At 42.6% G+C, this 144,179-nt stretch overlaps 4 protein-coding genes across 10 annotated transcripts in view; 2 read left to right on the forward strand and 2 right to left on the reverse strand.

The window, feature by feature from the left end:
• Positions 1–222: 222 nt before the first annotated feature.
• Positions 223–29,709, reverse strand: LOC117062168 (lysine-rich coiled-coil protein 1). 4 transcript variants are annotated; one of them, XM_033175390.1, is made up of 5 exons: positions 29,487–29,658; positions 10,031–10,136; positions 7,187–7,284; positions 2,702–2,789; positions 223–1,601 (listed from the first exon to the last, which is right to left on the reverse strand). In XM_033175390.1, the coding sequence occupies exon 5, from the start codon at positions 1,577–1,579 to the stop codon at positions 800–802; it is 780 nt and encodes a 259-aa protein (XP_033031281.1). In that variant the 5' UTR covers positions 1,580–1,601; positions 2,702–2,789; positions 7,187–7,284; positions 10,031–10,136; positions 29,487–29,658; the 3' UTR covers positions 223–799. The 4 variants fall into 4 exon arrangements, with proteins under 4 accessions (XP_033031281.1, XP_033031279.1, XP_033031278.1 ...); XM_033175388.1 differs by having other exon boundaries at positions 7,187–7,345; XM_033175387.1 differs by lacking the exon at positions 2,702–2,789 and having other exon boundaries at positions 7,187–7,345; positions 29,487–29,709.
• Positions 29,710–41,134: 11,425 nt separating this feature from the next.
• SMYD1 (SET and MYND domain containing 1) lies at positions 41,135–85,719 on the forward strand. 2 transcript variants are annotated; one of them, XM_033175391.1, is made up of 10 exons: positions 41,135–41,356; positions 57,930–58,106; positions 61,034–61,247; positions 64,193–64,323; positions 66,760–66,798; positions 69,819–70,008; positions 76,215–76,307; positions 79,472–79,635; positions 80,708–80,876; positions 82,694–85,719. In XM_033175391.1, the coding sequence occupies exons 1-10, from the start codon at positions 41,220–41,222 to the stop codon at positions 82,850–82,852; spliced, it is 1,473 nt and encodes a 490-aa protein (XP_033031282.1). In that variant the 5' UTR covers positions 41,135–41,219; the 3' UTR covers positions 82,853–85,719. The 2 variants fall into 2 exon arrangements, with proteins under 2 accessions (XP_033031282.1, XP_033031283.1); XM_033175392.1 differs by lacking the exon at positions 66,760–66,798 and having other exon boundaries at positions 41,167–41,356.
• Positions 85,720–94,955: 9,236 nt separating this feature from the next.
• On the reverse strand, positions 94,956–101,780 carry FABP1 (fatty acid binding protein 1). The gene is made up of 4 exons (XM_033175397.1): positions 101,605–101,780; positions 99,830–100,002; positions 96,753–96,845; positions 94,956–95,070 (listed from the first exon to the last, which is right to left on the reverse strand). The coding sequence occupies exons 1-4, from the start codon at positions 101,669–101,671 to the stop codon at positions 95,020–95,022; spliced, it is 384 nt and encodes a 127-aa protein (XP_033031288.1). The 5' UTR covers positions 101,672–101,780; the 3' UTR covers positions 94,956–95,019.
• A 40,674-nt stretch (positions 101,781–142,454) lies between these two features.
• Positions 142,455–144,179, forward strand: part of THNSL2 (threonine synthase like 2) — a 16,534-nt gene continuing 14,809 nt past the window's right edge. For all 3 annotated transcript variants that reach the window (XM_033175395.1, XM_033175393.1, XM_033175394.1), the window contains exon 1: positions 142,455–143,634. In XM_033175395.1, the coding sequence (XP_033031286.1) occupies positions 143,303–143,634 (332 nt within the window). In that variant the 5' untranslated portion in view covers positions 142,455–143,302. The remainder of the gene's footprint in view (positions 143,635–144,179) is intronic.

Here is a 144,179-nt window from a genome sequence, read left to right on the forward strand (position 1 = left end):
GGGCAAGTGGTGGGGTTCTGTAACAGTCAGTCATAGATTTCCACCTTAAAAACCAGGTTCACATGTGAGTAAGCAAGGTATAATAGATAAGGAATTTTTTACAACTTTAAAGTGTGACCTACCCAAAAGATCTTGCCTCTTAAGTATGAACTGCCAAGTTATTCTCTCCTCCTCCCAAGAGGAAAATCATTGTTAAATAGGAACAGACTGACACACAACATGTAGAAATTAGAATACTTTATTATAAATATTTCCAGAATATAAACTGATTTTGTATCAAGATTATTTGAAACTTTAGAAACTTTATGTAACCTAAGATTATAATGTATTTCATTTTCCACTTTCCAGCCTAGAAAATACACTGCAAGTTAGATCTAATAAAGGAGAAAAAAATTGCTTCATAGAGAAAAACCAATGAACATAAAATACCCAACTCAAAACTGTAACAAACCCAATCAAGAAACAGATTGTGCAAAGTCCATTAATCCTCCAATTTAAAATAAATAACCTCCCAAGAGAAAATAATTCCACCATCAAAGCAATTTGATGAATAAAAGCAGAGTCACTTTCATTAAAGGAAATTACACTATATGTCAAAAAAATGTAATAATGCTTTTAGAAAATGAGGAGAAGTAATTTCTGTGTTGGAGAGCAAGCATGCTAAACACTTTCTGTTCACTTGGCCTTTGTTAGAAGTTAACCTATTCACATAAGAAAAGTGGTATGAACATGGACATCATAAAACCAAGCTCTCACCTATTTTTTCAACTAAATTTTGGAAGAACCAACTTTGAAAGCGTCAAAATCCAAGAATAGACTGGTCCCAAAGCATTTCCTCCTCTGTCCTTTCTTGGCCTTGTTCCTTTTTCTTTTTTGTACGCTTACGTTCCTCTTTCTTAGAGACTACATCTCGGCTTTTTTTCTCCTTTCGATTCTTAAGCTTTCCTGTACTGACATGTACGGTTTCTATTTCCACCTCTGTCTTCTTTCTTTGGATGCTCTTGTGTTTGTCTAAATCAGTTTCCTCACAACTTTTTTTTCTCCTATGCTTGGACCGCTCCTCCTCTGATTTTTCTCTGCCTTCCTCTGGGCACCTTTTCCTCTTCTGATGTATCTGTTTGTGACTGGCTTGATGAGTACTGATACTGTTATCTGAGGAGAAGTGCTTGTAAACTCTAGATTCTACACCATGTGAGCCACAAATATATTCTTGCTGATTAAAGTTCAGGGGTACTGGTTTTTCTGAGAAACAGTCCCTGGTGAACTGACAGTAGCTCAGAGAGTCTAGTCTCAATCTGCTGTCATGGGCTGGTAACCACTGAGGCAACCGATTTTCCACTGTTTGTGAAATATTGCATGATCTTGGGTAGGTCTGGATGGTTTCAGATGGGAGTCTCTGGTCAAACATTCTATATGTGGGTCTGGAATTAACCTCTCCTTTGTACCCACAGGTTTCCAAATAGTCCCCTCTCATCTTTCTGAAACAAGTCTTTGGCTCTAAGCCTCTGGCTTTCTGTACTTTAATATAATCTTCAAGTTCATCTTGAAAAGAGTCATATGTCTTCTTTGAATGCTTCATTAGGTTGACAAAATGGGATTTTCTGCAAAGAAGGGAGAAAATTCTTACCAGATTATCTTGTCCTGAGCATTTCCTTTGCTTTTTTTTTTTTTTTTTCCCGAGATGGAGTCTCGCTCTGTCGCCCAGACTGGAGTGCAGTGGGGGTGCTCTTGGGTCACTGCAACCTCCGCCTCTTGGGTTCAAGCGATTCTCCTGCCTCAGACTCCCAAGTAGCTGGGATTACAGGTGCTTGCCACCAGGTCCAGCTAATTTTTGTATTTTTAGTAGACACAAGGTTTCACCATGTTGACCAGGCTGGTCTCAAAGTCCTGGCCTCAAGCGATCCACCCACCTCGGCCTCCCAAACTGCTAGGATTACAGGCATGAGCCACTGCACCTGGCCTCCTTTGCTCTTGATAAGAGCTTTGAAAAACAAAGCAGCTCAAACAAATTACAACCTAGTTCAGCATAAAAGTTGAGTATCTTGACATTATATGCCAAAGGGTAGCATCAGGATGGTCAGATACCTCCTAGGTCATGTACCAGTAACTACCCTTCTCAGAAGTGAGAGGAAAAGGGCAGAAGGGAACTGATACACATGTTGCTGTCATAGGGACAAAATGTGAGACAAGCAGGGATGTGTGGACAGGAACCACACAACCACAGTGGGTGTCTTGGTATTAATGTTCAAATAATTTCTGAAGTTCTCATGAATTGGTTTCCTATATATTAGGTTTCTAAGACAAGTAAAAGAACCACAAATATAGAATTTGATTTTTAAAATCTTCAGTTTACTCAAGATAAAATAAACATACTCACCTGACAAGAGTACTGTTAAGACTTAACAATAAAAGGATGTTTATAAAATGGACTGGGAATGCTGAAAATTGGAAATTCAGTTATACGATGAAAACTACTTTTAGGTATCAGGTATGAGGGAAGATGAAGGAACAGAGTTCTGTATCTTCTGTGTAAGCTTGGATTTCATTCCACTACTTCTCATTGGTGAAAAAAGCATTCTAGAATGTCTTCTGGTTTGTTCTCTCTTAAAGTACTGGTGAGAGGCATAAGGGAAGAAACAGGGTGAAAACTGAAAGGGAATAGGGCTGATGTACATGGATAAAAGTTTCAGAAGAAACTTACAGTAGATACACCGTTTTTGTTTGCTGGATTCTTTTTTTGGGGGAGGGGCAGGACTGTTCCTGGTTCTTTCCTTTCCTCACCTCAAATCCTGAATAAATACAAATACAGCAGAAAATATACTTACTATAAAATTATAATGCCAAATATATATGTGTGTGTGTATATATATATATATATATATTTTTTTTTTTTTTTTTTTTTTTTCTTTTTTTGAGATGGAGTCTTGCCCTATCGCCCTGGCTGGAGTTCAATGGCACGATCTCGTCTCACTGCAACCTCCACCTCTGGGGTTCAAGTGATTCTCTTGCCTCAGCCTCCTGAGTAGCTGGGACTACAGGTGCACACCACCACGCCTGGCTAATTTTTGTATTTTTAGTAGAGATGGGGTTTCACCATGGTGGCCAGGCTGGTCTCCAACTCCTGACCTCAGGTGATCTGCCTGCCTCGGCCTCCCAAAGTGCTGGGATTACAGGTGGGAGCCACTGTGGCCACCTGCCCTTTATATTTTTGGTAATACAGTTTATCTCAAAAAATTAGGAGGGCATATATCCCATGTAGAACTGAACACTTCTTCACCTCTCAGAAACAAGGCTTGTTTCTGCTAAAGGGAAGAAATGTTCAATTCTACATGGGATATACTCCCTCCTAATTTTCTGAGGCTAATGATCAGCCAGTTTTTCAAATTTGGAAATTTGAGGTTAAAAAGAAAATCTAAATGAAGCCTAGTTTGTCAAGTTAGAAAACATAGTTCCTGTTCAACTTAAATAGTATAAAAATTGTGACTAGAAAAATAATAAAAAATAATGTAACAAATACTTGCTTAAATATGGGCAAACTATTTTAACCTATACTTCAGAAAAGAATATATGCAAATAGCCAATAAGCACATGAATAGATGTTTAAAAGCACTGATCAGCAAGTAAATATGAATTAAAACCACAATGAGATACCACTATGCACTTACTAGAATGACTAAAATGAAAAAGACTGATAATACCAGTGCTGATAAGGATCTGGAACTCTCATACATTGTTGATAGGAATGTAAAATGGTACAACCACTTGAAACACAGTTTGGCAATTTCTTAAGAAGTTAAACATACATTTATTATATGAATGCAGTTATTCTATTTCTAGGTATTTACTTAAAGGAAAAGGAGATACAGTCATGCACTGCATAACAATGTTTTGGTCAACAATGGACTAAATGAATATATGATGGTGGTCCCTTAAAATTATAGTGGAGCTGAGAAATTCACAATAATGTGAATAATGCACAATGCATTATTCATGTGTTTGTAGTGATGCTGGTATAAACAAATCTACTATACTGCCATATAAAAGTATAGCATATACTATGTACAGTACATAAGATTTGATAACTATATTACTAGTTTATGGTTTATTTACTATACTATATTTTAAATTGTTATTTTAGAGTATATTCTTTCTCCTTATTGAAAAAAGTTAACTGTAAAACAGCCTCAGGTAGGTCCTTCCGAGGGTATTCCAGAAGATGGCACCATAGGAGATGACAGCTCCCTGCATGTTACTGCCCCTGAAGACCCTCCAGTGGCACAAGATGTGGAGGTAGAAGACAGTGATGATGATCCTGACCCCTGTGTAGGCTTAGGCCAATGTGTGTGTTTGTGTCTTAGCTTTTCATAAAAAAGTTTACCAAGTGAAAAAAAAAAAATAGGGCCAGGTGTGGTGGCCCATGCCTGTAACCCCAGAACTTTGGGAGGCCAGGTGGGTGGATCACTTGAAGTCAGGAGTTCGAGACCAGCCTGGTCAATATCGTGAAACCCCGACTCTACTAAAAATACAAAAATTAGCGGGGCATGGTGGCACATGCCTGTAATCCCAGCTGCTGGGGAGGCTGAGGCTGGAGAATCGCCTGACTCTAGGAGGCAGAGGTTGCAGTGAGCCGAGATCGTGCCTCTGCACTCCAGCCTGGGCAACAGAGCGAGACTCCATCTCAAAAAAATAAAAAAAATTAAAAATTTAAGAATAGGAAAAGGCTAAGATAAAGATATAAAGAAATAAAATATTTTTGTGCCGCTGGACAATGTGTTTTAATCTAAGTGTGATTACAAAAGAGTCAAAAAGTTAAAAAAAATTAAAAGTTTATAAAGTGAAAAAATTACAGTAAGCTAGGGTTAATTTATTACTAACACAAAAATATCTAAAAAATAAATGTAGTGGGCTGGGTGTGGTGGCTCACGCCTGTAATCCTAGCACTTTGGGAGGCTGAAGTAGGCAGATCACCTCAGGTTAGGAGTTGGAGACCAGCCTGGCCAACATGGTGAAACACTATCTCTAGTAATAATACAAAAATTAGCTGGGTGTGGTGTGGGCCTGTAATCCCAGCTACTTGGGAGGCTGAGGCAGGAGAATTGCTTGAACCTGGGAGGCAGAGGGTACAGTGAGCCGAGATCGCGCCACTGCACTGTAGCCTGGGTGACAGAGCGAGACTTTGTCTCTAAATAAATAAATAAATAAATAAATAAATAATTTAGTGTAGCCTAAGTGTACAGTATTTATAGTCTACAGCAGTGTACAGTAGTATCTTAGGCTTTCCCATCAACTCACCACTCACTGACTCAGAACAACTTGCAGTCCTGCAAGCTCCTCCATTCACGGTAAATGCCCCATATCGGTGTACTACTTTTTCTAATCTTTCATATCATCTTTTTACTGTTTCTTTTTGTTTAGATAGGTTTAGATACACAAACACTTACTGTTGTGTTACAATTGCCTACAGTACTCAGTATAGTAACATGCTGTACAGATTTGTAGCCTAGGAGCAATCGGCTATATCATATAGCCTAGGTGTGTAGTAAGTTATACCATCACTCTATGATGTTTGCACAATGAGAAAATCATGACACATTTCTCAGAATATATCCTGGTCGTTAAGTGACACATGACTGTGTGCCTATACAAAGACCTGCACATGAATGTTCATATAGTTTTATTTGTGATAGCCCCTGAAAGAAAACTCAAATGTCAATCAACAGGGGAATGGATTAAACCAAACAGTGGTATAATGATACAATGAAATACTATCAGTCATAAAAAGGAATAAACTATATTGATACACATGATGTGAGTGAATCTCAAAATAATGAAAATAATTATAATTCTTTTTTACTATTCAAAATAGTGACACACTAGGCATAGTGGCTCATGCCTGTAATCCCAGCACTTTGGGAGGCTGAAGTGGCAGAATTGCTTGAGTACAGAAGTTCAAGACCAACCTGGCCAACAGAGGGAGAACCCATTTCTAAAAATAAATACATAAATAAAAAGTAATAGAAGGCTGACAAAAGAGTACATACGATATGATTCCATTTACATAAAACTCTAGAAAATGGAAACTCTAACAGTGGTTGCTTGGGGAGAGGTGGGAGGAAAAGATTCTAAAGGGGCGTTTTTTGGGGGATGATGGATATGTCCATTATCTTGATTGTGGTGATCATTTCATGGCTATATACATCTGCCAAAACCTACCAAATTGTATACCTTAAATACATACAGTTTACTGCATACTAACCATGCCTCAATAATGCTGTTTTTAAAAAGTGACTAATGGCCAGGCGCAGTGGCTCAGGCCTGTAATCCCAGCACTTTGGGAGGCTGACGTAGGCAGATCACCTGAGGTCAGGAGTTTGAGACCAGCCTGGCCAACATGGTGAAACCCCCATCTCTACTAAAAATACAAAAAATTAGCCAGGTGTGGTGGCACATGACTGTAGTCCCAGCTACTCAGGAGCCTGAGGCAGGAGAATTGCTTGAACCCAGGAGGTGGAGGTTGCAGTGAGCCGAGATCGTGCCACTGCACTCCAGCCTGGGTGACAGAGAGAGACTCTCTCAAAAAAAGAAAAAGTCACTAATGAGATTTAAAAGATGTTGATAATTGTTGAAACTGGATGATGGATACATGAGGGTTCATTATACAATTTTCTCTATTTTTGAGTATGTTTGAAAATTTTTGGTAATAAAAAGATTTTACTTTACATCTACTAGGAGGGCTATAGTTAAAAAAAGATAATAGAAAGTGTTAGCAAGAATGTGGAAAAATTGGAAACTTCATTCATTGTTTGTGGAAATGTAAAATGGTGCACCTACTTTGAAAAATAACTTAGCAGCAGTTTCATCAATTCCACTTAGCAATTCCACCCATATACAGCCAAAAGAATGAAAACCTATGTCCATGCAAGAAGTTGTACACAAATGTTCACAACAGCACTATTCATCACAACTAAAAAGTAGAAATAATCAACCCAATGCCCATCAACTGATAAATGGATAAACAAAATGCGGTATATTCATATATTATTCAGCAGTAAAAAGGAATGAAGGTACTGATATATGGTACAACACGAATGAAGCTTGAAGACATTATGCTATGTGAAAGAAGCCAGTTCCAAAGGACCACAGATGGCACAGAGATGAACAACGAGGTGAATGGAACCTTACTTACCCTTATCAGGCTGAGAATTTGGTGGAGAAATCTGATCATATTCACTCAGTTTTTCAGCATGAACTTTCAAAGAGTGAGACTATACAGTAACTGGTGAGCTAAAAACCATGATTCAGAAATTAAAAATCAATTTTTGTCCAATTCTCCACTCTCATTCATCTGAAACCAAACACAATCTTGTTACGAAGATTAAATAATTCAAAGTTTATAATTACATCAGCATAGACCAATCATCTGAAAATTCACAAAATTCATCTTCATTTTATTAATTTGCTTCTTATAAATCTGAAAATAAAGCCTAACTTTTAAAAATGTTTAAACATACTTTATTTTTATAACAATATTTTTATATAGTTTTATTTTTAATTGACAAGCAATAATTGTATATATTTATGAAATACAATATGATAGTTCAGTACCTGTATATAATGTGGAATGATCAAATTTGGTGAATTAGCACAGCCATTACTTCAAATGTTTATCATTTCTTTGCAATGTGAACACTTAATCTCTTACAGCTACTTTAAAAAATATTGAATTAATAAATACATTTTGAATATACATGAACTATAGTCACCTTCTTGTGCAACAGAACACCAGAACTTATTCTCCTAACTGTAACTTTGTACCCCTTGACAAATGTCTTTCCTTTCTCTGTCCCCTCCCTCACCCTACCACCCAGCCTCTGATAACCACCATTCTACTCTCTACTTCCTTAAGTTTTTAGATTCCATGTACAAGTGAGATCATATGGTATTTGTCTCTCTGTGCTTGTAAAGCCCTAATTTTTTGAGCATTTTTTTATACCCTGGAAAAATAAATAACATTTGTTTATTTAAGAAGAAATTACTCCAAATTTATTCTACCCTAGGTATATACCCCAAAGAACTATAAATTGAAAAACAGCACTTAAGAGTTTTAATATATTTGGTCTGAACTAAAAGTTTACGAACAGAGTTTCGCTTACTTTCAAATCAAAGTATGAGCTTCCGTAGACAATCCTATGATTAGAATTATTTCTAACATAAAGTTTTATGTTTCTGTTTGTGACAGAGACTACCAGTTGTCTCCCAATATATTTTTTACTTCTTCCTTAGTAACAAACCTTAGGAAATGTGTCTAGCTAAAAGACTAACATGTTCTGGCCATTGTTAAAGCAACACGTAGTCATGTGAATAAATTCTGGTCAGTAAGAGGAAAGCTTAAGTGCTGTGTAGGATTCTAGGAGGGATCCTCCCTTCTGCTGCTGAAATGAGGATGCCATGGTTAGAAATGAAACAGTCATCAAAGAACATGAGAAAGTAAGTCAGGGCCTTAGAATAAAAAGACAGAAAATGTCTAGGTCCTCTCTGATAATCATGGAACTGTCCTAACGGCCTTGTACTGCCTAACTCCACACTTTTAAATGAGGCAAGGAGTAAACTGTTATGGGTTCAAGCCATAACAGAAAATAATCTCTGAATATATTTAAGGCCAACCACGTAAGAGTAACTAAAATGTAAATGTAGGGAAAAGGACACTAACATTTTCAGAACACAATTATGAATGATGTGTATTTTCTGTATTTTTCTACATTGAATATTAAATTATAATCCTTTGAAAGTTATTTTTAAAATTTCAATGAAACTCAAGTTATCACAGAGCCCTTTGACTATTTCTTAGACCTCTGGGCTCTGAAGACTGAGCCTAAAATATACTAGACTAAAATATAGTAGATTAAGAATTAGGGCAAGACAGAGATTGCCACTTCCATTTTTCAGGTTGAAGAAACATACTTAGAGAGGTCAAAGTGATTTGCTCAGCAATTAATGGTGGAGTCAAGGCTTAAATCCAAGTTCTCCCAATCCAAGGCTAAGACATGACTGTAATTATGGTACTTTAATCTCAACCACCACATATGAAATAAAATGCAGTTTCTGACATGATTATCAACAGGGAAAACTAGATGAGTTCTTGAAAAAAGCACAGCAGGCCTATGTTTCATTTCAGTAAATGTATCTACTACTTTTGGTATCCCAGATACCACAGATTAAAGAGATCTAGGAAAAATATAAATAACATTTGTTTATTTAAGAAGAAAGAAAAGAAAGAAAGAAAGAAAATGAGCTTCAGAGATAGAAATGAGCTCTAGAGTAGCTCATCCAAGTCTCAGAGTGTGAGAAGAGCAGAATGGAAAAGACTATTGTAATGTAGTATACAAAAGACTATTCTTTCTCCAGGATACTATTATACAGCAATGATACAAGTGAGTAGCTATATCATATAAAAGGAAAGAACACTGGACAGGGAATCAGATCTCATTTATTGGCTTAGTCATGCCCATGACTAGCTAAAAATAATCACCACTCCTCCGGATCTGTTTCTTCTCCTATAAACTAAGGAAGTACGATCATTAGACATTTTACCTTCCAATGCTAGCAATCTAAAATCCTGTGCCTTGAAAACAAGGCAAAGTCAAGGGTAAGACTGCTGCATATTGTGTTGTAACCTTTGATTACTGTAAAGGAAGAATCTGGGGATCTACAATATCTCTTGACTTATATTAATATTTTCCTGCTCAAGCTTCATAATATCTTCCTTACATTTACCACAAGAACTGATACAGTGGCTTTCTGCATAAGGTAGAAGAATGGAGAGAAGAAAAGAAAATGAGCTTCAGAGTTAAGATCTGAGTTTAAATCCTAATTCCCCAAATGTAAGTCAGGAAGTTATTTCCCTTCTCTGAGTCAGTCATCAAAAGGACAATACTTTTCTTCTATGGATTAAATAAGGTGACATATACGAAGTTTACTCACTACATTTAAAAAGTGACATTAGGACATATTCCTTCTATTTTCGACCTACCTCATAATGCAAAATCCTTTGTTATTTGAACTGTAACACTACTCCGCAGACATCTTTTATAAAAGGTATCTGTAAAAGTTCAGTCTTTGTTCATTCACTGTGGTATCTATCAATAAAAGAGAGGTAAGACAGAAGATTATATTAAATAGTTAAGGTAATATTTTTAATTTTCAACTACTATATTTCATATACCATCTCAAATCTTAATTTTCTGAGTGCTTGTAAGGCTACAGTAATAAATTTTTGCTCATTAGGATAAAAATTTTAATATGAATATTTTGTAAGACTCTAATATTTAATATGCTAACATATTTTTTAGTCTACAAAATACTATTCTGAAGGAAAAGTTACTGGGGCACCAGTATTGAAAGTCTGGGCTAAGAAATCCAGTTTTGGCATTTTATGTTTTAAAGCTAACAATCTCAAGAAATGCAGTCAATTTTAAGATAGCTAATGATTCCAGATACATCACCAATGTCATCTGAGAATCACATGGGGGAACCACAAACCATCTTTTTTTTTTTTTTGAAACAGGATCTGGCTGTCACCCAGGCCACAGCATGATTCTCCTGTCTCAGCTTCCTGAGTAGCTGGGAGTACAGGTGCATGCTACTGTGCCTGGCTAATTTTTTTTATTTTTTGTAGAGATGGGGTTTCACCATGTTGCCCAGGCTGGTCTCCAACTCCTGAGCTCAGGTGATCTAACCTACCTTGGCCTCCCAAAGTTCTGGGATTACGGGCATGAGCCACTGAGCCCAGCCAACAAACTATCTTAACCTATGGTAGACAACCTTCTTCAACGGCTGGTACAAATACAACCACACAAATTTCACTAAATAGAGCTCAGACAAGCCCTTCAAAGCTACAGTCATATTCACATATTAGCTTCTACAACTTTTGCTAAAAGTGTTTCTCACTTAATAAATAATCTACGCCAAATTACTACATTTACACTTGGGGTCTGTACTTCAAATCTAAAGTTCCTAACAGCTAACATTTATTTTATAGAAGTTTACCAGTTTATACATAGGGTGCCAATCATATAACATCAAAATTGTACTTTCTACCTGGTAGTTTAAATGGATGAGTTAGAATCATATGTAATGTCATGGAGAAATGCCCATGATGTATTAATGGGAAAAACAATGTATAGAACTCTATCAATCAATTGTTCAATCATAAAATCCAATTTTAGTGTAAACAACCCAAAATATACAACCCCAACTTAAATATATACATATGTATTTACTGTAAGGAAGGAATAATGCATTTGGCCTCTAATCCATTCACTTCCTTTCCTGGAGAAGAGGGAAAAAGAGAAGGATGATTGACAACCGGACCTCAAGTAAAGAGCCTAATGATATTTGCTTGGAGGAAGAGATCTTACCACTAAAATGCTCTTAGCAAGATGTCCCTGGCTAAAGATTACCTGTAGTAAATAAACCCAGAATCTATGAGGCATCTCTCTCTGAAGAATGCCACATAAGGTATACAACTCTCTAGGGTATAACATGGAGATGAGTCACAATTTAAACACCCCACTGTGTGAGGTGATCTTGTGAATCTTACTTAGAAACCTTACCTATTTATTCTGGGCCAGAGATACATGTCCAAAGTGGGAAAACATGGTGTATTGGTCTGTTCTTATATGTTACAAAGACATACCAAAGACTGGGTAATTTATAAAGGAAAGAGGTTTAATTGACTCACAGTTTTGCATGGCTGGGGAGGCCTTAAGAAACTTACAGTCATGGTGGAAGGTGAAAGGGAAGCAAGCCACTTTCCTTTCAAGGTGGTAGGAAGGAGAAGTGCTGAGTGAAGCAGGAAAAGCCCCTTATAAAACCATCAGATCTCGGGAGAACTCACTATCATGATAACAACATGGGGGAAACTGCCCCCAATTCAATTACCTCCACCTGGTCTCTTCTTGACATGTGGGAATTATGGGGATTACAATTCAGTATGAGATTTGGGTGGGGACACAAAGCCTAACCATATCACATGGTCTGAGGAGCCATCTTTTATGTATTAGACACTATGCTTCGGTTGAGTCTTTTGACTGCCTATATCCTTGAAATAATTAGTAAACCTGATGAGTCTGATTTGACAGTCTGATCTTGTGTGTTAACTCAGTATCCACAGAAAAACATCTGAAAAGATATATGCTAAATTTAATGGGGTTTGGGAAATGGGAAATTGGGTCAGAAAATGAGTAGGGGCAAACATTTAACATATTGCTCTTTGTACATCTCTGTATTAATTTGTGCAAAAAACATATATGACTCTCTACTTTTAAAAACTCCATAAATATTTAAGTTATACTGGGTATCTTCAAACTAATCTTAATATTAGTGCCAATGTATGGATTAAAAAGATTTGCTTAAAAATATTATGTGCTCAAGATAATTATAAATCAGAAACATTTTAGAAAGGACTTGAAGAGTATTAAAAATGTATCTCAGGCTGGGTGTCATGGCTCATGCCTGTAATCCCAGCACTTTGGGAGGCAGAGGCGGGCAGATCACTTGAGCCCGGGAGTTTGAGACCAGCCTGGCCAACATGGCAAAACCCTGTCTCTACTAAAAATACAAAAAATTAGCTGGGCATGTTGGCACATGCATGTAATCCCAGCTATTTGGGAGGCTGAAGTATGAGAATCTCTTGAACCCAGGAGGTGGAAGTTGCAGTGAGCCAAGATTGCGCCACTGCGTTCCAGCCTGGGCGACAAAGTGAGACTGCCTCAAAAAAAAAAAAAGAAAAAAAACTGTTATATATAATATCTAAATTATTTCTTAATTGTTTTAAAATAAAGGACTTACTTACATTTGACTCTAAGGTCAGCAAGGTAAACAGGTTAATAAAAAGGTTTTCAGAACTTCCTTTGATTCAGAATTAATGTACAAAAACTGACGTGGTGATGTGATGGTGACTTTTCCATTAAAAATCTTGGTTTGGCGTAGTCCTTCGTACCTGTAGTACCAACACTTTGGGAGGCTGAGTTGGGAGGATTGCTTGAGGCCAGGAGTTTGAGACCAGCCTAGGCAACATATTGAGACCTCCAGCTCTACAAAAATAAATCTTTAATAGGAACAGGTAAATGCTGTCTTTCGGTGATGACCAAATCAGTATACATGAAAGTTTACTGAGTATTATTTAGAAGCTCAAGATATCTGAAAATAGAACAATAATTTCCTTCCTGGTTCAACCCTTAATACCAACCAGGCATTTCTAAAAGACAATGTTGTAAGCTGAGGTAAGAAACTTGGGGTTACCTTTAACTCCTTTGCCAACTATGCTCTCATTTTTTATCTGTTAAATAGCAAAATATTCTGAAGCTCAATATCTCAGCCATTTTTCTCCTGAGTCATGTCTGTTCTAGCTTTATAATATTTTCAAAGCTATTCTTTCATTTTTCAATTCCTATAACATTATTTAGTTCAAGTTCGCCATGCTTTTGGACTTTACCAAACTTTATCACTATTTATTGAGTTTGTCTTCAAGGTACTCTGGTGAGTACTGTGGGAACGCACAGGAAAAAAGAGATGAACCTTATCGAATGCCTACTGTATGCCAAACAATAGATTATTTCAGTTTTTTACTTCTGCAAGAATTTCTCATAAAGTTCTGGATATTGGGATTTAAAGGAATTAAAATATGTTGCCACATGTGCTATTTGATAAAGGCAGATATTAAACTTTGGTTTATCTCATACCCTTTCCCTTACATACACATAGCTGTTCCACACATTGGGAATAAGTGAACAAGACAATCGTTAATATTGAGGACTTCATAATTTTGTAAAAACTGATAGGCAAAGAACTATGATGCAAGACAAAAATGTGTAAAGTGCTGTAAGACATAAGAAGGTATAATGTGTTCTTGGTGAGGGGTTTGTGGAGAAGAATGAATTTTGAATGAACCCTTAAAGAGATGGGTAAAATTTAGAAAAAAAAAATGAGTAAAGAAAGGGTATTCTGGAGGACAGAAGAGCATTAGAAAAGGCACTTCTGCTTTAGCTAAAACAAGACATGCATAAAGGTAGTGAAAGACAGTGCTAAAGGTGGAATGATGCTAAATCATAATATGCCTTATTTGGACATTTGGATTTAATTCTGCAGTCAATAGGGGAAGAAAAAGAGACTCAACATGGGGATATTGTTAGGAAGCTGTTGCAGGCAAGAGATTATTGGGCTGCACCAAAAGAGTAGCAGAGCTAACAGAAAGGAAGGGAAGAATATGAGAGATATTCTAAAGGTGGAATCAAAGGAATTTATGATAGCTGGGAAGAGCAGAGAGAAGGAAGAGAGTGGGGGCTGAGTCAATTCTAAGCAAGGCCTTGATCCTGGGTAAAGTTATCTTTGACAGAGAAAGTAAGGAAGACGAAAGAGTTGTTACTGTTGTTATCCCCCAGAGGGAGGGAAGTAGGGAGTGGAACGAATAAGCATTAAGCATTCAAAAAGCAGTGAATTTGATTTTGGAACAAACCCAGATTCTATCAAATGTCTAGTATCTTTCACATCTCTCCTTTCCTGCTGCATTCTTCTATGTGTTTAATTCCTCTATGTGAAGTTGGGTTTAAACAACTTGCAGATGTTTTATGTACCCTGAAATTCCTTACAAATTAAAATGGTTGAGCCCCTGAACTAATTGTGTACGTATCAAACTTCAGTACTCGTGATGGGTAACAGGAACCACTAGAGGAAAGAAAGGTCAGTAGTGAACTCTAGGCATTTGTAGAAATCTTTCCTCAGAAAATTTTGACATCACCTCTCTTTCACTTGCATAGTGATTACTATATATTTACTCATTACAAAGGTTGCAGCATTATATAGTTTGAAGAACACAGACGGTGATTGTTGTGGAGTAAAGTGAAATTCTCTCTTCCTCTAACCTGGACATTGTTTTCATCCTTACCATTTTATTTTAGCATTAGTTATTTTTTAAATAGTCATATTACTGGTTTCTAATGACCTTTACAATTGTTAAAATCTTGGAGGTAGCATCTCTCTCCCCCGATATTGGCTATCTTCTCCCATGTGATAGGGATGCTAACTGAATTATTTTTCTTTTTTTTGTTTTGAGGCGGAGTCTCGCTCTGTCGCCCAGGCTGGAGTGCAGTGGCCGGATCTCAGCTCACTGCAAACTCCGCCTCCCGGGTTCACGCCATTCTCCTGCCTCAGCCTCCCGAGTAGCTGGGACTACAGGCGCCTGCCACCTCGTCCGGCTAGTTTTTTGTATTTTTTAGTAGAGACGGGGTTCCACTGTGTTAGCCAAGACGGTCTCGATCTCCTGACCTCGTGATCTGTCTGTCTCGGCCTCCCAAAGTGCTGGGATTACAGGCTTGAGCCACCGCGCCCGGCGAATTATTTTTCTAAATGCAGGTATTAATACTTTATCTTGTTATGGGTTTAGACCATTATTCCTTTTTGTTTTTTCCAGATGGAGTCTCACTCTGTCTCCCAGGCTGGAGTGCAGTGGCGCAATCTCGGCTCACTGCAAGCTCTGCTTCACAGGATCACGCCATTCTCCTGCCTCAGCCTCCCGAGTAGCTAGGACTACAGGCGCCCGCCACCATGCCTGGCTAATTTTTTGTATTTTTAGTAGAGATGGAGTTTCACTATGTTAGCCAGGATGGTCTCGATCTCCTGACCTCGTGATCCACCCGCCTCGGCATCCAAAGTGCTGGGATTACAGGCTTGAGCCACCGCGCCCGGCGAATTATTTTTCTAAATGCAGGTATTAATACTTTATCTTGTTATGGGTTTAGACCATTATTCCTTTTTGTTTTTTCCAGATGGAGTCTCACTCTGTCTCCCAGGCTGGAGTGCAGTGGCGCAATCTCGGCTCACTGCAAGCTCTGCTTCACAGGATCACGCCATTCTCCTGCCTCAGCCTCCCGAGTAGCTAGGACTACAGGCGCCCGCCACCATGCCTGGCTAATTTTTTGTATTTTTAGTAGAGATGGAGTTTCACTATGTTAGCCAGGATGGTCTCGATCTCCTGACCTCGTGATCCACCCGCCTCGGCATCCCAAAGTGCTGGGATTACAGGCGTGAGCCACCGCGCCCAACCTAGACCACTATTCCTAAATGAGGTTTCTTTCTTTTCCTTTGTTTCTTTTCTTTCTCTCCCCTGCCCCGCCTCTCCTTCTTTCTTTAAAAAGTCAGAGTCGGCCGGGCGCGGTGGCTCAAGCCTGTAATCCCAGCACTTTGGGAGGCCGAGACGGGCGGATCACGAGGTCAGGAGTTCGAGACCATCCTGGCTAACACGGTGAAACCCCGTCTCTACTAAAAAATACAAAAAGCTAGCTGGGCGAGGTGGCGGGCGCCTGTAGTCCCAGCTACTCGGGAGGCTGAGGCAGGAGAATGGCATAAACCCGGGAGGCGGAGCTTGCAGTGAGCTGAGATCCGGCCACTGCACTCCGGCCCGGGCGACAGAGCGAGACTCCCTCTCAAAAAAAAAAAAAAAAAAAAAAGTCAGAGTCCTCAGGCTGGAGTGCAGAGGCATGAGCATAGCTCACTGCAGCCTTAACTCCGGGGCTCAAGTGATCCTCTCGCCTCAGCCACCAGAATAGCTAGGACTATAGGCATGTGCTAGCATGCCCAGCTAATTTTAAATAATATTTTGTAGAAAAGGGAATCTCATTATGTTGCCCAGGCTGGTCTTGATCCCCTCGCCTCAAGCGATCCTCCTCCGTTGGTCTCCCCAAGTGCTGAGATTACAGCTGTGAGCCACTGCAGCCACCTGAGAATTTTTAAAAATTCAAATGATCTTAATCTTGGTATTTGCTATGGCTCCCGCACATACTTTTTATATGCATTCAGTCTATGACTTCATTCACATTACTGGTGAAAACTAAGCAGGACAAGGGCAAGATAATACCTACGGCATGCTACAAAGAATCTACTCTCTTCTTGCATCTAGGACGTATCTATTTATTAGCAATCTGTGGGTTTAATTAGAAAGATACTAAGAATTTGATATCATCTGAGTTTATTTCAAAATCAAATTCAGCATCTTTTTGAACACCATGCTTCTCCACTCTACTCCCTACTACTCTCCTTCTTATGGGTCTGATCTATTTGTACCACACTGAAGTCTTATTTTTCCATTTTGTTGATATTTGAAAGATAGAGGAAATGCCCTTCTAAAATTGTAACCATCCTTTCTACAGCAATGGTTCTCAATCTCAATCATTTTGACCAAAACAATCTATAGGCAGATAGGAGTAAACTCTTGTAGTCAGGAGGTCTAGGGATTACAGCTTAAAGAGATCAACCACACACACAGCAGAAGTATTTCAAGTTTCATGGTTTACTTTAACAACTCATGAACTTCTTGAACTCTAGTCTTAAAACTTCCATTTGATATAAAAAGTCATTATTTAATGTCTGAATAAATTATGCCAATTAAACTTCAAGTATCTTCCTGGCACAATCTTGTATCTCAGAAACCTCAGGGAATCTCATTATGCTCACTAAAGAAATATGGTCCTGCAACATTCTTTTGATTTCCCAGTAATCTTTCATAAAAGAAACGAGGCATGGCATGACTTGTTTTCAATAAATCTATATTGCCTTTTAATGTTTATTTCAAAGTATCACATTCACAAGCCACCTATTAATAATGTGTTCTGTAACACTTTTACAGCATTGCCCTTATGATGTATCAGGTACTGTTCTAAGCACTTATACATAGTAACTTTATTTATTTATTTATTTTTTGAGACGAAGTTTCGCTCTTGTTGCCTAGGCTGGAGTGCAATGGTGCCATCTTGGCTCAATGCAACCTCTGCCTCCCGGATTCAAGCGATTCTCCTGCCTCAGCCTCCCAAACAGCTGGGATTACAGGCATGTGCCAGCACGCCCGGATAATTTTTTTTTTTTTTGTATTTAAGTAGAGATGGGGCTTCTCCATGTTGGTCAGGCTGCTCTCGAACTCCCGACCTCAGGTGATCCACCCGCCTCAGTCTCCTGAGTCACCATGCCCGGCCTCACGGTAACTAATTTTATCCTCATAAGAACTCTATGGGCTCAGTACAATTACTTTCTATATTTTATAGAAGAGGAAACTGAAGCACAGAAAGGTTAAGAAACATATCCATGGTTGCAGTTAGTAAATGACAAGGCAGTCTGGCTCCATAATCTGTTACTGACTGTTGTGGCATGCTGACTTTCTAACTGATGTAAAACTTTTCAGTCTACACTCTGGAATCCATTTCTCCTCCTTAAAAAGCTGAAACATTTTCTGATCTCCAGGTATTACATATCTCTCCATTAAAAAAATGAAAACCGGCTGGGCACAGTGGCTAATGCCTGCAGTCTCAGCACTTTAGAGGACAATGTTGGGGGGATACACTTGAGTCCAGGAGTTTCAGACCAGCCTGGGCAATGTACCAAGACCCTGTCTCCACAAAAGAAAACAAAACAAAATAAAATAAAATAAAGCCACAGAGTATAGGATATTCTCAACTAACATATCAGACAAGGGACTTACATCTAGAAGATATAAAGACTTTTTATGACTCAATTATAAGACAAACTCAATTTAAAAAGGGCAAAAGGTCTGAACAGATACTTCAGAAAAGAATATATACTAATGACTAAGTAAATATGAATTAAACCACAATGAAGGGTCTGCTTTTAACTTGGACTAACATAACTTCTTCATGCAATAAACTGAAAAGAGCCATGCTGTCTAGTTAAAAAAAAAAACAAACAAACATAATGAGATACCACCACACTCTCACTAGAACGATTAAAATTAAAGGACTAAGAATACCAAGTGTTGCTAAATATGTTAAATAATTGGAACTTCCATACATTGCTGGCTAAAATGTAAAATGGTACAACAGTTTTACAAAGGAGTTTGATAATTTTTTTTTTTTTTTTTTTTTTTTTTGAGATGGAGTAGCACTCTTGTTCGTGCTAGAGTGCAGTGGCATGATCATAGCTCACTGCAGCCTTGGCCTCCTGGGCTCAAGTGATCCTTCCATCTCAACCTCCTGAGTAGCTGGACTACGGGTTCATGGCATCATGCCTGGATAATTTTTTTTTTTTTTTTTGTAGAGATGAGGTTTTGCCACATTGCCCAGGCTGGTCTTTAACTCCTGGGTCTCAAGCAATCTGGCCATCTTGGCCTCCCAAAGTGCTGGGTTTACAGGTGTGAGCCACAGTAAAAAATTATCAGCCACCCGGCTTGATTTTTTATAAAGTTAAATACATAGCTACCATATGACCTAGCCATTCTACTCCTGTGTATCTGACATGAAAACATATCCATGCAGATTTGTATATGAATGTTCACAGCAGCTTTATTTGTAACAGCCAAAACCTGAAACAACTCTAATGTTCATCCACAGCTGAACAGATAAGCAAAATACAATTATTCAGACATAAAAAGGAACAAAACAGCAACACATACAACATGGATGAATCTCAAAACCATCATGCTGAGTGAAAGACAGACATGAAAGAGTATCTACTATATGATTCTATTTATAAAATGTTCTAGAAATGCAAACTAATCTCTAGTAATAGCAGCAGATCAATGGTTGCCCAGGGATAGAGGTAGAGGGGGGAATGGATTGTAAAGGGGCATAAGTACTTTCGAAGTTGATGGAAATGTTTGGCATTTTGCTTATGATAGTGGTTTCATGGGAGCATACACCTGTCACAAATTCATTGAATTGTACTTTTATTTTTTTGAGACAGTGTCTCACTCTGTCACTCAGGCTGGAGTATAGTGGCGCAATCTTGGCTCACTGCAACCTCCGCCTCCTGGATTCAATTTTTGTGCCTAAGCCTCCCAAGTAGCTGGGATTACAGGCATGAACCACACACCTGACTAATTTTTGTATTTTTAGTAGAGACAGGGTTTCACCATGTTGGCCAGGCTGCCTCAAACTCCTGACTTCAGGTGACTCACCCACTTCGGCTTCCCAAAGTGCCAGGATTACAGGCGTGAGCTATCGTGCCCGGCCTGAATTGTACACTTTATATATGTGGAGTTTATCATAAGTAAAATATACCTCAATAAAATAACTAAAGGAGTTTACACTTTTTTTGGAATAAGAAATAATTACACCTTAAAAAGATTTTGAAATGTTGGCTTTGTTTCCAGAAAGATCATCCACCAGACAAAGGCTATGTCACCTCAGGCACTACTAAGAACTAATGCCTGTCATACTGTTACTTAGCTCCATTGCGCCTTTGAGTCAGATATAGGAACCCTGGAGTCAGTTCTGCCACTTATGAAGTTATGTAACCCTGGTCAAGCTTCTCAACCTCTCTGCCTTAGGTTCCTCACCTCTGAAATAGGGATATAACATATACCTCAAAAAGCTGTTGTGGTCCTTATAGAAATTAATACATGCAAAGCACTTAGAAGAGTGCAGAGAACAAGGTAAGTGTGGTATGGATGAAGTATTTGTATTGTTGTTCAGGATTTTGTCTATTTAAGTGACATAGTGAGATGTTCTCCCAATAAATTAATCTAGTAACTACAGAAAGACAAATAAGGTTATCCATAAACAGTGAAGAAGTATCTGAAAGAAGTACCTAATTCTTTGTATTTCAAGCTAACTGATGTTTTAGAGGGACTGTCTTTATGGAAGTTGAAGGATGGACATGATCCTTATTCTAATTGCTCTGATTTTGAACTAACTTTTTGTTTGTTTTTTTGAGACATGGTCTCATTCTGTCACCCAGGTTGGAGTGCAGTGGTACAGTCTCGACTCACAGCAGCCTCAACCTCCCAGGCTCAATTGATCCTCCTGCCTCAGCCTCCCCAGTAGCTGGGACTATAGGCATCTGCCACCACGTCCAACTTATTTTTTGTAGTTTTTTTGCAGACATGAGGTCTTGCTTTGTTGCCCATGTTGGTCTCGAACCTCTGGGCTGAAGGAATCCACCTGCCTCAGCCTCCCAAAGCAGTGGGACTATGGGCGTGAGCCACCATGCCCAGCCAGGTCTTTATTTCAGTAAAAATATGTAAAACCACTGTGAAAGTTAAAGTAACAAAAACTGCACATCAACTACTGTATTAAATATGAAACACATAATATGAATTACTCATAATTCAAAACTGTCTAAAAAGAGCATATCTTAAATACAAGGAATCGTTCTACTTTTCTTAATTCGATTTACCAATCTGTTTCATTCTACCTACCTTTCAGAAACAGCAAAACCTGAATTTAACTTTTTAAACATCTTTCTCACAAAACGAAACTTGATGCTGAATTATTTATTTATTTAAAGAGACAGGGCCTTGCTATTTTGCCTAGGCTGGTCTCAAACTCTTGGGCTCAAGCAATCCTTCTGCCTTGGCCTCCCAAGTGCTGGGATTACAGGCATGAGCCACTGTGCCCTGCCTAATTTAACTCTTGCACCATATGAAATGTTTTTCAGACATCTCATGTTTGATGAATAAATCAATTGAATTTGAATAAAAAATGTAATAAAAATTTCCATGCCTCACAGCATGACCTGCTGTGATATGGCATTTAATCATAACAGCTTAATAGGTTTTTTTTTGAGACAGGGTCTCACTGTCTCCCAGGCTAGAGTGTGGTGGCGTGATCTCAGCTCACTGCAGCCTCTGCCTCCCAGGCTCAAGTGATCCTCCCACTTCAGCCTCCCGAGTAGCTGGGACGATAGGCACACACCACCATGCCTGGCTAATTGTTTGTATTTTTAGTAGAGCCGGGGTTTCACCATGTTGCCTAGGCTGGTATCAAACTCATAAGCTCAAGTGATCTGCCGCCTTGGCCTCCCAAAGTGCTGGGATTACAGGTGTGAGCCACCACGTCTGGCCAGCATAATAGATTTTTAAATGGTTATTAAATATCTTTAATCTTTGAGTAAAAATTTTATGAGCAAAATTAGGATGTTAATTTGGTTATATTTTAGGTATCAGTAGCTTACTTCTTCTTCCTCTCTAATAAATACACCATGGCTCTATACTTTTCAATCTAACTCACTAACATACATTAGGAGACACTTTATATCTCTCCATTATTTGCACCTTCTTTCTGTCAGCAATGTTACTTTCAGTGTATTTTTTTATTTTTTATTTTTTTTGAGATGGAGTTTCACTCTTGTTACCCAGGCTGGGGTGCAGTGGCGGGATCTCAGCTCACTGCAACCTCTACCTCCTGGGTTCAAGCAATTCTCCTGCCTCAGCCTCCCGAGTAGCTGGGATTACAGGCGTGCACTACCACGGCTGGCTAATTTTGTATTTTTAGTAGAGACAGGGTTTCACCATGATGGTCAGGCTAGTCTTGAACTCTTGACCTCAAGTGGTCCACCTGCCTTGGCCTCCCAAAGTGCTGGGATTACAGGTGTATTGGGCCCGGCCTCAATATATTTTATTAAAGTTATCTAAAAGTATCTTATGTTTTATGACAAGGTCTATGAATGCAGTTTTGTTTTTTGATATAACAGTAAACAGTATTTTTTAAAAATCTGTTTCTAATAGCTTTTTGCTAGCATTTAGAAATACTATTGATTATATATATGGAACTTGTATTTTACTCCCCTGCTGAACTCACTATTCTCATTGCCTTTTCCTAGATTCTATGGGGCTTTCTATATAGATGATCATATAATCTGCAAATAAAGACAGTATTGTTTATTGCCTATCTGTAAACCTTTTATTTTTCTTGCCTGAATGTACTGGCTAGGCGCTCTAGTACAATACTGAATAGAAGTGCTGAGAATGGACATCCTTGTGTTATGCATGCTCTTAGGGAGTTCTGTAATCCAATACTATTCTAATCTTAGTAAAGACTAGGCAGAGCACAGCACTAAATTTTGGGATACTAGGCAACTGATTCTGTTATCTTTGCCAAAACACGTTGTTTGATTCTTTTTTTTCCCCCAGAGGTCAAATCCTATTTAAAGTGTTTTCAGAGAACTTAATTGGGGTAACAATGCGGCCCAATACCTGTCAACATGATGAATACTCTTTGCTATAACGCTAGTTGTTAATCTTGCTTTCTCAGGAAATGAGAGTAGTCTGATCTACAGTTTGCCATGTTTTAGCTACTTTACATTAATACAACAATTACAAAAATAACTAAGGGTGTATTATGGCATATTCCCAATGACAAAATACAAATGAAGTAAGAAAATCATTAATTGGGAGTACATGTTTAGTATCAAATTTATGTTTTTATTTAAAGTAAGTCTTTTAATGCCAATAATCATAAGTAGTCTATAGCTAGCTAGCTCAGGGATCAGGCTTGTGAAATTAGTTTTATTTGGATCCAAGGCAGATATCCTACATCAAAGGCCATCAAACGCGCGCCATTCCTTCTAATGGGTTAATGTGAATAGGTTTGTAAGAGGGAAGTGTATCAATGCTCATGTCCTTGGGAAGCTGAAGTAGGTGGATCATTTGAGTCCAGAGTTCCAGACCAGCCTAGGCAACATGGTGAAAACCCGTCTCTACTAAAAATACAAAAAAACTAGCGGGGCATGGTGGCGTGTGCCCGTAGTCCCACGTAGTCCCACCTACTTAGGAGGCTGAGGTGGGAGAATCACTTGAGCCTGGGGAAGTCGAGGCTGCAGTGAGATGAAATTGTGCCTCTGCACTCCAGCCTGGGCAACCGGAGATCCTGTCTCAAGAAAAACAAAAACAAAAACAAAAAATGAGATCAACGCTTATGTCCTAACATATATGTGGTGAATACAGTAGGGGCAGTTCTTAGTCATTTTAACATGCTTAGTCAATATTTTCACTTATTGACACCTAATAAAGGCAGCAAGTCTGAAACTAACAAATAATCATTAATGTTTCCCCAGGCACACTCTCTAATCATTCTTCCCAGCTGCCAACTTCAGATTTACATTAACATAATGTGCTCTGGTGTGCCTGTAACAAACATATTTATGCAAAACAATGTACTACTCCTGGTATCTTAGGAGTCTGACTAATCCATATTTAAAACTGCATTTTCTCCAATTGCTCTTTATTTTTCTAGTTTCATTAATAAATGTTACTACTGAACCCTTTAAAAGGGCTGGCCTAATTCATCTGTATACCCTTAGTACCAAGTATAATATCTGGCACATAACAGGAGCTTAAAAATGTTTTCTGAATAAACTTAAGGGTTATTAGCTAGATTTTCTTTATGTCATTTAACTTGAGTCTCTGCTTAATATCATGGAAACAAAGGAAAATATTTTTAGGCAATTGCTATGTAAATGAGTTAATTACTCAGTAAGTAGCCAGAAATGTCCTTCACTCCAAAACCAAGTCAATTTTTTTTTCTTTCTTAAAAATAGGTAGACCTGGGTACAGTGGCTCATACCTGTAATCCCAGCACTTTGGGAGGCTGAGGTAGGCGGACCACTTGAGGTCAAGAGTCCAAGATCAGCCCAGCCGACATGGTGAAATCCCATCTCTACTAGCAAACACAAATATTAGCTGGGCATGGTGGTGCATGCCTGTAATCCCAGCTACTTGGGAGCCTGAGGCAAAAGAATCACTTGAACCAGGGAGGGAGAAGTTGCAGTGAGCCGAGATTGTACCACTGCACTCTAGCCTGGATGACAGACTCCATCTCAAAATAATAATAATAAAAACAGGTAGATAACCAAGAATTTTTGTTTGTTGTAGTTTTTACTATGATTACTCAGGAATATTATTATTTAGTGAAACTTTTTTTAACTGTCAAAAATATTTGAGAAACTTCACCAAATAAATTACAAAGTGTCCTGGAAAATCTTGACACAATAATACACTGTCTGTGTATTTCTTTTAGCTAGGGAAACATGCTGCTTCTTTGGGTTTTTGTGATTAAATTTTCCATTTCCTATTTGTAACCTTATGCCTTCCATATCTTCCTTACTTGGTTGTTTTTTTTTTTTGTTTTGTTTTTGAGACAGGGTCTTGCTCTGTCACCCGGGCTGAAGTATAGTGGTGTGATCACAGCTTACTGCAGCCTCAACCTCCTGGGCTCAAGCAGTCCTCCTACCTCAGCCTCCCAAGTAGCTGGGACTACAAGCATGCGCTGCCATGCCTGGCTAATTTTTACTTCTTTTTTTTTTTTGTAGATAGGGTCTCACTCTTTTGCCCAAGCTGGTTTCAAACTCCTGGGCTCGAGCAATCCTCTGGCCTTGACCTCTCAATGTTGGGATCACAGTCGTAAACCACCATGCCCAACCTTTGCCAATTTTTAATCCTTACTGATATTCGCTCTTTATCAAGACCAATACAGAGGAGTTCCTTATAAGGGTACCATAGATATAGGTGAAAATGGATTAGCAGATGCTCTTCAAATCAGTTTTAGTGGTCCTATCAGAATTTTGAAAGTGAGAGTAAATTTTAACAACTGGAAACATGACAATTCTTTGATACCTTTGGAGGAATCTGCTAACAAAGTCCTAAAAAAATTATAGCTAAGTGCAAGCAACCTTTTTTTCCATCTTGGCAATTATTTAAAACTGTTATAAATACCTAAAATAAAAATATATTGAGTCCTAGCCATGTTTTAGATAGTGTGACATATCAAATATCTGCCAATTGTTAAGTGGCAATAACTGATATTTTAATGAAGGATATTTACCGGAAGTAAAGTGACAATAGGTAAATTTTTAAGTAACAATTATATTGTTTTTTCAAATTCTAGTGAATAGTCTCAACCTTAACAGAGATTACTCTGAATGTCTGAGATTACTTTTTGAATATCAGCCCTTATGGGTCAAAGTTTCATATGCTTTATGAATTACAATTTTAGTACCAGCCATGTCAAGCCATGGAAAGAATACCAACACAGATGTGTTTATTCAGTTCACAATTTTAAAGCTGTAAAAGACCTGAGTTTGGTTGGTGCAGGGTTCTTCAACCTTGACACTACTGGCATTATGAGTAGGATAATCCATTGTTGTGTGTGTGGGAACTGTCTTGTGCATTTTAGGATATTTGTGACATCTCTGGCCTATGCCAAGGAGATGCTGGTAGCACCTGTACTCTTGCTTACCATGTTCCTCGTGGGTTTAGAAGATCATCCCAAATGTTGAAATCCCAAAAGACCAAAATCCCAGTCACAGGATAGTTGCATCATGTTAGCCCAGCTTTCATGGACTATTTCTGTACAACTGCCCATAATCTATTCCTGTAATACATTTTCTCATTTGCCATTTTTTTTCCAGTATCTTAAATTGTCAGACTTTAAAAAAAAATAATTCAGCATGCTGTGTATCTCATCTTTGCATCATGTCCAATACTGGAAGTGTAAACTGCAGAGACTTTTAGAGAGTTCTAATTTGTCTTATGCATTTTTTCCAAATGTGACTTCATGAAAGTACATTATCAAAACACTGACTTTGTGTGTAAGCACTGTGCATGTACCTAAAAACGTTGAAACTTCCTCAACAAATGAAGAGATGAGAGATGTCTTTTGCGTATCTGCATTTGTGAAAGATAAAAATTTCTTCAGGTTTCAGCTCTTTGGGCAACTGCGTAAGTGACCAGTGACCCACTACAGGTTTTGATCTATCTCATCAAAAGACTTGTCACAGTATCTCAGATGACCAGTTATTAAGCTACGTGCACATGACTACCAACCATTGTGACACGCTTTTTATACATTTCCCTTTTTGATCTACTTCTTTATGAATACAGCTCATCTGCTCATAACTGTTATATGCATGTGACTGTTAGTATACCTGTTTGCAAAATGTTACCATTGCCTTTTATTGTGTCAAATGACCTATGAAGTGTTCTGTCATGTTTTTGTTTCTTAAAGAAATCCCCCTTTAAAAATGTAAACAAACATATTTTAAAGAACTAAAAAAAGTACTTTTCCCAGATGTATCATTTTCAATATTTTGGCCTTTTGTGATTGTGATTTTGGGGACTTAAACTTTACGGATTTTCATCTTTCAGGATTTCAACATTCAGGATAGTGTCTTTTGGAATTATGATTGGCTCTTCTCCCTCTCTGCTCAGTGATGACAACCTAAAATGTCTCCACATTATCAGAGGTCTTCTAGCGGGGGTACGATCATCCCTAGATGAGAGTCACTGGGCTAGTCCAGTTCCCCCACCCACAGATGACAAAACTCAAATCCAGGAAGTAGGACTTACTCAGGGTCATTTAGCTGTAGGAGAAACTAGCACTAGAACCTGTAACGAGTCAGACTCCTATTCCAGTATTCTCATTTACCACCTTGAAGTGGAACAGAAAGGTTACTGCTAGTATTGTGTGAACTGACATCTTTTAAAGTCTTTTGCACATATTTGAAGTAATTGCAAAATCAAAAACAAAAACACATGCTGAGTCTGGCAAAAAGCTTTTTCCATGAGAAGCTGTTTCCAAATCTTCCTGTGGTCTGGCCATGTGAGCCAAATTGAATTGTAGTCTTTAAACTGCTCAGGCCTATTTATTAGTGAGAGGCAAGAAATTTGTTACAAAAGCAAAATAATCCAGGCTGACTGAAGACACTAAATCTAGTCTTCCAAAACTGCCTTCACTAAGAGAACTTAATAGTCTCAACATTTGGTTGCAATGACTAATCCCTATTTTTAGTGAACAGAAAAAGTGCTTACAAAAATGTTTTAAGAAATTTGCAGTATTTTACTCCTCTGCTAGTTCTCCAAAGTCAATTGACACAAAGTCAATTGTGTAAAATATTATGGGATAACACACAAAATATATCATGAAAAAGGATAAAGAAGAAATCAGTATTTTTATGGGGTTATATTTACAGGTGTCTCTCCTGGAAAAAGGAATCTAAATTATTCTACAGTATTCTGGCTCCCATCATCTTTCACTCTGAAGATAAACAGCAACATAAGGCAACACAGCAAATACTAAAAAATTTGATACTGAACATGGCTAAATGTTTCACTTATGTCTTCTGCAGTGGGATCAAGCACTATCAACTAAAATAATTCCCAAAACTGCTTTAAGCCTTATCTCATGGTTTGCAACCAGCAGGCTGTTTGTAGACATACAGAACTATTATAGTAAGAACTCAAACGTCTCTCAGATTAAGATGGATAAGAAATAGCCTTTTGTGTTAGGGGCAATGTGTTGGAGAACTGCAAAAACTCTCCCCATCCTTGGAGAGTTGACCAAAATTTAACATGGCCTCGAGAAGCGTAAGGCCACATCCATGAGGGCAATCCCGCCCTCTTTTGAGTTCCTGTTGGAAAAGCCAGGCTGCCAAAAACATTTTACTGTTTGTTCTAACCAACACCTACTAACAGCTCCCTGACTTCCCTTTTAAAAAGCATTTACTAAAAAGGGCTCACAACTACGAATCCTCCTCTGTTCCTTTGAGATGTGTTTGTACCTCTTAAACTCAGGAGTGTTTTCCTCAAGGACCTGGAAGCCATTGCTCTGAAATGTAACCAGGAAGGACTGGGCCTGACTCCCGGTCTCTGTGGGAGGATCGTATTTTATCTTAGATAATTCCAAGATAGGAGACAGAGCTGGCCTACTTGCGTTTATGCAATGACCAGCCCTTTGTCATTTTTCACCTCCCTGACTCTACTTGAGCCCTCTCTTCCCACTCCCTACTTCTCCCTTTAAAACTCGCAGTCATCTCGGTGAAAATAGGAATGGAGCTCAGCCTTTCCCCCGTCAGTAGTTGCGGAATAAAATCCTTTTTCAGCGCTTTAATGTCCAGCTTCCTGTATCTCTGACATTGGTAGGTACATATTAAAACTCAGCCGGGCGCATAGTCCCAGCTACTCTGGAGGCTGAGGCAGAAGGATCCCTTGAGCCCAGGAGTTGGGGGCTGCAGCGAGCTATGATCGCGCCACTGCACTCCTGCCTAGGCACAGCGAGACCTCCGTCTCTAAATTAGAGGATTAAAAGCACACACATATAAAACCCCAGATCACTATCAAGACGGGCCTATAAATCTTAGAAGCTTGTCTTACAGCGCCATATCCTCAAAAGCTTAGGAAAACTCTCCAGTGATCCCCCGCTAAACCTCATCCCCTCTTCTCTTCCCCCAAGGGCCCCGCTACTTCCTGCTTTCCCCGATTCCTAAATCCACCTCTCCCTAAGTGTCCTACGTCGAAGTCTCTACTTTCCAGGATGCTGAACTTCACCAAACGGAAGCTTACTCTCTTCCACGTTTGGGCTTTTTTCTACTTATCCCTGTCCCCTCAATTTTCGAGTTTCCTCATCAACCCCACTTCCCTTTCCCTGACGCTCCGGGTCTAGATTTCCTCCTAGCCGCCCCTAGTTTCCCACTCTGACCTCGGCTTCCTCCGCAAGCCGAGCGCCCCTTCCCTCCGCACTTCACTCGGAAGCCCTGGCGCCCCTTTCCGGGGGCGGCGGCCGGTGAGGGGTGCGCGGTACTCGGGCCGCGCCCTGGTCGGCCATTTCGCACACTCGGGGCGCACCCGGCGGGCTGGGTGCACGCCTGTCCTGGAGCGCAGGAGTTGAGGGGCTGAAGACCGGGCCGCCCCCGCCGCCGGGGCGGGAACTCACCTTCTCTGAGGCAGGGGCGGGCGTCTACAACTACTGTCCCCCGCCCCGCCAACGCCGCCAGCCAGGGAATAAGCCGCGGTGGAGGTGGCGGAGAGGCAGGAACAACCGCTGCCGCCGCCGCCGCCTCCGCCACCGAGCAGGCGGGATGAGGGGAGGAGGCGGAGACCCGGCTTCCTGAGGGGAAGTCGCCGCCACTACCGGTTTATGACTGGACAGCGCAGACGCCATGGTGGCGAGGCGCGCTACTGCGCTTGCGCGGCGAGCCCAGCGCCCAGGAAGCCCCTTGAGCCCCGCCTTGCTGCTTACTTCGCCCACTGAGCCTGCCAGTTCCCAGCGCGGTTCTAACGGCTTGTTGGCGCGACTGGTTTTGATCCTGTCCCTCTGCCCTCCTTTTGGGGGCAAGGAAAAGTTCGTGGGGCCGCTCGCCTTGGGAGAATGAGCATAAAGCCAACTGAGTGAAAAAAAAAAAAGTCTGGAAATTTACAGTTCCACCCTCAAAGTATCTAAAAAATACATGATCTGTTGCTTTATCAACCCCCAAATATAGGTTCGTGTACCAAGTGGGCAGTAAGACAAACATTGACACATTCAGTGCTTAGGAGCGGGGGAAGGTTTATTCCATTTGGCCAAAGTGAGAGAGCGGGAGAAGTCTCTCAGACACTGACATGCCTTTGAACGTAACTGGGAGGCTTTTATGAGTAAGGTAAGAATACAGAGGGTGGGATCCCCCGTGATCAAAGTGTTTCCTCCCTGGGACTCTAGGTCTCATCTGGACCATCAAGGAGGTCTGCGTGACCTAAAAGTCATCGTTGTTTTGTTTGTGATAGGGTCTTGTGCTGTGGCCCAGGCTGGAGTGCAGTGGTACGATCACTGCTCACTGCAGCCTCGACCTCCTGGGCTCGAGTGATCCTCTCACCTCAGCCTCCCAAGTAGCTGGGACTGCAGGCACCACATACGCCTGGGTGGTTTTCGTTCATTTTTTATAGAGATTGGGCAGGGGGTTGGGATGTCTCACTATATTGCCCGGGCTGGTCTCGAACTTCTGGGCTCAAGTGATCCACTCACCTCAGCCTTCCAAAGGGCTGGGATTACCGCTGTGAGCCACCGTGCTAGGTCCATCGTTCTTTAAAAAAAAACAAGTTCATCAATCTTGCCTGCAGCTCTGGGGTTAGGATATGAAGTTAATCAATTCCTAGTGACTACCCTCTACTGAAATGACTACGTGCAAGCAAGCATGCATGGAGGAAGAAAAGGACAAAGAAAAGGAAAATAAGTAAAACAAAACATTTTATGATCTATACAATAAAGCCTCAGTTATAATCTTTCTTTCCTTTATTATGTCCTAAATACACAGAGTAGATTAAGCACAATCCGTTGTCATGGTACGTTGTCATCACTGATCCATAAATGACCTTTTTCTCTCTCCCTCTTGCTCTTTCAGTATGTACATCTATAATATATATTATACACACAAATATATATGTATGTATATATCTCATCATCTCATCCCGTTTCCCAGAGAAATCACTAACCTAGTTTGTATTCATCATTTCCTTTCTCTATGTATTATCATACATAGGCATGGCTGAAACACATTTAGATTGTTTTTAAACTTTATAAGATTTACACCTTTATGAGTATGCTGGGGGGGGTTGTTCATTTCACTTAATATTTTGAATTTCATCTAAGCTGTTGAAGACAGCTATAATTTGTTCATTTCACTGCTGGACACGACTCCACTGATTTTCCTGTTGATGGGCACGTCTCCTGGTATACTGTGGAAGAGTTTTTTTGGGGGTATTCTCTACTTTCCTGTCACATTGCCGTTGCCTTATTTCAGATTCTCATCATCTCTTGCTAGAAACATGCTAACATCTCCCTCTGACTTCACCTACTCCAGTCTACTCTCCATATTGCTGCCAAAGGGTTCTATCTAAAAGTCATTACTGGCTCCCCAGTGTCTGTTGGAAAAGGTCAAACTGAGTACTATGAGGCTTCTGTGCACCTCCCTGATCTCATTATCTTTCCACTGCCCTTACATCCCCACCCTGCTATTACCTGTGATTCAGCAACATTAAACCTATACTGATTCCTATAAATACCACACTATTGCAAAACTCAACTCACAGTACCGTATACACTTCTCCCTCTGTCTGGAATGCCCTCTGCTCCACTTCTTCATGAATTACTCTTTCCCTCAGAAATAAATACTATTCTAAATTCAGCATTTTTCATTTCCATATAAATTTCTTTATAATTTTACTACATATGTATGGACCCCTAAGTAACATGAAATTTGCATTGCATGGTTTAAAACTTTACATAAGTGTTACTATACATACTGTTTATTCCTCTGCAATGTTTTTTATGTGCCCTCTTTTATATTAACTCATACTGATATGTGAGGTTCTCATTCACTTTCACAGTTCAATAATATTCCATTTTATGAATGCACCACTACTTATTCTTTCTCCTAGACGTTTTTGATAGACACTGGGTTTGTTTCCTATTTTTGCTCCTCCAGTTGGTGCTGCTTTAACGTTCTTGTGCAGTCTCCTTGTGCACCTGGATCAGAGTTTCTCTAGGTTTTATACTTTGGAGATGTTTTTCACAAGGAAGCCTCAGATATACTTCTTACTTCTGTGAACCTCCATTTTTTTCATCTTCAAAATGGCCACAATATCCACCTCAAAGGGTACCGTGAAACTTGTGGTAACGTAAGCAAAGAACAATGTCACACATTGGAAGAGATGTTGCTGTTAGAATAGCTTTCAAATGTATATGAAACACTGGGACATAAAACACAGTAGTCTGGTGCCAGAATCGTAAAGAGAAGTATACTACTTATGTATCTGTAGCTCCTGCAATAGTCGCCCAATTATAGTTGTTGCATATATCATGCTGTTTCTTGGCCTTCATGTCTCTGCACGTGCTGCCATGTCCTTGGGGCTGAAGTGATCTCCTTTAGTTCTGAGGTTCTGGTCACCCTCCCTACTTCTCTTGTCTGTCTCTTCTCCAGAGTTTTCCCTGGTTCCTCGGAGCCCTGGATACCTTTCCCCTTAGCCTCCTATCTCTCACCAGCTTTACATGCTCTTCCATAATCTCCTTTAAAGGTCAATGTCTTGAAGACAGGGCTTACATTTTACACATTTTTATTTTATTTTATTTTTATTTTATTTTATTTGAGACAGAGTGTTGCTCTGTTGCCAGGCTGGAGTTCAGTGGCATGATCTCGGCTCACTGCAATCTCTGACTTCCTGGTTCAAGTAATTCTCCTGCCTCAGCCTCCCAAGTAGCTGGGATTACAGGCATGTACCACCATGCCCAGTTAATTTTTGTATTTTTAGTAGAGACAGGGTTTCACAATGTTGGCCAGGATAGTCTTGATCTCCTGACCTTGTGATCCGCCCGCCTCAGCCTCCCAAAGTCCTGGGATTACAGACATGAGCCACTGTGCCTATTTTACTTTATTTTTTGAGAGAGGGTCTTGCTCTGTCACCCAGGTTGGAGTGTAGGGGTATGATTGTGGCCAACTGCAGCCTCCTCCTGGGTTCAAGTCATCCCCCCACCTCAGCCTCTTGAGTAGCTGGGACTACAGGTGTGCCCCATCACACCCAGCTAATTTATATATTTTTCATAGAGATGGGGCTCTTACTATGTGGACCAGGCTGGTCTCGAACTCCTGGACTAAAGTGATCCTTCTGCCTTGGCATCTCAAAGTGGTAGGATTACAGGTGTGAGCCACCATGCCCAGCCTTACTCATCTTTATACTTGGAGCAGTGAGCACAGTGCCTGATACACAGGCTGATAAATGCATGCGGGATGAATAAATCTGGGACTTCTTGGGAGGAAAGGATTGCACAACTAAGGATTACTTGGAGCCAGAGGGAGAAAGAGGGAAGCAAACATGCTGTTTAAGTAAGAGCACATGAACTAGAGAGTATGAAGTTTTGTCAAGGATGTAATTATGCAGGATATCATGGATAATCAAGGAGGGCACCTGCTCCTGTCACCCTGGAATGTGAGTGGTAGGTGTGCACAAGAACTTCTTCCTTGATCAGGTCCCTCACACAGCATATGAAATGAATGAATGAATCAGTCAGTGAATGTACTTGAAAGCAGTGAGCTTCTCCCCAACTCTAGACCTATTTAACATTGCCAGGTATTAAGCTATTATTAATCTAAGCATGGGTTGGCAAACATTTTGTGTAAAAGGTCGGATAGTAAATATTTTCAGCTTTGTGGTCCATATGTTGTCTGTTGCAAATATCCAACTCTGCTGTTGCAGTGTGAAAGCAGTCACAGAAAATATGCAAAAAAAAGAAAAAAAATGACTGCAGCTGTTTTCTAATACATTTTTATTTATGGTCATTGAAATCTGAATTTCATGTAATTTTCATGCATCACAAAATAGTTTTTTTTTTTTTTTTTTTTTTTTGTGAGGTAGGGTCTCTCTCTGTCACCCAGGCTGAGTGCAGTGGCACAATTTCGGCTCACTGCAGCCTTGACCTCTGGGGCTCAAGTGATCTTTCCACATCAGCCTCCCGAGTAGCTGAGACCACAGTCATGCATCAACATGCTTGGATAATTTTGTTTATTTTTTATAGAGATGAGGTCTCACTATGCTGCCCAGGCTGGTCTCAAACTCCTGGGCTCAAGCGATCATCTTGCCTTGGCCTCCCAAAGTGTTGCTATTACAGGCATGAGCCACGGCACCTGGCCAAAATAGACTTTTGATTTTTTTTTTCCAACCTTCAAAGAAGTTACAAACCATTCTTAGTTTGGAGGTAAAGGAACCTTGACTCTTGGTCTAACTGAACCTTAGCTCTGGGTACAAAGGATGTCAAATCCAGGGATAAGGGCTGTCCTTAGATGTAGTCTTCAGATGTAAAATCTTGCAGCTCCTTTGATTTGTCACTAGATGGTGATCATTGCAGGCATGTGGCTCAGCCGGTGGGTCTTTCAAGGAGATGACTGGAGCTCTTCCAGGTATGACAGATTAACAGCCACAGTATTAATACAGACACACAAGCTATCCCAATGATTCAAGACGTATCACAAACCAGATGGATTTGATCGCTATCTACACTCCTTCATACTTATTTGTACATATTCCCTGAATTGCAACATACAGGGGAAATGTACTCACTCTCTCAAGGCCTCTGAGGTTATTAGCTTGAAGGCTCAGAACAATAATACAGAGCAGAGTTAAAGATTTGGGGGCTGCAAAGTGGCATCTGGGAATAGATCCTACCCACGATGCAATTTAACAAGTAGAGCCCCTTCTTACATTAAGAGGATACTTGAAGCCATGCCTAGCCCTTTGATGATACACTGATAACTCTCCCAAAACAGCCCCCACTCCTGGCCTCTTCGTGTCCCTTTCTTCTACCCTTGAGCTGTGTGATTAGGGACCCAGCATGACCCTTGCTTCGTAAATCCTGCATTAGTTGCCTCTCACATACTTTAGGGTGAGGGAGTGCTGGGTATCCACAGGAATGTTCTTGGCTTGTGTGTGTGTGAGTGTGTTGGGGAGGCGGGAGTTCAGCTGAAATAGAGACAGACAGAGCGACGGCCTGGACATCCTGTTCCACAGTGGTAATTTTTATCATCCCCTTGTCCGAAATCTCCCAGGTCAGCCTCATTCCTGGACCAGGAGCTCTTTGGCTTGAGCTATTTCATTCTTCTCCCTTTCTCACTACCCTTCTTTATTCATATACAAAAAAAGAAGGAGCCTGGATGCTTACTAAAATCACTAAAGATGGAAAAAGTTGCCATCTTCCTGGAGTAGAGAAGGGCTCATCTACAGAAACATGACTGTGAAGGTCTGTGAAACTCAAGTCTACAATCCTAACCACTATATCACGTTGTCACACAGTTATGTCCACCCTGTCCCCTAGATTGATCTCTTAGGAGATGCAGAATGAATCTACTTTTTCCATATTTCAAGAGGTAAGACATCAACAACAGCTCTCATGTGCTTCCTGAATCTTTCCTGAATCCTTTTTTTTTTCCCCCTGAGAGGAAGTTTTGCTCTTTTGTCCAGGCTGGAGTGAAGTGCTGTGATCTCGGCTCACTACAACCTCCACCCCCACTGGGTTCAAGTGATACTCTTGCCTCAGTCTCCCTAGTAGCTGGCATTGTAGGTGCCCACCACCATGCCCAGCTAATTTTTGTGTTTTAGTAGAGACAGGGTTTTGCCATGTTGGCCAGGCTGGCCTGGAACTTCTGACCTTGGGTGACCCAACCGCTTTGGCCTCCCAAAGTGCTAGGATTATAGGCATGAGAGCCACCATGCCCGGCCTGCTTCCTGAATCTTTTCTTCTCTGCCCAATCATCTCCACTAGGGCAATAACGAAGCAGCCTCATTGTCTGGAGTGACATCTGAGGTTTGTTGTCTCACAGCCATGGAGATCAAGAATGTGGGCACACAAAGAGTGGGGTTAACAGCAGAAATTCAACAGGGAAATTAAAGAGAATAGCTCTTTGCTACAGAGAGGGGTCCCAGAAAAATGGGTTGCTGATCCACACTGAAATGAAGAGGGTTTTATAGATGAGCTAGTGGGGAGGTGGTGTCTGCTCTACATAGGGTGTGAAAAATGGGTTAGGACCAGGTGTGTCATCTGCACAGGACTTGAATCTCTGACAGCCCCCACCCCAATCATTTATTATGCAGGTGGGTCCTCTGCCTGAGCTTCTCTGTGTGGCCCATTTCTTTTTTACTGTACACATGCTAACAAAAAAGGGAAGGTAGAGCCCCATGTTGGACATGCCTGGCCCCCAGGTAGCCCTTTTCTATTAGCGCAGCTGCCAGCATCCCCTATGCAAGCTTCCAGCTTCCTTATGTATGTTTGCAGGTCTGTCTTCCAGGGTGCTCTTTGTTAGAAAAGAAATGATTTCTAGGGCTGCTTTTTGTTAGAAGGGAAGCTCTGCTGAGGACTCTTTTGCCCTCACTCTTCACCTAAATGATTTTTTTTTTTTTTTTTTGAGACAGAGTCTTCCTCTGTCACCCAGGCTGGAGTGCAGTGGCATGATTGCTCACTGCAACCTCCACCTCCCAGGTTCAAGTGATTCTCATGCCTCAGTTTCCCAAGTAGCTGGGATTACAGCTGTGTACCATCATGCCTGGTTAATTTTTGTATTTTTAGTAGAGACGGGGTTTTACCATGTTGGCCAGGCTGGTCTCGAACTCCTGATCTCAAGTAATCCAACCACCTTGGTCTCCCAAAGTGCTGGGGTTACAGGTGTGAGCCACTGTGCCCGGCCTAAATAATTTTTCTATCTTCTGCATCAATAAGAAATCTTTTCAAAACTCTAGATGTACTTTTTCTCATGACAAAGACCAGTAGTTCTCAATGGAGGCAAATCTACTATGTAGAAAGCATTTTAGGAATGTGGGAAGAACTTTTGTTTGTCACAATGATTGTGGGATGCTACAGGCATATTCTTGGCAGCACCAAAGTCATCAAAAAAGGGTAGGATCTCAGTGGGGGGGAAAAACAAACCAGGATGGGCTGTAGCAAAGGCAGATGGGCAAAAAACATATTGATATGTGGCATACTAGGGCCTTATGCCCCCTTCCCCACCACCAGTCTGGAAGCTACTGTCAACATCCTATGCATCCTTAATCCTGGCCAGAGATGTTAGATCCTCTGAGAAGCAGGGGACAGCCTGGTACAATGAAGACTCTCTGCCCACCCTGCACAACCGCGAATATCTGTATGGACTTTTCTGGTAGGTAAAAAGCCGGTTTATGATTGTCTGAGTCTGGTAATCCATTTTGTAAGTAATCGTAAAGTAGTTTTTGTAAAGTTTTAATATACACTGAATTTTCCAGCAATGCAACTTCTCGTTAACCAAAGGAAGATCATAGTTTATTTTATTTAGAACTCCCCTAAGAGTCATTTAGCATTTCAGAAAATTATGGTCACAGGCAACAATATGGTATTGTGTCCTCAAAATCAATCTGCATTTTTGTTCTGTCTATCATAGTGATTCCACTTAGAGGTATAAACATCTAGCCATTTTATCTCATCTTCTAATATAGTTGTACCCAAGCATATGCATAGTGAGCACATTTACATATTTAATTTACAATAAATAGATATTACTACAAATTAACTTTGATTTTCTTTCACCTTTATTAGGTTAAACTAGTCATTTTTTTTTTTAGGTATATGAATGAATAAATTATACTATGTATGAATTTCACTTTAAAGTAAACATAATATTTACTATAATGAGACTAATATAATAAATATTTACTATATTTACTATTGCTGCTGTGACAAAACATGACAAATTTAGTGACTTAACATAAATTTATTATCTTACAGTTCTGGTGGTCAGAAGCCAGAAATGGACTTTATATAGTCATAAATGGACTTTACATGACTGAAATCAAGGTCCTCAGGGCTGTGTTCCCTCTGAAGGCTCTAGGGTGAGAATCTGTTCCCTTGCCTTTTCCAGTTTCTTGGCTCATGGCCGCTTCTTCCATCTTTAAAGTCAGCAACATAGTCCCTTCAAATATCTCTCTGACTCTGACCCTGTTGGTTGCATTGTTGCTTCTCCTCTGACCCCGGCCCTCCTGCCTTCCTCCTATAAGGATCCTTGTGATTACATCGGTCCTACCAGGATAATCTAGGATAATCTTCTCATCTCAAGATCTTTAACTTGATCACATTCACAAAGTTCCTTTTGCCATATAAGGTAACATATTCACAGGTCTAAGCATTAGAATGTGCACATCTTTGGGGCCTGTTATTCGGTCTACCACCCTTTAATAATATAATAACCATCATTCTGATAAGATTGAGGCCCACAGGTATAATTAGAGCCCTGGGCTTCCTCTCTCCGTGTGGTCTTGGGGCAGGTAAATTTCTTCTTTGACCATGGCTTGGGCTGAACCTGCTCCAAGAGTGCTGAGTCTAGGGAATAAGCTCATCTGAGCCAGGCTGAGCCCCTGGCCCCTGAGGGCAGACTAGCTGTTGCAAGACCTTGAGTTGCTAGGCAATGTGGATACAGGGTATTCACTGGGAGTCAACCTGGATTGAAAAAAACTTTTTTTTTTTTTTGAGATGGAGTCTCGCTCTGTCGCCCAGACTGGAGTGCAGTGGCACGATCTTGTCTCACTGCAACCTCCACCTCCTGGGTTCAAGTGATTCTCCTGCCTCAGCCTCCTGAGTAGCTGGGACTACAGGCGTGTGCCACTACGCCCAGCTAATTTTTGTAATTTTAGTAGAGACGGGGTTTCACCATGTTAGCCAGGATGGTTTTGATCTCTTGATCTCGTGATCTGCCTGCCTTGGCCTCCCAAAGTGCTGGGATTACAGTGAAAAAATCTTTTTAATATTTCCTCTCCTTTCCTGAAAACACCTTTCCCTTCCCTCCCTCCCTCCCTTCCCTCCCTTCCCTTCCCTTCCCTTCCCTTCCTTCCTTTCCCTTCCCTTCCCCTCCCCTCCCCTCCCCTCCCCTCCCTTCCCCTCCCCTCCCCTCCCCTCCCCTCCCTTCCCTTCCCTTCCTTTCCTTCTTTTTGTTTTTTCTGAGACAAGATCTTGCTCTGTTACCCAGGCTGGAGTGCAGTGGTATGATCATAACTCCCTGCAACCTCTGCCTCATGGGCTCAAGTGGTCCTCCTACCTCAGCCTCCTGAGTAGATGGGACTACAGGCATGCGCCCACCACGCCTAGTTTATTTTTTGTATTTTTGGTAGAGATGGGATTTCACCATGTTGCCCAAGCTAGTCTCAACCCCTGGGCTCAAGTGATCCACCCACCTCGGCCTCCCAAGTGCTGGGATTACAGGCGTGAGCCACTGAGCCCGGCCTTCTTTCCCTTTTTTTAACTCTGTTTGTAGAATTGTTTTTCCCCTTGGGAACATGTAGTGTTTACTTTTTGAGGCACCTAACATTACATGTCTTAAGTTCTTTTGCTCTTCAGGGTACATCAGAAGCCGCAGAGACATTCTCTTGCTCTCATGGCTATGTATTCTTACCTAAAAATCAGGATATATGATCAGACAGTGAACTTGCAACATGCTTCCAAGAGTCGAAGGTGTTTTGGGAGATTCAGTTGGTTGAAGACGTGTTAAAATTTCTGGTACATCTTGAGAGTTTAGGGAGGACAATGTGACAGAGTAAATAAAATAAAATAGCTATCACTTAATGAGTACTTTATGAAGTGCTCAGTGCTGTGTTACGTCCTTTATACATATTATCTAACTCTCACAATCCAGTGAGGTAGAAATTACCACCCTTGTTTCACAGGTTCCGTCTCAAGTGGTAGCAGCAGGCTCAGAATTCAAACCCAGATTCATCTGACTCAGAAACCATACACTCAGAAAGATCCAGGAAATGCCCCCGCCCACTGCCCCCCCAGGAAGTAGATGCATCCCAGGAGCTAAAAATCTTACATGGAAGTCAAGCCAGAACTCCAGATCTGCAAGTGTCTTTATTTTAAACCTCAGTGAGAGCTGCCTGATAGCCAAGAACAGTGGCATTTAGTTCAATGGGGATTTTAGATTCGTCTTTCCAGTGTCCTCACTCCTGAGTAAGAAGAAGGACAGAGCACATTGGTATTTTCCTGGCAGCAGACACATGTTAAAGGAAATTTGATAGAAAGATAGAGATGGGGGTTGCTATTTTTAAAGCCTGCCTTCTCTGTATCCAGCCTGCCTCCAGCATACCAGCATCACCAGCAGTGCTAAGAACAGCTGTGGAGTAGGGGTGCTGTGGGAGACCTAGGTGACACTGAAGAGGAAAAATGCCCCCTTGGAGCCTAAATAGTACTGTTACCTATATGCCAAGGGCTCAGTTTAGCTTCTGCTTCTTTTTTTTTTTATTGAGATGGAGTCTCACTCTGTCGCCCAGGCTGGGGTGCAATGGCGCAATCTCGGCTCACTGCAACCTCTGCCTCCTAGGTTCAAGCAATTCTCCTGCCTCAGCCTCCCAAGTAGCTGGGATTACAGGCACCTGCTACCATGCCCAGCTAATTTTTGCATATTTAGTAGAGACTGGGTTTCACCATATTGGTCAGGCTGGTCTCGAACTCCTGACCTCAGGTGATTCACCCGCCTCGGCCTCCCAAGGTGGGGATTACAGGCATGAGCAACCGTGCCCAGCCCTCAGTTTAACTTCTGCTGCTTCCTGCAAACAGTCCACCCTTGGGAGAGAGACTGAAAAGGGTGGGGCGAGGGGCCCATCTCACTTGAGAAAGTGCAAGCCTGACAGCTGAAGGGTCCCAGAGCAGCAAATATCACCTTGTTTCTCTTGGACCACTCCAGTTGTCTGCTTTTGATTGACAGAGGCATCTGGCCGCTAAAAATATCCTCCTGACCAAATACTCCCTACTCCAACTAAAGCCGAACAGGATTGTTGCAGTTCAGAACTTAGCATATACAGAGCTTCTGCTTGCAATGGAACCTCTCAAAACTTTTCAGGTCCTATCCCAGAACCATATTAAGCCATGGTCATATTCTCTTCTGTTAGCTTTGCTGGGTGATGAATGAAACCCTTCCCAGTTCACTTGTTCTCATGCCTGTCCCATTCCCACCTCCAGAAAAAGTTGCAGAGGGGGAGGTGAGGAGGGCCCAGTGGCTGAGAGCGGGCAGGGAAGGGGAGGTGGCTTGTCCATTTATAGTCTTGCTCTTTGGGATGCTGAAGGTGCTGAAATAGCAATGACAAGAGACTTGGCTCAGTGTTAAATATCTGCCACGCTGGCCTGACAGACTCTGAGATGACAATAGGGAGAATGGAGAATGTGGAGGTCTTCACTGCTGAGGGCAAAGGCAGGGGTCTGAAGGCCACCAAGGAGTTCTGGGCTGCAGATGTCATCTTTGCTGAGCGGGCTTATTCCGCAGTGGTTTTTGACAGGTATGAAATGTGGGGAGTTGCCTTCTCTCCTGTTGGTTTGGCTGGTGCCAAACTCTAAAATACTTTGCTCTCAAAAATCATCAGGGGGAGGGATAAAATTCATGTGCTCTTTTTTGAACAAAATGACACTTCTGAGAGCTAATTTTTCTGGCATAAATTTTTCTGCAAGGGGTCGTTGCCAGTGTGATTTTCTGTGGCTCCTAGAAGGATGGTGAAGGTGAGCAAAGGCTTCAGGGGCACTTTCTCCCAACATTGGGCAACTTGGCTGAAAGGGTGTGTTGGGAGCGGAAAGGTGGGTGTGGTGCTGTGGGAAACAATTTCCGACAGAAAGCTCTATATTTTTAGCTTTCTTTTTATTATAAATATATTACCAGATAAAGTAATTGCTGAGACTTAAAAAAATAATAAACTGTATATTTATAATTATGAATAATGCAGGAATCCACTTATCCTTGAAAAATCAAAGTATCACCCAATCCCAGTCCCCTCTGTCTTTCCTCAGATATTACCTTGGCTATTATTTCAATGTATTTCCTTCTAGAATGTTCCTGTGCTATTACATGTATATATCTGCACTTATCAAAATGGATGGCTGTAGTTTGCTTTTCTTTCTTTCTTTTTTTTACAGAAATGGTGTCATACTTCAGATGTCATTTTAGAACTTGCTCTTTTCCCTAAACAACATGTTTTTGATGTCTATCCTTGCAGGAACTATAAATCTATAGATACTTCTTTTAAATTCCAAAGATCTATTTCCTTTATAGAGCTATACATATAGATTCATGTGCTATATGAATCACCAATCTTAATTTTAAATATTTCATCCTATAAATATATGTCATTTTATTTATCCATTCCCCTATTGAGAGACAATTGGTGGTTTTTAATTTTTCATAAAAAAATGAAAATCCTCGATCGTGTCTACCTGTACATATGTGCGATTGTTCTCTAGGCCATAGGACTAGAAGAGGAATTGCTGGGCCATAGGATGTGATGTTTTCAGTTTTATAGGCTCTCCAAATAGGCTCTATTAAATGTACATTCCCTCTTCCTCACGACCTTGGCCACACTAGACTACCAAGCTTTTAAATTAGTAATAAATCTTAATTTTAAACAAACTTACATGGTGATCACATTAAAGTGTCAGTATTTTCTGAGATCAAGGTTGGGGTGACCTGCTTGACATCTATGTGGTTTGAGTCTGATAACCCAGGCTTTGTGGTTGGCCCGCTGCACTGACCACCCTGGGAAAGGGCACTGCTTCTCAGAGATAACTTTATTAGTATTCACATTCTCTTGTCTTCCTGCCCACTAAGACCTTAGGGAAAAGGGTGTGAACTGGGGCATATGGCTTACCACCACCCGAGGAATATATGGGGCTGCGGTGACTTTTTCAGGGGGAGCTCGTCTTATATCATTAATTGTGTGTGTGTGTGGGTACGTGTGTGTGTCAGGGGAGGGGTGAGTACAGTTAGGGAGCCAGCTGGATTCAGAGTGAAAACACAACCCAGAAACACAGGGACTGTCAACACTAATCCTGGTGCTGCCAGTGAGTTACTGCCTGGCCTTGTGAAGAACATCTCCCTTTGCTGCCTCCAATTCCCCAAAGTCAATATAGCCAATCAGTTCTATTTCAAGAAGGTTAAAGTTGAATGGGTTTTCATTCCATTATAAAAGCAAGGCATTGTCATTTTAGAAAATTTAGAAAGGTAAAATATCACACAGCGATAACCACTCAACATGTTGGGTATCTATTTTTGGTTTGTTTTAAAACATAGGTTTCATTTGGCTGTAATATACTCGTTATACAAGCCATTATGCTTTTTCATTTAATAATTTTGACGTCTTCTGTGCTATTATACACTCTTCAGAAACAGTACTTGAGAGCTACATGTTCTTCTATTACCTGCTGATGACTGACCATTTGGATTGTTTCCATGTTTTTGTTATTATAAATAATTTGTCATTCATTTGAAGTAACAACTATAAAAACACTTCATGTACATTGAGGATAAACACTACATAAAATCATATATTATTTTTACAGTAGTAATAAAAGTGGGATAAATGGTATAAATGACCTTTAAAATGATTTTTAAAAAATCTAAAAGAGACAGTTTTTTCCAAAAAATGCTTTACCCAAACTTGTCACTGCACAGATGAGGGAGCTGTGCTTTCTTTGGTTATACCAGAGACAGTCCAAAGAAGCATTAAAGGAAAGTTTTATGCATTTTAGGCTCCTGGTGAGGCTCAGCCACCGTAGATGAGAAACTTGATTGCAGAGGTGGGACTCAGTCACCCACAAAAGTCACTGTACAAAACTGGCTTATTCTAATCCATGTTACGGCAAGACAGGCTTTCCTAGTCTTCCACCCAAATGTGGAGAAAGATTATATTTTTAATTGAGCACTGCATTAAATGAAAATTAATTCTTTCAAACTGTGTATTATATATTCTAACATACATATTATATATTATATTGTATATATTCTAACATATATTATACAAAGCATAGCAATAGACCAACACCAAACCAACTTAACTAGAATATTCCAATATGTTACATCTTCTCTATCCTGTCCCATGCCTGCTCCAAAGGTAATTATCCTAGGTTTTGTGTTGTATATTCTACTGCCTTTTAAATAATAGTTTTGGCCGGGTGTGGTGGCTCATGCCTGTAATCCCACACTTTGGGAGACCCAAGCAGGCGGATCACCTGCAGTCAGGAGTTCAAGACTAGGCTCGCCAACATGGTGAAACCCTGTCTCTACAAAAATAGGAAAATTAGCCGGGCATGATGGCAGGTGCCTGTAATCCCAGCTACTGAGAAGGCTGAGGCGAGAGAATCGCTTAAACCCGGGAGGCAGAGGTTGCAATGAGCCAAGATCATGCCATTGCACTCTAGCCTGGGTGACAGAGCAAGACTGTGTTTCCAAAAAAAAATAGTAATAGTTTAATCACAGTCACATATTTCTAAACAATATATAATTAGTTATGTTTTGTATTTGATCTTTTAAACAAAGGTACAATATTATATGTGGTTTTATGTCACTTGCTTCTTTCACTCAAATGTTTATTATTCATCTGTATGGTTTTGTGAAACTAATAAAGTGAATAAACTTTGTGTGTGTCTGTGTACCAAATTTATTTTTCCATTCTCCTGTGAATGGTTGCTATGAACATTTTTGTTCCTATCTCTTGGAAAGCAGATACATGAGGTGTGTATCACAGGAATGTAATTACTAAGCCAGTAATATATGTGTTCTTTGACTTTAAAATATAATGCCATACTGTGAAATGCTGGTTTGTAAACCTGAATTGTGTCTTTGCTAGAATGGGCTTAGTTTAGCATTAACAGTAACATTCCAGGCCCTTAAATTATGGTCCTTAGTCTGGTTAGGATCTCTTCACCTTTGATGGCTAGAAAAACAGGTACTCTTCTTGAACGTAGGAGAGCAAGAATAAAGCTGGGAAAATTCTTTCAGGCCTAGCTACTATGTAGCACTTGGATTAAGTGCTAGGCATGACTAATCAATCAGGCACACCTTCCTCCTGAATTCCAATTTGGCCTCAGAATCCCTTCCAGCAGGTCCTCCAGGGGGCTACTACCAATCAATGAGAACTAGCATTTAAAAATGAAGTCTATTTGCCATCCCCTTAGGCATTGTGATTGGATGCTAGAAGGGAGTGAAGTACATTTACCAAGGAGTTGCCTTTTTTGGACACATCATTTTATGGTAGTTGAGATACCGGGGGTGATGCATGAGTGGGTAAAATTGCTCTCTGCCCCTTTAACTCTTCACTCTGAGGGTTTCCAGTTCTCAGTAGGACAGTGAGTGGGAGCTCTGTGGTACCTTAGCCCAAGTGATCCTCCTAGCTTCTACATAGCATGGGGCCAACCTGGGAATTCGCAATGCTGATTTTTTTTTTTTGTTATTAAGGAAGAAAATAATAATTCTCCGCAATCTTATCATTTGGGAAAAAATAAAATTAAAAACCCAGCTATTAACATTCTGGGTATATCTTCCTTGTTTTATGATGCAAATACAATGCATATATAATATTTTCTTGATTCTGATGAGTTATAGGTGGAGTGGGGGTCCTGGAAGAAACACTACACTATTATTGCTATTATTTTTACTTTTTAAGATGAAATCTTGCTCTGTCCCCCAGGCTGGGGTATAGTGGTGAGATCTCGGCTCACTGCAAACTCTGCCACCTGGTCTCAAGTGATTCTCCTGCCTCAGCCTTCCGAGTAGCTGGGACTGCAGGTTCACGCCACCACACCCAGCTAATTTTTGTATTTTTAGTAGAGACAGAGTTTCACCATGTTGCTCAGGCTGGTGTCCAACTCCCGGCATCAAGTGATCTGCCGGCTTTGGCCTCCCAAAGTGCTAGGATCACAGGTGTGAGCTACTGCACCTGGCAGAAACACTACATTAAATGTATGCTTTGATTGTAAGACACAAAATATCCCTAAATTCTGGATATTAAAATATGGGAAAAGAAGTTTATTTCAGAATGGAGGGAAAATGGGACATGCATAATATGCTATATTTATCAATTCCAGAATACATATTTTAACTTCTCTGAAATCATAATGTATCCTAAAATCTATGGCTCATTATAGTTTAATTGGCAGATTTTTTTTTTTATTTCTTAGTAGTGAATAAAAACGGTGCATTTAATAATTTCAAGTTCAATGTAATTAAGTTGTATATACTTTTTCTCTCAAAAAAGCTGGATTATTTTGTAACCTGTTTTATTGACTTCATAATATGTTGTGAACAGCTTTCAAAACCATTAATATCCTTCTACACCATTTTAATGGCTACATAGTATTCTTTTTGTTGACTTGTATATTAATTTAATTAGATGTCATACTTTTTAAAATTTTTATTTTAGATTTTGGGGGTACATGTGCAGGTTTGCTACATGGGCATATTGTGGGATGCTGAGGCTTGGGCTTCTAATAATCTGCTTGCCCAAGTAGTGAACATGGTACCCTATAGATAGCTTTTCAACTCTTGCCCCTCTCTCTCCCTCTCCCCTTTTGGAATCTCCAGTGTTTATTGTTCACATTTTTGTGTCCATATGTACCCAATATTTACCTCTCACTTCAAAATGAAAACATGTTATTTGGTTTTCTGTTTCTGTATTAATTTGCTTAGGAGAATGGGCTCCAGTTGCACCCATATTGCTGCAAAGGACACGATTTTGTTCCTTTTTAACGGCTGTGTAGTATTACAGGGTATATATGCACTATGTTTTCTTTATATAATCCACCATTGATAGGCACCTGGGTTGTTTCCATGTCATTGCTACTGTGGATAGTGTTGTGATAAACATATGAGTGCACATGTGTTTTTGGTAGAATGATTTATTTTCCTTCAGGTAGATATTCAGTAATGGGATTGCTGGGTCGAATGGTAATTCTAGTTTTAGTTTTTGGGGAACTCTCCAGGCTGCTTTCTACAAGGGCTGAACTAATTCGTAGATGCTTTGCTTTGGATGTCAAGGGTCTGCTCTTTTTCCTAGTAGATCTTCCCATATATCTCTGATTATGTATTAAAGACAAATTCCTACATGTACAAATTTTGAATTCAAAAGACAATTTTAAGGCTTTTGATATAGATTTCCAAATTACCTCACCAAAGGAGAACATTCATTTTTCTACTAGCAGCACAGGGGTTGTCTCCTCATCCCAATACTGGCCAACACAGAAAACTGTTTCACTTTTTCATGTTTGTCAATTAAATCTGTTAAAACTTATCTTAGTATTGTTTTAACTTGAAGTTTTTATTATTAGAGAAGTGAAAGTTTTTTAACATTTATTCTTTTATGAATTGTTGTTTTCTTTTGATGCCCTCAATCTTTTTTTTTTTTTTTTTTTTGAGACGGAGTCTCGCTCTGTCGCCCAGGCTGGAGTGCAGTGGCGCGACCTCGGCTCACTGCAAGCTCCACCTCCCAGGTTTACGCCATTCTCCTGCCTCAGCCTCCCGAGTAGCTGAGACTACAAGTGCCTGCACCACGCCAGGCTAATTTTTTTTTTATTTTTTAGTAGAGACGAGGTTTCACCATGTTAGCCAGGATGGTCCGATCTCCTAACCTCATGATTTGCCTGCCTCGGCCTCCCAAAGTGCTGGGATTACAGGCATGAGCCACCGCGCCCGGCCGATGCCCTCAATTTTTAAGTATATGCATAACTCATTTGTTTATTACTCCTTTATGTCTAGTTCTCTCCTCTATTATCTAGCTCGATGCACACAACAGATACTCAATAAATACTTGTGGAAAGAATCAGGGAGGGAAGGAAAGAGAGAGAAAGAGAGAGGGAAAGAACATGGGGTTTCACCATGTTGCCCAGGCTGGTCTCAAACTACTGACCTCAAGAGATTTGCCTGCCTCAGCCTCCAAAAGTGCTGGGATTACAAGCATGAGCCCCTAGGCACCCAGCCTTTAGTTCCTTTTGCTGCTGTAACAAACTACTGTAACTTCAATGGCTGAAAACAACACACGTTTATTATCTTATAGTTCTGGAGGTTAGAAGTCTAAAAACAGGCTCACACTTCTGTTTCTTCTCTATCTCCATCTTCTTGAGGCTGCCCACATTCCTTGGCTCATGGCCCCATTCCTGAATCCTTAAAACCAGCACTGTAACATCTTGTTCCCCTCTGACCTCCTGCCTCCTCTTATAAGGACCTTGCAATTACATTAGGCCCACCTAGGTAATTCGGGATACTATCCTTGTCTCAAGGTCTTTAACTTAATCACACACGCAAAGTTCCTCTGCCATGTAATGCAACCTATTTACAGGTTCTGGGGATTAGGACATTGACAATTTTTGGGGGGCTATTATTCAGTCTACCCCAACCAATAAGAATTTTCTAGATTGATCCAATTCATCACAAAATATGCTAAGAAGGAGCAAGGACAGTTAGTGGATTTTTTTTAAGTTCTTTAAATAAAAACTTGAACAGTCTCTAAATTATTCTGGTTACAAAGTTGAAAGTGTTCAGGAGATTATGTATATATAGTGTGTGTATAGGTAAAAAGATAGTGGGGAACATGAGAAAAAGTTGAGTATTTGTAAATAAATTACTGACAACCAGGCTTTTTTTGAAAATGGAACCAGTTATGAGCTTTCTTAGGTGCAGCAGAGCCGGTGGGGTTTAGTCAGTATAATTCTGTGTGAGCCTGTGGCAATGGCAGGATTAGCCCTGGCAGACACACTAACACACATGTGGCCTTTAATCTGATAACAGCTGGTGGTTGGTTAGTGGAGGATAAATGATGCTATAAATGGAAATAATTTAATGAAAGGATTAGAGAAATTCCGGAACAATTAGTCCAGAAAATGAGTAAGTGTTAAAGTATTCAAGTGACAGCCTTAAATGTTTGCATTGGATGTTGAGAATAACCACAGTTGACTTAGAATTCTGCTTTTCATTTGGCACTTTCAGCTGCAGAGGCACGACATGTCAACATGTTACACAACCTGTTGTGAGCTGTATTGCTAAATATCACTCAATAATTCTTAAATCCAGAAGTCTGAGAATGATTGCCTTTTAAAGATGGATTAGGTCAAATGGCAGGTTGTCCCCATAATAATGCTATCTTTACCCACTCGCATCCGAGGATGTGTTCTGAACATGAATTGAGGGGTGTGCTTCAGGTAGGTCTTGTAAATGTATACAGGTCTTCATGCGGTATGTGAGCTGTGGCAGAGAAAATCTTGAGAGTTGGTGTTTCAATAAAAAAAAGGGATGTTAAAAATAAATTGGCAATATCCAGGCTTGATCCAAGAAAACAGTACCTTCTAATTCTTTTTTTTTTTTTTAGATAGAGTCTCACTCTATTGCTCAGGCTGGAGTGTCATGGCACAGTCATGGCTCACTGCAGCCTTTACCTGCTGAGCTCAAGCCATCCTCCCACCTCAGCCTCTGGAGTAGCTGGGACTACAGGTGCCCACCCCCATGGCTGGCTATTGTTTTATTTTTGTTTTTTGTAGAGACAGTGTTCTCTACTGGACACTATTTTGCTCAGGCTGGTCTCAAACTCCTGGGCTCAAGTGATCTTCCTGCCTCAGCCTTCCAAAGTTCTAGGATTACAGGTGTGAGCCACCGCCCCCCGCCCCGCTGACTTCTTATGTCAAGGTATTTAATAGTCAGCGCAAACATGAATCTCATGATCTCATCCAGCGGCTACCTTTGTCTCCTATATGTACATCCTAACATGGACACATTTGCCTCATATCAGTGCCTCTTTCTGGAAGACCTCTACCTTCTCTGAGTACAAACTCAGCCCATCTCTCGAGGTCAGAACAATGCCTCCTCATCTCGTAGGGGATTGCCTTTCTAGATTGCCTCCCCTACCTGAGTTGAAGTAGTCTCTCTTCCTCGAAACTTACAGCAAGTTACCATGTTCGTGGAATGTTTGTGTCCTGCCTTGTTTATAAGTGTTTATGTCCCATCCCAGCCTGGGGACTGCTTGAAGGCAAGGTCGGTGTCTCCTTTATCTTTTAAGGACCTCTATTACCTAGCTCAATGCACATAACAGATGCTCAATAAGTACTTGCAGAAAGAGGCAGGGAGGGAAGGAAAGACAGAGGGAAAGAAGAAAAAAAAAGAAGGAATGAGAAAAAGAATTTAAAATATTGTGAAGTTATGTGAGTACTTGAGGGATGGGATGGTCTTTAAGACACCTACTTGCAGGCTGGGCAAGGTGGCTCATGCCTGTAATCCCAGCATTTTGGGAAGCTGAGGCAGGCGGATCACTTGAGCTCAGGAGTTTGAGACCAGCCTGGGCAACATAATGAGACTCCGTCTCTACAAAAAAAATAAAATCAAGCCGAGCCTGGTGGCCTGCACCTGTAGTCCTAGCTACTTGGGAGGCTAAGGTGGGAGGGTCGCTTGAGCCCAGGAGTTTGAGGCTGCAATGAGCCATGATAACACCATTGCATTCCAGTCTGGAGGACAGAGAAAGACCCTGTCTCTTAAAAAAGAGGAAAAAAAAAAAAGACACTTCCCTCTAATTTTTGAGGGGAGACCTTCTGGCAGGCTGGGAGTTTATAAGCAGCCCTAAAAGACAGAACTGTTGAACTGTTGGTCCAGTCCTCTCTTGTTGAGTTTTTAGGGGGCTTGCCCACCATGCAGGCACCTTGTCTTTGCATATATCTGTCCGTGAGCAGCTATTTCCATACAAGGAGCTGAGCAGCAGCTGCCCTTCCAGCCCTCTTCACTCCGACAGATCACAGAGTCCAGCAGGGCTGCAGAGCAGAGTAAGAAGGGACCAGCTGCTGGAGCAGGCACATTCAAAGCTGCAGGCCAGGCAGGTGGGCTTTGTAGCTGCATCCACCCTCTGTGTGCTGGGAGTGGCGTCCGGATCAGGGACTCTTAAGAGAATAATATCCCCGTGAGGATAATGATTGTGGCTACTCTAAAGGTTGCTCTGAAGATTTTTTAAAAAACGAATCACTAAAAACATCTCTTTGAAATGGCAAAGTGCTGTGTAAGTGGGAGTTGATACCTTTTGGTGTGAATCGGAATATGAGACTGGGGAGAAACGAGACTTACTGAAGGTCACCCAGCTAAGCCTGCCTGGGACAAATGCTCTTTCTCGGAATCCAAAAAGTGGCTTTAGGATTTCATGTCATTTGAACGCTCTCCTGCACTGGGGCCAGTAAGGTCGGGGAGGGATGGGCATTTCTTTCTTTCTTTCTTTGTTTTTTGAGATGGAGTCTCACATTGTCACCTAGGCTGGAGTGCAGTGGTGCGATCCTGGTTCACTGCAAGCTCCACCTCCCAGGTTCTCCTGCCATTCTCCTGCCTCAGCCTCCCTAGTAACTGGGACTACAGGCGCCCACCACCACACCTGGCTAGTTTTTTGTATTTTTAGTAGAGATAGGGTTTCACTATGTTGGCCAGGCTGGTCTCAGACACCTGACCTCATAATCTGCCCTCCTCGGCCTCCCAAAATGCTGGGATTACAGGCATGAGCCACCGTGCCTGGCCAGGATGGGCATTTCTGTCAGGGGAGTGCCCTTGTCCCCATACGATGTTCTCCTGTAGCTGGGCTGTCTTCCTTCCTGGAATAAGCTGGCGCTGGGGATGAGAGGAACTTGGCGATCAACCTGGCCCAGCCCTCTCTGAGTGACAGGCAGGATGGGTGTCTTGGGCTGATGTCCGCTGAGCACTTATCCAGTGACAGGCTCTGTGCTGACCACCTTACACGTGTGATTTCTTTTAACCCTAAAATCACTATGAGAGTGGTGAGATTTCAGAACTTCTTTGTAATTTTCATCTTGCTTGAACTTTTAAAAATAGTATATTTCATTCAAAAGTACTGGTCATTGGTCTAAAAGATAGCAAGATCTAGGTGTTGCTATTCCCATTTTCACATGAGGAAACAAAAACTTGGAGAAGTCAGGAGACTTGCTCAAGGTCACACAGCCAGTAGATACTGGAGTCAGGAGAAGAACCCAGCTCTGATCAACTCTAGGTTTGACCTTCCATAACACCCAACCCCATGCCAAGGAGGGGAGATGGGAACCAGAGGGACAGGCTTAAAAAAATTTTGGACTAGATTTGAAATAAAACAAAAAATTTCCCTTTTCTGTCTACTTGACACATCTCGGTGTATCCCACCAGAAGGAGCAGGATTTGGGTTTTCTCTCATCTCGACATTTTTGCTATTCAAAGTTGAAGCATAAGTATTGCCTGGGAGCTTGTTAGAAATGCAAAATCCCAGCCCCCACCCCACATACTAAGTCAGAACCTGAGTTTTAACAAAATTGCTAGTGATGTGTGTGCACACTGAAGTTCCAGAAGTCTGACTCTGCATCCTCCTTCTCCCCAGCTCCAGTCTTGTGGCTAAGCCCTACCACCAGCTGAGGGCATAGAGAGAAGGTCAGCTTAATCCCAAAGGAAGCCTAAATTTAAGAAAGATAATTCAGTGCTTCCTGGGTTTCACCAGCTTTTAAAAATTGGCTCTAGGCCCTAGCAAAATTACAGAATGGGATATAAAATAGATCTGAAGGAACTATTTGGTGGTTCATATTTGGAACCCACCCAAGTTCACTGTGGGAAAAGAAATCATTGATCACATTTTCTTTTTATGAAAAGTGTTTGAAGTTTATTACAGCAAAGAATCTCATGAGATAACATGAATTCTTTGATAGCAAAGAATCTCATGGACATAACATGAATTGATCCAAAGCCTGATAAAATGATTATATAAGTGTAATGTTCTTCCTGTCACCCAATCTTGGGTGAAGGCTGCTTTGCAGCACCTTAAGGTTCTGTCTCCTGGTCATGGTGGTTATTAGTGACTTTGAGAACATGAGGGTCATGTCACTGGAATTTATTCTTAGGGACATAATATAGCTACAGTTAATAGAAGATAGATTATTCTCTAATCAGGCCCTAGTAGAAGTGTATTAAGTTAGTTCATGGGAGCTTGGAGGCAAATGCCAGGGGAGACATATTCTTTTTCTTGGAGCCAGGCTAGGAAAACTTGCTGTAATAAACCTCACAAGCAGCATGGACTAAGTAAGGACAGGGTTGTGTGAGCGGTCCATTCCTAATGTCTACAATAAAGTCATTAGTAAGGGGTCTTTGCACAGAATTGAAAAACAATAATCCCAGCATTTTGGGAGGCTTAGGTGGTCAGGAGTTCCAGACCAGCCTGACCAATATGGTGAAATCCTGTCTCTACTAAAAAATACAAAAATTAGCCAGGCATGGTGGCGGGTGCCTGTAATCCCAGCTACTCAGGAGGCTGAGGCAGGAGAATCACTTGAATCTGGGAAGCAGAGATTGCAGTGAGCCAAGATTATGCCACTGCACTCCAGCCTGGGCTACAGAGCGAGACTCTGTCTCAAAACAAAAAACAAAAAACAATAAAAGTCAATCTTTTTTTTGTTATCACCATGTACCAGCAATTCTAAACAACGTCAAGGATAAAATACTTCTCCTCACTCCAAAATCCGTAAGAGTCTAAGTTCTGAAAAACTGCTGTTGGGTAAACCTCATTTTAGCACATTTTAATATTGCCTATCTTTTAATAAACATTGTATTCTGCCTGGAAGTTAATTCTGAGGACCTTCGGTTATACAGTCAGCCATGTGGATTCAACTACATGTGTTCATTGTAAAAGTAAATTCTTAAACTTTATTCCAGGTTGTGTTGGCCACAATCTGTGTCTCCAATCCTTGTGATACCATATATTCCCACATTTTTAAGTAGATTAGAAATAAGCAGTGACTGTAAAGATGAAGACTCAAAATTTGTTATTCTAAGTGTTCACCTAGGTGATTTTCATTTGTGTTTGAAATTTAAAACAATAAAACAGAATTGTGAAGAGTAATGTTTTTGTTTGGTAGGCACACATATTAATGCATACATGAAATATGAATGTGTGAATATATGTATATGAATAAAAAGATGAGGATATTGTACTAGGCTATTCTAAAATGTCAATTTGGGTGTAAAATATGAGAGTAGTTCTCGTGTGGGGTCGCTCTCTGATGGGCGACCTTGGAACAGACAAGCATGAAGTTACAAGTGACAGGTTACAAGGGACAGACAGCGTGATTGTGCTTGTGTCTAACTGTTCCCTCTCCAGACCACCTCCTGGCTCTCCTCCCATTCTCTCCTGCCTTGGGTTTGTATTCCTGGTATAAGCCTGATACCCCAGATGTGGACATCTGCTCCTCCTTCCTCGTTCCTAACCTAAGACATACTCTGAAATTTGCAGATGACTCAGAGATTAGCATGCCAATATAAAAGATGACAGAAGAAAATTCAAAATGACCTTGACGTTTTGGAATGCTACACTGAAAACCATCAGTTAGGGATAAATGTGAAGACTCCACTTCAAGTTTAAAAATTCAGTGTCACAAAGGAGCTTTTAGGCTGATGGATGTATTCTTTACTTATTTATTTATTTTGATTTTTTATTTTATTTTTTTGAGATGGAGTCTCGCTCTGTTGCCCAGGCTGGAGTGCAGTGGTGCAATCTTGGCTCACTGCAAGCTCCGCCTCCCTGGTTCAAGCGAGTCTCCTGCCTCAGCCTTCTCAGTAGCTGGGACTATAGGCATGTGCCACCATGCCCAACTAACTTTTGTATTTTTAGTAGGGACTGGATTTTTCCATGTTGGCCAGGCTAGTCTTAAACTCCTGACCTTGGATGATCCACCTGCCTTGACCTCCCAAGGTGCTAGGATTACAGGTGTAAGCCACCGTGCCCGGCCTGGATATGTTTATTATCTTGATTGTGATGATGGTTTCGTGGGTAGATGCATATGTCAGAACCTATCAAAGTGTTATTTTTTCTTTTTAACACTTATTGTATGTCAATCACACCTCCATAAAGATGTCTAGAAAATGCAATGCTGTATAGACAGAGTGGAAACTCTGGTTTGACTGAAGCACCTTTGAGAAAGCTTGGGAGGTTCTACTGACTATATTTATAATTTGACCCTAATTTCTTTCTTTCTTTCTTTCTTTGAGGCAGAGTCTTGCTCTGTCACCCAGGCTGGATTGCTGTGGCATGATCTCGACTCACTGCAACCTCTGTCCCTGGGTTCAAGCAATTCTCCTACTTCAGACTCCTAAGTAGTTGGGATTACAGGCATGTGCCACCATGACCAACTAATTTCTGTATTTTTAGTAGAGACAGGGTTTTACCATGTTGGCCAGGCTGTTCTCAAACTCCTGACCTCAAGTGATTGGCTTGCCTCGGCTTCCCACAGTGCTGGGATTACAGGTGTGAGCCACTGCACCCGGCCATTTGACCCTAAATTAATGTGAGGTTTTCACTAAAGAAACTAACAGAAGCACAACGTGGAGATCCGGCAAGTGTGCATGGCACTACATCTGAATAGTATACTCTGCTCTGGGCACCATAATTGTGAGGTGTTGACACCCGAGCTCTCACCTGTGTTTGGCCAGGAGACAAGATTTGGAGCCTTCTTGGAATCCAATTTACTTGGATTTTTCAGTAGTCCAGTTCCTGCTAATGAACTGCAAATTCCTGCAAGAAAATGCAATCCTGACTTGAGGCAGATGTAAGAAATTCATAGCTCTCCATCGGCAGGGGTTTAGAGAGTTCACTAAGTGGCCAGGGTTCCCTGTGGGCCCCATGTGCTCTATTCTGCTGGGGCACTTATGACAAATGACCTTCTCAGGGAGGGTGCACCCTCTGTGGCCCAGTTATTGCAGGCTGCGGAACCTGTGCAGTTCTCAGTATGCTAGTGTGATTCTACTCCTCCTCGTTCACTAGGAAAGTTTAAGGGAAGGCAAGTTTAAGAGTGAGGAAACTGTTACTGTGAGGATAACCTTGAATCTGCTCTAAATTAGAAATAAACACTGACCTTTCATGCCCTCGAGTACTTTATGACTGTTAACAAATTAGTAGCAATGCACCTCCTAGTGGATGGGGATACAACAGTGTGTTGAGCTGGCCAGCCAGAGGCTGAAAACTGCCTGGACTTTAGGAAGCCCAGGATGTAGCATAGAGCAGTAACCTCTGCTGTGCCCTCAGCTGGCTCTGCACCTGTCTATCCCCTTCTAGATGCCATGCTGGGATCAGTGCTAGGGGTCAGGCTCAAGGGTCAGGCCTGGCCTTTGGGCTGGTCCGTGAGCCTGACCCCCTGGCACTGGCCAGCACATGTTGCTTGATTTCTCAGCTAAACCCACCCTCCTTTGGCTACAGGGATTACTGTAAGTGTATCAGAGGCCACCAGAAAGGTGTGAGAATTCTAGAAACCATGTACAAGGAATTGTTTAAAGATCTGGGAGTATTTAACTTGGAGGAGAGAAATGAATGGGAAGCAAGGCAGTGGTCTTCAAATTCTTCAAGAACTGATCTGACCAGGCTTGTTCCATTGGGCAAGGACCCAGAAGGCCAAATTAGGGTACAGTAGTAGGTTTTCTGGGGAGGCAAATTCAAGCTTAACACAAGGAGGAAGTTTGCAACAATTAGGACTGGCCAACAATGAACTGACTGTTCTCAGAAACAGTGAACTCCTTTTCACTGTGGGAATTAGAATATTCATGGCCAGGGATGGACACAAAGGATTTCTGTGCTTGAATGTTCTGTGGAAGTTTCTCCCTCCAGGCTCTAGAATTCTGCGATTTAAAAAGCTCCTGTGTTCTTATACTTTTGAGTTCCCTGTTTAGACTGTGGACTCCTACCTGATTTTACCCATCCACTTGCTTCCCGGGAGCTCAGCGCTCCCCTGCAGATCATTGAACTGGTTTTCATTATTTCTTTGCTTCAGTGGTTGGGATTTCTCTTCCTCACATTGCAGGAGCATGAGGTTGAGGCCCAGAGATTCTGTGCATCATACCAGATTTCCCTCACTCTGGATGTCAGGCTATGTCCCGAAATACATTTCCTATGGAGCCTATGCCCTTTTCTGTTTGAACGATGGGTTTAACATGGGGTCCACAGGGCTCTCTAATGGGAACACTAAGAGGCTGGAAGCACCGGGTGAGGATCCTCATCTTCTCACAACTCTCTCCCTCACCCATCGAATGGGCTTGAATTTTCCTCCTCATCACTTCCACCCTCGCTGTGAGCTGGGAGAATATGTCAATGACAGCGAAATCAGTAACGCTGTCATTCTTACTGTTGCAAAACACACAGACTGTGACATATATCATAGTGTATAGATATTCTTTTGCATATAATACTATGATGCTCTTGTCCCATCATAGTGTAGGTCATTATGATTTGTTGTACTTTGGGGAAGGGCACACTATATTTCAACAATGAGAAAGACATGTCACCAAAATGCCCCCTCCAACACAGTGCCAATGACCTGTGACTTCGGGTGAGGGGATCATAAGGAATTCAAGTGTCTTCTCCAAAGAGTCTAGGACCTCCCTGTGCTCCCCTGTCATAGTATTCACCACACTGCACGTTCAATTGTTTCTCTAGTTATTTGTGGTATTCCCAGTGCCTGACACACTTAGGTCATGAATTTACCCTTCCTGAATTGAAGGGCTTATATGCAGAGGATAAGTGTCCTCCACATGGGGGTGTCCACCAAAAATATTTGGTAGGCCAGGTGTGGGCGCTCACGTCTGTAATCCCAGCACTTTGGGAGGCAGAGGTGGGTGGATAACTTGTCAGGAGTTTGAGACCAGCCTGAATAATGTGGTGAAACCCTGTCTGCACTAAAAACACAAAAATTAGCCGGGTGTGGTGGCACGTGCCTATAATCCTAGCTACTCAGGAGGCTGAGCCAGAAGAATCGCTTGAACCTGGGAGGTGGAGGTTGCAGTGAGCCGAGGTTGCAGTGAGCCAAGATAGTGCCACTGCACTCCAGCCTGGGCGACAGAGCAAGACTCCATCTCAAAAAAAAGAAAAAAATTGCTAAAGGAATTGTTATAGCTGGGAAGGGCCTTTGGAAGCCCAGATTCCTCATTTTGAAAGATGGAAATCTGAAGTTTAGACAGACAAGGACCAGTCAGCTGAACCCAGTGCCAGAATGCCGTGTTCCACTGGCTGCATGGTGCCCTTTCCACTGTGCTCCCAATCATGTGTCTTCTCTCTCCATTTCTAGCCTTGTTAATTTTGTGTGCCACACCTGCTTCAAGAGGCAGGAGAAGCTCCATCGCTGTGGGCAGTGCAAGTTTGCCCATTACTGCGACCGCACCTGCCAGAAAGATGCTTGGTTGAACCACAAGAATGAGTGTTCTGCCATCAAGAGATACGGGAAAGTACCCAATGAGAACATCAGGTGAGAGCTGGGCCCCATGGTGGTGCTTCGAATTTCCAAATGTCAGGCTGGAATGGCCTCTGTAACGGCATTCCCAGATCTAAGGAAGCCAAGCTGAGTGCAAGTCAGGAAAGAGCCTCAAAGACTGGATATGGTCACTTCTGTTCACTCCCTTAAGGTCTAAGAGGGAGAACTGGCTGTTGACAGCAGTGATTCCAAACTGCAGCCACAGGCTGAAACTGGCTTGCAGACTTCTGCTGTAGGGCTCCCGAGTGTTTAGTTTATTTATGTATTTTGGATACAGGGTCTTGCTCTGTTGCCCAGGATGGAGTGCAGAGGCCTTGATCACAGCTCACTTGACCTCCTAGGCTCAAGTGATCCTCCCACCTCAGCCTCTCAACTAGCTGGGACCACCGGCATGCACTACCACACCTGGTTAATTTTTGTATTTTTTGTAGAGATGATGTTTTGTCATGTTGCCCAGGGTAGCCTCGAACTCCTGAGATCAAGCGATCCACCCGTCTCAGCCTCCCAAAGTGCTGGTATTATAGCCGTCAGCCACCATGCCTAGCCGAGGGGCAAGTGTTTTTAAATTGATCCACCAATGTTTAAAAATTGGGAAATTTCACATTTTAAAATTAGGATTTTTGACTTCTCTTGGAAAACAAAAACAAACAAACAAACAAAACTGAAGATCTGGCAAAATAGGCTAGAGATGAGTAGTATCTGCCACCTTTGAAAAAATACAGAGCTTTCTAAGTCACAGCAGCACCACTGCTCCCTGTGGTCATACACGTTACACCAGAGAGCGCATTTGAGTTTGCAACTAACGGCCTTTCCTGGTGGCTATCATCAGAAATCTCAAAGCCAGCAGCTCCAGTGCAAGAGATTCCCAAGTCCTGGAGGCTTGGTGCTGGGCTGCAGGGAGATGCTCAGGAAGCCAGCACTGCAGAGCAAAGGAGATGGAGATGGTGACTGGGAGCATTTTCACTGTGTGTGTAGGGTGTGAAGTTAAGGTACAGAATGGAATTGTCATATCATGATGATTTTTAGGAACCTGCAGGATGAAATGGCTCAGTCAACCTCTCCATGCCCCTTAGCTCCATCTACTGAAACAATACATATGCTTCAAGACCTAAAGTAAATGGCACCTCCTGTGACAGTTACTGACTTGAAATCTATCATGCATTGACCTCTATTCTCTGAGCTTCATAACCCTTTCCTCATTATTTGGAGGCAGCAGATCTTCCATGTGCTGAGTTGTATTTTCCAGTGCTGCCCTGGGCTCCCTATGAAGACACCTCAGTTTCCAGGCACCTGGAGTCCCACGCGGGGCATTTCTCCAGAAATAACTCAGTGACTCAAACGGGAGAAATCGGGAAGATGAAAAAGGTTCTGGAAACAGATGGTTGGTGATGGTTGCACAGCAGTGTGAGTGTGCTTAATGCCACCAAACTGTACACTTTAAAATGGTTAAAATGGTTCAAAAAGAGGTGGGGTACAGAAAGGACCCTGAGGTGATGACACCGTTTAGTATCTTGACTGCGCAGGTGGATACATGAAGCTACATAGGTGATAACATTGTATATAATTAAACACACATACATATTCATGAATATAAGCAAAATGGAAGAAATCTGAATAACAGAGGTGGGATAATATTCTGGCTGTGATGTTAGTTTTCCAAAATGTTACCATTAGAGAAAACTGGGCAAAATGTACAAGGGATCTCTTTGTATTGTTTTCCAACTGCCTGTAAATCTGCAATTATCTCAATTAAAATTTCAATTAAAAAAACAAACAAAATGAGGAGGGGCCTTTGCTTTGCCCAGGTCTCTCCTCAGGAACAGGATCTGTCCTAGACCACCATCCCCTCCCCAGGTGCCTGAAAAGTGAGCAGTCAGTGGGTGGCAGGAACATTAAAGTGTCCCTGGGTTATAAGCTTCATCACAGGCCACCTAATAGTTAACAAAGAGGCCTTTGGGGTGACGTACACCCTTCTGTCTCATACTCAAGTCCCTGTGTTTCTACAGGTCTCCTCCTGTCCCACCTGGCCTCCTGCTCTTCCCCCAGAGCCCTGCTCCAGCCAGGCCAGGTCCTGCACGTGGCATGCCCGTGGCTGCCTCGAGGCCTCTGCTCACACTGTTTCCCCACCTAGATGGCCTTCTCCACTTTCTTGCTACCCAATCATTAAGAATGCCAACACCTTCACATATAATGCAGACACCTATTACCTCACTTTGTCTTCTGAATACCTCTGAAAGTTAGCACAGCAGGGAATATTTTCCCTATTTTACTGGCCACCAGATAGATTCAGAGAGGTCAAGTGACTTGCCCAGGCTCACACAGTAAGAAGTGGAAACAACAGTAAGAGTGGCCATCACAGTAGGCCACAATGTTAAGAGAGACCCAGGCCGCCACACCTCTCTGTGTCCCCAGACCCCATGGGACCTGGCTCCTGCCCAAACCTCCACCTTTATTTGGTCTCCATTTCTTGCTCCCTGTGCTCCCGCCACCTCTACCTTCCTGCTGTTTCTCCATCAGACCAAGCTCATTCCTTCGTCAGGGCCTTTGTACTCACTGCTCTCTCCCGAAGTGCTCTTTCTCCAGTGTCACAGAGCCAGCTCCTCCACCCCTTCCAATTCCAGCTCAAATGTGCCTCCTCTGTGACACTTACCTGGAAGACCTTAGCTTCCCCACCCCAGTCACTCTCTATCATGCCACCCTGTATTACTTTTTTCTGCATAGCACTTTCTGTGTAAAATGTGCTTGTTTACTTACCTCTCCCCCACTATATGAAACATCACGATAGAATAAATTCCATCCATCTAGTTTAAAACCATATCTTGGGCCCAACATTGTGCCTGGCATGCATGAGACACCCAGTAAATGTGTGTTGAATGAATGAATGCAGCTGTAGTGCCCCCCTGATGCTGCCCTTCCCACAGGCTGGCGGCGCGCATCATGTGGCGGGTGGAGAGAGAAGGCACCGGGCTCACGGAGGGCTGCCTGGTGTCTGTGGACGACTTGCAGAACCACGTGGAGCACTTTGGGGAGGAGGAGCAGAAGGAGCTGCGGGTGGACATGGACACGTTCTTGCAGTACTGGCCGCCCCAGAGCCAGCAGTTCAGCATGCAGTACATCTCTCACATCTTCGGAGTGGTAGGCCCCTCCGTCCCTTCTCCACCCTCCCTGTCTGTCTCCTCTTTCCTTCCCTCCTCCTGCTTGGGGAGGGTGGGGCTCCTCAGAAGTGAACTACAAGACGGAAGCCCTGTCCGCCCTGGACGCTAATTTCTGTTTCCATAAAGGTCTCATCTAGCCCAGGCAGCCAGAGGCTCTGGAGAAACCACCTTCTGTTTACCACATGTAGCAGAAACACCTACTGCCCTTTCCATTTCAGAGCCCAGGGACAGGCCTTCAAATGAACCAACTAATAAAATCCAGAGATTCTAGAGTATGATTCCTTATAAAGGAGGAGCCATGGTGACAGCTGGGATCGCCCAACTAAGAAGTTTCCAGAAACTGCCAGGCCAGAGTTGGGAGGGGAGGCCAAGAGGACTGAAAGAGGACAGGAGCTTGAAATGAAGACCCCTCATCCTGGACTCTGTCTTCTGGCCTTGTTTACTATGAGGCCATTCCTGCTTTATCTGAATTGGCATCCCACATACAAATCTTACTTATTTATCCAACTCTGGATGATAGATTTGGATGGTAATTTATCCTCTTACTTATCTGCACTTTTTATACTTTTTCCTCTCCACCTTGAAAATAAAGACCCCCAATCACTATCCCTTCCTGCCCACCAGTCACTTTGGAAACCTTTTTCCAGGTCTGCCAGGCAGGATTGATGTGGAGGCTGGAGCAGTGGGGGCTGTGAGCCAGAGAGAGGGGAGTCAGGGTTTTAGGGTGGGAGCAACAAAGCCAGGTGAGGCCATAACAGTCCCGGAAGTGGGGGCAAGAGCCCAGTGGATGAGGAGGCTCAGGTCCTGGCTGTGGGATGGATGTGTTCCACCTGGTAGGCCAGGCACTTTATGTGGCGAAGGTGAGCAGGCTGAGGAGGGAGGAGGACAAACATCACACTGACATCTCTTGAGTCTTCACCATATTGGGGGACAAAGGGAGAGAGATTGATTGAGTCTAAGGATTTGGCTCACACAATGGTGGAGGCTTGGTAAGTCCAAAATCTGCAAGGTCGGCCAGCAGCCTGGAGATCAGGGAAGAGTTGCAGTTCAAGTCCAGAGGCATTCTGCTGGCAGAACTCCTTGTTCAGGGGAGATGAGTCTTTATTCTCTTGAGGTCTTCAACTGATTAGATGAGGCCCACCCACATTCTAGCAGGCACTCTGCTTTACTCAAACTCCACTAATTTAAATGTGAATCTCATCCAAAAACACCTTCACAGAAGCATATATTATAGTTTTTGACTAAATATCTGGGCACCATTGACCAGCCATGTTGGCACACAAAATTAACCCACAGCTTCCCATGTATTATTTCACACAGTCTTTACAACACAAGGTAAGGTCCATGCTTTCAGCATTTCTATTTTATAGAACAGAAAACTTAGGTCCAGAGGGGTTACATGACCTCCAAAAGCCACATGGTTAGCTTGTGCCCAGGGAAAGTCCAGAACCAGGGAAAGTCCAGAAGCAGTCTGTATTTTCAGGAGCCAGGGCTTCTACTTTTTTTTTTTTTTTTTTTTGAGATGAGGGTCTTACTCTGTCACCCAGGCTGGAGTGCCGAGGTGCAATCATGGCTCATTGCAACGTCCATCTCCCAGGCTCAAGTGATCCTCCCGTCTACCAAGTAGCTGGGGCCACAGATGCATACCACTATGCCTGGCTGATTTTTGTATTTTTTTGTAGGAGCCGGGTTTCACCATGTTGCCCAGGATGATCTTGCACTCCTGAGCTCAAGTGATCTGCCCATCTCAGCCTTCCAAAGTGCTGGGATTACAGGCGTAAACCACCACGCCTGGTCTAAGCTTTTACTTTTAACAGTTATGTTCTATAGCCTTGGGGTGAATTGGTGTGTTGCGCAATCTTGGGCATCCCTAATAGGTCTGGGGACCAGGGCTAGAGGTCATATAATTACCAAAGGTTAGAGCTGAAAAGATCCTTGGAGCTCATCTAGTCCAATTTATTCAACCTATGGATGGGAAAACCAGGGCTCAGAGAAGAAAGAAGTTTGCTCCAAGTAGTACAGCTTGTTAGTGGTACTCACAGGCTTAACATCATGAACTTACTAAATGTCTGATGAGAATAAATGGAGAAAGTGACACTCCTCCATATCTGTGACAAATATCCATGTGAGGGAATAAATGTCTACTGGGTTTCTGTTATATATAGCATGTATTCATAGATGTATTTACAGATGCAGTGGAAATTTGCATGCAGTTACTAATGTATTCTAGGTTATATTTATTCTTATGCATTTTTCATACTGTGAGAGCAGATATTTGGAGTCTGTTTCTGTAAAGAACGATTTACTTTTAAGAAAAAGAAAATCACTTGGATGCCACATCAGTAGTAACCAACTTGATTTGCCTTGAATCTCAGAGATAAGTGTTAAATATGGCACTCACCAGATTTAAAAATTGTGAGCAGGGAATATAACAGTATTCACCAGATAAAAATAATTGAAAGAGATGTTAATTTTTTTTATGAACAGCTATAGGAGTTTAAACTAAGCAGGCAGAGGAAATAGGGGAAGGAAAAGCTCTCTCTTTCTCACACACACACACACACACACACGCGTGCAAAGCAGGGTACAGACAGGAAAACCAAGACAGAGACTGAGGAATACTCATGTAAGACCCAGATACAGAAAAAGGAAACCATTTCCGTCTTTGACTCTTTTAGAATACAGCCACAAAATACTTTCAAGGTAGGGCTGCATTTTTGCAGATATAGGACTGTCCCATGGCCCTAATCTTGTGCGTCATTTGGAGTCATGCAGAGAACAGGGGACTAATTGTTCTGTGTCCAGACTCCCTAAGCATCTCCAGGGTGAGACTGGGTCTTCTGTTTCTTAAAATTCCTTTCAACAGCTAGGATAGTGTTCTGTCCATGTCTGTTGACTGACTCTTTCATCTTTTCCTCTGGGTAGATTAACTGCAACGGTTTTACTCTCAGTGATCAGAGAGGCCTGCAGGCCGTGGGCGTAGGCATCTTCCCCAACCTGGGTCTGGTGAACCATGACTGTTGGCCCAACTGCACTGTCATATTTAACAATGGCAAGTGAGTATGTCTTTATCTGGGGAGGGGGGGTGATGGGGATGGGGAGACCTATGGTGTTTTGTCCACTTGACTTAAGCCAAAGTCAACCTGCTAAACCTCAACTAGCATAGATTTTAAATGAATAGCACATAGAAATCTCATTCCAGAATAATTGTGAATGAGAGAAAGACATCATGGAGGATATCAAAGAATTCAACCTGGGTCATTTCTGAGTGTGTATGTTTCTTGGGGCTGCCTAGATATGTTAGATAAACCTTTAACTACTATTTTAAAACTTGAAGCCTAGGATTATCTGTCTAGAGGTCATTTAGTCAACGTCTCAGCAGGAATCAGGAGGCACACTCAAAGGGATTTACCCAAATACAATTGAATGAAGGGACAGTTTACAGAAGTGTGGGCAGGGTTTAAGATACTAACAAGGGGCAGGGCCTGGTGGCTCATGCCTGTAATCCCAGCACTTTGGGAGGCCGAGTGGGGGGTGGATCACTTGAGGTCAGGAGTTCGAGATCAGCCTGGGCAACATAGTGATACTCCCATATCTGTAAAAAATAAATAAATACATAAAAAAATACATTAGCTGGGCATAGTGGTATGTGCCTATAGTCCCAGCTACTCATGAGGATGAGGCAGGAGGATCACCTGACCCCAGGAGGTTGAGGCTGCAGTGAACTATAATCATGCCACTGCACTCCAGCTTGGGTGACAAAGTGAGACCTTGTCTCTAAAACCAAACCAAACCAAATTAAACCAAACCAAACCAAACCAAACAAAATAACAACAAAAAGAAACTAACAAGGAATGGTGAGGTGCCCAGGGACTAGCAACACATGAAACCATCACCACCTCTAGGCCTGGAAGGGCAGGTGAAGGAAGCACTGTTTCTGCAGCTAGTGAGAGCTGGACCTGGGCTAGCGGGCCCCCCAACAGCTCAGCTGTGGCTTACAACTGTGTCTAGAGAAACCTGCCAGCTGGCACCATGGCTCGGAAAAGAGGAAGTCAATGGACTAGATAGTCCAACCCCTCATTCCCCCAACCTTCTGCTCTCCTACCATTGGCCAAACCCCAACCTGAAGCCAGACCACAAAGAAACCTGGGTGATGCAACCCTCAGAGGTCAGCCCCCCTTTCTGAGACAGCACAGATGTATAAATAAGGGCACATGATACCCTTATTTACATGTTACAGCTCAGATGCATGTAAATAAGGGCACATGATGGATTTGGGGGTGGGGCACAAATGGAGAAGAATCAGTAGATGGAACGAGCCCCTGGTTGTCCGTGGCTCAGGATGGGGAGATATAAGGGAATGAGGCTTGAGCAATATTAATTGCTTTTGCTCTTAGAGATGAGCTCTTATGACAGATACAAGCTGACGTTGAGTCATCAACAATGAGCGAGTTTCCCCCAAAAACTTCCTAGAAGCCAGACAATGGTGTCTGGTTCTCAGCTGAGAATTGGGCCTAAGCTTCAATATGCCAAGTACCCTGATTTCTCCTTTCCTTCCTATATCTGAAACGAGGCTCTTAAGCAATTGAGAAAGTGACTTAAGATGGGAAAGTTTATTTTGGACTCAGATGATAATCTTTTCTCAGCATTTGTGTTTCCTTTCTGAAGCCTTTTGGGGTCACTGGCCTGGATCTCATGGAATCCTCCCTAGAGGGGCTGTTGACTGAGCTTGACCTGCATGGCAGAGAGGATCAAATTCAGCCGTGTATGGGCCTAGGCTTTCTAGACAGCCCTCTTCTAAGCCCAAGGCTCCTCTTGTCATTGGGTGTAACAACCACAGAAACTTAGGAACTCTTTCTTCTGTGTCTGCTCTGGCTTCCTTGCATCTACTAATTTCTAGCAGCCACATTTTATCCAGGCTTCTTGGCTTTTGTGCAAGAGAAGGTGACTTCGCATTTCCTGTCTAGCCACCTGCCATAGTGGAAAGAACGCTAGACATGGGGTTAGGGGCCCAATTTGAACCCCATCAATTTTTATATACTATCGATTTGACCTAACCAGCCTCCATGTGCACTTCAAACTCTTTCCAAGACCGACATCCAAAGAGGCAATGTTTATTCATCCAGAATGCTTAATAGAATGATAATAACAACGTTGCGCATGTTTTTTCAGCACTCTGCTTTTAAGTGCATTGTCTCATGACAGTCTCATTACAGGTGAGAACACTGAAACACAGGGAAGGGAAGGAACTTATTCAGGTCAGGGTTGAGTACCTTTGAATCCAGAATGTCTTGTTCCAAATTCAGTGCACTTTCCACTATACCAGGCTGTGTTTTGTCCAGTGAGTCCAGCTAGAAGGGGCTAGGATAAAGGTTGTTGTGATGGCCAAAGTTTTGATAGTGTGACCCAGAATGCTGTGCACCCTTGCACTGGATCACACCTGATCAGCCAATGATAATGATTTCCACATGGGTGTCTGTTTTGTCTTTCAGTCATGAGGCAGTGAAATCCATGTTTCATACCCAGATGAGGTGGGTCAGTCCTTTCAAGCATCCTTGCTCCTCTGACCCGTCTCCCTCACTTGCCTGGTTTGCTGGAGCCACCCATTCCCAAGACTCCTTGACTGCCATCTGTCCATAATGTCCTTCTGCATCCCAGTGTCTCGTCTTTGCTGAATGGTGTATTTTAATGCATTTAAATTAACCGTTTTTTGCTTACCCACATACCACCTGCCTTGTCTTTGCTTTACTTTGCCTCCTTTCTTCCTCCCTTTCATGCCTCACTTCCACTGCTCTTCCAACCTTGAAGCATGAACCCTTGTAGTCCACATTGTCTTAGCAAAAGCCTATCTTGTCTCCCTAAACCCTGCTTACCATGAAATGGGGACTGTGGCTGACCTACTAAAGGACTGTCTGTTTATAAACCCCAACTTCTCACCCAGACTGGGCTCCAAAAAATAGCATCTACAACTGATATTTTTAATAAATGTTTATTCCCAGTATTCTGCTTACTGCTTCTGACCAACTATGAATGAATAGTTTAGGTTAAATTTTACTTCTGACTTTTCTTAATGACAACCAAATGGCCCTAGATGGGTCTTTTCCTCAGGGTGAGGTTGACAGCTCTTGAAGTGGTCTTTGGATTCAGAACAAAATGCTGTGTGGGAGTTTGGGCTTTGGGAATGCTGGGGTAGAAGTGGTTGGTGCATTTGAGTCTGTGTTGGTGTGTACTGCACGTGACTTTGGATGATTCACATCATCTCTTGGGCTTGGGTTCCACATCTGTAGAGAAAGGTCAAGAGGAGAGTGCTCTAGGGACCTTCCTAGTTCTAAGTCTCTGTAGCTCTGGACTCTGTCCCTAACCTCCGTGAGAAATACATAAATAGGCTGCCTACTTGTGGCTCAATTAGCTGTACTATAGAATTGCAGATTGTTGGAGGTAGAAGGGGCCTGGGGTACAGGGTGGGGATGAAGCTTGTCCAAGGAAGCTGGTTGGAGGGAGAGCCAGGGCTAAAATCCTCATCTCCTGCCTCCTGCAGTGCTTATTTCAGGCTGGTCTCCATTCCTCTCCCCCAATCTCCAGTTTCAAGTAAGGTAAAATGAGGCATACATATATGCATCTTTTCATATTTAAGTCACACTAAGTTAATTTGGTTTTGAAAAATTTCTGATACCATTGAAATAATCGGAGATACCCTGAGACCATGCAAGAATTGGCACAATCATGATAGGAAGCAAAATTACTGGAAATTCTAGCCCAATTGGCCACTGATTCACTGTGGAATTAAAATATGTCACTATGGCGGGCTGCCTCTGTAAAAGGGACTCGTCGGGGCAGAACTGGTTACTTACCCAATGGGGTTAAATACTGGAGATCCTGGCTCAGGAGATGCTCACATGGAATTACTTAGGACATTAGTAGAGTCCTAAAAATCAAGGACTTTGATGCATCTTAATTCCCGTGCATCGAAGACCCAGGAAGCAGCCTGAAAACAACCAGGCAAGGCTACTACGTTGAGGGGAATTGTGAATGGTATGAAGTTCTAATCCTGGCTCTGTCCCCAAAGTGCTGTGGGACCTATCCCTCTTGTGTCACTATCCTCATTTGTGAAATGAGCATCCCTGCAGCTCAGACATACTAGGATTCTAAGCAGAACTGTGAGCAGAATCACCCGGCCTTCCTCTCCTACTGGCCTTTCATCACCACAGTAACCGCTGCTGCCGAAAATTGGGGTAAGGAACAAAGGAAAGGAGTGACAAATGGTGAGCAGGCACTTCAGTTTTGCAGACTTCACACGAGTTGTTTTTATACACATTAACACATTAATAGGCATGTCAGTGTATCTCACTTTGGGAAAAGGATTTTTATCCATCAGTGGTCACCTCATCAGTTGCTTCCTTGATTGTCATCTCAGAGCACAGGGAAGGGGCTGCCTTTGACTGGGACTCTTCTTGGGTGCTGGAGTCTTGCCCTTGCTTTTGCATGGTGTCTAACTGAGCCTTTCTGGGAGGTAAAAGAAATGACCATGGATCTCTGTGCAGGTGCTCTCCCCAGCCCTCTGCATCCTGCCACTTGCTCTCTGGATGATGGCTTCCCACTAGGCAGGGAGGCCCCAGGATTCTGGGGAGATACAGGAGCACGGTTTAGGACCCAGCTTGCAGGGCCCACCACTTGTTTTCTGTAGCTGTCTGGCCTTGTGGTGGAGGATGCATGGCTGCCTGTCTGAGAGATCCACAGGCTAACCTCTACCTGTTTGGCTCAGCTGGATGTCAGTTCTGCAGCGGGTTTTTACCTTCAACATCTTCAGTACCTATCTCATTAGGTAAGGTGGGTAGTGCTATAGGTAATTGAGGGTCAGGTCTAGTCTGAAAGGGAACTGAAATGCCATCTGCCCTTGCTAACCACCTTCAACCAACAAGCCACATCTCCCAATAAACACAAAAGTGAACAATGCAGCGAGCTAACAGAGCCAGCCTTTGTTTATTTGCCTTCAATGATCTCTAGTGGGCTAAGTCTCCTTAGGTAATTTGGCCTGAACCATTGGACTGAAGGTCAAGAGGTGACTTCGAATTAGACACCGAATGAGCCAAGGTTGTGGGTAACTGAATTTTTATGTTTCTGAGAGAGTAGTCCCCAAACTAACCAGAAAAGATTTTCAAGTTTTTTCTTGTTTGGAGTTTTTGCCTTATTATTATTTCTCCTTCTTTTATTATAGACAATCAGTAGCTAAAAGTAAAAGGAGACTTATGGGCATGGACATTCTGTCTGGTTTTATGACCAAGCCCAGCTCTCTACTAGGAGTCTCTATTTGAGCTGATTCCAGAGCAGTTTAACTGAATGGAGTGGATAGGACTGTTCTAAGGAACAGAGTAGAGCTATCCACAAAATCATCCTTTAGGTCACATTTCTCCTTTTGTGGAGTCAATGGGGGTTTCTGAGTGCCAGTGAAAGTCATTGTCTTTGAGACCCAACTCCACGAAGCCTTGGAGAGCATGGATCCCATTCCAGTAGGCCTGGATTCGATTCACCTTTTCCTTTCACTCTGCTCCAGAATTGAACTCCGGGCCCTGGGCAAGATCTCAGAAGGAGAGGAGCTGACTGTGTCCTACATCGACTTCCTCAATGTCAGTGAAGAACGCAAGAGGCAGCTGAAGAAGCAGTACTACTTTGACTGCACATGTGAACACTGCCAGAAAAAACTGAAGGACGACCTCTTCCTGGGGGTGAAAGACAACCCCAAGGTACATGCAACCCTGCGGCTGAGGTGTTTGTGTCCATATTCGCCAGGAGCCAGTCACAGGTGGTTTCACAGCTAATCAGTATGCCCTGCCCATGAGCTTCCTAGGGAGCAGCTGTCACCCCGGGGAGGAGGCAGGGTATGAGAGCAGAGCACCGTGGGTACGTCCCAGCTAAGTCCTGGCACTGCCACTTGCCAGGTGTTTGAGTTTGGGGAAGTCACCCAGTTTTCTCAACTGTAAAATAGGAATGGTGGTCCCATTGCAAGAGGTTGTTATAAAGATTAAAGAAGACGATGTGTGTAAAAGGAGTGGCATACGGAGTAGACACTGGAAATTTTGGTTCCTCCTGTTGCTCCTTTATGAGTTGAGTGATGTTGAGAATTTAAGGTGTTGAGATCAGATGGGCAAAGATATTTGTCATCTGGTTATCAAAAAGATATTCCTAGTCCCATGGGGATGGGCAGTGTGGAGACAGGGCTATGTTTAAATTGGTCAGCATCCTGAACTCCTGGGTAACTGTTGCTAGTTGATGGTCAGTCTGTTAAGCAGCAGAAGAAGGCTTGCTGACGGGAGGTCAGGAGCCCAGCTGAGCTGGGAGAGAGCGCTGAGCTGCCAGGTGTCAGAGTAGCCAGTTAAAGTAACAGAGCAGAAATGAGAGTGAAGTATTTAATCACTTACTGCAATAGTGTAAGCAAGAAGCCAAAACCGAAGAAAGCACTGACTCTTCTTGTCCATTTCCTCCAGGGAAGCTGTGCTCAGGGGGAGGATGAGGGGGATCAGCACAGGCATGGAGGCTTCTCACATGGCATTCTCTTTTATAAGGACACCAGTCATATGGGGTTAGGAGCCCACTCTACTCTACTCCAGTATGATCTCACCTTAACTAATTACATCTGCAATGACCCTATTGCCAAGTAAGAGCTCATTCTGAGGTAGCTTCTGGGGCTAGACTTCAACATATGAATTTTGGGAGGATACAATTTAACCCCTAACACTGTGTATGATACCATTTATGAACATTAAAAGGCACACACACACACACACACACCCATGCACACCCATGCCCATGCAAGCATACTGGGTCTCCATACACAAGTAGGAGGACCAGTGATGCCTGGGGTGAAGATATTGAGAGTCACCCCTCCCAGGCAGAGACAAAGCAGTTGGGGCCCAAGGATTAATGTTTTCTATAGGAACAACCTCTTTTCAGAGAAGCAAAGGTCTGTATTCTAGGAGATGTATATTGGATGTATGTGAGAGGCACTGAGCACTGCATCATGGGCGCTACAGAGAAGAATGTGTTATTGCACCCACCCTCACCCTGACCTTTCAGAACCTGCGGAAAGCATGCCTTATCTGTGAGCCAGCCAGCCTTCCTTCCTGGAGACTGGCCCTGAGTATTTGCTTCATAACTTGCTTCCACACTACTTAATTTTTATTATTATTATTATTATTAAGAGGCCAGACCCTGTTTTCTCCGTTCTAGAATAAAACAACCATGTGGTCATTTCTTTAGATTTTTTGATGTTTACCTGGCAGTTTCAATAGTTCAGAAGGCTATGTGTGGCCTTTAGTTCCCATCCCTTCACTTTAGATATGCTGTTACCAGCTGGTGACAATACACACACGTCTTCAGTATGAATTGCAGAGTTGGCATTTCTCTTGATATAAAAGATTGATGATTTCAGCTTGAACCTACCTGAATTCAAGGCAAAAACTTTCTATTGTATTTTATATCAAATTTAGTTTCTCTATTAAAACAACTCAAAATAAAAATAACTCACCTATACTAACGGAGCAGAAAAAAATTGAGTATATCTTTTTAAAAGCAAATGCTTCCTCAGGCATTTAAAAAAGTCCATCATAATGTAGTAGGAAGAATACTGGAAGAAGAATTATGAGGCCTATGTACTAGTACTGGCTATGACTGAGCTTGACCAAGTCTCTTCCTTCTGGGCCTCAGTTTCCTCATCTGTAAAATGGGGAGTTGGACTAACTTATTAACCATTTCCTCAAGCTGGACTGTCTACAATGTCATCACAGTCATTTCCTTTCTTTTCCCTATAATGCTGTATCCCAGCCTGAGAAGCCTCCATCAGTACACCATCCTCAAACCTTCAAATGCCATCAAAATCTTTCCTAGTTCCTTAATATATGCTTATGTAAACCTACATAGAAATAAAAACCAAATATTTTTAAAATGGGAAAATAATAGCAAAATTTATGACATTTTTTCTCAGTTGTGTCTCTGGACTGTCTTTGTTTAGGCTGCTTAGGTTTTCTTTTGTAATCATTTTTTAAAATTTTTTATTTTATTTTAATTTATTTTTGAGACGAGGTTTCACTCTGTCACCCAGGCTGGAGTGCAGTAGTGTGATCTCAGCTCACCACAGCCTCGACTTTCTGGGCTCCAGAGATTCTTCTGTCTTAGGCTCCTGAGTAGCTGGGACCACGGGTGCGTGCCACCACTGCTGGCTAATTTTTGTATTATTTGTAGAGACGGGGTTTCACCGTGTTGCCCAGGCTGGTCTCAAATTCCTGGCCTCAAGTGATCCGCCCGTCGTAGCCTCTTGAAGTGCCAGGATTACAGGCATGAGCCACAGTGCCTGGCGGGTTTTTCCCCTTTCTCTCTCCAGCCTTTACTCATGGTTTTCAAATAGGAATGTGCCAGGCTGGGCACGGTGGCTCACGCCTGCAATCCTAGAATTTTGGGAGGCCGAGGCAGGCAGATCACAAGGTCAGGAGTTTGATACCAGCCTGGACAATATGGTGAAACCCCATATCTACTAAAAATACAAAAATTACCCGAGCATGGTGGCCCATGCCTGTAATCCCAGCTACTCGGGAGGCCGAGGCAGAAGAATCGCTGGAACCCGGAAGGCAGAGGTTGCAGTAAGCTGAGATGGCACCACTGCATCCCAGCCTGGGTGACAGAGCAAGATTCTGTCTCAAATAAATAAATAAATAAAATAAATGAAAAAAATCAAATAGAAATGTGCCAATTTCTCCAGGCTTGGGAACCAACATCCTTCTTACCTCTTTTCCTTCCTCTTTGGCTCCTTTTCCTCTGGCTCCTCCCCTTTCCTCTGGCTCCTCCCCTTTCCTCTGACTCCTCCCCCTTTCCTATGGCTCCTGCCTTCTCCTCTGGCTCTTCGCCCAGCCCCTCAGATTCCCCCAACCCCTGCTCCTTCTCCTCCGCCTCTGGGTCCTCCCTCCCTCTTCCTCCTTGTTTTCTGTAGAATTTGATGCTCCTGGAGACAGCAGCCTTTCACCACGGGGGTTCCTTAAATCCTGTCTGCAAATCAGAATGTTCCTGCCTTTACTGTGAAGAGTGGAGCCAAGTGGAACAACCCCGTTTCCTTTCTCAGAATAGATTTATCACATGTTGCACTTACTAATTAACAACCTTTCTGCCAGGTTGTTTTGGGGAATCTTGTAAGTTGCCTCTTTAAACAAAATTGACTCACTTCCAGAGCTTCAAGTGACACTCCTCCTTACATCATCAAACTGAGCAAGACTTTGATGAACACTTAACCACTTGGTATTCTCTTAATCTATCCTACAAGCTACTGATTACTCCAGAAGATTCACTAAACATTTTGAGATTTAAAGATAATAGAATTTACAGTAGATTAGATATCAGGTGACATAAACTATACATGATTTTGTGAATCATACTTGGGTAATAAGCTATGACTATAACTAGAAATGTGGGTTTGACAGATTAATGGCACACCTCTGGTCCATCAGTCACAGAACTCTGCAAAACCAGGCAAGAGATGGGCTTAATTCCAATAGGCTTAGGAAAGCAGTCACACACTGAAATGACTTCTTTGGGACAAAGACATGATTTGAGTTAACAGAGGGCTGAACAGCATTCCGGGGCATAAGGTAGCAGCTGGTAGCAGCAGGAGATTTCAGCCAAAGCCAGAAATCTCAGTCAAATCAAAGGTCAAGGCAAAGGTTAAGCTAGGAGTGAGACCTGCAAGCAGAAGCTAGAGCACTGATGGGTGCATCCATTATCAGAGTCAGGCCACGGAAAAAATACAGGTAGACACATAGAATAACTAACTCCAGGGAGGCCCAGATACAGAAGGCTATGGAAATAAGGATAGTCAAAATTATAGGGATAGCCAAGAGCTATACAAAAGCCAAAGTGGGTGAGGTGGGCAGAAGAACAAATATAGTACCCCTTTCCTTAGGAGAACCTGATCCTGAAGCAAGCTGTCCTGGCCAGAGGACTCTCATAGTGCAAGATGAAAATCCGTGGCAGAACTGGTCCAGAATAGCTGGAAGAAGAGGGAAGATGGTCTACAGAGAGAGATACGTTTTTATTGCAACAAATGCCCATTCTCTTGTTACTCTTTGGTAGTTTACTGAGGGTGACTTCACAAAACAATGTGAACCACAAATCGAAAGGAAGCTATTGAGTCTAAGGGCTTTTATAGTGAAAAAATTGGACAACCAGAGAACTGGTTAAATAAATTATCTTAGCTTCATACAGTGAAAAACTTTACATTTATTTAAATGATGTAGTTTTATATTGATATGGAAAAATGTCTGCAAAATACTGAGTGAAAAATTGCTATAGACAGATATATGGTATAATTCCGGTTAGAAAACATAGTCAATCCTATTGGCACGCACACACACATATGCATGTGTGTGCACACATAGGACTGAAATTCAGCCAGTGCTTACTGGTAAAGTCATTTAGACATACCCAGTGTTTAATTTAATTTAATCTAATAATTTTATTTAATTTTTTTTGAGACAGAGTCTGGCTGTGTCACTCAGGCTGTAGTGCAGTGGTGTGATCTCGGCTCACTGCAACCTCTGCCTCCTGGGTTCAAGTGATTCTTGTGCCTCAGCCTCCCTAGTAGCTAGGACTACAGACGTGCACCAGTATACCTGGCTAATTTTTGTATTTTTAGTAGAGATGGGGTTTCACCCTATCGTACAGGTTGGTATCAAACTCCTGATCTCAGGTGATCTGCCCGCCTGGGCCTCCCAAAGTGCTGGGATTACAGGTGTGAGGCATCATGCTGGGCTGACATACCCATTGATGATGGTCACTGACTGTGCTTTGATTAGTCAGTGCTTTTTCTCTATCAGTCATTAAGTATTTTAAATATTATTTCTGTATACATGCGTAGGAAAATGTTCCCCCAGATACTAACTGTAGTCATTAGGTGAGTTCTAGGGATTTCTACTTTTTTATTTGTTAATATACTTTTAAATATTGTTTTAATTTTCACAACTTGCATATGTCAATTTTACAGTCAGAATAAATAATAAAGTTATTTTCATTTTGGAAAAAAATTATAAAAGATTTCTTTAAGCGAAAAAAAATGTTTCAGAAAAGGACTTCTGATAGGAATAAGCATAGCATGTAAACTTCTTGTTTGGACTTTGAGAAATTTGGCTCTTTTTCTTCAAAATTATTATGTCCCTGTGGGAACTGGCTTCCTAATTATGGCACTTCCTTGCCTCAAATATCAAAACCTTGTGGTTTTTTTTTTTTTTTTTTGTAAGATCACTAGGTTTCTTAGGCAAATGTAAAATCCTAATGAGTCCAGATTTCACAGGAACAGCTGACAGATGTTCTCTTGATATCCTTTTGGCTAAGACAAGGAAATACAGGCTGGATGCCAAGACATTTGGAAGAGTTTGAATAATTATAATCACAAGGACCCTCCTTAATGAACTCGAAGACAAATTGGAGTATGATTTTTGGGTCAAGTCCTTGGGCTCTGTCTTTAGCCCTGTGCTGGCTGGTATTTAAATCAATGACTTGGATGAAGACAAAAATGCAAGGGTGTACCTGTGGAATATGTGGTTAACTTGAAACAAAGAGGGACAGCAGCAAATATTTTGGGTGATAGAATCCAAAATGCCAGAGAAAACGCAATAGCGATCAATGTCAGGTTCTGCCCTGGGGTTCAAAGGGCCAGGAATTTGCACAGGCTGGAATGATTGGCTGACAGCAAGGGTCTGAGACTTGGCTTAATAGAAAACAGAAGTCAGAAATGTGATGAGGGAACTGGAATAGCTACAGGATCTTGGGTAGCATTTACAGGAGTAAGGCATTCAGAATGAGGAAGGCATTAACCTTGCACTACATTGAATGTCGAAGATGGCAACTACTCAAAGGTGGAATGGGTTGCCTCACGAAGGCATCTCTATCTCAATGTGTCTCTCTTTCCCAGCCCTCTCAGGAAGTGGTGAAGGAGATGATACAATTCTCCAAGGATACATTGGAAAAGATAGACAAGGCTCGTTCGGAGGGTTTGTATCATGAGGTAAGAATTCACTTGTTATAGAGGATGGGGTTAGAGAGGAGGGCGGAAACGTTCTCTAGTAAGGGAGGGAAATGGGGTGGGAATGGGCGGGTAGGGGGCTACCAAGCAGGTTGTTTTTCTAAATGTCCCTTGGTTGAGACCATGACTCTTCTTGCCCCTAAACCTTTAGCATCTCTTAGGGGTGTATTCTCAGTGGCTGATTATTAACCCACTGAGACTGGGTCTGAGGGGAGCAAATGCAGACAGACACTTGTCCCTGGGGGATCTGTGATATCTAAGCCTGGCATCAGAGATGGGGGAATGCAGATGGCAGTGGACATACTGGGAGTGAGTTGCATGCTTTCCCATAATTGAATGCATGTGCCAGCTACAGTTTTCTGTCTCTGCCAACTGAGCATTCATCCTTGGCTCTTGAAGCACCAGGGATTCTCAGCTGGCTCTACACTAGAATCACCTTTGAAAAATTTTGTTGCTCAGGCCCCCACTCAGGACAATTTCACCAGAATCTCTGGGCATGGAACCCTGATGTCAAGATTTTTAAAGCTCTCAGGTGATTTCAATGTGTAACCAAAGGTGAGACCCACTGCCAGACACTGGCCTGCGGGGTATTTGCATTGAATTAACCTGGGCAGCTTGTTGGAAATACTGATTTCCATTCTCACACTCTAAGATGTGACTCATTCAATCTGCAGCAGAAAACAGGGACTATGAATTAGCATTTTTGTTCCCCAAGCTTGCTAGGCAACTTGAATGTTTTTTTTTTTTTTTTTTTTTTTTGAGACGGAGTCTCGCTCTGTCGCCCAGGCTGGAGTGCAGTGGCCAGATCTCAGCTCACTGCAAGCTCCGCCTCCTGGGTTTACGCCATTCTCCTGCCTCAGCCTCTGGGTAGCTGGGACTACAGGCGCCCGCCACCGCGCCCGGCTAGTTTTTTGTATTTTTTTAGTAGAGACGGGGTTTCACCGTGTTAGCCAGGATGGTCTCGATCTCCTGACCTCGTGATCCGCCCGTCTCGGCCTCCCAAAGTGCTGGGATTACAGGCTTGAGCCACCGCGCCCGGCCGGCAACTTGAATGTTAATGCCACTAGGGCATGTCAATGTGGGAGATTAATTTCTATTCATTTCTATTTGTATTTCCCTTCTCCTCTTCCTCCTTCTTTACTAACTCACTTATTGCACATTTCTAAGCCCTTACTGGGGTGGCCAATATAAGACACTCTCCTTGCCTGGAAGGAGTTCTGTCAGGTGCGGAGACAGTCACACAAACAAGGTGTCACTGTACAACATGGAAAATCTATGTCAGAGGCACGAGGTGGGAGCTGGAGTGAGCAGGAGGGCCCAACTGGCTGCATTGCACTGGCTTCTCTCCTCTACATTTCTTCTCCTTCCCCATTCAGACTTGGCAGGGCTAGGTGTAGCTCTGGACACTGCACCCATGGGTTTAAGAGGATTGTTTTCAGGATGAATTGATTGCCAGCCATCATTTTTCCACTCCCTGCTACGCCCCTACCACCTCAGGTTGCCTCGTGAACTCTGGGAAAGTCTCAGAACAAAATTAGTTCTCACTGATTTTAAATGGAAGGAATTGTACGGCATTTCTCCCACGAGAGCTTCAAAGGAAGGAGAGGAGAACAATGAACACCTAAAATCTAGAGATCACTGGACTTTGTAGGGTAGGGCCTAAGCCTATGTCTACACAAGAATCAGTCAGAAAAGCCTGGTTCCAGGATGATTGCGGTCAGGCCCATCTTTTTCCTCACCAGAGCCAAGGCTGAATCCTTCTGAGGATGTTTTGCAGTTTCCCGGGAGCTCATGCATCTTGTACACTTCAGTAGGACATAATTATTCAAACCCACTGAGCCTAAGGACCACCCAGGGGCTTATACATAAAAACTACACATCCAGGGTTTCTCTCCCAGATATTTGGTTTCAGTTGGTCTGGGGTAGGACTTGAACATCAGTGTTTTGAAATAGCTTTCAAATGGTTCCAAAGCCCAGTGAGTGGAGAATCACAGGAATGGTGGTGAAGCTGGAGCTCAACTGCTTGGTTTCAGTGCTTGATCCATTGCTCACCATCTGTGTGACTTTGGCAAAGTACTTACCCTCTCTGTGCTTCAGTTTTCTCATCTGGTAAAATGGGATTATTAGTAGTACTCATCTCAATGTGTTGTTATAATATATATAAATGTATTTGTATATGTATATATGTATGTATGCATGTATGCGTGCATATATATATCTCGGTATCTGTAGAGAATTGGTTCTAGGACTGCCACTGATACTAAAATCTGCAGATGCTCAAGTCCCTTGTATAAAATGGTGTATTTTTGCATACAACCTATGCACATCCTTCCATATACTTTAAAGCATCCCTAATTTACTTATAACACCTAATACAATGTAAATTCTATGTAAGTAGCTGTTATACTGTATTGATTTGTTTGTATTGTTTTTTGTTGTTGTATTGTTCTTTCTTTCTTTTAACGTATTTTTGGCCAGGTATGGTGGCTCATGCCTGTAATCCTAGCACTTTGGGAGGCCGAGGTGGGCAGATTGCCTGAGCTCAGGAGTTTGAGACCAGCCTGGGCAACATAGTGAAACCCTGTCTCTACTAAGAACACAAAAATTAGTCAGGCATGGTGGTGGGCACCTGTAACCCCAGCTACTCAGGACGCTGAGGCAGGAGAATCCCTTGAACCTGGGATGTGGAGGTCGCAGTGAGCCAAGATCAAGCCACTGCACTTCAGCCTGGGCAATGGAGTGAGACTCTTGTCTCTCTCTCTCTCTCTCTCTCTCTCTCTCTCTCTCTCTCTCTGTATATATATATATATATATACACACATATGGAACTTGTGCATATACAGATCTGATTGTACATTTATATGTGTGTGTGTATGTATAGCTTTCATAGCTTCCTGCTACCTACAGATTTTGGAAACTCCGCACTGTGCTGCATCTGCCATGTTTCATACCATTACCATCCTTACCCCTTAGCCAATGGGACCACTTTGCAACTCATACCCCAAAACTGTGCTTTCCCACCTCTGTCAGCAATTGCCCCACTCTTAAAAAGAATAAGTGTCTGATACCATCATGATGATCGCGTATGTGAATTAAGCGTGTGCTCTGGTGCAATGGTAATGGGCAGGGCCTCTGTCTCACTCTAGGTTGTGAAATTATGCCGGGAGTGCCTGCAAAAGCAGGAGCCAGTGTTTGCTGACACCAACATCTACATGCTGCGGATACTGAGCATTGTTTCGGAGGTCCTCTCCTACCTCCAGGCTTTTGAGGAGGCCTCAGACTATGCCAGGAGGATGGTGGACGGCTATATGTAGGTGACAATCCTGGGTCTCAGATAGTCTCCTGGAAGTGTGTCTATTCCAGGGATGGTAAATAGATGGCATATTTACTGCTGCCTCTCCCTCCTATACCCACAGAAGGCATCACTAATCCATCACGGCTCTCTTTTTGACTGAGCCTTTTTATCATGATGCTCCAATGGTAATGACCAAACAATCAGAGTTTGTGCTTGAGATGAAACCTATTTATCATCCCTGGTCTTTCCCAAATTCTTCAGCACATCTATCACTTGGGTGGCATCTTCTGCCTTTGATTTCTTCAGGCTAACCCCAGCTTGATTTTAAGTGATTGGATCCCGCCCTCCACCCCGTAATCAACACAGGCAATTCTGGGAGCTTTTATTTATTTATTTATTTTTAAAAGAGCCATCAATCATCTTTGCTTAAAAACTGTAAAATTCAATTCCCTTGCCTTCCATCTGCCAATACCCTCTCTTGCTTTCTGTGTCTATGTTGTCATGCGAATTTGTGTTTCTGGCCAAAAAAGTCGACACAAGTTCATTTCTTTGAGAGGATGTTAGTCATAAACAAAACGTAGAACATTTTGTAGAAATGTTCTAAATGTAGAACAAGAAATATAGAACAAAATGTAGAACAAGAAACTATACAACATGCTGAGGAAGCCCTGCAAAATGGTGCCAACCAGGTGAAAATAGAATGCTATCTCAAAAAGGACATTTAAATTATTTTTTCTCCCTTGACCTTCCTACCACTTTCCAGGGAGAGGTCTGAGGTGCTCCTGAGAGCTGTGAGCTTCCTGTGCTCAAACTCAGAGAGTACGATCCTGGCCCCTTTTTCTCACAAGGGGTTGGCTGGGCAGCCCAGGCCAGAGTTTCACCTATCACAGCCTCACTGTGTAGAATGTTTGGCAACTCGTTCCGTGTCTCTGTGCCTCAGTTTCCCCTTGGCGGCTACAGAAGACTCACAGTGCTGAGGGGAAGAGCAGATGGGCTTAATCAATGAGGGCACTTTATACATTTTTAAATTAAGTGCAGATATAAGGATGACTGGTATAATGTATGATTATTTACTGTGCTCCCACAGGAAGCTCTACCACCCCAACAATGCCCAACTTGGCATGGCCGTGATGCGGGCAGGACTGACCAACTGGCATGCTGGTAACATTGAGGTGGGGCATGGGATGATCTGCAAAGCCTATGCCATTCTCCTGGTGACACACGGACCCTCCCACCCCATCACCAAGGACTTAGAGGCAAGTAGCATCTTGGGGCTGGTGTTCCCTTCCTGGCCTGAGGTTTCTGAGGATGAGAGTGTGAGTTCAGGTGGACTCTGCTTTAGAAAAGTCCACATACTCCCAGCTAGACCAAAGGGAACTCAGAAATGCTTTAGCCCACTACCCTTGTGTGTTAGACCGTTCGCGTTACCATAAATGAATACCTGAGATTGGGTAATTTATAAAGAAAAGAGGCTTATGTTGGCTCATGGTTCTGCAGACTGAATAGGAAGTGTGGTGCTGGCATCTGCTTCTGGTGAGGGCCTCAGGAAGCTTCTAATCATGCCAGGAGGGAAAGGGAGTCAGTGTGTCACATGACAAGAGAGGGAGCAAGAGAGAGAGGCAGAGGTGCCAGGCTTTTTTAAACAAGCAGATCTGGTGTGAACTCAGAGCGAGAACTCACTCCTACTAAGTGGATGGCACTAAGCAATTCATGAGAGATCTGCTCCCATGACTCGAGCACGTCCGCCAGGCCCCACCTCCAACACTGGGGGTCACATTTCAGTGTGAGATTTGGAAGGGACAAATATCCAAACCATATCACCTTGCTTCACACATGAGGAAATTGAGGCTCAGGGAAGAAGGGCAATCTGTCCATAGTCACACAGAGAGTTAACGGCAAAGCTGAGACTTGAAGCCTGAGACTGCTGAATCTTAACACCCCAAGCCTGGACTGAGGAAATGCAAACAACGGTGTGTGTGTGTTGGGGGGGGGGGGGGGTGCGCGCGCGCACGCGCAGCCATTTATTTTAGAAAGTATCCTGTGTAACATGGAGTATAGTTAGGGATCACAGGCTCTGGAATCACACCTCCAGGCTGAGTTCCAGCTTCACTGCTTTCTGGTTGTGTGATTTTGCAAATATTGAACGTATAGCTGTCAGTCTCCTCATCAGTAAAACGGGGAAAGGATAGGGTTGTGATGAGTGTTCATGAGCTACTGTGTGAAATACACTTAGTGCCTGGCAAAAGGTGCTGCTGGTGTCCTTGTTGCTTTGAAGGGCTGGTTTATTTGAGAGTGACAGGGCTGTCCTCAGACAGTACAGTCTAGGGAAAGTGGACAGACTTTGGTGTTATAAAATATAGAATGACTATGACATTTAGGACTGGCGTGGTCTCAGGTATGGATGTCCTTTTACTATTCAGATCCCAGGTTTCCTCATTTATAAAATGGAAATAATATACTAGCCCCTCAAATTTGGCAGGAGGACCAAGTGAGGGGCAGAAAAGCAGGGTAACTAGCTTTATGTCTAGGGTACCGAGCCTGTCAAAGGCAGAGCCTTTGTTGATTTTACTCACTGCTGTGAGCCTCTGAATGCCTGGCCCTTGAGAAATATTTCTTGAATGGACATGTGGGAGGATGAGGGCTCTTCTGTGTGTCACACGCTGCAATCTTCCCAACCCACGGTAAGGTACAAAAAGGGGGAGAAAACTGATCACTGAAGCAATTACTTCACTTGCGTGAGGTCCCACACTAGTATCTGCAGGGGCCAGGGTTCAAATCCAGGTCCCCACAGGGCAGTTCCTGAGAACAAACACTTTTTTCTGAGAACGGTTCCTTCAGCTACTCTCCCAGTGTTCTGACTCCCTCTCTCTGACAAAGTTGGACACACTGCCAGGATGTTAGGCCCTCGATGAATGAGTGTGTTTGTGTGTGTGTGTGTGTGTATGTGTGTGTGTGTTCTGAGGGGGTAGAGTTGAATCTCTGTGGCTGGAAGTAATTTACCCCAAGGTATATCAGAGACCAGCATGTCCTAGGGGCTTGCCATCACTGTTTACGGTATATCTGTGTCCCACAGGCCATGCGAGTGCAGACGGAGATGGAGCTACGCATGTTCCGTCAGAATGAATTCATGTACTACAAGATGCGCGAGGCTGCCCTGAACAATCAGCCTATGCAGGTCATGGCTGAGCCCAGCAATGAGCCAGCCCCAGCTCTGTTCCACAAGAAGCAATGAGGACTGCCCAGTGGAGGAGGGGCAATGTGGCTGGGGAGCTAGGGAGAGACTTTGGAGGTGGTGGGTCTCTGGGGACACCCCTGATGAGGAAGTTGAGGTAATGCTTAACGTTATTGCTATGAGAATTTACTGCCCTGTGTTTCCCAGTGCCATTTTGGCTCAACTCAAATCTATTCAATTCAAGTTAACTCTATCCCAGCCCAGACCGACTCCTCCTACAAATATTATTGGATGATAGGCCCTATAACCCAATAAAGGAGCGCCAAATGTCATTGGGTGGGGAAGCAAAATGTAGAGAAACATTTAAAGCACATTGTAATAATAAATACAATTGTAAACTATATGGAGGAGGGTGCAGAGGAGGGAATGTGTCTGGTGTGTGATGTGTGTGTGTGCAGTGGGGGTATCACAGAAAGTATGACATCTGAGTTGAGGATTGCAGGTGCCTGGAGTCTCAGGTGGCTGCTTACCCATCTGTGCAGGTGTCTCTGGGGCTGGTGGTCTCCTCTGTGGTCTGCGATAGACATGATTGGCTGAGCAGGATATGTGATGCTGCGTGGTTAGTGTGGAGTTATGAAGAAGGGGCTGTGTTCGGGCCACTTAGGCTCTACTCAGAGACCTGAAACTACTTCAGAATGGTGCATATGTGGAAAGAGCTGGCTGGGGGCCTTGCCCAAACCACCTGAGGTCTTAATTTAAAGTCTGGGGGAAAAAAGTCTGGGTTCCAACTAGAATTCTAGAAATATTTCTAGAACACACAGAGAGGGAATAACTCCCTCCATCACCCTTACCTTGTGGTTCCCTGTGATTTTAGATAATGTCTGATATTTTTCTGGCTATTTACCTGGTAGGATTTAAAAAATCAAAGTGAAGCTGAGAGAGAATCTTGGAAACACACATACCTGTTGATCATGGGCCCTGCAGAATTGGCTCTTGGGGGCTTTATTTGGTTACATGTGCTGGGTGGTCTTTACCAGCTTAGACTCTATCATGGGACCCCATGAAGCTCTGTTCTCGATACTGAACAATTATTACTTCCCTTGCTGAGTCTCTTTTTCTGTTATGCCCTTGGGGCTTCTGCTCTTCTCACCAGAAAGAACATTTGCATCTGGATTCTTGTACACTTGGGTTAGGGTCTCTTCAGAGGTGTGGTCAATTTATCCTGATCTCCAGGAAGGCTGTTGTGATTTCCTTCTAAGAAATGAGGGTCTTGAAAATCAACCAGTCCCAAGATTAGCTTGTTATCCTGTTACCTTCTGAGACCCCAAATTTCTCACCAATGTTTTGGGAGATCCTGGAACAGATCCCTTCAGTTGGGGGTATCACCAAGACTTCTACACAATCCAGGGCTACCACTGACCTCCAAGCTTTACCCCACATCTTGAAGTCCATTGATCCCACCAGGTCCCATGTTTGTTATCTATGCCTAAATGTTAGCTTCTCCATCCTCACCACATGATGACCCACTGTGCCCCTCTGAACACTGCTTAGTGGCTGAAAACTCTGCAAATGGGCCACATTTTTGCAAAATACTTGTATCTGACACTTAGGTCTTCTTTGAAGATTTTCCTTTCTAGAAGGTTTTACAAGAAGTCTTTTAGTTTACTGATAGTCTTTCAAGCCCCCACACCACAGGCTTAGGGATGGCACTAACATTCTCCCAGGGATCTAACTGGCATGTTCAAATTATCACTCTTTACCTTCATATAAAATGTCTCCCCCAAACCTTTTCCCCTTCTTTCTCATTGTCATCTGCTAAGCCACTGGTCATTTCCCCATAGTCATAGTCTTTTTCCATTCTATCTTTCTAATATTTGTTGTCTTTAACAAACTGTGCTCTGTGTCTGTGCTCCTGCTTCCCTCTCAGACCATTGGAATGTGAGTCCTTCTCCCGCTCGGAATGTCCTCTGGATCCCTTCCCCTCCTTTGACCCCCAGACTTTGCTCCATCTATTATTGCTTCTCCGTCCTAGATCCTTGACATTTCTCACCCCACTGGCCTTCTCAAGTGCACTCAATAAAAATGCTGAGAACTCTTGGATCGTAATCTTCATGACTGAGTTTCTTTAGTTGTATAGTTATTATCTGCCTTTCTTCACTTTGCATTTCTTCTTGAATGCATTGCAGATTGACTTCCACTCCCACTCCCCCACTAAAAGTGCTCTTACCAAGATCAAATCTAATGGGCACTTTTTAAGTTCCTATGTGATTTGGCCTTTCTGTGTCAATCATCACTCCCAGCCCTTGATTTTGGTGACCCACTTCCTTGTGATGATCTTCTGATCTGGTTTCTCAGGTTCCTTCACTGGTCCTTTTTCTTTCCCCGCCCCTGATATATTGACGTTTCCTGGAGTTGGTTTTGTTCTTGATTCATTCTCCTCTCATTCTGCACACACTCCCTGCATAAACTCAGGCAGGCCCCTCATTTAATGACCACCTGAAGGCTGATGATTCTCAAATCGGTATTCCCTGATCTTGCATTTGAGTTCCAGCCCCACTTATCCTCTCGGATGTTCTACAGGCCCAGCAAACTCGTCATGTTCAAAGTGAAACTTTTTCTCTTTCCTGTCTCCTCTCCCGTGATCTGTTCTTCCTTAGAACACCACCCAAGAACGTCACCTCCTCCATCAGATTGTGAGCTCCTGGTAGGCAAGAGCTGTGTCCTTCTATTCATCTTCCTATCCCCAGAACCTTGCCTGGAACATGGTAGGTGCTCAGTAAATGTGTGTTGAATGAATGAATGAATGAATGAATGAAGAAATGAATGAATTTGCTTACTTCAATGCAAAAGAACCATGAAACTGTATTTTGAGTTTTTATGTTATAGCAGTCAGCAAATCCTATTAAACACTTTGTGTTTCCAAGCAATAAGTGTGGCTTCTTTCTTTCTGACAATCTTTTTAGAGCAGCACTGTCTAATGGAATTTTCTGTGATGATGGAAATGTATTATATCTATGTTGTCCAATACAGGACGGTAGCTACTAGCAGCTTGTGACTATTGAGCAGTGGAGTATGATTGAATAACAGAATTTTAAATGTTATTTAATTTCAACTAATTTATACTTAGCTAGCCAATGTGGCTAGTGGCTACCATATTAGATTGTGCAATTTTAGAGAAATACTTCAGTGTCGTTTCTAAGAACATGGACACTAAGAAAAACCATCCAAGTTTGTCTTTATCCCAGCTTTCCTAATCTTACCTGTGTGACCTTGCACTAGTTATTTCACCCATGCCTCAGTTTCCTGACTTCTACCTACTGCATAAGTTTGCTGTGAGGACTAACTTTTTAAAGTGTAAAGCCCTGAGAACCCAGCCCATCATATGTGCTTAGTGACTATTATTAGCTATTATTACACTTTGAGCATTCCAACCTTGCTTCTCCTGGGGTGTCCTTTCTCCCAGTTAGAAGATGAAGGTGAAGGGTAGAGGCAAGCAGTGGTGTGATGGAACTAGCTCTTATCAGCTTGGGAGAGCCGGCAGGGCACATCTCTTCCCAACTCTGCATTCATCAATATCACACCGATAACTTAAAATTGGCCAGGGTGGGAATATTTAAACCACAGTAATGGCCTAACTTAGGAACACATTAATTCGCAGTGTTGTCAGTCTATAAAGGAGCTTCACTACATGGGAGTAGCAAAACAGATCGTAGAAAGACCATTAAAGAAGTCTTCACTTAAACTGGGATGAAATCTGCATCCTGAAACCTCTATTCCTTAAGGCCACGCCAAACAAGTCTAAGACCTCTGATTACCCTTTAGATGAAGCTGTCTGCCCACTGCACCATTGATATATTGATAAATACATGTATTAAAGGGCAGACATAGCCATTGCTTGGGTGAGTGACAGACTACACTTCTCTAAAGGATACCGAAGGGAAAAATGTAGTTGGGGGCACATAGCAGAGAGAATAGCAACATTTCTTCTTCTTATTATTTTTGAGACAGGGTCTCCCTTTGTCACCTAGGCTGGAGTGCAGTGGAGCGATCGTGGCTCACTGCAGCCTCGACCTCCTAGGTTCAAATGATTCTCCCACCTCAGCCTGCCAAGCAGCTGGGACCACAGGGTGTGCACTACCACCCCTGGCTAATTTATTTATTTATTTATTTTGTAAAGCCGAGGTTTCACTATGTTGCCCAGGTTGGTCTCAATCTCCTAAGCTCAATCGATTCACCTGCCTGGGCCTCCCAAAGTGCTAGGATGACAGGTGTGAGCCACTGCACCTGGCCAAGAATAACAATATTTCTGAGGGCAGTTGAGGTCCAAGCTTCTGGACCAAGGCATGCACAGTTGTGGATAACATCTAGTGCATGAAAGTAAATAGCCCTTCTAGAAGCTCCCTGCCCCTCCTGGCCCAGCATTAATTATATTCAGAATCCAGTCTCACCTGGGCCAGGAGGACTCCTCTCTCAGAGAAGTACAATCGGCAGCAGCACGGCTGTAAGCCACGGTACCTTTCTGCTCACTCTGGCAGAAACTCAGTCCTTACTTCCCAGTCCTGGCCTCCCCAGCTCACGAAGCTTGGTCTGAGAACAATCTGGCCCAAGCACAATGCTACAGTTCCCCAGATGTCTTTAGGAGTTGTGTTTATTTCCCATGGCTGCTGGAACAAATTACCACACACATTTTGTAGCTTAAAACAAAACAGATTTATTATCTTTCAGTTCTAGAGGTCAGAAGTCTAAAATGGGTGTCACGGGGCTAATACCAAGGTGCCAGCAGGGCTGTGTTCCTTCTGAAGGCTCCAGGAGAGCAAGAGTCTTCCTCTAAAATGCCCACATTCCTTGGCAGTGGCCCCCAACCAGCAATCACATCACTGACTCCCCTTCTGTCATCACATCTCCTTTGCCCCTCCTGCCTTCCTCTTTTACTGATAAGGACCCTTGTGATTCCATTGGATCCACTAGGATCATCCAGAATAATCTCCCCATCTCAAGGTCCTTACCTTAATCACATCTACAAAATCCCCTTTGCCATGTAAGGTAACACATAAACAGTACTGGGAATTAGGACATGGATGTCTTTTGGGGGACTTCACTCTGCTTACCACAGCAGTTTTGCTATTGAGTCCTCAGACCCGCCCTGCATCCACAGTTGCAAGCCTCTGAGCAGAAGACCTGGGACCTGAATCCTGCAGTCCAGGCTGCTGGAGAATGAATATTCCTTTCTATACAGCTTTTTGATGGCCATGTCCAGTTTGCCTTCTTTCTCTTCCCTGTTCACCAAGGCAGGGTTTTAAAATTCTCTCTTTGTAGATCACAGTCCTTTCTCACTGCTTCCCTTCTGCTCACCTGTGCTGGGCAGGTGTGGAGTCCTTTTATAGACCTAGCACCTTTCCGGGAATGGCCAAGAGCTGGGACAGTGCAGGGAACTAAAATTTGAAGCAGCAGATAGAATTCTAGATATGTGGCTTGTGTCAGTCAGTGGCACTTATATTTGGCCTTGGTGGACACTTTCCAGCCCTTTCTCTAGGGACACTGCCCTGCACCAGGAGGCTCTGAGGAGGCAGTTCAGGACAGGCTGGTGCGGGATGAAGCCTGAACCTGTCACAGCACAGCATTTCCTGACACACAGTGATGGCCCATGAGTCAATGGAGTGCTGGTAGAGATTTAAAAACAATGTGAAAAAGAGCCCTGATCTGTAGCATTTGCTGATTTCCCTGGTGTAAACACTCCCGCAAAGGCTGATGTCAAATGCCAAGCTGTATGCTGAATCGGGACCTGGGACTAGGTGGCTCCAACCATACTGCTTGTGACTCAAGCCAGGCAATTGGACCCTTGTTGGGCAACCCTTTCCCTTCTGAATTGGAGGAGGAGTCCTTGCTGTTCTCTAGGAATGCAAGCTCTCAGTTTGTGACCATGGAGGTGCTGACAATCATGCCATGTGGAGAGGCCCAGGAGACCACAGCTAGTATTGAGGGAGAAATATTGAGTTGTTATTCAGCTTTGGATCCATCTGTCCTTTCTAGTTCTATGAGCTAGTGAACCATGTTCCCCCTGTCCCTTTTTCATTTTTGGCCTAATCCATTTGGGTGGGTTTCTTTCACTTGCAACTAAAGGAGTTCCCATCGTGCTAGTTTTTCTCCATTTCTCCCACAAGCCTTCTCCACTCTTCTCTGCCCTGCTTTATGTCAGAAAGGCTGACTTCCTCTTTCTCATTTAACCAAGAAGAAGCACCAGCAGGAGACTGGAATGCAGAAGGACACCCCCCACAACTGAACAGCTAGGGGCAGTTGTGGTCCTTCTACAGCTCTAGGTCTCCCTGGGCTCCGGTAACACTGTCCCCTGCATTGTCTCTTCAGGTCTACAGGTGGTGGTGGCTTCCTGCAGTTGCTGGCTGGGTGCCTCAGCTACCTAATGGGTTCCCTTTACTCTAACCACATCTTTGTAAATAGTCCTTTTGTTACCAGTGGCAAATCCGAATAGGTCCACAGCAGTGTGATTCTCGCTTCCCGAGAGGAAAACATTGGTCTGAGGGGCGCAAGTTAGAGTGAAAGACCGAAGCAAGTTTTAGAGCAGGAACGAAAGGTAGTACACTCGGAAGAGGGCCAAGCGGGGGACTTGAGAGATCCAAGTGCCCTGTTTGACCTTTGATCTGGGGTTTTATATGTTGCCATGCTCCTGGGGTTTTGCGTCTCTCCTCCCTTGATTTTTGCTTGGGTCAGGTTATCCGCATGCGCAGTGGCCTGCCAGCACTTGGGCGGGGCTGCATGCGCAGTGTGTTTACCGGAGTTGCTCACACGCTCATCTGAGGTGTTTTTTTCCTTACTAGTTGAGGGTTCCTAGAAGGTCATGTATCAGTTAAGCTCTGCCATTTTGCCTCTTAATGTACATGCTTGAACCCACTTGCCCAAATCCTGAGCTCTTATTGGGAAGCTGCTGACCACCGTCTTCAGGGATTTTCTATCTATTGGGAGATTGCCTTTCCCTGGCCCTGGCTGTGACCAATTATTATTTTAGAGAGACAGTTTAACAACTACCTGAGCATCACCTGATGATTGCCTGACATTCGTTGGTGGTGGTGGGGCCCTCTCCTGCCCTGCTCATGTCTACCTAGCTACCTGCTCTAACACTTCCATTACATTCTCACGGTGTGCCTTAGTTCCTGCTGATACATCTTGACTGATACATCTTGCTAACACACATCCCACATCTAGTAACTAGAGCCCACCGACTCTAATTCCTAAATATGCTTAAACCTTTTGCTATGTTCCGTTCTCATGGGCACTGCTTTGGTTGAGGCCCCCAGCATCTCTTGCCTGGACCATTGCCACAGCCTCTGAATTGTCTCTCTCTATTCAGGTTTGCTTCTTTTCATTGGTCCTTGACACTATGGCCAGAATTATTTTTTTACAAAGCATTTAGTATCATGTTACTCTTACAACTTAAAATCCCTCAATGATTCTCTGCTGTCTTCAGGATCAAATTCAAACTCCTTGCTAGAGTCAAAGCATACTCATGGTAGAGATTCTGTTCCTTCTCTGCCTCCTCTTCTGCCAAGCCCCATTTATACCACATCTCCCTGTGAAGCAAGTATCCTTGGATGCTTTTATACCTCCTCTGAGATGTTTTTTCTAGGCACCACCCTGACCTGGTCTGCAGCAGGGGCTGGAGCTAGTACCTACCTGCATCACAGTGGATGACACTGTCACTCTTATGGTCCCACTGACAGTGAGTCTCCCGGAGATTACTGTATCCTCAGGGCTTAGCATTGCCTAGCCCTGCTTTGACTGAAAGAGGCTGGGCTATGTGAAGAAGATGCATTTAATTCCATGTCTCCACGTTTTTCTAGTAAGACATGCTACAAATTCATGGGATGGTCAACATGCCTCTAGTGTATACGGAAAAAGTGCTCTGAAGATAAAGCATGAAGATAAGTTAGGCAGCACCCCCACCCCTTTCCCTGCCCACCAATCACTGTGCTTACTCTTAACGGCAGTCAGTTAAAAATAAAGAAAAAAAAAGGCTACTTTTGCGTAGATATAGACACCCAAACTGGCTCTTTGCAAATCAATGGTCTGTCATGGGAAACAGCAGTTTCTGTGGTGGGATGCCCACAGGACAGGCAGAGAGGAGGCCTGGAGGGGCCCGAAGTGTGGGAGGGGTCAGGGTAAAAATAGCCCACACCATCAACAGCTGTTTATTCCATTTATTTAAGCAGGCTTCTGGCCCAAAGTTCTCTGGGCACCTGCACAAAATCTAAATTCAACATCTGAAATTAATTCTCCTTTTTCAGGAAAAAGCACAAACAATCCCCTCAAACACCCAGAAATGTTCTCAGGGGAAGAACCCCTTTAGCGGGGAGATTGGGAATTTTGTCAGATCCCTGGAAGCTTTGCTGAGAAGACCTTGTCTGCACTACTTTCTTCTCCCGTGGCTCCAGAGTCAAAGCACCGCAGTGCCACTCTCTGTCAGCCTGGTGGGCCAGAGCAAACCTCTTTTCCTCCCTGAGCCTCTGCATCTGCTCTCGAGGTTCACTTCTCTGGGCACGACAGTTTCTGCTAACGATCTCACTATCAAACCCGACTGACACCTGCTGAGGAATCTGAGGATGGAGATAATGACATGTTTTATTTGGATGGCATTTGGCTTGCATCATTTCATGGGCTCCTCACAAAAGCCACGAGGGAAGGGATTGTCTTGACCATTTTACAGGAGAGAAAGCTGAGGTCCACAATTATAGAATAGTTAACTAGAACCATGTCTTCATGCCCAATATTTTTACTTTGTCATCTGTCTTTTTTATTGCTCGTTAAAAATAATAGTTTCACAAAACGAGTTGTTAGCAGAAGATTCAAACAATATAAATAATGCAAAAAGCTCTCGACCTCCCACCAGTCTGTTCCCAGAGGTAGTGGCTATTATCTGGTGTTCTGGTGCTCCATATGGGGTTCACCATATATATATACACACACATATATATTAATTTTATTTATTTATTTATTTTTTGAGACAGAGCCTTGCTCTGTCACCAAGGCTGGAGTGCAATGGCACAATCTTGGCTCACTGCAACCTCCATCTCCCGGGTTCCAGCAATTCTCCTACCTCAGCCTCCTGAGTAGCTGGGATTACAAGCGCCTGCCACCATGCCTGGCTAATTTTTGTATTTTCAGTAGAGATGGGGTTTCACTATATTGGCCAGGCTGGTCTCTTGACCAGGCTGGCCTAGAACTCCTGTCCTCAAGTGATCTGCCTGCCTCGGCCTCCCAAAGTGCTGGGATTACAGGCGTGAGCCACCGCTCCCAGTCCACCACTTTGTATTTTTACCACCAAAGGCGGAGATCATCACATCCTTATAAACCCCAGGTGTTATCAACCTTTTAACTTTTTACTAGTTTGATTTTTTAAATGGTACCTCATTTTGTATCCCTCCTCCCTGGTTACTACAAGACTAAACATATTTTGTATTGTGAGATGTCTATTAATGTCCTCAACCCATTTTTCCATTGACTTGTTGATTTTCTTATTGATTTGGGGGATATTTTTATATTCTGTCTATTAACCTTTGTTATGTAAGCCACACCTTTTTTTGAAACTGTGTTCATGGTACCTTTTTTATACAAAACTTAAAATTTTTGAGGTAGTCAAATTTATTAATCTTTTCCTAGATGGTTTTTAAATAAAAAAATCTGGTATAAAAAATTCTTCTATAGTTGGAAGGTATCTACAGTCATATCTGTCTGTAACATTTCATATTTATTTAGCTTGTTATTTATTTATTTTTATTATTTGTTTGAGATAGAATCTCGCTCTGTCTCCTAGGCTGGAGTGCAGTGGTGCCATCTTGGCTCACTACAACCTCCACCTCCTGGGTTCAAGCAATTCTCCTGCCTCAGCCTTCCGAGTAGCTGGGATTACAGGTACCTGCCATCATGACTGGCTAATTTTTTGTATTTTTAGTAGAGACAGGGTTTCACCATGTTGGTCAGGCTGGTCTCAAACTCCCGACCTCAAGTGATTCGCCTGCCTTGGCCTCTCAAAGTGCTGGGATTACAGGCGTGAGCCACTGCACCCAGCCTATTTAGCTTTTTAGTTCATCTGGAGTTTACTCTTGTGAATGGCATATCATAGTATGCTATTGTTTTCTTGCTTCCCGTAACTCCTGACTCTGACTTCTTACTGAAGTAATATCATTCTCTAAAGGCAGACTGAAACTCTTTCCTTCAGTCTGCCTTAGTTCTCCAAACAATGGATCTGTTTTTTCCCTAACGCTCCACTCCAGGTGAGAGAAGGAGAGCAAATATATGGAGAAAATAATAGTGCAAGGCAGGAACTGCGTTGCAAAGACTGGTCCAGATAAAATGGCAGAGAGGGAAAGAGTACTTTCAGCTGAGCACTTTGGGAAGCCATCTCAAAGCAAGTGGTGCTTGAATTGTGAGGGGAATGGGAGGTTGTTTAGTTTGATTAGAATGTATATTACAGGCTAAAAGAGGTTGGACAGGCTATGATTGCAGGGATCGGCATCCTACAGTTAACAGGCCAAATCTGGCTGCTACCTGTTTCCATACAAGGTACAAACTAATAATGGTTTCCACATGTTTAAATGGTGGAAAAAATTAAAAGAAGAGTAACAGTTTATTACTATACTATATAATAGATGTACAAGTTATATGAAATTCAAATTTCAGTGCTGATAGAGTTTTGTTGGAACACAGCCACATTATTTGGCTGTGGCTGCTTTCGCACTGCAGTGGCAGAATTAAGTACTTGTGACAGAGACCAAATGGCCCGCAGAGCTGAGGAAATGTATTCTCCAGATCTTTACAGAAAAAGTTTGCTGACCCATGATATAGGGACTTGGATGCCAGGTTTAGGAGTGTGACTCTTATGTGCTGGGCAATGAGATAGGACACATTATGGTTGGTGGTGTGTTTAAGGAGGAGGATGCTGTTGTGGTCTGGAGATCTGCAGGTGAGAGTGGGGCAGGGAGGTGCTACAGGTAGCCTGGGAAACAATCCAAGTAACAAGTAATAATTTCAACTCTAGAAGTGGGAAGAGAAGAGGGGGAATGTGAACGATTCAGTCATTCGTCAAGGCTTACTGTGGTCTGCATACAGTTCTGGGTGCCGAAACGTCTTATGAAGGTAGAAATGGCAGCTCTGAGGGATATGAGTACTATTATTAGTTTGCTAGGACTGCCATTGTACCACAAACTGGGAGGCTTAAACAATAGAAATGTATTATCTCGCAATTCTGGAGGCCGTTAACCTAAGATCAAGGTGACGGCAGGGCCATGGCCCCTCTGAAGGAGTCAGGGAAGGATCTGGTCCAGGACTGTCTCTCAGCTTCGAACAGTTCCTTGATTTGTGGCAGCATAGCTCTAGTCTTCACATGGACACCCCCCATGTGCACGTCTCAAATTTCCCCCTTTTATAAGGACGCCAGACATAGTGGATTAGGGGCCCACCCTACTTCAGTATGACATCGTAATTATTTACATTTGCAATGACCTTATTTCCAAATGAGGTCACATTCCAAGATACTGGGGGTCTAGGACTTCAACATATACATTTTGGGGAAATGCAATTCAACCCCTAACAGTTTGGCATGAAGTGGTATTGAAGGGACTCCTCCCCTTCCCCTACCTTCTGCCCCTGCCCATAGCATGGAGGGAACTTCCACTGAGCCTCTTCTGTCCACTTCTGGTACCTCTCACTAAGCCCCTTGCTCAGCCTCCCACAGGAGGAAAGGTTTATTTGGTGGGTCAGTGCTGACCTTTTGCACCTGTCTGCTGGTGGGCTGGTACTGTGGCTGTGCTTGTGGGTATAGCTCTCCTTTTCTGCCCAGTCTTCCTGCTCCCTTGAGAGAGCCACCCAAGGACAGCCCACTGCACATCCTCTGGCTCCAGCTCCTTGCCCATGTGCCTGACTGGGAAAGGGCATTCCAGGGCCTTCCTGCAGCTCTAGCCACACCTGGCTTTCCTGGCAGATACACCTGAGTGGGCAGCATGGGTTTTGTGTTCAGGGAATTACTCTTTGGATTTGACCTAGTAGTGTGGATCACGTGGATTATCAACATTTATGAAAATATATTTATGAAAATATGGTGAGCAATAGCACCATCAATGAAAAGGCATTGAGAAGAAAAGACAGTTTTTTTTTAAAAAACAAAGTTCACTTTATTACATGAATTTTACATACTAAGATAATATGAAATGCAGACTTGTTTAAATTCTCTTGCTGCTTCTCTTGAAGACAATGTCGCCCAATGTCATGGTCTGAAAGCCAGAAGAGAAATTATGAAGTGTTCATCTGATGTTGTATTGTAAAAAACAAAATTAAGCTTAAAAAACAGCACCAAATATGTTGGCATATGAAACAATTCAAAAATTCATCTGGTTTCCTGTAGGACCAGAGGAAGGGTTGGCAATGTTTTCCAAAATCCTATGCCAAGTCTTTATCACTTCTCCTCCTCACCTGGAAAGTCCTCCTGCCTTTGACTCAATTCTTTTCTACATCAGTGACTGTTATAGCAAGACCACCCAAACCAGCCCAATCCAATCTCTCAACGTTTCATTGAGTACCTACTATGCACCAAATACATGTTGAGCACCAAGGATATATGCACATGGACACAACTAGGCGCACAGCCTGGAAGGCAATGAGTAGCACATAATTGTCCTCCTGGAGCTGTGAAGCTTATAAAAACAGTGGATGCATCAGCTTTTGAGTTTTTAAGGATGTTCCCTCCACCCCTGCCAGTTCTCTTGAATAAGACTGCTGGAATGACATACCATGTCATCAGGGTGAAAAGGAGCCCCTTAGCTTCAGCAGCAATGCAATGGTTGCTGCTTAATGGGTTCAAGCCCTGGATTTACCATTTATTAGCTGATGACTTGGATAGGTCAACCTGTCTATTGAATCCCTCATCCAGCCTCCCTTGAAGGAGACAGTAGGATTAGGTGAGATGGAGTCTATCAAAGGGCGTTGGCCAGGACTTACTGCAGGATGGCTCATCTCCTGCTCCCCTGCCCTCCTGGGAATGTGCTAGGGTGGAGGGGGAAACTGCAGACTGGATGGGTAATGCTCACACTCTCTCTATTTTAAGAATTTTTCTGGCCAGGTGCGGTGGCTCATGCCTGTAATCCCAGCACTTTGGGAGGCCGAGGCGGGTGGATCACGAGGTCAGGAGATCGAGACTATCCTGGCTAATATGGTGAAACGCCGTCTCTACTAAAAATACAAAATATTAGCTAGGCGTGGTGGTGGGCGCCTGTAGTCCCAGCTACACGGGAGGCTGAGACAGGAGAATGGCGTGAACCCGGGAGGCGGACCTTGCAGTGAGCCGAGATGATGCCACTGCACTCCAGCCTGGGCGAAGAGCAAGACTCCATCTCAAAAAAAAAAAAAAAGAATTTTTCCATTTGAACAGAGTGATGACAGCCTCCTGAGGCAGTGTTCTGTTGTATGTGACTCCCTAAAAATATACTGGTGGCAAAGAAGAGTCAGGGGGACATACCTGCAGGAGAAACACTGCACTATTCCTCCCCTACCCCCAAATAGGGTATAGGATGTGGCTGGCAGCCAGGCATCAAGGCTGACTGCATAACTGGACTGTGCCAGGCTTGTCAGGTGCCATAATATCACCATGAATGGGATTCTGTTTATAAACGCTAAAAGGGCAAAGGCATTTATGAAGCACTGTGGGTGTGCAGGGCAGGTGGAGGCCTCTGTGGCTGCTTGGTTAGTGCTGAGCAGAAAGGACTAGTGATAATATGTGTAAACTGCCTGGGACATTGTGGATCCGCAGTAAGTGCTGGCAGATACTGACCACAAGAAAGAAGTTTAGGGGTTGGAGGGTGGAGGGGTGGCATTAGGGTATGTGAACCACTCCCCATGCTTCACCTCCCCTCTCCCCTCAAGCACGGGGAGCCACAGGCTCAGAGCACCACCAACTTACACTGGTGATTATGTCACCGTTGAGTTCAGTCACAGACTTGATGTTTTTGAAAGTTGTCACCAGTTTATTGTCACCTTCCAACTGAACCACTGCCTGCAGGGAACAGAGAGATGGCCTGTGAGGAAAGGGTGGTGGGGGGCAAGAGCCTTGCTAATGAAGTTGCTTCTTCTGCACAGGTCTCAGCTCATAACAACTGAAATGTTCTGGTTCCTATGATTCCAAGCCTGCAGTTCTCTGGCTCCAAATAGAAGTGAGGTGCATTTAAGAACTAAATAAAGTGAACAGGCAACCTACAGAATGGGAGAAAATTTTTGCAATCTACTTATCTGACAAAGGGCTAATATCCAGAACCTGCAAAGAACTCAAACAAATTTACAAGAAAAAAACAAACAACCCCATCAAAAAGTGGGCAAAGGATATGAACAGACATTTCTCCAAAGAAGACATTCATACAGCCAACAGACACATGAAAAAATGCTCGTCATCAATGGGCATCAGAGAAGTGCAAATCAAAATCACAATGAGATAACATCTCACACCAGTTAGAATGGCGATCATTAAAAAGTCAGGAAACAACAGGTGCTGGAGAGGATGTGGAGAAATAGGAACACTTTTACACTGTTGGTGGCATTGTAAACTAGTTCAACCATTGTGGAAAACAGTGTGGTGATTCCTCAAGGATCTAGAACTAGAAATACCATATGACCCAGCCATCCCATTACTGGGTGTATACCCAAAGGATTATAAATCATGCTGCTATAAAGACACATGCACATGTATGTTTATTGCAGCACTGTTCACAATAGCAAAGCCTTAGAACCAACCCAAATGTCCATCAGTGACAGACTGGATTAAGAAAATGTGGCACATATACACCATGGAATACTATGCAGCCATAAAAAAGGATGAGTTTGTGTCCTTTGTAAGGATATGGATGCAACTGGAAACCATCATTCTCAGCAAACTATCGCAAGAACAGAAAGCCAAACACCACATGTTCTCACTCATAGGTGGGAATTGAACAATGAGATCACTTGGACATGGGAAGGGGAACATCACCCACCAGGGCCTATTGTGGGGAGGGGGGAGGGGCAAGGGGTGGCATTGGGAGTTATACCTGATGTAAATGATGAGTTGATGGGTGCTGACGAGTTGATGGGTGCAGCACACCAACATGGCACATGTATACATATGTAACAAACCTGCACGTTGTGCACATTTACCCTAAAATTGAAAGTATTAAAAAAAAAAAAAAAAAAGGCCGGGCTCGGTGACTCAAGACTGTAATCCCAGCACTTTGGGAGGCCGAGACGGGCGGATTACGAGGTCAGGAGATCAAGACCATCCTGGCTAACCCGGTGAAACCCCGTCTCTACTAAAAAATACAAAAAATTAGCCAGGCAAGGTGGCAAGCGCCTGTAGTCCCAGCTACTCGAGAGGCTGAGGCAGGAGAATGGCGTAAACCCGGGAGGCGGAGCTTGCAGTGAGCTTAGATCCGGCCACTGCACTCCAGCCTGGGCGACAGAGCCACAGTCCGTCTCAAAAACAAAAACAAAAACAAAAACAAAAAACAAAACAACAACAACAACAAAAACTAAATAAAATGTCAGGACCTCTTTTGTTAGAATTTTAATTCATGGCATGTGATCTAGAAATGAGCATGGAACACCTAAGTGGCCCCAAATACAAATGCTAAAATCAAATCAAGTAAAATCTCAATTCTCCCAAGCTAATGGAGGGAGGTAGTGGCAAAATTCAAAATATTGACCAGTAGAGAATACATCTTTTGCTTTGGTATGTATTCTTCTTTGTTTTTTTTTTTTCTTTTCTTTTTTTTTTTTTTAATTGAAATGAAGTCTTGTATGTTGCCCAGGCTGGTCTTGAACTCCTAGGCTCAAGCAATCCTCCCACTTCAGCCTCCCAAAGTGCTGGGATTGTAGGCATGAGCCACCTGCCCAACCAGGTATGTATTATTCTTCCCAGAACGTTAACGTTTCATTTTCTGGCCTCCTTCCAAGCCCTTATACATCCTGGAAGAGATGACAGGAACCCAGCAGGGAGCCGAAGACCCTGGACAATGTTAAACATTTTGCCTCCAAAAAGAAAATTTGGAAAAGGACCATAGTTAAATCCCTTGACCATGAGCACATCAAGAATATTTTCCTCCTAAAATCATCCTGACCTGTAATGTTCTAATTGGAGAGGCAGAAATAAAGCGTGACCAGAAGAGATAAAAAGACAAACATTCCCAGCCCAATGAACACAGCTGTCTGGGGGGAGGAGAGAAGAGGGCTGCTACAGCATGGAGTGTTTCAGAGGGAGGAGGAGACAGGCACCCCCATTGCCGGGATCCCCTGCCACCATCTGCCACTCACACAGCCCACACCCCACACCCCAGCTGTCATTGCACACCTTGAGTTGTGCCCAGCAGAAGTGATGCTGCCTTGCCCACTGCCTTCAGTCTAGGGGGGTTGACTGTTCTTATTTTACAGTTTAGGGAGGTTGACTGTTCTTTATTTTACAGATGGGGTGGCTGAAGCCAGAGACTTCGTGACCACTCCTGAAGGCGGGGTCTGAGCACCTGTCTAGGGCCCTGGTATTCTGGTATTGCCAGCACCTCCTTCAATAAGTCTCTCCCTATCCTTCAAGAAGTATCTCCCAGCTCTAGGTTCAGTGAAGGCCAGTTGACTTTGGGCTCAGTTAAGGGTTTTTCACAAACTCCCACTTGCCCCACTCCTGGGCCCTGCTTACAGGACTCTTAGTGCCAGGAGCACTGGGCCTGGGAGAACCTGAGACTTAGAATCCTGCTCTATGCCTGGTTCCCCCATATCCTCTGTATGGGAAAGCTCAGACTTTGGGGGCTGGAACATCCCCCAGACAATCCCTGGGAAGAGGAGGGCAGCTTCCCTATAAGATTCTTCCTTAAGAGCTGCCTTTGTCTCTCTGCTTCTCCCACAGTGGAGGTGGGTTCAGAAATGGTGTCTATGGGTGGAATTGTGAGGTTAGAGCCTTGAGGAATGAGGCCCTAGGGCCAGATTCCAAGGAAAGTTCTGACAGCAGAAGGGATGCCCTCCTACCTTGACTTTCTCCCCTGTCATTGTCTCCAGCTCACTTTCCTCCCCGACGGTGAACTCGTTTTGGATCACTTTGGACCCGGTGGTGATGGTGAACTTGAAGTGCTTCCCGTTCTGCACAATTTCCGTCACCCCCTTGATATCCTTCCCCTTCTGGATGAGCTCTTCCGGCAAACCTGGTGGAAACCATCTGAGGTTTAGAGATGGGCAAAGGTGGGAGTTTCATGACTGTGGTAGGCAGATGAGAGAAACGTTATGGCATGGAGGGGCAGAGGAGGGCACTGTGTCTTCCAAGGGGCCACAGAAACTCACTGGGGACTTGTGAGCAGCATGGGCTGTGGCCTCAGGAAGGAAAGGACAGTGGCCTGGCCTGGCCTGCTGCTATCTTGCCAGTCAATTTATAAAAAGGACACTCCTCTGGCCTGAAGAACTATTCCTCTTGTGAGTACCCTGGTTCTTGCTCACTCTCTTTCCTCATTCCCTCCTCCTTTGATGACTTTGCTCTTGGAGTGGGAGCATTTCATTCCCCATTCCCTGAGTGACCAGAGAGTTGATCTTCCAAGCTAGGTCCCTCCTGGGAGTGACAGGGGAGCTATCGATAATCATGCCAGGCCAACACACCCAAAGCAGCACTGTGCCAGGCAAGCCTGTGTCCACCTCTGCAGTCAAGACTCTGGAGGAAGACATGCCAGCAATCCCTTGCCCTGGCATAGAGCTTTACCAATTTTAGAACTTGTCCACGCTGTTATACAAATTGAGGTTCACAAACATTATGTGGGTGGACAGTGAGCACAGAGGGTCCTGTTGCATGAGGGAGAGATGAGAGACACAGAGGTAGTATGAATTGCCTGCAGAAGATCCCTCTCTGGCAGTGCTGAAGGTCCTCCTCTCCTTGCCCCTGCTGTCTTCAGCACCCTTCTCATTCTTGGCACCCTCCCTTGCCACGCTACACCCTTTGCTTATAGGGCTCCCTCTGTCTGGAGCATGCTCCCTGGCCCTAGTCCCCTAGACACCTGTCTTCCAAGGCTCAGCCTGATCCTTCTCTTTACCTCCACTGAGCCATCCCTCCATGCCCTCCGTGAGCCACATCCTCCTGTACGTGACCCTGGGAGGCACAGGGGTTAAAGCAGGGTCTCTGAGAATGAGTGCCTGCTTTCAATCCTAACTTAAACACTTCCTACTTGCATGACCTTGCTTGTGATTACTAAATCTTTCTAGGCTTCAATTACATCAACTGTAAAGTGGGAAAATAACGGTACCCAGCTTAGTTTTATGGTGAGGAATAGATGGGGTATTGCATATCCCATGGTCAGCACAGTTGCCTGGCAGTGTGTGCTCCATACACCTTAGGGAATGCCTTTTTACCTTTATTTCTTCTCTTCTTTTCCCCGCTAAGATAATACCTTATTACCTTTATTATCTGTCTCCTTGATATCTATCCAGCACAGTGCTCAGTGTGTGATCGGCCTTGAATCACTGTTTGTTTGAAGAATGAATAAATGCAGGAACAGGATCACACAACGAAGTGCCAACGACATGTGGTCATCAATCCAGACCACACCCTAGTTCAATGCTCTTTCTACTTGCCTGTGGGATGGCCTTGTGCAGTGAGGACTCGCTGCAAATAACTCCAGAAGTCAGTAAAATGCCCCCTTGTTTGTGTATATAGCCTGAATCTCTCCCCCCATCTCAACATTTGGACCCTAAATAGCCACTGCTGGTAGGGCCAGACCCTCATTGATGTGACCCACAGCTTTGCCTTTCAGAGCAGCACTCACCGATTGCCTTCATGAAGGATTCAAAGTTTTCCTGGCTCTGCAGTTGGTACTTGCCAGAGAAACTCATGCTGGCGATAGAGCTCCCTCTTCACGACTGACCTGCAGCTCTGCCGACCAGACTGTCCACCGTAGGTTGTTTTATAGGGGACTCCCTTCCCTTCGAATAGCGGCCAGAGGTCAGCAGCTGTTGATTCCTTTATGGCCAGGTTCAAACATTAACTCCTGAGAGCAATGGTCAATGATAAAGAACAGGATGGGCACAGCAAAGGTTTGCTGCAATTCAGCAAACATTAATGAATATCAGTCAAGCAGGAAGCCCTATGGCCCTGGGAGCCTTGAAGTGACTCTCCATACCCCATAAAATGTGTGTGTATATGCATGTATGTGTATATATGCACACATGTGTGTATATATAGATGTGTGCATATGTGTTTATACATCGGTGTTTATATATACATACATGTATTATGTACATAAAGATGTGTCAACGTGCATATATGTAATACATACATATATACACATATGCATAAGTGTTTATATATGTCTGTACACATATACACACACGTGTGTGTGTGTGTACACACACAGAAAAATTCCAGAGAATTCCTTTGAACTCAAAACCTCACCTTGTTTACATAACCTTATGATCTCTTCTCATCCCCATTATTACACAAACTTAATTTTTAGAGTTGTCATCAGCTGCTAGTGCTATTTTGAATCCTGGGAATTCCTCCTTGATGATTATAGTCTCCTCCATAGGCCTTTTTGAGGTGTTAAAGCAGTCTTTGCTAAATGGCAGGTGTAAAACATTGGAACCAGGTGTGCAGAATTGAGACACATTTTATTAGGCAGAGAAAAGGCAGGAGAAAGTCCCACCTGCCGACCTGCTCCAGCCCTGCTGAGAAGACAGGACAAGGGATCTGGGGTTATGTGTAGGAAACTGGTCTCGTAGGGTTATGTATACAGCACTGGCCTTGGGGAGATGGCCCAACAGGGCTTCCAGTGGCCTTGGGATGTGCCAGTTTGTTGTGAAGCACAGAGAGGCGTGGTGCCCAATGGGTGCACATGTCCCAGTTCCTGCCACTGAGGCAGTTCTCGGCAAGCACCCCCTCACCCCCAGATTCTTTCCCTTCTTTGTCTGGACTTTGGCGTCAACCTTTTCACCTGCAGCCTCCGGCCTTCGTCCTGTGCTCCTCCTCTACTCTGTGGTTAGACAGATCATCCTGAAGCATAGGCTGGGTTGGGCCACTGCTCCAGGCATGAGCCTCGGTGGTTCCCACCACTTCAGAGGCTACAGGTCCTGGATGGCCTGGTGTCATGTGCCAGGTCACGATGGCCACCCCCAATAACACTTACATTTCCCTATTATGAGTTCTAATTTTTGGCTTGGAAAATGACTCCCATTGCCTAAACTTCTAGCAGGGCTGCCAGCCTTCAAAAGGCGACTCCAGTCTACCTTTCCATCCTTTTTCCTTCCTTCTCCCTAGGTCACAGTTCCAACCACAGGGCCAAGTGGACACATCAGGGGCGTCCATGCCACTCTCTATGCCCTCCGTGGTCTCCAGCATTTGGACATGTTGATCCAGCAAAGCACTTCATAAGTTCTCTCCTCCACCCACAGTCCCAGTGCCAGGGTCCTTCTACGGCATCCCTGACAGGTGGTATTAAGGTGTACCCTGCCAGAGAGAGGTCTCCACCTTTGGAGCGGTGTGGACAGAGAGCGCTCACTAGTGGAGTGTCCTGCCATGTAGATTCTGGCACCAGCAGACCTTTCCCTCCAGCACAGAGGGGTGCTGTGGCCCTTCCTGCTTGGCCCTCCTCTGACAGTGTCTAGGACACAGTGTCTAGGTGCCTCCCGGGCCAGGAATTGGGGCTGTCCCTGCAGCAAGCGAAGTGGGCCTGCATGCTGAGAACTTATGGCTTTTTGTAATCACCACGACTACCTGAGCAGCGGGCAGGAAGGGGCAAGGTGGCTCAAAGAAGGATGGGCACACCCACAGTCCTTCTCTCATCTTGCTCTGAGCTTTGATTACACATCTTTTAACATGTCTCATTGTACTGAAGGGGCCCTGGTCTCCAGGTGGAATGCTGATATTTCATTTTTGTATATGTAAGGAAGTAAAAAAATCCACTTTCTCAAGAACTGGCATGAGAATTCCTTGCGTGCGTGCGTGTATGTGTGTGTGTGTGTAAATGACTGCCTGGGAGACAGAGTGTGTGAGACCCCAGACCTCAGACCCGTGTGTCAGTGAGAGCCAAGCTGGTGAAGAGAAGGGCAGCTGCCTCATGCAGGAGACCAGGAGAGGCTGAGTGTGTCTTCCCGCCCCTCTCCCAGACTGCAGAAAGAAGAGAGAGGAATGTGGCAGGCAGGCAGGAGATGCGCCACCAAGAGGGCGTGGGGTGATGGGTCACTGAGACACCCCCAGTGACCGCAAGGCAAGAAGAGCTCCAGGATGGCACTGGCTTTGAAGCTGCTCATTTGCTGCAGTGAATCCCCATCCATCTTTCTTTAATTTCCACTCCAACTATTTCAAAAGCTTCAGTAAAATATAGTGGCTGAATCAACATGTGAGCAAGTGGAAAATGATGAAGGGCTGAGCTTTATTTCTGGATGGATGTGATGGGGCTGAGATGGCACACACAGAAGCAGTACCAGGAAGTGCAGTGTCTGTGGGGCTGCATTCCCTACAGGGTTCCCCAGGTCCCTAGAAATCCTAGGAAGGGCTTTGGAGGAATTCAAGCTCATTTTATTTAGATCCCATCTGGGTTACATGTGACATCTAAAGCCTGGGCCAATAGCTGGCATATGTCTGTCTAATGAGTATGTGAAGGTTCAGCCCAGGGCTAAATTCAGGTCTATACCTGAGACCCTATTCACCACCTACCTAAAGAGCTCTTCTAGCACTTGTCAAGGAAGGAATATGTAAACACTTGCTTAGATGGGGAAGTTAGGAGCTTTGCGCCTAAAATCAATGAAATAATCACCGAGGAAAATGACCGTGATAGAGTCACTACCATGCCCACCTCCCATCCCACCCATCAGCTGCTTCGTTTGGGAGAATCTGCTGCAAGTGCCCATGTTCTCTCATGCCCCCAGCTGCCTGCCTGGCATCCTACTCAGATAAAGGGATATCTGGCTTATACATCCACAACTAGGCTCTCTCCCCTTGATCGCAAATGTCAAGTATCACGCCCCACACTGCTGCTTTCTGGGGTCGACAGAGGGGAGTGGGAAGGAGCAGCATGAAAGTTTCTCCATAGAGGAAGTCAGCATCAACCCTGGAGGCCTCAGGGGAAGTATGGACCAGGTGCGCCTTTCCTGGTGTCTGAGGAACAGCAGGACCCATGAGCTGTCCTGGGTGGACCCCTCTGCCTCGTGCTGCACTTCCTGCCTACCCTGTCCAGGCAACGCCTGCAGACTCAGAACAGCATTGGGAATGCAGCTGACCCAGAGGTTGGTCCAGGGCCTGGCACAACCAGTGAAACCTTGACAGTTTCCCTGGCAGATGGGCAGCATGACAAGTAAATCGAGCTCATCAACGCCGGGCCAGGACTCCCTCTCTCCCCCAAGTCTGAGATATGGCTATTCTTAGGCAACCCCCAATGACTTCCTTTTGTCATTTGTGTGTGTGTGTGTGTGTGTGTGTGTGTGTGTGAATCTTGAGAGCACAGAGATTAGTAGCCATTTCAAAATTTAATATTCATGAGTTTTCCATAAACTTAGAAGAGGGTAATGACATCTTCCACCCACTAGCTGAACAAACACAAGAAGAGATAAGCTTAATTGCAATGACAAAGTTCAAGTGGCTTTCAAGAAATAAAAAAAAGAGACTCCCACTCTGTGGGCACAGTTTTGGAGTGACCAAAGACTCTGGCCCCACTCACTCCACACTAGACATCCCCTCTTCTCACATCCCTACTCAGATGGGCAGCGTGCAGGTGTGGGAAAGGAGGGGAGTCACCTCTTGGTGGCCAGGATATGATAGGTGTTCATTTTAGAGCAAGCACCTTTGACCTTAGTGCCTGCGGTGCCAGCCTGCCCATTTCCTGGGTGTTTTGAACATAGGAGGTGACCTGAGAAGCCCATAATTCTGATACAGGCAGGGCTGCAGAGAGAAAGGACTTGGGTTTGGGCCCAGCTCTTCTTTATACCTGATGTGGAGCCTTGCTGAGCCTCTACTTGCTTATCTGTTAAATGGTCATAACATTTTTTGCCTCATGAAATAGTTGTGTAAACTAACCACAACCACAATCAGATACTATCTCCATCAGTCAGAATGGCTACTATTAAAAGTAAAAAAATAACATGCTGGCAAGGTTGCAGAGAAAAGGAACACTTACAGACTACTGGTGAGAGTGTGAATTAATTCAGCCATTATGGAAAGCAGTGTGGTGATTCCTCAAAGAACTTAAAACAGAATTACCATTTGACCCAGCAATCCCACTACTGCGTATATACCCAAAGGAAAATAAATTGTTCTACCATAAGGATGCATGCATGAGTATGTTCATTGCAGCACTATTCACAATAGCAAAGACATGGAATCAACCTAATGCCCACCAACAGTACACTGAATAAAGAAAGTGTGGTATATATATACTCTGGAATACTATGCAGTCATAAAAAAGAATGAGATCATGTCCTCTGCAGCAACGTGGATGAAGCTGGAGGCCATATCCTAAGCAAACGAACACAGGAACAGAAAATTAAATACTATGTGTTCTCACTTATAAGTGGGAGCTAAACAATGAGAACACAGGATACTAGTAGGAGAACAACAGACACTGGGGCGTAGTTGAGGGTGAGGGTGAGAAGAGGGAGAGGATCAGAAAAAATATCTATTGGGTCCTATGCTTACTACTTGGGTGATGAAATTATCTGTACACCAAACCCCTGCTACATGCATTTTACCTAAATAACAAACCTGCACATGTACCCCTGCATTTAAATAAAAGTTTAAAAAAATTTTTTAAAAATTTTAAGTGGTTATTGTAAAAATAAAAAAAAAATTTAAAAAGAATTGTATAAACTGTCAAGTCCTTCAGAAATGTGACACTCATATGACAGGGGATCGCAGCACTTTGCATTTGCATCTGTCAGATGTCCCAGAGGTATGACCAGAGAGGACCAATTTTTCAATCTCCTGGCTTGGGGACGAGCTTCCTTCTCATCTCTCTGGGCCAGTGGGTAGTGCCTCCATTCCCCGGTTTCCTGATGGTGCAGCTGTCTCTTGTGCAGTGCCAAGGCTTCATCTCCTGCTCCAGATGGCAACAAAACCCAAGCTCCTGGCCATCTGAGTCATTTTCAATTCTGACAACCACCTCAGGTGCCCCAGACTCAGCTCACTGCTTACTGCTCTGACTTTTAGCTCCTTCTGTGTTCCTAGCATCTGGGGTTTTCCTTTTTTCTTGTGACCTCAGCTGAAAAATTATTATGCTTCAACCTGGACACTATAGCCATGCTGCAAGAAGAGTTTGCGTTAGCTTCATTGGCCATGTCATTGGTCCTGAAAGTCTTATGTTTTCACCATGTGCTGTTTTCAATCCTTTTGGTAGAATTTCAGGATGTACTAACTTCAACAAAAAACTATTTAAGGATATTTCTAGGACTTGTTTTATATGCACCAATTTTGTCTCTTCAATCATGGTAAGTTCCTTAAAGAATTCCCCTGTAACAACTGTAGAGTATTTAGAATAAGACCTGCTCTAATGAACCATTCAATATCCTTAGCATTTCTAGAGGCTCCCCTGCTATAAGAACCCACGGGGAGGAGCAAAAATAAAAATGTACTAAACAAAAATTGTGGGTGGTGGTACGCACTGTCAAAGGAGTTATACTACACAGAAAAGTGTATTGAATGAACAATCTTTTCCTTCACATGATAACTTGTTAGGAATGCCCTTGTTGTATGACATGAGGCCTTCCCATGATTTACCTTAGGACCCCCACTAAGCCCTCCTTTACATGATAGAGAGTAGAGCCCATGGATGGCATGGCAGGCAGTGGTGATCATGTGTCAGCTGATGTAATCAAGACAGAAACCAGAACTTACCTGCAAGCCTGGTTCATTAGGTTCCTATTTTGGCTGTAAAAGCTAATACCATTTATTTGTCCCATGTCCCTTGCCCCTGAGGGTTGAATGTCCAATTGGCGGTTTAATGTCAGCCTGACACTTTAAAGAGAAATATCTCCCAAGCAATCCTGGACCCATTTATCACCCCTATCCTGCAACCCTGCATCCTCTCTGCTTTCAAGCCATGGGTAATCAACCCTTCACAGCCACAGCAACACTGCCCTGGCCTCCTTCAAAACTCAGAGCATTGGTTCCTCTCCATGAAGCCCTCCTGAGGTCTCTGCCTTCCCTGCACCCCTAGACCAACATCCCCAAAGCAATCTCTATTCTCTTCTAATACATTAATAATGATAACAGCTTTCATTAATTGAACACTCAGTGCTTTCTCTGTACTATCTCATCAAATTCTCAAAATAATACTGTAAGACAAGCAACATGTTCTCATTTTTCAGTTGAGAAAACTAAGGTATAAAAAGGTCAGAAACTGCCTTCATTTGCCCAAATAGGAAGTTGCCAAGTAGAAACACAAATCCAGCCTGCTGGACTCCAAAGCTTGTGTTTTTGACTTTTATTATTTCCATAGTATAATTTTTAAAGATATAGTTTGGCTACCCTCATAAAAATTCTTCTAAACTGGAGCTTAGCACTACACTTTCCATGGAGTATATGACTAGAAAATGTTGACAGGACAATAGTCTAGGCACCACTGACCTCTTGAGTCATTGATGGGTTACTGTTGGTTGAGAATGTCTTGTTATTCCAGAACAAAGAGCCTGACAGTCCATGTGCATGAAGAGAGATCTCAAGAACTTAAAGATCCTGGGGAGGCTGCTGGACTCTTGTGTTTATCAGAGGTATAGTGTAAAGCATATATACTGAATCCCAATTCTTCAAAGCAAGGATTTACAGTTCTTCCAATACTGTGTTTACTGGAATACCCCATCTGGGCCATGCTGTAAATATATATCTTGTGTTGCATCATAATCACACGCATCATCCTTTTCCCTCCCCTTGGGTTTCCTTCTTCCTTCAGATCCCACAAGACATCAGATGACTTATCCACTGCTTAATTATTCACCCATCAAGCATCCTCTGACCTATTATGTGAGATTTGTGCTGGGCTCACATTTTGAATGTATAAAAAATTTGCTATCTAGTAGGAAACATAAAGGGAGTTAAAGCTGCCTTTTGAATAGGATGAAGTTTGAATAAAACTGCAAAATCTAGAGAATGTTTGAATTAAGAGCAAGAAGAAATTTTCTGGTCAGGGAAGAAGTCAAGATGCTTTCACAAAGAGAGAGTGAAGCCTGTAAAAGCATAAAACATGCTGCAGAAGCAAGCCTTGATTCAGGGCAGGATAGAGAGGAGCATGGGAGAGTCTGAGTGGGGAGATGGATGTGGGAGCTGGAGAGGGGACAACACTAGCTAGTGAGAGGGAGGTGGACTGGACCATGCTTTCCCAGAGTGGGCATATATCAGCACTTGAGATGGTTTAGATTACATGGATAAATATTTTTAATATTAATAATTAAACATTTAGTTTAATATGTATTAGAAAAATATAGACTAACTTATGATCTCATGGATCTTATTGCTTAGAATAAGGTCAAGTATTTTTAGGTAATCATTGAGAAAAAAATAGTGCATAAAATAGTACAAGAGCATGTCAGTCAGAGTCCAATATGGAAGACAGATATTAACCTAGGCATTTCAAATGAGGGAATTTAATACATGAGACTGGTTACCAAGAGTGGAAAGAGCTGGAAGAGCAGAGGAAGAAGGATTCAAAGCTGCTAATGCCTGGGCTGGAACCCAGGTATCTACAACGGCTTCTACAGTCAGAGGTTGCTGGTGCCTTCAGTTCCAGATTCAATAAAGTGGCGCCACCTCCACCAGGGTTTGAACCATGGAAAAGGTGCTTTCTCTGCTCACACTACTGGGAGAGACCCACTGCATGGCTGCAGCCACAACAGCAACCACTAGAATTTCCAGCAAAACTGCAGAAGGAATTGTCTCTTACTTCTGTCTTCTAATTCCCACTGAGCAGGTGATTGGCATATTCTAGTCCTAACGGAGACACAGCTAGCAAAGAAGTCTGGAAAACATAATGTGTAGACACCATGCTTCCCAAATACAGAAGAGAGTGATGAAGTGAGGATAAGGAGCTGAGACATGCAGGTAAACAACTGGCACAAGGACATACAAAGATATGACAAAAACTAAAATAGTGGATCTGATATGCTAGTGGCAAAATTTTGGATTTGCTGCACTAGGTAATGAAAAGTCAGCAAAAGTTCTTAAGCAGGAGAGTGACATGGTCAGATCTGTGATTTTTGAAGATTACTTCCAAGGCAGCAGGAAAGATGGGATGAGGGGAGACCTGGAGGTAGAGAAATGGATTAGGAAACTAGCAAAAGTTATGGCAAGAGAGGAAGAGGACCTGAATTTGGGAGTAGGCAGGAGGGTATGAATTGGAGGGACATTCTGTAATTGTAACAGGGAGCATTTGGCGGTCCATCATAGTTGGGCATAAGGGAAGAGGAGAAGCTGAAGACACCTCTGAAAGCCCAGCTTGGGTGACCATGGGGATGTTAATGGCACCCACTGAGGAGAGCGATGTAGGGAGAAAAGTCATCCTTGCCTGTCCTCTTGCCCCCTTCTCCTAGATGGAAGCATTTCTCTTCACTCTGAACTGTTCTGCTCTAGATCACCAGGCCTTACAACTGTATCTTACAACCTCACCTAGGTTATGCCTTCCTTTCCTCTGGACGCTAAGGTGCTCAGTGGCAGGGTACAGGGATTCATTTTGTCTCTCCTACTGGTCTTTCCTGGTCCTTGGCACAGACAGGATCAATACATGTCTGGTGAATGAAGCAATGACTGTCATATTGGGACAATGACCATTTGTGCATTTGCACGCTATGCCTCCCCCTCTCCTCCAGTTCCAGTAGATCGTCTGTCCATTGCCAGGTGTCCTTAAAATCCTGAGAGCAAAACCCAACATCTGTGTTGATAGCTCAACAGAAATAGCTAAAGCCAAATGAAAGTTGTTTAGTAGAATTCATTCAGGCTGCTGATCCCAGCACCAGGCTCCTCTTACCCAGTGGGGTTCCCTGGTTTCTGAAGCTCAGGACAAAATATACAAAGTATGGGCTCAGTAAAAATTTATTAAGCTAAAATGAATCAGTCTCTGCTTGAAAATGTGGCATCTTCTCATTTAAACAATTGCTTTAAGGGTCTGTGACCTGGAATAACCAAGAAGTTTGAGCTTATTTGGATTCATGAAGAAATAGGTTGGGGGGCAGATAACCAAAATATCTATCATGTTTTTTCATTTGTTTGTTTTTTAGAGATGGGGTCTTGCCCTGTTACCCAGGCCGGCTGGTATCAGTTTTGATTACAGAGCAATTACCTAGATTATGGACCATCTGTGATTTGAATGGCTACATAGCCATTACCGAGAATGAATGAGTTCTGTGGGTAATGACGTGGAAATATTTTCCAAAATGTACTATTTTCCAAATATTTTCCCAAAATGTACTGTTAAGGTAACAAAAGGTAGTTACAGAAAAATATGTAGAATGACTTTATTTCAATTAAAAACCCAGTAACCAAAATTACATATGCCATACACCCATACACATCCACAAAGTCTGGAAGGGCACATTGCAGACTGAATAGTGGTTACCTCTGAAGAGTGGGAAGGGAAGGGGAATATAAAGGTACTTTTTACTTGTTTTATTTGATTTTTTCACAATACCTTCACATATTTCCTATATGATTAATTTTTTTAATGAGGCAGGCATTGCTTTGTGAGAAATATTCAGTCCACTCTCTCCCTCTTCCTGAGAAGGATGAGTGCTGGTTCCCACCTGTAGAGATGAGAAAAGCCTCTGCCCAGTCTCCTTCCAGACCTGGACCACAGTTGCTTGTCTCACTAGGACTCAGAGGCACACTGCTGTAGAGTCACCGCATTTCTCCAGCTGCTCCTTTGGCTGTTACAGTCACACACACAGCTAATACTTGCTGAATGCTCACTGCTATTAGGCACACTATATGAATTTTCCCATTTACAGTACATTATAATTCATTTTAGAGATGAGCACTCTGGGGCACAGAGAAGTAAGGGAACTTAGCCAAGGTTTCTCAGGGCAGAAACAGAGGCCCAGCTCCAGAGCATGGGCCCATCCCTACCAGTCACATTGATGCAAGATAAGAAGTCAGACTCCATCTGATTTCCCAGGTGGATTACGATCCATGGGGATCCACACTCACCAAACTCATAGGAAACTTGTATGGAGACCAGGGCAGATGGATCCATTCATGTCAAAGCTGCTCTGATCTTCTTCTCTTTGTTAGTACTGGACCTAGGAGTGATCCCACTTAGAAGAAACCACTGTAAATAGTTCATCAGGATGCTTCCTATAAATGTAACAAACATTTGGGACTGCCTCATATAAATGGTACCTCGCCAAATGCTCTGTATAGTTTTTGATCTGCCAGGATCTCAGAGTGGAAGCTTTCATAACTGAGATTTCCTGCAGCGTGGCCAATAGGCACAGAGGTACTGAAGGCTCCATTCGGTCTGAGGTTGAAGGGAAAATCTTGAGGTTCCCTGAATTATTATCTCTCCCTTTGTGCCTCAAACTCTGGTTGAACTATAAATTTAAAATATTAGAAAATTTGATTAAGAAGTAAAGTTTTCAGAAAGCACAAAAAGCAAATTTTCTATTGCTTACTTTCAGTCTATTGATCTATTACTAGGAGGATTTCAACTTTTAGGAAATATTAATCATAATATTAAGTCAAGAGTACAATGATAAAATTGGATAGGGAGGTTTTGGGTTTGTAATGACATTTCTTTTTCTATTTTCTTCTGCTTATTTCTTGTGTAAGTTTCTCGAGGGCAGGGACTGTTTTTATTTGTATCTCTGGAGCTTAGAAAAGTTGCTGAGATTAGAAGACACTGAGAATGTGCTTATTTGAATGACTGAATGCACAGATAAGAATAAAACAAATGTCTCCAGTTTCATCTACAGGTGCTTCTTGGCAGGATCTTTGATTACAAATAAAAACAAATGCCTTGCACAGAGTGAAGATGAGAGAATAATTAGAGGTCTATGAGAGAGCCAGGACTCTATTTAGCAATATTCTTATAAGCATCTCATAGAAACTCTAAAGCCCACTGCCTTAGATGGGAAGTGGCCCAGGGAAATTGCCTGAGAAGTACAAGATTGCATGATGCAGGCAGAGCTCACAAAATGCACATTGTCCATTGAGAGTAGGAGTGAGACAGATCACCCCATCTGCTGATAGGTGTGTGTATGTGGGACAGGTTAAATCACAGGCTCAACTTTGACCCCAAATTCCTCTTTGACCAAACCTTTTGACAGTTAGGTTAAATTTCAACTAATATTATTTGACTAAACTGCTCCCATATAACTTTCGGGACTGGAGGCTGTCAGACTTCCTTGGATGTTTTTACTCAAAGTAGCTCTGATGGGAATCGTTTTCCAAAGTCAGAGCAAAGTGAAATCCTAGTGTTTTGGAAAGGGGCAGGATTAGCCATGATAATTGGGATTCAAACCTTTATTTACAGAGATATGTGGGACAAATGGGACCATTCACGGGTTTCAAACCATTCACTTGACTCCTTTTCCAAATAAGCCAAAGGGGACAAACTTCTGACCCTGGTTTTTGTTTATAGTTTTGGTTAATATCAATTGGAAGACTGATTCAAAGAGACTTCGAATTCCCGAAGACTGTAATAAAATGATGAACCCTTATCCTACGTAGCACAGTTCACCAAGACTTACTCATTTCCAGCTGCCTATTTGGTAGACACAATGTATACACTGACTTGCGTTTTACCAGAAAGAAAACTGAGACTCAGAGAGCGAAAATATCTTGCCTGAGGCCACACAGCCAGGAAACAGCAGAGAAGGCAGGCCTTCTGAGAGTAATCCTGAACTGTCTCCACTACATTGGAGATGCCTCCCTTTCATATCTTTATCCTAAATACAAGGCAACTACTGACCCAGGAATGTTTCTGCATATATCTATTAATGCAGCAGACACTTTGGTTGCTTCCTAACATCCAATCCTACCCATCTTCCTTGCTAACAAAACACAATCTTTTTCATATACCGGCAGTATATGAGGGCTCTAATTTTTCCATGTTTGCCAACTGCTGTTATAACTCCATCTTTAGTATAGCCATTCTAGTGGGTATAAAGTGGTATTGCATTGTAGTTTTGATTTATATTTCTCCCATGACTAATGATCTTGAGCATTTATTGGCCAGTTATATATCTCCTTTGGGGAAAAGTCTATTGAAATTCTTTGCCCATTTTAAAGTTAGGTTATTTGTCTTTTAGTTGTTGAGTTGTAAGAGATCGTTATATATTCTAGACACAAGTTCCTTATCAGATATATAATTTGCGAATATTCCCTCTCATTTTGTGAGTTGTAATGGTGTTGTTTGAAGCAAAAAAAAAAAAACTTTTAATTTAGATTAAATTTAATTCATCATTTTTCTTTTATTACTTGTGCTTTTGATGCTGTATCTAGATACTATTGCCTAAACCTATAGACCATAAACTTTTAAAGTGTTCATTGATAATAGTCAGGTTGAAATCTATCATCTTGCTATTTATTTACTATTTGTCCCATTTAATGTATTATTTATTTTCTCTGTCTTCTTGTGGTTTATTAGATATGAAATATTTATTATTTTTGTGTTTCCTTTAGGGTTTAAAATACACATCTTAACTTATCACATGCTATCTTTAAGTGATATTATGTCTTTTAAGATATAGTACAAGAACCTTACAGTAGTTTTCTTTCCTCTTTCTTTTCCCTTCCTTCCTTCCTTCTCTTTCTTCCTTCCTTCCTTCCCTTCCTTCCTTCCTCCCTCCCTCCCTCCCCCCCTCTCCCTTCCTTCCTTCCTTCCTTCCTTCCTTCCTTCCTTCCTTCCTTTCTTTCTTTCTTTCTTTTTTTTCTCTTGATCTGTCACACAGGCTGGAGATCAGCAGCATGATATCGGCTCACTGCAGCCTCTACCTCCTGGGTTCAAGTGATTCTCCTGCCTCAGCCTCCTGAGTGGCTGGGATTACAGACACCTGCCATCATGCCCAGCTAATTTTTGTATTGTTAGTAGAGACAGGGCTTCACTATGTTGGCCAGAACTCCTGACCTCAGGTGATCCACCTGCCTTGGCCTTCCAAAGTGCTGGCATTACAGGCGTGAGCCACTGCGCCCGGCCCTTACAGTAGCAGACTTTAATTTCTTCCCTCTAGAACTCTGTGCTACTGTTATCATGCATCTTACCTTTATGTATGTTATAAACTTCAGACTACATTGTTATTATTTAGGTTTAAATGACTGATTATCTTTTAAACAGATTTAAATAATAATTAAAATTTCATCACATAGTTACCATTTCCTTTGGTATTCGTTCCTTTGTGTGGACCCAGACTTCCATTTGGTATCACTTTCTTTCTTCTTATAAGACTTTAATATTTTTTGTAGTGTGGGTCTGGTGGTTATAAATTCTTTCAGCTTGTTTGTCTGAAATAGTCTTTATTTTGCCTTCATTTGTGAAAGGTAGTTCTACTGATATAGAATTCTTGGTTGACAGAGTTTTTTTTTTTCATTCACTGCTTTAAAGATGTTCCTTCACTCTGTGCTTGTGTTGTTTTCTGTGAGAAGTCTGCTATAATTTTTATCTTTATTCTTCTAGGTAACACGCCTTTTCTTTTGGTTGTCTTAAATATTTTTCCCTTTATCATTGACTTTGAACAATTTGATTTTGATGAGCTGTGGTTTAGTTTTTCATGTGTCTTGTGCTTGGGCTTCGTCGAGCTTCTTGGATCTACATATTAACGGTTTTGGTTATTATTTCTTCAGATATTTTTTCCCATACCTCTTTCTCTCTCCTCTCCTCTGTGGGCTCCAATCAGACTTCTATTAGGCTACCTGAAGTCTTATAGCTCACTGCCTCACAGCTTAGTAGAGAAGGCAGGAAAGTAAGTTGGCTCTTCCAAGTGAATGTATCATATTCTGAACAAGATAAATGTCCAAGGGGCTATAGGCACAGAAATAATGGGCACATGACTTGCCTGAAGGAAAACTGGTGGGATAAGTCAGAGAAAACTTCACAGAGGCAGTTCTGTTTATTTTTAAAATTCTATTTGTTTTTGTGTTTGTCATTTGGTATAGTATTTACTGCTGTGTCCTCAAGTTCACTAATCTTTTCTTTTATAATATCTAACATTCTTTTTTTTTTTCTTGAGACAGGTCTTGCTCTGTTGCCCAGACTGGAGTGCAGTGGTGCAATCATAGCTCACTGCAGCCTTGAATTCCTGGGCTCCAGTGATCCTCCCACCTCAGCCTCCTGACCTCCTGAGTAGCTGAGACTACAAACGTGTGCCACCAAACCTGGGTAATTTTAAAATTTTTCTGTAGAGATGGGGTCTTGCGATGTTATCCAGGCTGGTTTTGAACTCCTGGCCTCAAGCAATTCTCCTGTCTTGGCCTCCCAAAGTGCTAGAATTATAGGCATGAGCCACTATGCTTGGTTGCTAATATTCTTTTAATACCATCCAGTGTATCTTTCATCTTAGACATTCAGACATTGCAGTTTTCATCTCTAAACATTCAATGTGGTTTTGTTTGGTTTTTAGATATTTTCTATCTTCACTTAACATGGCAAACATATAGAATACAAGAGTAATAACTGCTTCAATATCCTTGTTTTCTATTTTTAGCATATTCATAAATTTTGAAAGGGTACAATTGATTGAATTTTCTACTTTTTATGGCTATTTTTTCCTGTTCCTTTACATGCTTGGTAATTTTTTATTGGATGCCATATGTTGTAAATTTTACTATGTTGAGTAGAGGATAGTTTTGTATTCCCATAAATATTCTGGGTCTTTTGCTCTGAGATGCAGTTTAGTTACTTTGAAATACTTTGATCTTTTTAAGTCTTGCTGTTAAGATTTGATAGGCAGGACTGGAACAGTAGTCTCGCCTAGTACGAAGAAAAGACCTTTCAGCATAATGTATTCAATGTCCATAAATCATGACGTTTTTCATTTGTGGTGGTAGAAACAGGCACTATTCCTGGCCCTATGTGAGTGCCAGATACTGTTACCCTCTCATCCTTTTGGTTGGTTCTTTCCTTAGCCTTGGATAGTTTCCTTGCTGATCAGTTGTCTGGGGACTACTTGAAGATCTGCAGATCTCTGGAGTTCTTACCTGTGCAGCTGTCTCCTCTCCAGTACTCTTTTCTGCAAACTCTTGGTGATTTGGTCTTCCTGAACTCTTAGCTCTGTCTCCTCAACTCAAGGAATTCACCACAATTTGCCTTGGTTTTGCCTAACTGTGCCATAGCCTAGAAACTCTCTCAAAGCAATAAGCTGGGGCAATTGTAAGATTCTCATAATTTATTTCTAGGTTTTCAGAGATCAGTTTCCTTCATTGTATGATGTCTAGTGTCTTGGAAGTTTGTATTGTATGATGTCTAGTGTCTTTTATGTAGTTTGTTTGTTTGCTTTTTGGTTGTGTCATGCAGAATGATTAATCTTGGCCAGAAACAGGAGTTAAATTTTTTAAAAATAATCCTATTATCTTCAAGTAGTGATAATCTTAGCTCTTTCCTTCCAATCCTTCTACGTATCATTTCGTTTTCTTGCCTTATAGTCTTGGCTAAGACTGCCAGAACTGTGATAACAATAATAGTAATAGTGGATTATCTTGTTTTATTCTAAATTTTAAAGTTTTCTTGTGTTTTTACCTATGGTGGTTGGTGTAGGTTTTAGCCAATCAATTTCACTTGCTTCCTTATTTTTCATTTGAGTCCAAGGGATTTCTTTAGCACAAATGTATGCCAAGCATTGTACTTTAGGTGCTGGGTGTAGAAAGAGGCAGGTGATAGAATCTTTGAGGAAGGGAGCTCACAGTTTAATAGGGAAGGCAGAAAATCAAGTCAGCTTTTTCAAATGCAGTGTCTTTGATGCTAAACAAGAGATTGGTCCAGGTTACTATGGGCACAGAGATAAAGGGCATATGACTTGCCTGAAAGAAAGAGGGTGGGAGAAGTCAGGGAGGACTTCACAGAAATGGTAATACTTAGGCCTGATATTGAAGGATAAATAGGAGTTCAACAGTCTGACCAAAGGGGAATGGAACTATGGGCAGAAGGAAAAGCATATACCAAGCAGAAACATGTGAAAGCAAATAGTCAATGTGACTAGAGAAGTAAGTGCTTGAGGAAATAATGGGAATGAAGTCAGGTCTTGACGGTTTTTTGATAATTTTTAACTTTTATTCTGGAGGGTAATTCCTTTCTGAGTTGATCTGTGAATCATTTCTATTGAAATATAGGGCATATAACCCTGGAATGTATATTGCCTATTCTCATTGTTTTATGGTTTTTTGTGTCAATCAGATGAAGTGATAAAAAAAGTCTAGCACAATAAGAAGATCTGGGCAAGGTGTAGTGAAGAGGGGCATTTTAGCAATCCTGCTTTATACCGCAGCATCTCTGGTTTTTAAAATTCATAAACCAATAACATTTTCAAAAGAATTTTGGTTGCAAAGATGTTAAAATATAAAAATAATAATTACTATAGATGATCACATCATAACATAAATAACAATAAAGGCAAGAAAGGCATCATCTGAGCCTGGTTGGCAATCTGATTCTGATTTGTTCTGTAACCCAGTCACGATGTAATAGTTACGTTTTCAGGTTGGGAATGAAAAGATAGAACAGCAGACTGATAACAAAATTAATACATGTGGCAGGTAAGTCTTCTTATGTGTGCCACATGGTCAAACCAGGTCCTCCCTACTTCTCCACTCCCACGTAGACGGCCTCCCACTCTAGGCTGGAAGGAATGGTGAACGGAGGTCAGGAGCCTGGTGCCAGCATGTATGTCCCAGTGGGGTGGCTCACAACTTTAGTGACCCTGAGCCTACTTTTCCTATCTAAAAACTTGGCCTTTTCCTATCTAAAACCATTGATCATCTGGCCATGAGCTACATATCGTAATAGTCTTATTTAGATTGGGAAGCAGCAATCTAATCAGTGGCTCTTTTGATTAGACCTGGATAGTATGAAGTCAACACTCAATTCCAGAAGCTTCCAGTGACCCTAGATAATGGGCAGAGCTGTACCATGGCTCACCTCTGGGTGAAAGATCTCTTCAGTCTTGACAAAGTTGACTAAGGACCTTTGAACCTATGACCACACAGATTGCCTCACCCCTTCCCAGTAAATGTGAACTCTCCCAGCCCACTTTTTCATTTATGTGTCCATGGATGGAATGAGGAATTAGCACCGCAGTCATTATCAAAATCATTACTATAAGAAATTTTGTACTTCTCTAGAAAGGCCATTTATTCTACAATCTGAAGGAGAAGGGTAGAGCTCAGGCCACTTCCTCAGGCTGATCCTTTTATCTTTCTTGATAGTCAGTTTCTGATAAATTCAACCCTTTTGAGATATCCTGCTTTTTTTATTGCCCTGGATGTCCTTGGTCACTCAGCACACCCAGGACGCTTAGCTACCATTATCTTGGTGAAGGTGGGGTAGATTTTTGTCCTGTTTGTATCTGCCAAGTTAGTGACCAGCTCTTCATCCCTGTAAAAGGCAGAATGAAGTGCTGGTTCAATGTATGTCAGGAGACCACCCACAGGCTGGGATTCTAAACCTGCTGTCTAAAGTGAGTTGTGTCCTCTCCTCAGCCAGGTTGCCCACAGCACCCAGAATCCAGATCATCCATGAATGTCAAAGTTGACAGATCTTTGAGGACATTTATTCTAAGAAATTATAACTAAGAGACTTTAGGAGTCTAGAGAGCCCAGAAACACCTGAATTATGTGTAAAATTTCAGATTACATTTTTCTGATGAGGCTTTCAATAGATTCTCAAACTTAACCTCCCCAAAGTTCAAGAAGCCTTGACTTAACGCAATCCCTTGTTAACTAATGAGCAAACAGAGAAGTGAAGTAATCTGCACAAGTCACACAGGTAGGAAGGAGTGGAGCTGGAAGAGAACTTGAGGTCTGCTACATTCCACTCTCTACTCCCACTTGGAATCTAGAGCAGAATTCCCCAAAGTGGTCCACTCAGTTCCTATACAAGTTAAACATTCAGACATCTGGGTCCATCACAGACCTACTGAGTCAGAGTGTCTCAGGATAGGGCCTAAACCTAGGTGTTTAGCAAGCTCCCCTAGTGTTTTGGGGACACACTAAAGTTTGGTAATCCAAGACCCTTCCCCAAATTAAAACATACACAAAAAAGATAAAGTAATGAGATGGCTATAACCAGCTTCAACTCTTTTAGCTACTTTCTCCATATTTCTAAATGACATGTCTTTATAAGCTTTCTTTCCTCCACATCCCCATTTTCCTCCCCATTTTCCTTTTAGCTTGAGATATTATCACCTGATTTATTATCATGGAAATTAAGGATCATGAGACTGATTTGGTTTTCAGGTGCCCACCTGGGCACACCCCTATCATCTCCATTTTCAGGGAATGCTTCAGCAGCACAACTGACTTACCCCACTTCACCTGTCACAGCAGGTTCAATCTCTGCTTATCTGGGAAAGCACTGGAGAGCCGCTCTATGACCCATATTCCTAGCTGCCTTCCACACCTTCCCTGATCCCACAACACACTTAGGAATCATTAACAAACCTCAATAGGAACATGTAGGTAAGGGAGGGGATCTTTGCATTCTCCTGATTTGCAAGGTCCACCTGCAACCTCTCTGCTACCTTTCTCCTATGTCCGGTGTTTTCATTCCCCTACCTGCACACTTTTCACTGTATATCATCTTCCCAGTTCATCAGTGTTGATAAAATACTCCATAATTTTTCATTGGTTGTTCTTTCATTTATGTTCACTTTTTTAAAAAAGGGTCATTCCTCTGCTAAGGACTCAGTACTGTAATATTCTTTGTTTTCACCACTTAGGATGGGATGGTTCACATTCTCACCACAGATGTCTGCAATCCTAGCTACAGGAGAGCCCCTTGGCCCTCGCGGCCCTGAGTGTAGTATAGAGAGCTGCCTAGTGTCCCAGAGAAGGAATTTACCTTGGGTCACATCCTTCTCCTAGGACCCAAATGCTGCAACATGGCACAATTTTGAGAGTGGAGCCAACACCACACAACGTCCTGCCCTGGGATACATATCCACTCAGAGAGCTGCAGCATTACAACCCTGGCTGGACCCAGCAATGCAGCTGTGTTCCTAGTGCCCAAGCCCCTGCAGTGGCCTACACCCCAGGGAACAGAGAGCTCAGCACCTCAGGGAGGCTGCTCCTAGGACATAGGGAGCCAAAACATATGCTTCACAGAGTTTGAGAGTCACCTGCTTGAGACCACTGCCACTGACCGTAGTCCCACTCCCTCCAGAGAAGGGGCTGCTGTGTACCTGTATGAGCCATCTGGGGACCCAAAACCCAGCCTGACTGGGCCACCAGTGCCATCACAGGTGCTCATACATGCTGAATGGGGGCCTGAGGACTGGCTGTCTGCCCAGACCACCACAGCCACTGCACATATCTGCACTTGTTGCCCAGGGACCAAAGGACTGGCCTTCCTGCCAGTGCAGGACCACCACTGCCATTGCATACACCTGCATATGCTGCCCAGGAGGCTGAGGAATGGGCTTCCTGGACTTCTATCACCACTGCTCACACTCTTACATACCACCTGGGGGCCGAAAGGTTGGCCTGCCTGGCCTGCTGCCACAATCATGCCATCACCACTTTGGACACTCATGTATGCTAGCCAGGGTCCCAAGAACTAGCTCGCCCTAGCTGTTGCTGTCATTTCAACATATATTGCCTGACATGTTTCCTGGGGGCCCAAATACCAGCCCACTCATCTCACTGCTATTGCCACCTGTGCACCCTGCCCAGGGGTCCAAGGACCAGACTGATCAGGGTTTGCCACCACAACAGATGATGCTCAGCCATACCACTCAGGGGCCTAAGAACTGGCCTGCCTGTCACCCCAGTTCCCAGGAAAGCCTCACCACAGCCTCTACAAACAATAGTAGCCTAAGCCACCGAGAAACTCACCAACACCACTGACATTGATTATAGCCAAATAAATCATGCAGAGTACACTAAGGTGCCTACCCAGAACCATAGCAAAAGTACCCCACCCAGCCAACACTATGGATATATCTATAGGAAAAAGACTTTCACTATGAAGGTTACTTCAAAAACGGGAAGAATCAACTATTACACCGGATGCACAAATATCAACATAAGGACACAAGAAACATGAAGAAGCAAGGAAACATGACATGTGAAACACACACACACACACACACACTCCCTGTAATTCTTCAGTACAGGTTCCAAAGAAAAGGAAATATATGAAATGCCTGAAAAAGAAATTCAAAATAATGATCTTAAGGATACTCAGTGAGATACAAGAGAACACAGAGAGATAATACAAAGAAGTAAGAAAACTATTCTATGATTTGAATGGAAAATTTTAAAAAGAAGTAGAAATCATAAAAAAAGAAACAAACCCAAATCCTAAAATCCTGAAACTGAAGAATTTAATGAATGAAAAAAATATATCATACAGCTTCAACAACTGACCAGATCAAGAAGAAAAATGAATTTCTGAATTTGAAGACAGATCTGAAATAACCCAGTCAGACCAAAAAAGAAAAAAAATAAATTAGAAAGAGTAAAGAAACCTACATAACATATAGAACACCATCAATAGAACAAACATTCAAATTTGGAAGTTCCATAAGGAGAATATATAGGGAAAAACATAGAAAATCTATTTAATGAAATAATAGCTAAAAATTTCCCAAGTAATGGAAGAGATATAAACATTAAGATACAGGAAGCTCAAACGTACTGAAATAGATTCACCCCAAAAAGATCTTCCCTGAGGCACATCACAGCCAAACTGTGAAAAGTCACAGATAGAGAAGTCTAAAAACAGCAAGATAAAAATGTCAAGTCACATATAAGGACATTTCTATTAGACTAATAGCATATTTCTTATCAGAAACATTATAAGTCAGGAGAGAATGGGATGATATATTCAAAGCATTGTAAGAAAAAAAAAGTGGCAGCCAAGAATACTATATACAAGAAAGCTATCCTTCAGAAATAAAGAGAAAAAATTTTTTTTCCAGAAAAGCAAAACCTAAAGGAATTCATCACAACTAGACTGGCCCTACAAGAAATATTAGGAAGTCCTGCATTTGGAAGTGAAAAAACAATGTCTACCACCATGAAAACATACAAAAGTACAAAACTCACTGATAGATACACAAATGAGAAAAAGAAAGGAATCAAACATCACTGCAGAAAACCACCAAATTGCAAAAATAAATAGTAAAGGAGAAAGAAATGAACAAAGGATATACAAAACAATTAGAAACCAATGAACAAAATGACAGGAGTAATTTCTCACTTACCAATATAATGTTTAATGTAAATGGTTTAAATTCCTCAACTGAAACATAAAGACTGATGGAATGAATAAATTAAAAAAAGACCAAACTTTATGCTTCCTACAAGAACTCACTCCACCTAGTTTCAGACACACATAGACTGAAAGTGAAGAGATGGAAAAAGATATTCCATGCAAACAGAAACCAAAATTGTCCAGAAGTAGCTATACTTATATCAGATAAGCAGTTTTTAAGTAAAAATTTAAAAAGACAAAGAAGGTCATTATATAATGGTAAAGGGATCAGTTGCATAAGATGATATAACAATTGCAAATATATATGCACCCAACATTGGAGCACCCAGATATATAAAGCAAATATAATTAGAGCTAAAGAAAGAGACAGACCCCAATACAAAAATAGTTAGGGACTTCGACACCCCATTTGCAGCATTGGACAGATCACCTGAACACAAAATCAACAAAGAAATATCCAACTTAAATTCCACAATAGACCAAATGGACCTAATAGACATTTACAGAACATTTTATATATCAGCTGAAGAATAGACATTCTTCCCATGAGCACATGGAACATTTTGTAGAATACACCACATATTTGGCCACAAAACAAATCTCAACAAATAAAGAAGCAAAATCATATCAAATATTGTCTCAGACCAAAATGGTATTAAACTAGAAATCAACAAAAAGAGAAACTCTGGATACTGTACAAATATAAGGGAGCTAAATAATGTGCTCCTGAATGATTATGTATCAATGAAAATATTAAGGAAGTCAAAAGATTATTTGAAACAAGTTAAAATGGAAGCACAACACATCAAAATCTATGGGATACAGGAAAAGCAATACCAAGAAGGAAGTTTATAGCAATAAACACTTAATCAAAAAAGAAAAAAGACTAAATAAATGACTTAATAATCTACCTCAAGGAACTAGAAAAGCAAAAACAGACCAAACTCAAAATTAGCAGAAGGGAAGAGCATAATAAAAAATCAGAGAAGAACAAAATGAAATAGAGACTAAAACAATAATCAAAAAGATCAATAAAATGAAAAGTTGGTTTTTGGAAAGATAAACAAAGTTGACAAGCTATTAGAGTAACCAAGAAGAAAAGAGAGAAGACCCAAATAAATAAAACCAGAAAAAAAGAGAATACATTACAACTGATAACATAGAAATTAAAAGGGTCATTAGAGACTTTTATGAACTATATGCCAACAAATCCCCACCTAGAGGAAATGAATGGATTTTTGGACACCTATAACCTACCAAGATTGAACCAGGAAGAAATAGAAAACTTGAATAGGCCAACCATGAGTAACACTGAACCACCACTTTAAAAAAAAAAACTCCCCAAAAAGAAAAGCCCAGGGCTAGCTGACTACTACTGAATTCTACTAACATTTTAAAGAACAAGAATTATTTTCAAACTCTTCAAAAAAGTTAAGGAGAAGCAAATGCTTCCTAACCCATTCTGTGAGGCGATTACCTTGTCGTCAAAATCAAACAAGTGGTGCTGGGAAAATTGGCTAGCCATAAGTAGAAAGCTGAAACTGGATCCTTTCCTTACCCCTTATACGAAAATTAATTCAAGATGGATTAGAGACTTAAATGTTAGACCTAATACCATAAAAACCCTAGAAGAAAATCTAGGTAGTACCATTCAGGACATAGGCATGGGCAAGGACTTCATGTCTAAAACACCAAAAGCAACGGCAGCAAAAGCAAAAATTGACAAATGGGATCTAATTAAACTAAAGAGCTTTTGCACAGCAAAAGAAACTACCATCAGAGTGAACAGGCAACCTACAGAATGGGAGAAAATTTTTGCAACCTACTCATCTGACAAAGGGCTAATATCCAGAATCTACAAAGAACTCAAACAAATATACAAGAAAAAAACAAACAACCCCATCAAAAAGTGGGGAAAGGATATGAACAGACATTTCTCAAAAGAAGACATCCATATAGCCAACAGACACATGAAAAAATGCTCATCATCACTGGCCATCAGAGAAATGCAAATCAAAACCACAATGAGATACCATCTCACACCAGTTAGAATGGCAATCATTAAGAAGTCAGGAAACAACAGATGTTGGAGAGGATGTGGAGAAATAGGAACACTTTTACACTGTTGGTGGGATTGTAAACTAGTTCAACCATTATGGAAAACAGTATGGCGATTCCTCAAGGATCTAGAACTAGATGTACCATATGACCCAGCCATCCCACTACTGGGTATATACCCAAAGGATTATAAATTACTCTACTACAAAGACACATGCACACGTATGTTTATTGTGGCACTATTCACAATAGCAAAGACTTGGAATCAACCCAAATGTCCATCTGTGACAGACTGGATTAAGAAAATGTGGCACATATACACCATGGAATACTATGCAGCCATCAAAAAGGATGAGTTTGCGTCCTTTGTAGGGACATGGATGCAGCTGGAAACCATCATTCTTAGCAAACTATCACAAGAACAGAAAACCAAACACCGCATGTTCTCACTCATAGGTGGGAACTGAACAATGAGATCACTTGGACTCGGGAAGGGGAACATCACACACTGGGGCCTATCATGGGGAGGGGGGAGGAGGGAGGGATTGCATTGGGGAGTTATACATGATATAAACGTTATACACATGTACCCTAGAACTTAAAGTATAATAATAAAAAAAAAAATCAAACAAGTACACAACAAACAAACAAACAAAAACTGTAGGCCAGTTTCACTAATGAAAAATTAATATTGCTGATGCAAAAATCCTCAACAAAATACTAGCAAACTAAATCTAACAACACTTCAAAAAGATAATATGTCATGACCAAGTGGAATTTATCTCAGGAATACAAGGATGGTTCAACATACAGAAATCAATAAGTGTGATACATCTCATCAACAGAATGAAGGACAAAAACCACATGATCATGTCAGTAGATGCAGAAAATGCATTTGATAAAATGTAATATTTCTTCATGATAAAAACTCTCAACAAATTAAGAATAGAAGGAACACACTTCAACACAACAAAGACCATATATTAGAAACCCACTGGTAATATCATACTGAATGATGGATGCCTACTTTCATCACTGTTATTAGATGTCATACAACAATTAGGCAAGAGACGAAATAAAAGCTTTCCAAACTGGAGAAAAGAAAGTCAAATTATCCCTCTTTGTATATGATATAGCATATATAGGAAAACCTAAAGACTTCATCAAGGAACTCTGAGCTGATAAACAAGTTCAGTAATGTTGCAGGATACAAAATCACCATACAAAAATCAGTAGAAATTTTACACACCAAAAACAAGTTGACTGAAAAAGAAATCAAGAAAATAATCCCATTTGCAATTTCTAAAAAACCTCCATAGGTGTAAATTTAACCAAGAAGGTGAAAGATCTCTACAATGAAAATTAAAAACTGATGAAAGAAATTAAAGAGAACAGACAAAAATGGAATGACATTCCATGCTCATGCATTGGAAGAATTAATGTTGCTAAAATGACCATACTGCCCAAAGCAATCTACAAATTTAATGCAATCCCTATCAAAATACCAATGGCATTCTTTACATAAATAGAAAAAACAATCTTAAAATTCCTATGGAACTAAAAAAGACACTGAATAGCCAAAGCAATTCTTAGCAAAAATAAAAAAGCTGGAACCATCATAATACCTGACTTCAAAATATATTACAGACCTATAGTAATCAAAACAGCACGGTATTGGTATAAAAAGACACATAGACCGGTGGAACAGAATAAGGAGCCTAGAGACAAATCCACATATTTATATCTGATTCTCAACAAAGGCACCAAGAACATACATTGGGAAAGGACATCTTCTTCAATAAATGTTGCTGGGAAAACTGGATATCCATATGCAGAAGAATGAAACTTCATCTCTGTGTCTCACCATCTTCAAAAATTAACTCAAAAAAAATTAAAGGCTTAAAAAAATTAACTCAAAAAAATTAACTCAAAAAAATTAAAGGCTTAAAAAAATTAAAATTAAAAACTATAAAACCACTGGAAGAAATCATAAGGAAACACTTCAGGATATAGGTCTAGGCAAAAATTTTATAGCTAAGACCTCGAAAGCATGGACAACTAAAACAAAAATAGACAAATGGGACTATATCAAACTGAAAAGTTTCCATACAGCAAAGGAAACAAACAAGAGTGAAGAGACAACCTGAAGAATGGGAGAAAATATTTGCAAACTACTCTGAAAAGGCATTAATATCCAGAATATACAAGGAACCCAAACAACTCAACAGCCAAAAGCCCAAATAATCTGATTTTAAAATGGGCAAGTGATCTGAATAAACATTTCTCACAAGAAAACCAAATTACCAACAAATATATGAAAAAATGCTCAACATCACTAATGTCAGGGAAATGCAAATCAAAAACACGAGGAGCTATCATCTCACTCCAGTAAGAATGACTATCATCAAAAAGACAAACAAAAACAAACAAACAAACACTGGTGAAGATGTGAACAAAAGGGAACTCTTATACCCTATTAGTGGCAATGTAAACTAACATAGCCACTATGGAGAACAGTGTGGAGGTTCCTCAAAAAACTAAAAATGGAACTACCATAACATTCAGCAATAATATCCAGTATTTACCCAAAGGAAAGGAAATGAGTACGTCAAGGAGATACCTATACCTCCATGTTCATTGCAACATTATTCACAACAGCCAAAAAATGGAATCATCCAAAGTGTCTATCGACATATGAATGGATAAAGAAAATGTGGTATATGTACACAATGGAATACTAGTCAGCCATAAAAAAATGATATCCTGTCATTTGCAGCCACATGGATGATCCTGGAGGACATTATGTTAATGGAAATAAGTTGGGCACAGAAAGATAAACATCACATGTTCTCACTCATATCTGGGAGCTGAAAAAATTGAGCTTATAAAAGTAGAGAGTAGAACTGTGATTATTAAGTGCTGAGTAGAGTAGTAGAGAGAGGAAGATAGGGAGAGGTTGGTTATGCATACAAAGTTATAGCTCTATGGGAGGAATAAGTTACAGTATTTTGTAGCACTGTAGAGTGAATATGATTAATAATAATTTAGGGTATATATTCAAAAAGCTAGAAGAGAAAATTCCAAATGTTTACAACATAAATAATACATGTTTGAGATGATGGATATGCTAATTACTCTGATTTTATCCTTACATAGTGTATACATGTATTGAAGTATTCTGTATCCCATAAATATGTACAATCATTACACATCAACTAGAAATAAAAGAAAAAATAAAAAGAAAAGAAAAAAGAACATTTGTGATTCATGAAAAGAGGTAAAAATAGCAACACTAATAGGACTTTGGAAGAAATTGATGGCAACTCTCATGAATGACATTGAGGGGTTCAAGATTTCAGTGCAGAAAGTAACTGCAGATATGAAAATTAGCAAGAGAACGAGAATTAGAAGTGGAGCCTGAAGATGTGACAGAATTGCTGCAATCTCATGCTAAAAGTTGAACAGATGAAGAGCTGCTTCTTATGGATCAGCAAAGAGGGTGGTTTCTTGAAATGGAATCTACTCCTTGTGAAGATGCTGTAAACATTGTCAAAATGACAACAAAGGATTTAGAACAGACATAAGTCTAGTTGATAAATTAGCAGCAGGGTTTAAGAGAATTGACTCCAATTTTGAAAGAAGTTCTATTGTGGGTAAAATGCTATCAAACAGCATCCCATGCTACAGATAATTTTTTTGTGTGTGTGTGAAAGGAAGAGTCAATGGGTGCAGCATATTTCATTGTTGTCTTATTTTAAGAAATTGCTGCAGCCACCCCAACCTGCAGCAACCATCACCTTGGTCAGTTAGCAGTCATCCTCATTAAGGCAAGACCCTCCACCAGCAAAAATATTACAACTTGCTGAAGGCCCAGAAGACCACTAAAATTTTTGGCAATCAAGTATTTTTATTTATCTATTTTTATTTTTATTGTGAGACAGGGTCTTGCTATGTTGCCCAACCTAGACAGGAACTCCTGGTCTCAAGGGATCCTCCTGCTTTAGTCTACTATGTAGCTGGAACCACAGGCACATGCCACCACACCTGGCTGTAGCAATTAAGTATTTTTATTTTTTAAATTTTTAAAAATTCTTTATTTCCATAGGTTATTAGTGAACAGGTGATGTTTTGTTGCATGAGTAAGTTATTTAATGGTGATTTGAGAGATTTTGGGGTACTCATCACCCAAGCAGTATACACTGAACCCAATTTAGAGTCTTTTTTTTTTTTTTTTTTTGAGATGGAGTTTCACTCTTGTTGCCCAGGTTGGAGTGCAATGGTGTGATCTTGTCTCACCATAACCTCCGCCTCCCAGGTTCAAGCAATTCTCCTGCCTCAGCCTCCCAAGTAGCTGGGATTACAGCCATGTGCCACCACACCCAGCTAATTTTGCATTTGTAGTAGAGACGGGGTTTCTCCATGTTGGTCATGCTAGTCTTAAACTCCCGACCTCAGGTGATCTGCCCACCTTGGCCTCCTGAAGTGCTAGGATTGCAAGCGTGAGCCACTGCACCTGGCCCCCAATTTGTAATCTTTTATCCCTCACCCACTTCCCACCCTTTCCCCTTGAGTCCCCAAAATCCATTGTGTCATTATTTATGCCTTTACATCCTCATAGCTTAGCTCCCAATTATGAGTGAGAACATGTTTGGTTTTCCATTCCCGAGTTACTTCACTGAGAATAATAACCTCCAATCTCTTCCAGGTTGCTGCAAATGCCACTAATTCACTCCTTTTTATGGCTGAGTAGTATTCCATCAGATATATATGTACATATATATATCATATATACATATATACATATTGTGTATATATATATCATAGTTTCTTTATCCACTTGTTGATTGATGGGTGTTTGGGTTGGTTCCACATTTTTGTAATTGTGAATTGTGCTGCTATAAACATGTGTGGAAGCATCTTTTTCATATGATTTATTTTCCTCTAGGTAGAAACCCAGTAGTGTGATTGCTGGATCAAATGGTAGTTCTGTTAGTTCTTTAAGGAATCTTCACACTGTTTTCCATAGTGATTGTACTAGTTTACATTCCCACCAGCAGCGTACAAGTGTTCCCTGTTCACCGCATCCATGACAACATCTATTATTTTTTGATTTTTAAATTATGGTCATTCTTGCAGGAGTAAGGTAGTATTGCATTGTGGTCTTGATTTGCATTTCCCTGATCATTAGTGATGTTGAGCAATTTTTGATATGTTTGTTGGACATTTGTATATCTTCTTTTGAGAATTTTATATTCATATCCTTAGCCATGACCACTTTTTGTTGGGATTTTTTTTTTCTCCTTGTTAATTTGTTTGAGTTGTAGATTCTGGATATTAGTCCTTTGTCAGATGTATAGATTGTGAAGATTTTCTCCCACTCTGTGGGTTGCCTGTTTACTCTTCTAACTCTTCCTTTTGCTGTGCAAAAGCTCTGTAGTGTAATTAAGTTCCAGCTATTTATCTCTGTTTTTATTGCATTTGCTTTTGGGTTCTTGGTCATGAAAGCCTTGCCTAAGCCAATATCTAGAAGGGTTTTTCCAATGTTATTTTCTAGAATTTTTATAATTTCGGGTCTTAGATTTAAGTCTTTGATCTATCTTGAGTTGATTTTTGTATAAGGTGAGAGATGAGGATCCAGTTTCATTCTCCTACACGTGGCTAGCCAATTATCCCAGCACCATTTGTTGAAAAGGGTGTCCTTTCCCCACTTTATGTTTTTGTTTGCTCTGTAGAAGATCAGTTGGCTATAAGTATTTGAGCTTATTTCTGGGTTTTCTATTCTGTTCCATTGGTCTATGTGCCTGTTTTTATACTAGTACCATGCTGTTTTGTTGACTATGACCTTATAATATAGCTTGAAATCAGGTAATGTGATGCCTCCAGATTTGTTCTTTTTGCTTAGTCTTGTTTTGGCTATGAGGGCTCTTTTTATGTTCCATATGAATTTTAGGTTTTTTCCATTTCTGTGAAGAGTGATGGTGGTATTTTGATGGGAATTGCATTGAATTTGTAGACTGTTTTGGCAATATATGCATTTTCACAATATTGATTCTACCCATCCATGAGCATGGGATGTGTTTCCATTTGTCTGTGTCATCTGTGATTTCTTTCATTTGTTTGTGTCATCTATGATTTCTTTCAGCAGTGTTTTGTTGTTTTCCTTGTAGAGGTCTTTTACGTAAGTCTTTGGTTAGGTATATTCTTAAGCATTTTTTTTGGTAGCTATTGTAAAAGGGGTTGAGTTCTTGATTTGATTCTCAGCTTGGTTGCTGTTGGTGTATAAGAGAACTACTGATTTGTGTACATTAGCAATTAAGTATTTTTAAATTAAGGTATGTACATTGCTTTTTAGACGTAATGCTATTCCACACTTAATAGACTACAGGATAGTGTCAACATAGCTTTTATATGTACCTGGAAAAAAAAACTATATGACTTGCTGATTTCACTTATTGTGGTGGTCTAGAACCAAACCTGCAGTATCTCCAAGGTATGCCTGTACTGGAAAAGGAGCCAGGTGACCTTGAAGATGAGCCTCAATTCTAGTTGTTGCATCTGTGAAATGTGGGGGAAGGCCCAACCTATCTTCTGATTCTAACATGTTACAAACATTTTAGACAATTGCTGCTTTCTGATCATCATCTACTTAACAGAGAAGCTGAGGGAACAGGAAAAAGTGATAAAGTCACTGCTACCTGGAGATCAAGGAAAACAATTTAAATATAACATCATTAATGTGGGTACACAACTGGTAGTTAACCAAGAGGTAGCAGGGACATAGTAAGGAAAGATAACTCTCATAGAAAAAATTCCAATGCTGATAATTTTCTGGGAAAACATTTATTGTTTCTTCTTCTCCTCCTATTCCTCTTCCTCCTCCTCTTTTTCTTTTCTTTCTTTCCTTCTTTTTTTTTTTTTTTTTTGAGACAGGTTACACTCTGTTGCCCAGGCTGGAGTGCAGTAGCGTGATCACAGCTCACTGTAGACTCAACCACCTGGGTCACAATCTCCTGAGTAGCTGGGACTACAGACCCATGGTGCCATGACAGGTTAATTTTTGTATTTGATGTAGAGACGGAGTTTCACCATGTTGCCAAGGCTGGTCTCGAACTCCTGGCCTCAAGGGATCTGCCTGCCTCAGTCTCCCAAAGCGCTGAGATTACAGGTGTGAGCCTGTACAATTTAACGAATTAAAGAAAAGTTTCTTTGTAATCCACACAATTCTATTGCCACTCCTAAGGATTTCCTCCTCCCTCCTAACCAAAATCAGACCTAAGGCTGATTTGTAATAAAACCCCGGTTTCAAGCACTTTTGACCAAGTACTGCCATCTAGTGAGTGTAACCAGCTTGGGTTTTTTTGCTGGAACAAGGAACCAGAAAGTTTGATCTCAGGGTGCCAGTACCACGTAGGAAAGAAGGCTGTCAAACACCGCATCAGCCAACTTTCTGCCTGGTGCAGGTGGATAAACAGAAACTCTCTTCAGTTCCACCTATGACTGCAAACAAAGTCACCAAGGCTAGTTCAGAGGTCACCTCCTCCGAGAAGCCTTCATTGAGTCTCTCACAGGCCCCTCTACTCTCTGTGCTGTGCCAAGGCCTGTGCTTGCTTCCCTTAGAGCACTTCTCAGCTGGGCTATGTATGTCCCTCTGTCTGCCCCAGACTATGGACTTCTGGAGGGCAGAGATCTTGTTTCACGCTTTCTTTTATATGCCTAGAGCCTGGCATATAAATATATAAAATTACACATAATACATATATATAATTATACAATTTATGGGAAAAAAATGAGTGAATGACAGAGTAAATGTCCATTACTTTAATGTCAGTTCCAAAAGAATGCGACATCTACTTCTCTTAAATCATTTTGTAGACGTGGCAGATGCTGCAAAGCTTTGCCTAGAGGCTTCTGCAGGAAGAGAGAGCTTCTTCCCCAACTGCTGGGAACTGCTGGCAGAAGGTCCTCAGCTGTAACCTTTGTTAGAAATTGTGTCAGTTGAATAAACAGCCTCGCCCAAGGCCAGCGCTCCTCCTGGGACAGCTGCATCCAATACCTGACTAGTGTGGGAGTATGAGGGTCCACAGTTACAGATTTATCTCTGATTCCTGAAGATGCTGTGATGTTTCTAAGGTCTGCCCTCAGAGGCTTAGTGTGTCCTTCTTGCGTTTCCTTCCCCAGGCCCTGAGTAATTCACCCCATCTCTGCACCTGCAGAAACACGCCCCTCCCACGGCCTAGGACACACTTCTGGTGTCCCTGCTCCTTCTGCACTCAGGTAAGATCAGCCGAGTACTTTGGTTTAATTGGCAATGTTACTCATGTTTTCAACTGTTCCTTTTGCCTCTGTATCCCTTTGTGTCTTGCATTGTTTCCTGGGTCTCCAGGGCCTTCCTTCCTTTCCCCTTCCCTTGACAAATAAACACCAAACTTTGTCTTGTGGAGTCTCACATTGTGAGAGATATAGAGTCCACAAGTTCTGAGTCTCCCCGACAGTGTTCGAACAAATGTTGCCCATCTTCACTTCTCAGACAGTAATTGTACCAAGGAGAGAGCTTCTAGACCAGAACCCAGTGAACTTTTTCTGTAAAGGGCCACACAGTAAACATTTTAGACTTTGCAGGCTACATGGTCTATGTTGCCACTATACAATACTGTACTATTGGAGTACAAAAACAGCCATAGGTGATACTCAAATAGTTCCAGTATAACTTTATTTACAAATCAGGCAGTGGGCAGGATTTGGCCCATGGATCATAGTTTGCTGATGCTGTTCTAGGCAGTCAACATCTACTTCCAGCCCGGGCTTGATCTATGGCTGTCTTGCCTGACTTGTGTGTTCTCTGTCTTCCAATGAGTCTCGGCCTCTTGTAGTCTCAGGCTTGTTCTTCATGACCCAGAACTGTGTCACCCAGATGTCCTGTGTAGTACCTGGGTCAACCTGAAGCTCACCTAAAGTTTTCCAGTCACCTGAAGTAATAAATTCTATGCTGACCTTGCCCTATTTTATGGTGAAAAGAAACCAGTGACTTTCTCCAGTCTGGTAGTGATAAGCCTATGCAGAAGAATTAAGCCCAAGGAGAGGGCTGTTTTGGACAAAGTGCTTAGGGAAATCCTTTCTAAACAGGAGAACTTTGAACAGAAACCTGGCTGCATTAAGAGGGAAGACCTCTAGGGGAAGCCCTTTCCAGGCAGGAGGGCGAGTGAGTGCAAAGATGTGAGATGGCGATGTGTTTGTCACATGGAGGAACAGTTGGGTGCCGTGTGGCTTGAGCAGAGTGAGCAAAGGGTAGACTGTAGAGGATTAAGTTCAATTAATCCTACACTTCCAACTACCTGTGAAAATGAGCTTTCCAAAAACACATGTGCTGTAGCCTTGGTTATTTCCTGAAATATCAATCCTGGCCCATTGTTATGAACAATGCCAAACTCTGTATTAAGAACTTATGACTTGCCCAGGCGCGGTGGGTCACGCCTGTAATCCCAGCACTTTGGGAGGCTGAGGTGGGCGGATCACGAGGTCAGGAGATCGAGACCATCCTGGCTAACATGGTGAAACCCTGTCTCTACTAAAAACACAAAAAAATTAGCCAGGCGTGCTGGCAGGTGCCTGTAGTCCCAGCTACTGGGGAGACTGAGGCAGGAGAATGGCGTGAACCCAGAAGGCGGAGCTTGCAGTGAGCTGAGATCGCGCCACTGCACTCCAGCCTGGACGACAGAGTGAGACTGAAGAAATCATGACTTCACTAGCACATTCATGAGCTTCTGTGTTGGAAGTTTTTAGGTATCTGAACAAAGGCCGTTTGCAAACACTGTCCTGCAAACATCATATTGACATCACTCTTCCTCATCATCCATAAGAAAGTACTTGTATAAAGGGTTCCTTCTCTACCATGCCCGCAATCCATTCGCTATTTCTTTAGCCACCTTTATTCAAGGTAGCTTGTTAGTTCATCACTCTTCATTATGACGAACAAATGCACAAGTTCTCTAAATATATTCACAGACCACTGGATCAGAATCACCTGGGGCACTTGTTAAAAATAAAGTTTCTGGGGTCCCTCTCACTGATCATGTAAATCAGAATCTCGAGGTCGAGCCCACGAATCAGCATTTTAAATAAGCTTCCTAGGTACTTGCTACTCAAAGTGTGATCCTCAGACCAGCAGCATGAGTCCCTGCGAACTTGTTAGAAATGCAGAATCTGGCCTGGTGCGGTGGCTCATTCCTGTAGTCCCAGCACTTTGGGAGGCTGAGGTGGGTGGATCACCTGAGATCAGGAGTTCAAGACCAGCCTGGCAAACATGGTGAAACCTGTCTCTACTAAAAATATAAAAACTAGCCAGGTGTGGTGATGGGCGCCTGTAATCCCAGCTGCTCGGGAGGCAGAGGCAGGAGAATTGCTTGAACCCAGGAGACGGAGGTTGCAGTGAGCCAACACGGTGCCACTGCACTCCAGCCTCGGTGTCAGAGTGAGACTCCATCTAAAAAAAAAAGGAAAAAAAAAAAAGAAAAGAAAAGAAAAAAAGAAATGCAGAATCTCGGGCCCCATGCCAGGTCTAGTGAATCAGAATCCACATTTAACAAAATTCTCAGGTGTTGTCTTTGCCTATTAAAGTTTGAGAAAAACAGGCCTCGATGTTTCTTCTTACATCCTGATTTAATGCTACTAAAGGGAGACAGCAGACTTTTTCAGAATAGGGCCTGCACTGAGATTTGGGTCCCAGGAAATGGTTGCTTGGCTTGCCCAGTAGAAAAGGAACTTATGCAGTCTGCAGGTTCCCTTTCTGCATGTGAGACCGCTTCAATCTACAAAGATTTTCTAGTTTTCAATGTATCCAACTGCAGAAGTGTGCCCCTTTCTGAAGCTTGCAATGTCCTTGCTGACAACTGTTTTCCAGGAGTGTTTATCATGGCCACCGGTTGTGGAATTTCATATTGGTATCAAATCCACTTTTGCAGGCTGGCTCTGTGATGAGTTATTAGTGAAATTCAGGGGGCTGGCAGTTTATGCAAGTCAATGTTGTTTTCTATGTATTTTATTCATTCATTCAACAAGCATACACTGAGTGTTGCTAGTTACTGTTTTAGGTGCGGAGGAGAGTGTTGAATACAAAAAATAAGGTTCCCACTCTCACAGAGCTTCCATTAGAATAGAGAGGGGGGAAAAGCTAACAAGCACATGAATCTGATAGCAATAAATCAGCAGTTACGATAGAATGACTGGGTAGATGGGCTCTTTGGGTGCTCTAAGGCCATTCTGAAGTTATAAAACTATTATCTCCTAGAAAAGAGAAGTGGTCATCACACCTATCAAAACCAACATTGATTAAGAGCTCAAGTGACTGGTATGTGGCCCGAGGGCTGTAGGCACAGTGATGAATGGAGCAGGCTTCTGCTCTCAAGCAGTTGATGTTCCAGCAGGAGTTGGGCTGGGGTGGGCAATAAACAAAACAAAATATAAGGAAGGCAACTTCAGGCTGCAGTTTAGGTGGAATAAGGAAAGTAAGAATGGTGATTTCATAGAGAGAAACAGGGAAGGGAGAATGATCAGGAAATGTTCATTGAGAAGGTGATGTTAGTGCCGATACCTCAGTCGTGAGAAAGAGCCTGTCACGGAAGACCCTAGGGAACAGCACTTAATTAGAAGGAACAGCAATGCCCAAAGATGTGAAAAAGCTTGGCTTATTTTAGAAAGGAAGAAAGCTAAGTACTACTCGAGCATCACAGTGGGTGAGGGTTGGAGTGTTTCAAGGTGAGACTAGGGAAATCACTCAGGGACACATGGGCTCAGAACTGAACGGTGGAATGCTGATGCGAATTGTGGAGACTTTAATCACTGGTGTGCTGGGACCAGTTCTGCTGCTGGAAGGATGTACTGTGATGTGGAAGGGCAGAGATAATAGGTGGTAGTGGTGGGTAGGAGGTGGAGGTGGTGGGAAGTGGACCATACATTCTGGGGATAGAACCCATGGGGCTTGCTGACTGATTGAACATGGGTGTTACGGGGAAGGGAAAAATCAAGAATGCCTGCTTGGGGGCCTCAGCAGCTGAGCCAATGACAGTGCTGCTTATAGAGTAGGGAAATAGTAGTAGGGAGAATGCAGAGTTCTGTGTAGGGCATGTTGCACTGAAGATGACACGAGCACTTCATTTCGTACTCCAGCTTTGTAACAATTGTTTATGCCCCTTACACTTCTTTCTTTTTTGCTTCGCTTCTGTCCTGTCAGTTTCTGATAGAAGAAATGTAGCAGTTAGGATATTGTTTGGCTCCTTGCAAGAGAAAATAAGGTTTAGACAAGCAAGTACAAGGCTTGTTCAGTTGCTCAAGGAAGCCACCAAGGTCTCAGGCCCCTTCCATCTTTCTGCTCTCTTATCATTAATTTGTGGCTTTCCTCTTCGTGGTACAAGGTGGCAGGCAGCTATGCCTCCAGGCACTGGAAGAAAATTCTCCATGAATATTTCATAGTTTTTAATGGTTCAGGCTTTCTGAACAGAGGAGGTGTTTGGATTGCCATGGCCTTAGAAACTGGAGACAGTGTCTCCCTAAAGGTACAGAAGTCCTGAGAGATTTGAAGAGTTAAATTCCTATTTCTCCATCTTGGAGACATTTCTTACAATCCAGGATGATCAACCAAGTGATGGCTTCCTCTTCTCCCTTGGAGGATATTTCTTTAATGAGTAATCTCTCCCTGGAGAGAAGGATGAGCAGATGTACCAGTGGCCTCTGAAACCTCTAATTTGGGGATGTAAACTCTGCTTTTACTTAATTCTATTTAATAGGGATAAATGGGTAGACATGTCTTTCCTATCTGCTTGAACAAAAGTACCTCTGAATTTAGCACAAATGCTTTCAGGCATACAGAGCAATGCTTAGCACGGGCCAAGGGAAGGAAAAAGGCATGACTGGAAAACCAGTACCCAGTTCTTATAACAAACATCTCTTATAAACACACACTGCTCAGATGGTGAAAGAACAGCACCAGAAGTAAAAATAACTACAGAACTATTTGTACCCTTCTCAAATGTATTCTGCTGGTTTCTCAAAAGCTATTGAGTAAAACTAGATATCAGAATACTAAAAGGCATCTCTCATTTGTATTAATTCTGCAGCATTCACTGCTATTTAATAAATCCAGCAATGGAAGAACGTATTTGGAACAGTAGGAAAGAGTACATAATATTAATACATATGAGAAGCTCTCAGCAACAGAGGCGGCTTTGTTCTCTGAGTTTTTAGAAATCATTTCTAAAGTTGTTTACTTATTAATTAAATCATGCCTGAATCAGGCTTCTCTGGTTGTTTTATTCTCTCCGTGGCAGCAAACGTGCTCCTTCCCAGGACTCAGTCTGCTCTGCAGGCCTTAAAAGCCTTCCTCTCTGGGCACCCTGACTCCTAGTCAATCAGTTTTTATATTTTTTGCAGATTTTAAATATAATATAATTCACATAGCATAAAATCCACCTCTTTAAAGTGTACAATCCCATGATTTTTAGTAAATTCATACAAATTTGTACATCCATTCCCACCATCTAATTCCAGATATTTTAATCACCCCTCAAAGAAACTTTGGAATCATTAGCAGTCACTCCCCATTTCTCTCTTGCTCAGCTCCTGGCAACCACTAATCTATTTTCAGCCTCTACAGACTTAAGTAAATCTATACGCCCAGAACAAGTTTCTGGGCGTTACCTACAAATAGAACCATACAATATGCAGCCTTTTGCGTCAGGCTTGTTTCACCTGCATAATGTTTTCGAGGTTCATTCATGTCATAGCATGTAACAGCATTTCATTCCTTTTATGGCTGAATAATTTTCCACAGTTTGGATAGATCACAGATGTTTATCCATTTTTCAGCTCATGGACATTTGGGTTGTTTCCACATTTTGGCTATTATGAATAGTGCTGCTATGAACATTCCTATACTATATTTTGCATGAACCTATGTTTTCCATTCTCTTGGGTATGTACCTAATAATGGAATTGTTTGATCGCATTTTGAGGAACTGCCAAATTGTTTTTCCAAAGTGGCTGCAGCAGTTTACATCCTCACCAGTAATATATGAGGGTTCCAATTTCTCCACATCCTTGATACTTGTTATCTTTTTTGATTCTAGCCATCCTACTGGGTGACAAGCAGTATCTCATTGTGGTTTTGATTTGCATTTACCTAATGGCGAATGATGTTAAACATCTTTTGATGTGCTTATTGGCCATTTGTCTATCTTCTTCAGAGAAATATCCATTTATGTTCTTTGCCCATTTAAGACATATATTTTTATTACTGAGTTGTAAGAGCTTTCTATATATTCTGGATACTAGATTTTTGTCAGGTATATGATTTGAAAATATTTTCTCCCACTTTGTAGGTTGTCTTTCACTTTCTTAATACAGTCCTTTGATGCACAAGAGTTTTAATTTTGACAAAGTTCAATTTATCTGTTTTCTCTTTGGCTGCATGTGCTTCTGGTGTCATATTTAGGAAACTGTTGCCTCACCCAAGGTCACAATGATTTAAACCTATGTTTAGTTTTAAGATGTTTATAGTTTTAGTTCTTATAGTTAGGTCTTTGATCGATTTTGAGCTAATTTCTGCATACAGTGTGAGGCAGGGGTCCAAACTCACTCATTTGTGTATGGATGTCCAGTTATCCAATTATAATTTATTTAAGATTATTCGTTCCCCATTGAGTAGTCTTGACATCCTTGTCAAAAATCAATTGATCGTATAGGTATGGATTTATTTCTAGATTCTCAGTTCTATCCCATTGATCTGTTTGTCTATCCTTATGCCAGTACTAGGCCATCTTGATTAACGTACATTTGTACTAGGATTTAAAATTAGGAAGTGTAAGCCCTCCAACTTTGTTTTTCTTTTTCAAGATTATATTGGCTACTCTGGGTTCCTTGCACCTCTAAATGAATTTTAGGATCATTTCTGCAAAAAAGGCAGTTGGAATTATGCCAGTCAGGTTTTGCTTGACAATTTGGGGCTATTTATTTGGCATTCTTGTTACTGAGTCAGGAACTCAAGACTTGAGGGTACTTAAACTTAAATATTACCCCATTTCCTCAAACCACCACCACACATACTTGGCAAAATGATGGATCATCAATTTAGGAATTCAAAAATGCTCTGAGAGAATAGTTTGTCCTGATTTGGAATGTCATCCTCTCTCTCTTCCGCCCTGCTGTCTTTGCCCAGCTTGGACACCAGAAGCAGCCTGAGTTCTGTCCTCTGCCCTGCACAAAGGCTGGAGGACTTTTAGCAGGTTGCTTTCTTCTCCAGAAGTCCAAGCCCTAACCTAATCCTTAGCAAGGGCTCTGGTCCCTAACTTCTACATCCAGTGCATGGCAACAAAGGTAAATTCTCCTGTACAGCTTTGGAGAAGCCTCTCTAAAGATAGCTCTTCCTGGGTCACACAGAAGAAACAGCACTGCATCGACCCCAGGGCTCTGCTTCAGCATTGGCTGGAAGATCGTTGGCTTCAATGTTATAGACAGCTAAGCACTCTAATCAATAAAGGTTGAAAAGAAAAAAAAAAACAGGCGGTTTCTAATCCTATAAAAACGAAATGTTGATACCGTGTAGAAGTCCTCGAGAACTCCACATTCCTACTGCTGCTTGGCGATTCAGAATTCTGTCTTCCTCATGGGCCATGCAGATGTTTCTGTTCTCTGCGTCTGTCCTGTTCTTTATGTCTCAGGCAGAGATTCCTAATGAACCCTGTTGTTCCCTGAGCGTTTTGCTCCTCTCTTTTCTGGGGAGTCAAACTACAATTCAGAGAACAGTTTGTGGCCACTCCTCCTACCCACAGAATCGCAAAGGCCTGCAGGCCTGTGTAACTGTGGCAGAGAGCTTGTGGGAGAGGTCTGTGGAAGGTGCATCTGTCCTCATGCAGACTCTACTGGTTGAGTCTGTAACACACACGAGTGCTGTAACACACGCTGCTGAATCTTATTTTTGCCATGGGCCTCAGTTTCCCTGGCCTCTGAGTGATTAAGTACACCTGATAGAGGGGATGAAAACCCTTTGGGGGTCCCTGCCTGGCCTATACCCGTCTCTCTTGGAATGTCCCCTCTGACCCCTGTGTGAACTCTGTGACAAGTCCTCAGCCCCAGCTTGGGACAAGAAGGCCAATCCCATTAGCTGAGCAGTGACCAGTCTCTCTCTCCCTCTCTCTTTCCAGAATCTGAGACCCACCCAGACTAGGGTCAGTCCATGGTAGCTGCATACACCTGTGTGGATATGTCAAGAGGGCACCACGTATGGGCCGAATTTTGGAGAACAGGTAAGTTGAGTAAGCAGAAACCACAAGTGTAGGAGGATGTCAGAGATAGGAGGAAGAAATAGGCAGAAACAGGCAACATGAGAGGGTCGCTGGAGGCCCAGATGGGACTGCCAGAGTGACCTGGCCCACTCAGGACTAAACCTTTGCCCGAACCTCTCTGGCCTACCTCCTCTAATTTTGCTTCAGTGGGTGGCCCCAGAAGCTGACTGTGAATCCAGGGGCATTTGGGCATATCTAGAGGGCGTTTTTGTTGTTGTTGCTGTTTTGTTTTTCCTTCAAGTTCTTGCCTTTTTTTCCTCTTAAAAAATGAATGGGGGTGACGGGCTTTTATCCTAGAATAGACCCATGCTTAATAAAAAGTGTTTCTCAAAAAATATAAAGAATTTTCATACCCCCCCCAAAACCACTGAAATTTTTTTATAAAGAATTTTCGGAGTTGAGCCGATGTCACCAATCTGGTGGGTTCTGAAGTCGTAACATACTAACCGCAGTTTGAGAACCAAGGCTCTCATGCTCTTCAGCTCTCTGATGCTGCAGATGAGAGACAAGAATCCTAAAGGAAGGCAGGGCCTTTCTTCTTTGCACCTTGCTGTCCATTTTCTAAACTGAAAAATGAGGTTTGGTGGACTCACAGCCCTGCAGCAAAGATTCCGAGGCTGAATGTGAATAAAGCGCCTTAAAAAACGGGCCACGGGAGAGGCACAGGGCTTCTCCCTGGTGATCCTTCCCTGATCGCGCACCGCGGCCCACGCGCTCTCCGCGCTCCGCCCCCTGCTCCCCGCCCCACCCCCAGGTGCTTGCCTCCCCGGAGCTGAGAACCATAGCTCCGGCCCCGACCGGAAGCCCCACCCCACCGCCGGGGACTCGGACTCGGGAGTGCTCACGTTCGCAGCGCGGGCATTCTTGCTGCGCTCCGCTCTCCGCACCGGTAACGCGCACCAACCTTGCAGCCCACCCGGGGTCGTAGCGGGCGAGATTTCCGAGCTCTGGACGCTCTTGCGGCTCTGCTCAGCCCTGACTCCAGCAGGCCCGCGTTGGTCGCCCCGCCCGTTTCTGGAACCTTTGGTTCCGGGGCTCGGACTTGGGGGAACCTGGGAGGGTGGTGGTGGAGTTGCTGATGCTTTGCGTTTTCTGCGGGGTGTGAGCAGTCAATGGAGAAACCCGGAACAGAAGTCCGTGGTGTTTTCAGGGGCAGGGAGTGGAACCTCAGGCGCCTGCGAGCCCCCGTTTAGGCGGCCCTCCTTGGCGGGATGACTGGCACCGTGGACTGAGAGAGTCCGGGGCCTGCCCCCACCCCTAGGAGTGCCGTAGGCTCCTGGGGTCCGAGTCTCCGCCCTGCCCCACCGCTTCTCACAAAACCCCTCCACCTCCCTGAGGAGCGCGCGTCTACCCACCTTCTCGTTCCCAGCCTTCGGGCTGCTCCTATTTTCCATATTGTTTATTTATCCTGGTTATTGGTAAGAGTTTTTCTGACCTTCTCTACTCTGGAATAGGGTCCAGAGGAGTCGTGAGGGAAAATTATTAGAATATAAAATCCCGGGAGTCACGTGGTCCGGGTCTGCATCCCATGCTTGGAGGCCTCACAGAGCAGCCCAACAAATAGCACTTGGTTTTCTTCAACTTCACCACCTCCTGTGGTTGCTGTTTCGGCCTCTGGCTTATGTTGAACCCAACCATGTGTATTTCTCTTTAGCTTTGCTCAATTGGCATGGGAATGCTGCCCCTGGAGGGCATTGGACAGAACAGGGACAGTCCTGTTGCGTGAGGGGCATGGGTCTGTGCTCATGAGGCCAGCTCCTTCCATGACCTGCTCACAGCCCCAAGCCAGCCCCTCTGTCCTCTGTTGCTGGACAGTTGTTCCATATCCTCCTTCCCGGTGCCCCAGGTGTGATATTCCTTCCACCCAGGGAAGGGCATTCCAAAAATACTTTCCTTTGCTGTACCTGATTGCCCTGCTTGCTCCTGCCTTCACTCCTGCGACGGGTTCTTTGGGCTTAGGCGTAGCATTTAAGTCTGGTCCTATGAAGGCCTTTTTTCTGTTATTCCAGGGTCTTGGGCAGTTTGCGTTGGCTCTAACTCTTACTACAGAATTGCAGAAATTCCTCTCTTTATTGAGGTCACCGCTAACACCTGCCCCCCGACCCTGGTTCTGTTTTGTGAAATACTGTCTGCTTTGCTTATCCACTGCAGTTAGCTTTTGGAGTTACCCAGATTTCATCTCTTTGACATGGACTTCCACACGGGATGACCTTGTGTCCTAGGTTGCCAGAGACAGTTCGCTTATACCATTGTCCCAGCATAATCACGTTCAAAAGATTCATGGTTTGTATGATCAAGCTTGTCTCTAAGTTAGATACACTTATATTTGTAGCTAAGAGAGTGGCATGTGGCAGCCCACGTGAGACTTGCACTTGGGCCCACAGATGTCAGAGCCACAGACTAGGAAATGAGAATTCCTCCAGGTGAGTGCTCATAGGTCTCATGTAGGTAGAGAGCTTTGGGTGGCTTTGCCCTTAGAGGGCAGGGGTTCCCCTCCCGCCCTGGCACAGAAAGTCCAAACTAATACTGAGGCCTATGTCTAGTCAAATTCATCCCCAGAGTTATTGTGGGGCTTTGAAGCCAGTGCCCCTAAATTCACTGTCATGCTCCAGAGGAAGGTGT

Source organism: Trachypithecus francoisi, unplaced genomic scaffold (assembly GCF_009764315.1).
Source record: "Trachypithecus francoisi isolate TF-2019V2 unplaced genomic scaffold, Tfra_2.0 Lachesis_group17, whole genome shotgun sequence".
Taxonomy (NCBI): domain Eukaryota; kingdom Metazoa; phylum Chordata; class Mammalia; order Primates; family Cercopithecidae; genus Trachypithecus; species Trachypithecus francoisi.

Excerpts from the sequence above, each read along its gene's own strand:
- SMYD1 (XM_033175391.1), top strand. The coding sequence starts at position 41,220 with ATGACAATAGGGAGAATGGAGAATGTGGAGGTCTTCACTGCTGAGGGC. Across the intron at positions 41,357-57,929 it reads TCCGCAGTGGTTTTTGACAG|CCTTGTTAATTTTGTGTGCC; the intron begins GTATGAAATGTG and ends CTCCATTTCTAG. Across the intron at positions 79,636-80,707 it reads AGGATGGTGGACGGCTATAT|GAAGCTCTACCACCCCAACA; the intron begins GTAGGTGACAAT and ends GTGCTCCCACAG.
- FABP1 (XM_033175397.1), bottom strand. The coding sequence starts at position 101,671 with ATGAGTTTCTCTGGCAAGTACCAACTGCAGAGCCAGGAAAACTTTGAA. Across the intron at positions 96,846-99,829 it reads TGACAGGGGAGAAAGTCAAG|GCAGTGGTTCAGTTGGAAGG; the intron begins GTAGGAGGGCAT and ends TGTTCCCTGCAG. Across the intron at positions 95,071-96,752 it reads ACGGTGACATAATCACCAGT|ACCATGACATTGGGCGACAT; the intron begins GTAAGTTGGTGG and ends TCTGGCTTTCAG.
- LOC117062168 (XM_033175387.1), bottom strand. The coding sequence starts at position 1,579 with ATGAAGCATTCAAAGAAGACATATGACTCTTTTCAAGATGAACTTGAA.